At 37.2% G+C, this 121,896-nt stretch overlaps 12 protein-coding genes and 3 long non-coding RNA genes across 18 annotated transcripts; 9 read left to right on the top strand and 6 right to left on the bottom strand.

Annotated features, from left to right (window-relative positions):
- Positions 1–30,577: 30,577 nt before the first annotated feature.
- On the bottom strand, positions 30,578–38,329 carry LOC135124913 (ribonuclease 3). Its single transcript, XM_064050129.1, has 10 exons — positions 38,213–38,329; positions 37,215–38,137; positions 36,670–37,161; positions 36,361–36,620; positions 36,152–36,309; positions 33,611–34,065; positions 33,209–33,561; positions 32,601–32,954; positions 31,430–31,898; positions 30,578–31,385 (listed from the first exon to the last, which is right to left on the bottom strand). Exons 2-10 carry the CDS (start codon positions 38,065–38,067, stop codon positions 30,856–30,858), a joined length of 3,924 nt encoding a protein of 1,307 aa, XP_063906199.1. The 5' UTR covers positions 38,068–38,137; positions 38,213–38,329; the 3' UTR covers positions 30,578–30,855.
- Positions 38,330–39,022: 693 nt separating this feature from the next.
- On the top strand, positions 39,023–40,998 carry LOC135124919 (enolase-phosphatase E1-like). The gene is made up of 5 exons (XM_064050139.1): positions 39,023–39,228; positions 39,273–39,507; positions 39,552–39,936; positions 39,980–40,219; positions 40,264–40,998. The coding sequence occupies exons 1-5, from the start codon at positions 39,064–39,066 to the stop codon at positions 40,889–40,891; spliced, it is 1,653 nt and encodes a 550-aa protein (XP_063906209.1). The 5' UTR covers positions 39,023–39,063; the 3' UTR covers positions 40,892–40,998.
- LOC135124915 (DNA mismatch repair protein Msh2) lies at positions 40,922–50,029 on the bottom strand. Its single transcript, XM_064050131.1, has 5 exons — positions 49,857–50,029; positions 49,718–49,767; positions 41,526–43,729; positions 41,253–41,475; positions 40,922–41,200 (listed from the first exon to the last, which is right to left on the bottom strand). The coding sequence occupies exons 1-5, from the start codon at positions 49,891–49,893 to the stop codon at positions 40,955–40,957; spliced, it is 2,760 nt and encodes a 919-aa protein (XP_063906201.1). The 5' UTR covers positions 49,894–50,029; the 3' UTR covers positions 40,922–40,954.
- On the top strand, positions 44,517–49,703 carry LOC135124914 (uncharacterized). Its single transcript, XM_064050130.1, has 2 exons — positions 44,517–44,625; positions 44,893–49,703. Exon 2 carries the CDS (start codon positions 44,896–44,898, stop codon positions 49,609–49,611), a length of 4,716 nt encoding a protein of 1,571 aa, XP_063906200.1. The 5' UTR covers positions 44,517–44,625; positions 44,893–44,895; the 3' UTR covers positions 49,612–49,703.
- Positions 50,030–50,247: 218 nt separating the features above from the next.
- On the top strand, positions 50,248–52,085 carry LOC135124920 (uncharacterized). The gene is made up of 8 exons (XM_064050140.1): positions 50,248–50,586; positions 50,633–50,758; positions 50,808–50,944; positions 50,994–51,094; positions 51,142–51,291; positions 51,339–51,570; positions 51,620–51,812; positions 51,858–52,085. Exons 1-8 carry the CDS (start codon positions 50,479–50,481, stop codon positions 51,906–51,908), a joined length of 1,098 nt encoding a protein of 365 aa, XP_063906210.1. The 5' UTR covers positions 50,248–50,478; the 3' UTR covers positions 51,909–52,085.
- On the bottom strand, positions 52,047–55,220 carry LOC135124916 (protein Son). Of its 2 annotated transcripts, none has more exons than XM_064050132.1 (6): positions 53,952–55,220; positions 53,641–53,895; positions 53,478–53,591; positions 53,295–53,408; positions 52,461–52,799; positions 52,047–52,223 (listed from the first exon to the last, which is right to left on the bottom strand). In XM_064050132.1, exons 1-6 carry the CDS (start codon positions 55,119–55,121, stop codon positions 52,113–52,115), a joined length of 2,103 nt encoding a protein of 700 aa, XP_063906202.1. In that variant the 5' UTR covers positions 55,122–55,220; the 3' UTR covers positions 52,047–52,112. The 2 variants fall into 2 exon arrangements, with proteins under 2 accessions (XP_063906202.1, XP_063906203.1); XM_064050133.1 differs by lacking the exon at positions 52,047–52,223 and adding an exon at positions 52,949–53,018 and having other exon boundaries at positions 52,577–52,799.
- Positions 55,221–55,409: 189 nt separating this feature from the next.
- On the top strand, positions 55,410–70,689 carry LOC135124918 (cytosolic purine 5'-nucleotidase). Of its 3 annotated transcripts, none has more exons than XM_064050135.1 (9): positions 55,410–55,862; positions 68,547–68,620; positions 68,672–68,789; positions 68,840–68,935; positions 68,988–69,192; positions 69,239–69,457; positions 69,508–69,905; positions 69,957–70,104; positions 70,152–70,689. In XM_064050135.1, exons 1-9 carry the CDS (start codon positions 55,792–55,794, stop codon positions 70,479–70,481), a joined length of 1,659 nt encoding a protein of 552 aa, XP_063906205.1. In that variant the 5' UTR covers positions 55,410–55,791; the 3' UTR covers positions 70,482–70,689. The 3 variants fall into 3 exon arrangements, with proteins under 3 accessions (XP_063906205.1, XP_063906204.1, XP_063906206.1); XM_064050134.1 differs by lacking the exon at positions 55,410–55,862 and adding an exon at positions 58,349–58,611; XM_064050136.1 differs by lacking the exon at positions 55,410–55,862 and adding an exon at positions 61,720–62,100.
- Positions 70,678–71,643, bottom strand: LOC135124921 (protein FRA10AC1 homolog). The gene is made up of 3 exons (XM_064050141.1): positions 71,280–71,643; positions 71,067–71,226; positions 70,678–71,025 (listed from the first exon to the last, which is right to left on the bottom strand). The coding sequence occupies exons 1-3, from the start codon at positions 71,556–71,558 to the stop codon at positions 70,739–70,741; spliced, it is 726 nt and encodes a 241-aa protein (XP_063906211.1). The 5' UTR covers positions 71,559–71,643; the 3' UTR covers positions 70,678–70,738.
- Positions 71,644–72,939: 1,296 nt separating this feature from the next.
- LOC135124724 (uncharacterized) lies at positions 72,940–73,678 on the top strand. Its single transcript, XR_010279822.1, has 3 exons — positions 72,940–73,061; positions 73,196–73,341; positions 73,520–73,678. It is a non-coding gene; the product is annotated as an uncharacterized LOC135124724 (long non-coding RNA).
- A 5,600-nt stretch (positions 73,679–79,278) lies between these two features.
- LOC135124725 (uncharacterized) lies at positions 79,279–80,015 on the top strand. Its single transcript, XR_010279823.1, has 2 exons — positions 79,279–79,448; positions 79,838–80,015. It is a non-coding gene; the product is annotated as an uncharacterized LOC135124725 (long non-coding RNA).
- Positions 80,016–80,389: 374 nt separating this feature from the next.
- Positions 80,390–81,423, top strand: LOC135124726 (uncharacterized). Its single transcript, XM_064049934.1, has 4 exons — positions 80,390–80,715; positions 80,765–81,066; positions 81,115–81,268; positions 81,317–81,423. The coding sequence occupies exons 1-4, from the start codon at positions 80,510–80,512 to the stop codon at positions 81,351–81,353; spliced, it is 699 nt and encodes a 232-aa protein (XP_063906004.1). The 5' UTR covers positions 80,390–80,509; the 3' UTR covers positions 81,354–81,423.
- Positions 81,424–82,436: 1,013 nt separating this feature from the next.
- LOC135124922 (transferrin-like) lies at positions 82,437–85,095 on the top strand. Its single transcript, XM_064050142.1, has 8 exons — positions 82,437–82,573; positions 82,629–82,731; positions 82,786–82,925; positions 82,975–83,253; positions 83,312–83,469; positions 83,519–84,548; positions 84,598–84,728; positions 84,778–85,095. Exons 1-8 carry the CDS (start codon positions 82,486–82,488, stop codon positions 85,012–85,014), a joined length of 2,166 nt encoding a protein of 721 aa, XP_063906212.1. The 5' UTR covers positions 82,437–82,485; the 3' UTR covers positions 85,015–85,095.
- On the bottom strand, positions 84,883–86,104 carry LOC135124923 (uncharacterized). Its single transcript, XR_010279847.1, has 3 exons — positions 85,994–86,104; positions 85,316–85,903; positions 84,883–85,269 (listed from the first exon to the last, which is right to left on the bottom strand). It is a non-coding gene; the product is annotated as an uncharacterized LOC135124923 (long non-coding RNA).
- Positions 86,105–87,744: 1,640 nt separating this feature from the next.
- Positions 87,745–90,491, top strand: LOC135124924 (transferrin-like). The gene is made up of 8 exons (XM_064050143.1): positions 87,745–87,874; positions 87,923–88,025; positions 88,079–88,218; positions 88,268–88,546; positions 88,605–88,762; positions 88,811–89,840; positions 89,889–90,019; positions 90,070–90,491. Exons 1-8 carry the CDS (start codon positions 87,787–87,789, stop codon positions 90,304–90,306), a joined length of 2,166 nt encoding a protein of 721 aa, XP_063906213.1. The 5' UTR covers positions 87,745–87,786; the 3' UTR covers positions 90,307–90,491.
- A 1,112-nt stretch (positions 90,492–91,603) lies between these two features.
- LOC135124925 (neuropeptide Y receptor type 2-like) lies at positions 91,604–121,461 on the bottom strand. The gene is made up of 5 exons (XM_064050144.1): positions 121,286–121,461; positions 101,371–101,617; positions 94,880–95,036; positions 92,643–93,124; positions 91,604–92,594 (listed from the first exon to the last, which is right to left on the bottom strand). Exons 2-5 carry the CDS (start codon positions 101,613–101,615, stop codon positions 92,180–92,182), a joined length of 1,299 nt encoding a protein of 432 aa, XP_063906214.1. The 5' UTR covers positions 101,616–101,617; positions 121,286–121,461; the 3' UTR covers positions 91,604–92,179.
- Positions 121,462–121,896: the final 435 nt, after the last annotated feature.

The following is a 121,896-nucleotide window of genomic DNA, read 5'->3' on the forward strand; positions in this document are numbered from 1 at the left end:
GCTGCAACCGTTTTTCCAGAATCGACGGTTGAAATATCGAAATTTTTGAAAATTCGATAAATTAGGCATTTCGTACCGATTTTTTCGAAAATGTCGCTCCGCGACCATCAACAGCCTATATTTTTGGAATCAGCACGTCGAGATCTACGTCCCTGAATTTTTTCAGAATTTTTAAACGACTTTTTCAAAAGTGAAAATTTTCCAATGGTCCCCCCTTCTTCAAATTTCGGCCAAATTTTGACATTTTCGAAACCGAACTGAGTACATTTCCTTGTAGATTTTGAGCTCTAGAACTCACTTCCGGCCTCGATTCTTTGATAGCTGCAACCGTTTTTCCAGAATCGACGGTTGAAATATCGAAATTTTTGAAAATTCGATAAATTAGGCATTTCGTACCGATTTTTTCGAAAATGTCGCTCCGCGACCATCAACAGCCTATATTTTTGGAATCAGCACGTTGAGGTCTACGTCCCTGAATTTTTTCAGGATTTTTAAACGACTTTTTCAAAAGTGAAAATTTTCCAATGGTCCCCCCTTCTTCAAATTTCGGCCAAATTTTGACATTTTCGAAACCTAACTGAGTACATTTTCTTGTAGATTTCGAGCTCTAGAACTCACTTCCGGCCTCGATTCTTTGATAGCTGCAACCGTTTTTCCAGTCTCGACGGTTGAAATGTCGAAATTTTTGAAAATTCGATAAATTAGACATTTCGTACCGATTTTTTCGAAAATGTCGCTCCGCGACCATCAACAGCCTATATTTTTGGAATCAGCACGTCGAGATCTACGTCCATGAATTTTTTCAGAATTTTTAAACGATTTTTTCAAAAGTGAAAATTTTCCAATGGTCCCCCCTTCTTCAAATTTCGGCCAAATTTTGACATTTTCGAAACCTAACTGAGTACATTTTCTTGTAGATTTCGAGTTCTAGAACTCACTTCCGGCCTCGATTCTTTGATAGCTGCAACCGTTTTTCCAGAATCGACGGTTGAAATATCGAAATTTTTGAAAATTCGATAAATTAGGCATTTCGTACCGATTTTTTCGAAAATGTCGCTCCGCGACCATCAACAGCCTATATTTTTGGAATCAGCACGTTGAGGTCTACGTCCCTGAATTTTTTCAGAATTTTTAAACGACTTTTTCAAAAGTGAAAATTTTCCAATGGTCCCCCCTTCTTCAAATTTCGGCCAAATTTTGACATTTTCGAAACCTATCTGAGTACATTTTCTTGTAGATTTCGAGCTCTAGAACTCACTTCCGGCCTCGATTCTTTGATAGCTGCAACCGTTTTTCCAGAATCGACGGTTGAAATATCGAAATTTTTGAAAATTCGATAAATTAGACATTTCGTACCGATTTTTTCGAAAATGTCGCTCCGCGACCATCAACAGCCTATATTTTTGGAATCAGCACGTCGAGATCTACGTCCCTGAATTTTTTCAGAATTTTTAAACGACTTTTTCAAAAGTGAAAATTTTCCTATGGCCAAATTTTGACATTTTCGAAACCGAACTGAGTACATTTCCTTGTAGATTTCGAGCTCTAGAACTCTCTTCCGGCCTCGATTCTTTGATAGCTGCAACCGGTTTTCCAGAATCGACGGTTGAAATATCGAAATTTTTGAAAATTCGATAAATTAGGCATTTCGTACCGATTTTTTCGAAAATGTCGCTCCGCGACCATCAACAGCCTATATTTTTGGAATCAGCACGTTGAGATCTACGTCCCTGAATTTTTTCAGAATTTTTAAACGACTTTTTCAAAAGTGAAAATTTTCCAATGGTCCCCCCTTCTTCAAATTTCGGCCAAATTTTGACATTTTCGAAACCTAACTGAGTACATTTTCTTGTAGATTTCGAGCTCTAGAACTCACTTCCGGCCTCGATTCTTTGATAGCTGCAACCGTTTTTCCAGAATCGACGGTTGAAATATCGAAATTTTTGAAAATTCGATAAATTAGATATTTCGTACCGATTTTTTCGAAAATGTCGCTCCGCGACCATCAACAGCCTATATTTTTGGAATCAGCACGTCGAGATCTACGTCCCTGAATTTTTTCAGAATTTTTAAACGACTTTTTCAAAAGTGAAAATTTTCCAATGGTCCCCCCTTCTTCAAATTTCGGCCAAATTTTGACATTTTCGAAACCTAACTGAGTACATTTTCTTGTTGATTTCGAGCTCTAGAACTCACTTCCGGCCTCGATTCTTTGATAGCTCCAACCGTTTTTCCAGAATCGACGGTTGAAATATCGAAATTTTTGAAAATTCGATAAATTAGACATTTCGTACCGATTTTTTCGAAAATGTCGCTCCGCGACCATCAACAGCCTATATTTTTGGAATCAGCACGTCGAGATCTACGTCCCTGAATTTTTTCAGAATTTTTAAACGATTTTTTCAAAAGTGAAAATTTTCCAATGGTCCCCCCTTCTTCAAATTTCGGCCAAATTTTGACATTTTCGAAACCTAACTGAGTACATTTTCTTGTAGATTTCGAGCTCTAGAACTCACTTCCGGCCTCGATTCTTTGATAGCTGCAACCGTTTTTCCAGAATCGACGGTTGAAATATCGAAATATTTGAAAATTCGATAAATTAGGCATTTCGTACCGATTTTTTCGAAAATGTCGCTCCGCGACCATCAACAGCCTATATTTTTGGAATCAGCACGGCGAGATCTACGTCCCTGAATTTTTTCAGAATTTTTAAACGACTTTTTCAAAAGTGAAAATTTTCCAATGATCCCCCCTTCTTCAAATTTCGGCCAAATTTTGACATTTTCGAAACCTAACTGAGTACATTTTCTTGTAGATTTCGAGCTCTAGAACTCACTTCCGGCCTCGGTTCTTTGATAGCTGCAACCGTTTTTCCAGAATCGACGGTTGAAATATCGAAATTTTTGAAAATTCGATAAATTAGACATTTCGTACCGATTTTTTCGAAAATGTCGCTCCGCGACCATCAACAGCCTATATTTTTGGAATCAGCACGTCGAGATCTACGTCCCTGAATTTTTTCAGAATTTTTAAACGATTTTTTCAAAAGTGAAAATTTTCCAATGGTCCCCCCTTCTTCAAATTTCGGCCAAATTTTGACATTTTCGAAACCTAACTGAGTACATTTTCTTGTAGATTTCGAGCTCTAGAACTCACTTCCGGCCTCGATTCTTTGATAGCTGCAACCGTTTTTCCAGAATCGACGGTTGAAATATCGAAATTTTTGAAAATTCGATAAATTAGGCATTTCGTACCGATTTTTTCGAAAATGTCGCTCCGCGACCATCAACAGCCTATATTTTTGGAATCAGCACGTCGAGATCTACGTCCCTGAATTTTTTCAGAATTTTTAAACGACTTTTTCAAAAGTGAAAATTTTCCAATGGTCCCCCCTTCTTCAAATTTCGGCCAAATTTTGACATTTTCGAAACCTAACTGAGTACATTTTCTTGTAGATTTCGAGCTCTAGAACTCACTTCCGGCCTCGATTCTTTGATAGCTGCAACCGTTTTTCCAGAATCGACGGTTGAAATATCGAAATTTTTGAAAATTCGATAAATTAGGCATTTCGTACCGATTTTTTCGAAAATGTAGCTCCGCGACCATCAACAGCCTATATTTTTGGAATCAGCACGTCGAGATCAACGTCCCTGAATTTTTTCAGAATTTTTAAACGACTTTTTCAAAAGTGAAAATTTTCCAATGGTCCCCCCTTCTTCAAATTTCGGCCAAATTTTGACATTTTCGAAACCGAACTGAGTACATTTCCTTGTAGATTTCGAGCTCTAGAACTCACTTCCGGCCTCGGTTCTTTGATAGCTGCAACCGTTTTTCCAGAATCGACGGTTGAAATATCGAAATTTTTGAAAATTCGATAAATTAGACATTTCGTACCGATTTTTTCGAAAATGTCGCTCCGCGACTATCAACAGCCTATATTTTTGGAATCAGCACGTCGAGATCTACGTCCCTGAATTTTTTCAGAATTTTTAAAAGACTTTTTCAAAAGTGAAAATTTTCCAATGGTCCCTTCTTCAAATTTCGGCCAAATTTTGACATTTTCGAAACCTAACTGAGTACATTTTCTTGTAGATTTCGAGCTCTAGAACTCACTTCCGGCCTCGATTCTTTGATAGCTGCAACCGTTTTTCCAGAATCGACGGTTGAAATATCGAAATTTTTGAAAATTCGATAAATTAGACATTTCGTACCGATTTTTTCGAAAATGTCGCTCCGCGACCATCAACAGCCTATATTTTTGGAATCAGCACGTCGAGATCTACGTCCCTGAATTTTTTCAGAATTTTTAAACGATTTTATCAAAAGTGAAAATTTTCCAATGGTCCCCCCTTCTTCAAATTTCGACCAAATTTTGACATTTTCGAAACCTAACTGAGTACATTTTCTTGTAGATTTCGAGCTCTAGAACTCACTTCCGGCCTCGATTCTTTGATAGCTGCAACCGTTTTTCCAGAATCGACGGTTGAAATATCGAAATTTTTGAAAATTCGATAAATTAGGCATTTCGTACCGATTTTTTCGAAAATGTCGCTCCGCGACCATCAACAGCCTATATTTTTGGAATCAGCACGTTGAGATCTACGTCCCTGAATTTTTTCAGAATTTTTAAACGACTTTTTCAAAAGTGAAAATTTTCCAATGGTCCCTCCTTCTTCAAATTTCGGCCAAATTTTGACATTTTCGAAACCCAACTGAGTACATTTTCTTGTAGATTTCGAGCTCTAGAACTCACTTCCGGCCTCGATTCTTTGATAGCTCCAACCGTTTTTCCAGAATCGACGGTTGAAATATCAAAATTTTTGAAAATTCGATAAATTAGACATTTCGTACCGATTTTTTCGAAAATGTCGCTCCGCGACCATCAACAGCCTATATTTTTGGAATCAGCACGTCGAGATCTACGTCCCTGAATTTTTTCAGAATTTTTTAACGATTTTTTCAAAAGTGAAAATTTTCCAATGGTCCCCCCTTCTTCAAATTTCGGCCAAATTTTGACATTTTCGAAACCTAACTGAGTACATTTTCTTGTAGATTTCGAGCTCTAGAACTCACTTCCGGCCTCGATTCTTTGATAGCTGCAACCGTTTTTCCAGAATCGACGGTTGAAATATCGAAATTTTTGAAAATTCGATAAATTAGGCATTTCGTACCGATTTTTTCGAAAATGTCGCTCCGCGACCATCAACAGCCTATATTTTTGGAATCAGCACGTTGAGATCTACGTCCCTGGATTTTTTCAGAATTTTTAAACGACTTTTTCAAAAGTGAAAATTTTCCAATGGTCCCCCCTTCTTCAAATTTCGGCCAAATTTTGACATTTTCGAAACCGAACTGAGTCCATTTTCTTGTAGATTTCGAGCTCTAGAACTCACTTCCGGCCTCGATTCTTTGATAGCTGCAACCGTTTTTCCAGAATCGACGGTTGAAATATCGAAATTTTTGAAAATTCGATAAATTAGACATTTCGTACCGATTTTTTCGAAAATGTCGCTCCGCGACCATCAACAGCCTATATTTTTGGAATCAGCACGTCGAGATCTACGTCCCTGAATTTTTTCAGAATTTTTAAACGACTTTTTCAAAAGTGAAAATTTTCCAATGGTCCCCCCTTCTTCAAATTTCGGCCAAATTTTGACATTTTCGAAACCGAACTGAGTACATTTCCTTGTAGATTTCGAGCTCTAGAACTCACTTCCGGCCTCGATTCTTTGATAGCTGCAACCGTTTTTCCAGAATCGACGGTTGAAATATCGAAATTTTTGAAAATTCGATAAATTAGGCATTTCGTACCGATTTTTTCGAAAATGTCGCTCCGCGACCATCAACAGCCTATATTTTCGGAATCAGCACGTCGAGATCTACGTCCCTGAATTTTTCAGAATTTTTAAACGACTTTTTCAAAAGTGAAAATTTTCCAATGGTCCCCCCTTCTTCAAATTTCAGCCAAATTTTGATATTTTCGAAACCTAACTGAGTACATTTTCTTGTAGATTTCGAGCTCTAGAACTCACTTCCGGCCTCGATTCTTTGATAGCTGCAACCGTTTTTCCAGAATCGACGGTTGAAATATCGAAATTTTTGAAAATTCGATAAATTAGACATTTCGTACCGATTTTTTCGAAAATGTCGCTCCGCGACCATCAACAGCCTATATTTTTGGAATCAGCACGTTGAGATCTACGTCCCTGAATTTTTTCAGAATTTTTAAACGACTTTTTCAAAAGTGAAAATTTTCCAATGGTCCCCCCTTCTTCAAATTTCGGCCAAATTTTGACATTTTCGAAACCTAACTGAGTACATTTTCTTGTAGATTTCGAGCTCTAGAACTCACTTCCGGCCTCGATTCTTTGATAGCTGCAACCGTTTTTCCAGAATCGACAGTTGAAATATCGAAATTTTTGAAAATTCGATAAATTAGACATTTCGTACCGATTTTTTCGAAAATGTCGCTCCGCGACCATCAACAGCCTATATTTTTGGAATCAGCACGTCGAGATCTACGTCCCTGAATTTTTTCAGAATTTTTAAACGATTTTTTCAAAAGTGAAAATTTTCCAATGGTCCCCCCTTCTTCAAATTTCGGCCAAATTTTGACATTTTCGAAACCTAACTGAGTACATTTTCTTGTAGATTTCGAGCTCTAGAACTCACTTCCGGCCTCGATTCTTTGATAGCTGCAACCGTTTTTCCAGAATCGACAGTTGAAATATCGAAATTTTTGAAAATTCGATAAATTAGGCATTTCGTACCGATTTTTTCGAAAATGTCGCTCCGCGACCATCAACAGCCTATATTTTTGGAATCAGCACGTCGAGATCTACGTCCCTGAATTTTTTTCAGAATTTTTAAACGACTTTTTCAAAAGTGAAAATTTTCCAATGGTCCCCCCTTCTTCAAATTTCGGCCAAATTTTGACATTTTCGAAACCTAACTGAGTACATTTTCTTGTAGATTTCGAGCTCTAGAACTCACTTCCGGCCTCGGTTCTTTGATGGCTGCAACCGTTTTTCCAGAATCGACGGTTGAAATATCGAAATTTTTGAAAATTCGATAAATTAGACATTTCGTACCGATTTTTTCGAAAATGTCGCTCCGCGACCATCAACAGCCTATATTTTTGGAATCAGCACGTCGAGATCTACGTCCCTGAATTTTTTCAGAATTTTTAAACGATTTTTTCAAAAGTGAAAATTTTCCAATGGTCCCCCCTTCTTCAAATTTCGGCCAAATTTTGACATTTTCGAAACCTAACTGAGTACATTTTCTTGTAGATTTCGAGCTCTAGAACTCACTTCCGGCCTCGATTCTTTGATAGCTGCAACCGTTTTTCCAGAATCGACTGTTGAAATATCGAAATTTTTGAAAATTCGATAAATTAGGCATTTCGTACCGATTTTTTCGAAAATGTCGCTCCGCGACCAACAACAGCCTATATTTTTGGAATCAGCACGTCGAGATCTACGTCCCTGAATTTTTTCAGAATTTTTAAACGACTTTTTCAAAAGTGAATATTTTCCAATGGTCCCCCCTTCTTAAAATTTCGGCCAAATTTTGACATTTTCGAAACCGAACTGAGTACATTTCCTTGTAGATTTCGAGCTCTAGAACTCACTTCCGGCCTCGATTCTTTGATAGCTGCAACCGTTTTCCCAGAATCGACGGTTGAAATATCGAAATTTTTGAAAATTCGATAAATTAGGCATTTCGTACCGATTTTTTCGAAAATGTCGCTCCGCGACCATCAACAGCCTATATTTTTGGAATCAGCACGTCGAGATCTACGTCCCTGAATTTTTTTCAGAATTTTTAAACGACTTTTTCAAAAGTGAAAATTTTCCAATGGTCCCCCCTTCTTCAAATTTCGGCCAAATTTTGACATTTTCGAAACCTAACTGAGTACATTTTCTTGTAGATTTCGAGCTCTAGAACTCACTTCCGGCCTCGGTTCTTTGATGGCTGCAACCGTTTTTCCAGAATCGACGGTTGAAATATCGAAATTTTTGAAAATTCGATAAATTAGACATTTCGTACCGATTTTTTCGAAAATGTCGCTCCGCGACCATCAACAGCCTATATTTTTGGAATCAGCACGTCGAGATCTACGTCCCTGAATTTTTTCAGAATTTTTAAACGATTTTTTCAAAAGTGAAAATTTTCCAATGGTCCCCCCTTCTTCAAATTTCGGCCAAATTTTGACATTTTCGAAACCTAACTGAGTACATTTTCTTGTAGATTTCGAGCTCTAGAACTCACTTCCGGCCTCGATTCTTTGATAGCTGCAACCGCTTTTCCAGAATCGACTGTTGAAATATCGAAATTTTTGAAAATTCGATAAATTAGGCATTTCGTACCGATTTTTTCGAAAATGTCGCTCCGCGACCAACAACAGCCTATATTTTTGGAATCAGCACGTCGAGATCTACGTCCCTGAATTTTTTCAGAATTTTTAAACGACTTTTTCAAAAGTGAATATTTTCCAATGGTCCCCCCTTCTTAAAATTTCGGCCAAATTTTGACATTTTCGAAACCGAACTGAGTACATTTCCTTGTAGATTTCGAGCTCTAGAACTCACTTCCGGCCTCGATTCTTTGATAGCTGCAACCGTTTTCCCAGAATCGACGGTTGAAATATCGAAATTTTTGAAAATTCGATAAATTAGGCATTTCGTACCGATTTTTTCGAAAATGTCGCTCCGCGACCATCAACAGCCTATATTTTTGGAATCAGCACGTCGAGATCTACGTCCCTGAATTTTTTCAGAATTTTTAAACGACTTTTTCAAAAGTGAAAATTTTCCAATGGTCCCCCCTTCTTCAAATTTCGGCCAAATTTTGACATTTTCGAAACCTAACTGAGTACATTTTCTTGTAGATTTCGAGCTCTAGAACTCACTTCCGGCCTCGGTTCTTTGATAGCTGCAACCGTTTTTCCAGAATCGACGGTTGAAATATCGAAATTTTTGAAAATTCGATAAATTAGACATTTCGTACCGATTTTTTCGAAAATGTCGCTCCGCGACCATCAACAGCCTATATTTTTGGAATCAGCACGTCGAGATCTACGTCCCTGAATTTTTTCAGAATTTTTAAACGACTTTTTCAAAAGTGAAAATTTTCCAATGGTCCCCCCTTCTTCAAATTTCGGCCAAATTTTGACATTTTCGAAACCTAACTGAGTACATTTTCTTGTAGATTTCGAGCTCTAGAACTCACTTCCGGCCTCGATTCTTTGATAGCTGCAACCGTTTTTCCAGAATCGACGGTTGAAATATCGAAATTTTTGAAAATTCGATAAATTAGACATTTCGTACCGATTTTTTCGAAAATGTCGCTCCGCGACCATCAACAGCCTATATTTTTGGAATCAGCACGTCGAGATCTACGTCCCTGAATTTTTTCAGAATTTTTAAACGATTTTTTCAAAAGTGAAAATTTTTCAATGGTCCCCCCTTCTTCAAATTTCGGCCAAATTTTGACATTTTCGAAAACTAACTGAGTACATTTTCTTGTAGATTTCGAGCTCTAGAACTCACTTCCGGCCTCGATTCTTTGATAGCTGCAACCGTTTTTCCAGAATCGACGGTTGAAATATCGAAATTTTTGAAAATTCGATAAATTAGACATTTCGTACCGATTTTTTCGAAAATGTCGCTCCGCGACCATCAACAGCCTATATTTTTGGAATCAGCACGTCGAGATCTACGTCCCTGAATTTTTTCAGAATTTTTAAACGATTTTTTCAAAAGTGAAAATTTTCCAATGGTCCCCCTTCTTCAAATTTCGGCCAAATTTTGACATTTTCGAAACCTAACTGAGTACATTTTCTTGTAGATTTCGAGCTCTAGAACTCACTTCCGGCCTCGATTCTTTGATAGCTGCAACCGTTTTTCCAGAATCGACGGTTGAAATATCGAAATTTTTGAAAATTCGATAAATTAGGCATTTCGTACCGATTTTTTCGAAAATGTCGCTCCGCGACCATCAACAGCCTATATTTTTGGAATCAGCACGTCGAGATCTACGTCCCTGAATTTTTTCAGAATTTTTTAACGATTTTTTCAAAAGTGAAAATTTTCCAATGGTCCCCCCTTCTTCAAATTTCGGCCAAATTTTGACATTTTCCAAACCGAACTGAGTACATTTCCTTGTAGATTTCGAGCTCTAGAACTCACTTCCGGCCTCGATTCTTTGATAGCTGCAACCGTTTTTCCAGAATCGACGGTTGAAATATCGAAATTTTTGAAAATTCGATAAATTAGGCATTTCGTACCGATTTTTTCGAAAATGTCGCTCCGCGACCATCAACAGCCAATATTTTTGGAATCAGCACGTCGAGATCTACGTCCCTGAATTTTTTCAGAATTTTTAAACGACTTTTTCAAAAGTGAAAATTTTCCAATGGTCCCCCCTTCTTCAAATTTCGGCCAAATTTTGACATTTTCGAAACTGAACTGAGTACATTTCCTTGTAGATTTCGAGCTCTAGAACTCACTTCCGGCCTCGATTCTTTGATAGCTGCAACCGTTTTTCCAGAATCGACGGTTGAAATATCGAAATTTTTGAAAATTCGATAAATTAGGCATTTCGTACCGATTTTTTCGAAAATGTCGCTCCGCGACCATCAACAGCCTATATTTTTGGAATCAGCACGTCGAGATCTACGTCCCTGAATTTTTTCAGAATTTTTAAACGACTTTTTCAAAAGTGAAAATTTTCCAATGGTCCCCCCTTCTTCAAATTTCGGCCAAATTTTGACATTTTCGAAACCTAACTGAGTACATTTTCTTGTAGATTTCGAGCTCTAGAACTCACTTCCGGCCTCGATTCTTTGATAGCTGCAACCGTTTTTCCAGAATCGACGGTTGAAATATCGAAATTTTTGAAAATTCGATAAATTAGACATTTCGTACCGATTTTTTCGAAAATGTCGCTCCGCGACCATCAACAGCCTATATTTTTGGAATCAGCACGTCGAGATCTACGTCCCTGAATTTTTTCAGAATTTTTAAACGACTTTTTCAAAAGTGAAAATTTTCCAATGGTCCCCCCTTCTTCAAATTGCGGCCAAATTTTGACATTTTCGAAACCTAACTGAGTACATTTTCTTGTAGATTTCGAGCTCTAGAACTCACTTCCGGCCTCGATTCTTTGATAGCTGCAACCGTTTTTCCAGAATCGACGGTTGAAATATCGAAATTCTTGAAAATTCGATAAATTAGACATTTCGTACCGATTTTTTCGAAAATGTCGCTCCGCGACCATCAACAGCCTATATTTTTGGAATCAGCACGTCGAGATCTACGTCCCTGAATTTTTTCAGAATTTTTAAACGATTTTTTCAAAAGTGAAAATTTTCCAATGGTCCCCCCTTCTTCAAATTTCGGCCAAATTTTGACATTTTCGAAACCTAACTGAGTACATTTTCTTGTAGATTTCGAGCTCTAGAACTCACTTCCGGATTCGATTGCTCCAACCGTTTTTCCAGAATCGACGGTTGAAATATCGAAATTTTTGAAAATTCGATAAATTAGACATTTCGTACCGATTTTTTCGAAAATGTCGCTCCGCGACCATCAACAGAATATATTTTTGGAATCAGCACGTCGAGATCTACGTCCCTGAATTTTTTCAGAATTTTTAAACGATTTTTTCAAAAGTGAAAATTTTTCAATGGTCCCCCCTTCTTCAAATTTCGGCCAAATTTTGACATTTTCGAAACCTAACTGAGTACATTTTCTTGTAGATTTCGAGCTCTGCAACTCACTTCCGGCCTCGATTCTTTGATAGGTGCAACCGTTTTTCCAGAATCGACGGTTGAAATATCGAAATTTTTGAAAATTCGATAAATTAGACATTTCGTACCGATTTTTTCGAAAATGTCGCTCCGCGACCATCAACAGCCTATATTTTTGGAATCAGCACGTCGAGATCTACGTCCCTGAATTTTTTCAGAATTTTTAAACGACTTTTTCAAAAGTGAAAATTTTCCAATGGTCCCCCCTTCTTCAAATTTCGGCCAAATTTTGACATTTTCGAAACTGAACTGAGTACATTTCCTTGTAGATTTCGAGCTCTAGAACTCACTTCCGGCCTCGATTCTTTGATAGGTGCAACCGTTTTTCCAGAATCGACGGTTGAAATATCGAAATTTTTGAAAATTCGATAAATTAGACATTTCGTACCGATTTTTTCGAAAATGTCGCTCCGCGACCATCAACAGCCTATATTTTTGGAATCAGCACGTCGAGATCTACGTCCCTGAATTTTTTCAGAATTTTTAAACGATTTTTTCAAAAGTGAAAATTTTCCAATGGTCCCCCCTTCTTCAAATTTCGGCCAAATTTTGACATTTTCGAAACCTAACTGAGTACATTTTCTTGTAGATTTCGAGCTCTAGAACTCACTTCCGGCCTCGATTCTTTGATAGCTGCAACCGTTTTTCCAGAATCGACAGTTGAAATATCGAAATTTTTGAAAATTCGATAAATTAGGCATTTCGTACCGATTTTTTCGAAAATGTCGCTCCGCGACCATCAACAGCCTATATTTTTGGAATCAGCACGTCGAGATCTACGTCCCTGAATTTTTTTCAGAATTTTTAAACGACTTTTTCAAAAGTGAAAATTTTCCAATGGTCCCCCCTTCTTCAAATTTCGGCCAAATTTTGACATTTTCGAAACCTAACTGAGTACATTTTCTTGTAGATTTCGAGCTCTAGAACTCACTTCCGGCCTCGGTTCTTTGATGGCTGCAACCGTTTTTCCAGAATCGACGGTTGAAATATCGAAATTTTTGAAAATTCGATAAATTAGACATTTCGTACCGATTTTTTCGAAAATGTCGCTCCGCGACCATCAACAGCCTATATTTTTGGAATCAGCACGTCGAGATCTACGTCCCTGAATTTTTTCAGAATTTTTAAACGACTTTTTCAAAAGTGAAAATTTTCCAATGGTCCCCCCTTCTTCAAATTTCGGCCAAATTTTGACATTTTCGAAACTGAACTGAGTACATTTCCTTGTAGATTTCGAGCTCTAGAACTCACTTCCGGCCTCGATTCTTTGATAGCTGCAACCGTTTTTCCAGAATCGACGGTTGAAATATCGAAATTTTTGAAAATTCGATAAATTAGGCATTTCGTACCGATTTTTTCGAAAATGTCGCTCCGCGACCATCAACAGCCTATATTTTTGGAATCAGCACGTCGAGATCTACGTCCCTGAATTTTTTCAGAATTTTTAAACGACTTTTTCAAAAGTGAAAATTTTCCAATGGTCCCCCCTTCTTCAAATTTCGGCCAAATTTTGACATTTTCGAAACCTAACTGAGTACATTTTCTTGTAGATTTCGAGCTCTAGAACTCACTTCCGGCCTCGATTCTTTGATAGCTGCAACCGTTTTTCCAGAATCGACGGTTGAATTATCGAAATTTTTGAAAATTCGATAAATTAGACATTTCGTACCGATTTTTTCGAAAATGTCGCTCCGCGACCATCAACAGCCTATATTTTTGGAATCAGCACGTCGAGATCTACGTCCCCGAATTTTTTCAGAATTTTTAAACGATTTTTTCAAAAGTGAAAATTTTCCAATGGTCCCCCCTTCTTCAAATTTCGGCCACATTTTGACATTTTCGAAACCTAACTGAGTACATTTTCTTGTAGATTTCGAGCTCTAGAACTCACTTCCGGATTCGATTGCTCCAACCGTTTTTCCAGAATCGACGGTTGAAATATCGAAATTTTTGAAAATTCGATAAATTAGACATTTCGAACCTATTTTTTCGAAAATGTCGCTCCGCGACCATCAACAGCCTATATTTTTGGAATCAGCACGTCGAGATCTACGTCCCTGAATTTTTTCAGAATTTTTAAACGACTTTTTCAAAAGTGAAAATTTTCCAATGGTCCCCCCTTCTTCAAATTTCGGCCAAATTTTGACATTTTCGAAACCTAACTGAGTACATTTTCTTGTAGATTTGGAGCTCTAGAACTCACTTCCGGCCTCGATTCTTTGATAGCTGCAACCGTTTTTCCAGAATCGACGGTTGAAATATCGAAATTTTTGAAAATTCGATAAATTAGACATTTCGTACCGACTTTTTCGAAAATGTCGCTCCGCGACCATCAACAGCCTATATTTTTGGAATCAGCACGTCGAGATCTACGTCCCTGAATTTTTTCAGAATTTTTAAACGACTTTTTCAAAAGTGAAAATTTTCCAATGGTCCCCCCTTCTTCAAATTTCGGCCAAATTTTGACATTTTCGAAACCGAACTGAGTACATTTCCTTGTAGATTTCGAGCTCTAGAACTCACTTCCGGCCTCGATTCTTTGATAGCTGCAACCGTTTTTCCAGAATCGACGGTTGAAATATCGAAATTTTTGAAAATTCGATAAATTAGGCATTTCGTACCGATTTTTTCAAAAATGTCGCTCCGCGACCATCAACAGCCTATATTTTTGGAATCAGCACGTCGAGATCTACGTCCCTGAATTTTTTCAGAATTTTTAAACGACTTTTTCAAAAGTGAAAATTTTCCAATGGTCCCCCCTTCTTCAAATTTCGGCCAAATTTTGACATTTTCGAAACCTAACTGAGAACATTTTCTTGTAGATTACGAGCTCTAGAACTCACTTCCGGCCTCGATTCTTTGATAGCTGCAACCGTTTTTCCAGAATCGACGGTTGAAATATCGAAATTTTTGAAAATTCGATAAATTAGGCATTTCGTACCGATTTTTTCGAAAATGTCGCTCCGCGACCATCAACAGCCTATATTTTTGGAATCAGCACGTCGAGATCTACGTCCCTGAATTTTTTCAGAATTTTGAAACGACTTTTTCAAAAGTGAAAATTTTCCAATGGTCCCCCCTTCTTCAAATTTCGGCCAAATTTTGACATTTTCGAAACCGAACTGAGTACATTTCCTTGTAGATTTCGAGCTCTAGAACTCACTTCCGGTCTCAATTCTTTGATAGCTGCAACCGTTTTTCCAGAATCGACGGTTGAAATATCGAAATTTTTGAAAATTCGATAAATTAGGCATTTCATACCGATTTTTTCGAAAATGTCGCTCCGCGACCATCAACAGCCCATATTTTTGGAATCAGCACGTCGAGATCTACGTCCCTGAATTTTTTCAGAATTTTGAAACGACTTTTTCAAAAGTGAAAATTTTCCAATGGTCCCCCCTTCTTCAAATTTCGGCCAAATTTTGACATTTTCGAAACCTAACTGAGTACATTTTCTTGTAGATTTCGAGCTCTAGAACTCACTTCCGGCCTCGATTCTTTGATAGCTCCAACCGTTTTTCCAGAATCGACGGTTGAAATATCGAAATTTTTGAAAATTCGATAAATTAGACATTTCGTACCGATTTTTTCGAAAATGTCGCTCCGCGACCATCAACAGCCTATATTTTTGGAATCAGCACGTCGAGATCTACGTCCCTGAATTTTTTCAGAATTTTTAAACGACTTTTTCAAAAGTGAAAATTTTCCAATGGTCCCCACTTCTTCAAATTTCGGCCAAATTTTGACATTTTCGAAACCTAACTGAGTACATTTTCTTGTAGATTTCTAGCTCTAGAACTCACTTCCGGCCTCGATTCTTTGATAGCTGCAACCGTTTTTCCAGAATCGACAGTTGAAATATCGAAATTTTTGAAAATTCGATAAATTAGGCATTTCGTACCGATTTTTTCGAAAATGTCGCTCCGCGACCATCAACAGCCTATATTTTTGGAATCAGCACGTCGAGATCTACGTCCCTGAATTTTTTCAGAATTTTTAAACGACTTTTTCAAAAGTGAAAATTTTCCAATGGTCCCCCCTTCTTCAAATTTCGGCCAAATTTTGACATTTTCGAAACCGAACTGAGTACATTTCCTTGTAGATTTCGAGCTTCAGAACTCACTTCCGGCCTCGATTCTTTGATAGCTGCAACCGTTTTTCCAGAATCGACGGTTGAAATATCGAAATTTTTGAAAATTCGATAAATTAGACATTTCGTACCGATTTTTTCGAAAATGTCGCTCCGCGACCATCAACAGCCTATATTTTTGGAATCAGCACGTCGAGATCTACGTCCCTGAATTTTTTCAGAATTTTTAAACGACTTTTTCAAAAGTGAAAATTTTCCAATGGTCCCCCCTTCTTCAAATTTCGGCCAAATTTTGACATTTTCCAAACCGAACTGAGTACATTTCCTTGTAGATTTCGAGCTCTAGAACTCACTTCCGGCCTCGATTCTTTGATAGCTGCAACCGTTTTTCCAGAATCGACGGTTGAAAAATCGAAATTTTTGAAAATTCGATAAATTAGGCATTTCGTACCGATTTTTTCGAAAATGTCGCTCCGCGACCATCAACAGCCTATATTTTTGGAATCAGCACGTCGAGATCTACGTCCCTGAATTTTTTCAGAATTTTTAAACGACTTTTTCAAAAGTGAAAATTTTCCAAAGGTCCCCCCTTCTTCAAATTTCGGCCAAATTTTGACATTTTCGAAACCTAACTGAGTACATTTTCTTGTAGATTTCGAGCTCTAGAACTCACTTCCGGCCTCGATTCTTTGATAGCTGCAACCGTTTTTCCAGAATCGACGGTTGAAATATCGAAATTTTTGAAAATTCGATAAATAAGGCATTTCGTACCGATTTTTTCGAAAATGTCGCTCCGCGACCATCAACAGCCTATATTTTTGGAATCAGCACGTCGAGATCTACGTCCCTGAATTTTTTCAGAATTTTTAAACGACTTTTTCAAAAGTGAAAATTTTCCAATGGTCCCCCCTTCTTCAAATTTCGGCCAAATTTTGACATTTTCCAAACCGAACTGAGTACATTTCCTTGTAGATTTCGAGCTCTAGAACTCACTTCCGGCCTCGATTCTTTGATAGCTGCAACCGTTTTTCCAGAATCGACGGTTGAAATATCGAAATTTTTGAAAATTCGATAAATTAGACATTTCGTAATGATTTTTTCGAAAATGTCGCTCCGCGACCATCAACAGCCTATATTTTTGGAATCAGCACGTCGAGATCTACGTCCCTGAATTTTTTCAGAATTTTTAAACGACTTTTTCAAAAGTGAAAATTTTCCAATGGTCCCCCCTTCTTCAAATTTCGGCCAAATTTTGACATTTTCCAAACCGAACTGAGTACATTTCCTTGTAGATTTCGAGCTCTAGAACTCACTTCCGGCCTCGATTCTTTGATAGCTGCAATCGTTTTTCCAGAATCGACGGTTGAAATATCGAAATTTTTGAAAATTCGATAAATTAGACATTTCGTACCGATTTTTTCGAAAATGTCGCTCCGCGACCATCAACAGCCCATATTTTTGGAATCAGCACGTCGAGATCTACGTCCCTGAATTTTTTCAGAATTTTTAAACGACTTTTTCAAAAGTGAAAATTTTCCAATGGTCCCCCCTTCTTCAAATTTCGGCCAAATTTTGACATTTTCGAAACCTAACTGAGTACATTTTCTTGTAGATTTCTAGCTCTAGAACTCACTTCCGGCCTCGATTCTTTGATAGCTGCAACCGTTTTTCCAGAATCGACAGTTGAAATATCGAAATTTTTGAAAATTCGATAAATTAGGCATTTCGTACCGATTTTTTCGAAAATGTCGCTCCGCGACCATCAACAGCCTATATTTTTGGAATCAGCACGTCGAGATCTACGTCCCTGAATTTTTTCAGAATTTTTAAACGACTTTTTCAAAAGTGAAAATTTTCCAATGGTCCCCCCTTCTTCAAATTTCGGCCAAATTTTGACATTTTCGAAACCGAACTGAGTGCATTTCCTTGTAGATTTCGAGCTCTAGAACTCACTTCCGGCCTCGATTCTTTGATAGCTGCAACTGTTTTTCCAGAATCGACGGTTGAAATATCGAAATTTTTGAAAATTCGATAAATTAGACATTTCGTACCGATTTTTTCGAAAATGTCGCTCCGCGACCATCAACAGCCTATATTTTTGGAATCAGCACGTCGAGATCTACGTCCCTGAATTTTTTCAGAATTTTTAAACGATTTTTTCAAAAGTGAAAATTTTCCAATGGTCCCCCCTTCTTCAAATTTCGGCCAAATTTTGACATTTTCGAAACCTAACTGAGTACATTTTCTTGTAGATTTCGAGCTCTAGAACTCACTTCCGGCCTCGATTCTTTGATAGCTCCATCCGTTTTTCCAGAATCGACGGTTGAAATATCGAAATTTTTGAAAATTCGATAAATTAGACATTTCGTACCGATTTTTTCGAAAATGTCGCTCCGCGACCACCAACAGCCTATATTTTTGGAATCAGCACGTCGAGATCTACGTCCCTGAATTTTTTCAGAATTTTTAAACGACTTTTTCAAAAGTGAAAATTTTCCAATGGTCCCCCCTTCTTCAAATTTCGGCCAAATTTTGACATTTTCCAAACCGAACTGAGTACATTTTCTTGTAGATTTCGAGCTCTAGAACTCACTTCCGGCCTCGATTCTTTGATAGCTGCAACCGTTTTTCCAGAATCGACGGTTGAAATATCGAAATTTTTGAAAATTCGATAAATTAGGCATTTCGTACCGATTTTTTCGAAAATGTCGCTCCGCGACCATGAACAGCCTATATTTTTGGAATCAGCACGTCGAGATCTACGTTCCTGAATTTTTTCAGAATTTTTAAACGACTTTTTCAAAAGTGAAAATTTTCCAATGGTCCCCCCTTCTTCAAATTTCGCCGAAATTTTGACATTTTCGAAACCTAACTGAGTACATTTCCTTGTAGATTTCGAGCTCTAGAACTCACTTCCGGCCTCGATTCTTTGATAGCTGCAACCGTTTTTCCAGAATCGACGGTTGAAATATCGAAATTTTTGAAAATTCGATAAATAAGGCATTTCGTACCGATTTTTTCGAAAATGTCGCTCCGCGACCATCAACAGCCTATATTTTTGGAATCAGCACGTCGAGATCTACGTCCCTGAATTTTTTCAGAATTTTTAAACGACTTTTTCAAAAGTGAAAATTTTCCAATGGTCCCCCTTTCTTCAAATTTCGCCGAAATTTTGACATTTTCGAAACCTAACTGAGTACATTTTTTTGTAGATTTCGAGCTCTAGAACTCACTTCCGGCCTCGATTCTTTGATAGCTGCAACCGTTTTTCCAGAATCGACGGTTGAAATATCGAAATTTTTGAAAATTCGATAAATTAGGCATTTCGTACCGATTTTTTCGAAAATGTCGCTCCGCGACCATCAACAGCCTATATTTTTGGAATCAGCACGTCGAGATCTACGTCCCTGTATTTTTTCAGATTTTTTAAACGACTTTTTCAAAAGTGAAAATTTTCCAATGGTCCCCCCTTCTTCAAATTTCGCCGAAATTTTGACATTTTCGAAATCTAACTGAGTACATTTTCTTGTAGATTTCGAGCTCTAGAACTCACTTCCGGCCTCGATTCTTTGATAGCTGCAACCGTTTTTCCAGAATCGACGGTTGAAATATCGAAATTTTTGAAAATTCGATAAATTAGGCATTTCGTACCGATTTTTTCGAAAATGTCGCTCCGCGACCATGAACAGCCTATATTTTTGGAATCAGCACGGCGAGGTCTGCGTCCCTGAATTTTTTCAGAATTTTTAAACGACTTTTTCAAAAGTGAAAATTTTCCAATGGTCCCCCTTTCTTCAAATTTCGCCGAAATTTTGACATTTTCGAAACCTAACTGAGTACATTTTTTTGTAGATTTCGAGCTCTAGAACTCACTTCCGGCCTCGATTCTTTGATAGCTGCAACCGTTTTTCCAGAATCGACGGTTGAAATATCGAAATTTTTGAAAATTCGATAAATTAGGCATTTCGTACCGATTTTTACGAAAATGTCGCTCCGCGACCATCAACAGCCTATATTTTTGGAATCAGCACGTCGAGATCTACGTCCCTGAATTTTTTCAGAATTTTTAAACGACTTTTTCAAAAGTGAAAATTTTCCAATGGTCCCCCCTTCTTCAAATTTCGGCCAAATTTTGACATTTTCGAAACCTAACTGAGTACATTTTCTTGTAGATTTCGAGCTCTAGAACTCACTTCCGGCCTCGATTCTTTGATAGCTGCAACCGTTTTTCCAGAATCGACGGTTGAAAAATCGAAATTTTTGAAAATTCGATAAATTAGACATTTCGTACCGATTTTTTCGAAAATGTCGCTCCGCGACCATCAACAGCCTATATTTTTGGAATCAGCACGTCGAGATCTACGTCCCTGAATTTTTTCAGAATTTTTAAACGATTTTTTCAAAAGTGAAAATTTTCCAATGGTCCCCCCTTCTTCAAATTTCGCCGAAATTTTGACATTTTCGAAACCTAACTGAGTACATTTTCTTGTAGATTTCGAGCTCTAGAACTCACTTCCGGCCACGATTCTTTGATAGCTGCAACCGTTTTTCCAGAATCGACGGTTGAAATATCGAAATTTTTGAAAATTCGATAAATTAGGCATTTCGTACCGATTTTTTCGAAAATGTCGCTCCGCGACCATGAACAGCCTATATTTTTGGAATCAGCACGTCGAGATCTGCGTCCCTGAATTTTTTCAGAATTTTTAAACGACTTTTTCAAAAGTGAAAATTTTCCAATGGTCCCCCCTTCTTCAAATTTCGCCAAAATTTTGACATTTTCGAAACCTAACTGAGTACATTTTCTTGTAGATTTCGAGCTCTAGAACTCACTTCCGGCCTCGATTCTTTGATAGCTGCAACCGTTTTTCCAGAATCGACGGTTGAAATATCGAAATTTTTGAAAATTCGATAAATTAGGCATTTCGTACCGATTTTTTCGAAAATGTCGCTCCGCGACCATGAACAGCCTATATTTTTGGAATCAGCACGTCGAGATGTACGTTCCTGAATTTTTTCAGAATTTTTAAACGACTTTTTCAAAAGTGAAAATTTTCCAATGGTCCCCCCTTCTTCAAATTTCGCCGAAATTTTGACATTTTCGAAACCTAACTGAGTACATTTCCTTGTAGATTTCGAGCTCTAGAACTCACTTCCGGCCTCGATTCTTTGATAGCTGTAACCGTTTTTCCAGAATCGACGGTTGAAATATCGAAATTTTTGAAAATTCGATAAATAAGGCATTTCGTACCGATTTTTTCGAAAATGTCGCTCCGCGACCATCAACAGCCTATATTTTTGGAATCAGCACGTCGAGATCTACGTCCCTGAATTTTTTCAGAATTTTTAAACGACTTTTTCAAAAGTGAAAATTTTCCAATGGTCCCCCTTTCTTCAAATTTCGCCGAAATTTTGACATTTTCGAAACCTAACTGAGTACATTTTTTTGTAGATTTCGAGCTCTAGAACTCACTTCCGGCCTCGATTCTTTGATAGCTGCAACCGTTTTTCCAGAATCGACGGTTGAAATATCGAAATTTTTGAAAATTCGATAAATTAGGCATTTCGTACCGATTTTTTCGAAAATGTCGCTCCGCGACCATCAACAGCCTATATTTTTGGAATCAGCACGTCGAGATCTACGTCCCTGTATTTTTTCAGATTTTTTAAACGACTTTTTCAAAAGTGAAAATTTTCCAATGGTCCCCCCTTCTTCAAATTTCGCCGAAATTTTGACATTTTCGAAATCTAACTGAGTACATTTTCTTGTAGATTTCGAGCTCTAGAACTCACTTCCGGCCTCGATTCTTTGATAGCTGCAACCGTTTTTCCAGAATCGACGGTTGAAATATCGAAATTTTTGAAAATTCGATAAATTAGGCATTTCGTACCGATTTTTTCGAAAATGTCGCTCCGCGACCATGAACAGCCTATATTTTTGGAATCAGCACGGCGAGGTCTGCGTCCCTGAATTTTTTCAGAATTTTTAAACGACTTTTTCAAAAGTGAAAATTTTCCAATGGTCCCCCTTTCTTCAAATTTCGCCGAAATTTTGACATTTTCGAAACCTAACTGAGTACATTTTTTTGTAGATTTCGAGCTCTAGAACTCACTTCCGGCCTCGATTCTTTGATAGCTGCAACCGTTTTTCCAGAATCGACGGTTGAAATATCGAAATTTTTGAAAATTCGATAAATTAGGCATTTCGTACCGATTTTTACGAAAATGTCGCTCCGCGACCATCAACAGCCTATATTTTTGGAATCAGCACGTCGAGGTCTGCGTCCCTGAATTTTTTCAGAATTTTTAAACGACTTTTTCAAAAGTGAAAATTTTCCAATGGTCCCCCTTTCTTCAAATTTCGGCCAAATTTTGACATTTTCGAAACCTAACTGAGTACATTTTCTTGTAGATTTCGAGCTCTAGAACTCACTTCCGGCCTCGATTCTTTGATAGCTGCAACCGTTTTTCCAGAATCGACGGTTGAAAAATCGAAATTTTTGAAAATTCGATAAATTAGACATTTCGTACCGATTTTTTCGAAAATGTCGCTCCGCGACCATCAACAGCCTATATTTTTGGAATCAGCACGTCGAGATCTACGTCCCTGAATTTTTTCAGAATTTTTAAACGATTTTTTCAAAAGTGAAAATTTTCCAATGGTCCCCCCTTCTTCAAATTTCGCCGAAATTTTGACATTTTCGAAACCTAACTGAGTACATTTTCTTGTAGATTTCGAGCTCTAGAACTCACTTCCGGCCTCGATTCTTTGATAGCTGCAACCGTTTTTCCAGAATCGACGGTTGAAATATCGAAATTTTTGAAAATTCGATAAATTAGGCATTTCGTACCGATTTTTTCGAAAATGTCGCTCCGCGACCATGAACAGCCTATATTTTTGGAATCAGCACGTCGAGATCTACGTTCCTGAATTTTTTCAGAATTTTTAAACGACTTTTTCAAAAGTGAAAATTTTCCAATGGTCCCCCCTTCTTCAAATTTCGCCGAAATTTTGACATTTTCGAAACCTAACTGAGTACATTTCCTTGTAGATTTCGAGCTCTAGAACTCACTTCCGGCCTCGATTCTTTGATAGCTGCAACCGTTTTTCCAGAATCGACGGTTGAAATATCGAAATTTTTGAAAATTCGATAAATAAGGCATTTCGTACCGATTTTTTCGAAAATGTCGCTCCGCGACCATCAACAGCCTATATTTTTGGAATCAGCACGTCGAGATCTACGTCCCTGAATTTTTTCAGAATTTTTAAACGACTTTTTCAAAAGTGAAAATTTTCCAATGGTCCCCCTTTCTTCAAATTTCGCCGAAATTTTGACATTTTCGAAACCTAACTGAGTACATTTTTTTGTAGATTTCGAGCTCTAGAACTCACTTCCGGCCTCGATTCTTTGATAGCTGCAACCGTTTTTCCAGAATCGACGGTTGAAATATCGAAATTTTTGAAAATTCGATAAATTAGGCATTTCGTACCGATTTTTTCGAAAATGTCGCTCCGCCACCATCAACAGCCTATATTTTTGGAATCAGCACGTCGAGATCTACGTCCCTGTATTTTTTCAGAATTTTTAAACGACTTTTTCAAAAGTGAAAATTTTCCAATGGTCCCCCCTTCTTCAAATTTCGCCGAAATTTTGACATTTTCGAAACCTAACTGAGTACAATTTCTTGTAGATTTCGAGCTCTAGAACTCACTTCCGGCCTCGATTCTTTGATAGCTGCAACAGTTTTTCCAGAATCGACGGTTGAAATATCGAAATTTTTGAAAATTCGATAAATTAGGCATTTCGTACCGATTTTTTCGAAAATGTCGCTCCGCGACCATCAACAGCCTATATTTTTGGAATCAGCACGTCGAGGTCTGCGTCCCTGAATTTTTTCAGAATTTTTAAACGACTTTTTCAAAAGTGAAAATTTTCCAATGGTCCCCCCTTCTTCAAATTTCGCCGAAATTTTGACATTTTCGAAATCTAACTGAGTACATTTTCTTGTAGATTTCGAGCTCTAGAACTCACTTCCGGCCTCGATTCTTTGATAGCTGCAACCGTTTTTCCAGAATCGACGGTTGAAATATCGAAATTTTTGAAAATTCGATAAATTAGACATTTCGTACCGATTTTTTCGAAAATGTCGCTCCGCGACCATCAACAGCCTATATTTTTGGAATCAGCACGTCGAGATCTACGTCCCTGAATTTTTTCAGAATTTTTAAACGATTTTTTCAAAAGTGAAAATTTTCCAATGGTCCCCCCTTCTTCAAATTTCGGCCAAATTTTGACATTTTCGAAACCTAACTGAGTGCATTTTCTTGTAGATTTCGAGCTCTAGAACTCACTTCCGGCCTCGATTCTTTGATAGCTGCAACCGTTTTTCCAGAATCGACGGTTGAAATATCGAAATTTTTGAAAATTCGATAAATTAGACATTTCGTACCGATTTTTTCGAAAATGTCGCTCCGCGACCATCAACAGCCTATATTTTTGGAATCAGCACGTCGAGATCTACGTCCCTGAATTTTTTCAGAATTTTTAAACGATTTTTTCAAAAGTGAAAATTTTCCAATGGTCCCCCCTTCTTCAAATTTCGGCCAAATTTTGACATTTTCGAAACCTAACTGAGTGCATTTTCTTGTAGATTTCGAGCTCTAGAACTCACTTCCGGCCTCGATTCTTTGATAGCTGCAACCGTTTTTCCAGAATCGACGGTTGAAATATCGAAATTTTTGAAAATTCGATAAATTAGGCATTTCGTACCGATTTTTTCGAAAATGTCGCTCCGCGACCATCAACAGCCTATATTTTTGGAATCAGCACGTCGAGGTCTGCGTCCCTGAATTTTTTCAGAATTTTTAAACGACTTTTTCAAAAGTGAAAATTTTCCAATGGTCCCTCTTCTTCAAATTTCGCCGAAATTTTGACATTTTCGAAACCTAACTGAGTACATTTTCTTGTTGATTTCGAGCTCTAGAACTCACTTCTGGCCTCGATTCTTTGATAGCTGCAACCGTTTTTCCAGAATCGACGGTTGAAGTATCGAAATTTTTGAAAATTCGATAATTAGGCATTTCGTACCGATTTTTTCGAAAATGTCGCTCCGCGACCATCAACAGCCTATATTTTTGGAATCAGCACGTCGAGATCTACGTCCCTGAATTTTTTCAGAATTTTTAAACGACTTTTTCAAAAGTGAAAATTTTCCAATGGTCCCCCCTTCTTCAAATTTCGCCGAAATTTTGACATTTTCGAAATCTAACTGAGTACATTTTCTTGTAGATTTCGAGCTCTAGAACACACTTCCGGCCTCGATTCTTTGATAGCTGCAACCGTTTTTCCAGAATCGACGGTTGTAATATCGAAATTTTTGAAAATTCGATAAATTAGGCATTTCGTACCGATTTTTTCGAAAATGTCGCTCCGCGACCATCAACAGCCTATATTTTTGGAATCAGTACGTCGAGATCTACGTCCCTGTATTTTTTCAGAATTTTTAAACGACTTTTTCAAAAGTGAAAATTTTCCAATGGTCCCCCCTTCTTCAAATTTTGCCGAAATTTTGACATTTTCGAAACCTAACTGAGTACATTTTCTTGTAGATTTCGAGCTCTAGAACTCACTTCCGGCCTCGATTCTTTGATAGCTGCAACCGTTTTTCCAGAATCGACGGTTGAAATATCGAAATTTTTGAAAATTCGATAAATTAGGCATTTCGTACCGATTTTTTCGAAAATGTCGCTCCGCGACCATGAACTGCCTATATTTTTGGAATCAGCACGTCGAGGTCTGCGTCCCTGAATTTTTTCAGAATTTTTAAACGACTTTTTCAAAAGTGAAAATTTTCCAATGGTCCCCCTTTCTTCAAATTTCGCCGAAATTTTGACATTTTCGAAACCTAACTGAGTACATTTTATTGTAGATTTCGAACTCTAGAACTCACTTCCGGCCTCGATTCTTTGATAGCTGCAACCGTTTTTCCAGAATCGACGGTTGAAATATCGATATTTTTGAAAATTCGATTAATTAGGCAGTTCGTACCGATTTTTTCGAAAATGTCGCTCCGCGACCATCAACAGGCTGTATTTTTGGAATCACCACATCGAGATCTACGTCCCTGAATTTTTTCAGAATTTTTAAACGACTTTTTTAAAATTGAAAATTTTCCAATGGTCCCCCCTTCTTCAAATTTCGCCGTAATTTTGACATTTTCGAAACCTAACTGAGCACATTTGTTTGTAGATTTCGAACTCTAGTACTCACTTCCGGCCTCGATTCTTTGATGGCTGCAACCGTTTTTCCAGAATCGACCTTTGAAATTTTGAAATTTTTGAAATTTCTATAAATTAGGCATTTCGTACAGATTTTTTCGAAAATGTCGCTCCGCGACATCAACAGGCTATATTTTTGAAATCAGCACGTCGAGATCTACGTCCCTGAATTTTTTTAGAATTTTTAAACGATTTTTTTAAAAGTGAAAATTTTCCAATGGTCCCCCCCTTCTTCAAATTTCGCCGAAATTTTGACATTTTCGTAACCTAACTGAGTACATTTTCTTGTAGATTTGGAGCTCTAGAACTCACTTCCGGCCTCAATTCTTTGATAGCTGCAACCGTTTTTCCAGAATCGACCTTTGAAATATCGAAATTTTTGAAAATTAGATAAATTAGGCATTTCGTACCGATTTTTTCGAAAATGTCGCTCCGCGACCATCAACAGGCTATATTTTTGGAATTAGCACGTCGAGATCTACGTCCCTGAATGTTTTCACAATTTTTAGACGACTTTTTTAAAAGTGAAAATTTTCCAACGGTCCCCCCTCTTCAAATTTCGCCGAAATTTTGACATTTTCGAAATCTAACAGAGTACATTTTCTTGTATATTTCGAGCTCTAGAACTCACTTCCGCCCTCGATTCTTTGATAGCTGCAAGCGTTTTTCCAGAATCCACGGTTGAAATTTCGAAATTTTTGAAATTTCTATGAATTAGGCATTTCGTACCGATTTTTTCGAAAATGTCGCTCCGCGACCATCAACAGGCTATATTTTTGAAATCAGCACGTCGAGATCTACGTCCCTGAATTTTTTTAGAATTTGTAGACGACTTTTTCAAAAGTGAAAATTTTCCAATGGTCCCACCTTTTACAAATTTCGGCCAAATTTTGACATTTTCGAAACCTAACTGAGTACATTTTCTAGTAGATTTCTAGCTCTAGAACTCACTTCCGGCCTCGATTCTTTGATAGCTGCAACCGTTTTTCCAGAATCGACGGTTGAAATTTCGAAATTTTTGTATTAGGCATTTCGTACCGATTTTTTCGAAAATGTCGCTCCGCGACCATCAACAGCCTATTTTTTTGGAATCAGCACGTCGAGATCTACGTCCCTGAATTTTTTCAGAACTTTTAAACGACTTTTTTAAAAGTGAAAATTTTCCAATGGTCCCCCCTTCTTCAAATTTCGCCGAAATTTTGACATTTTCGAAACCTAACTAAGCACATTTTCTTGTAGATTTCGAGCTCTAGACCTCACTTCCGGCCTCGATTCTTTGATAGCTGCAAGCGTTTTTCCAGAATCGACGGTTGAAATTTCGAAATTTTTGAAATTTCTATGAATTAGGCATTTCGTACCGATTTTTTCGAAAATGTCGCTCCGCGACCATCAACAGGCTATATTTTTGGAATCAGCACGTTGAGATCTACGTCCCTGAATTTTTTCAGAATTTTTAGACGACTTTTTTAAAAGTGAAAATTTTCCAATGGTCCCTCCCCCCTTCTTCAAATTTCGCCGAAATTTTGACATTTTTGAAACCTAACTGAGTACATTTTCTTGTAGATTTCGAGCTCTAGAACTCACTTTCGGCCTCGATTTTTTGATAGCTGCAACCGTTTTTCCGGAATCGTCAGTAGAACTTTCGAGATTTTTAGAAATTCTCAAAAATTCGCATTTCCTACCGAAAAATGTTGCTTCGTGATCATCAACGAGCTATATTTTTGGAATCAGCTTGTCGAGATCTACGTCCCTGAATTTTTTCGCAATTTTGAGATAACTTTTTTTAAAAGTGAAAATTTTGCAATGGTCCCCACTTTTTCACTTTTCGACCAATTTTTTACATTTTCGATATTTAACTAATTACATTTTCTTGTAGATTTCGGGCTCTAGAACTCACTTCCGGCCTCGTTTCTTTGATAAATGCAAATTTGTGTGCCCCCCTTTATTTTAGTTTTTCAAAATTTATCCATTTTCGACCGTGTTGAGAGTCATTTCACGCGGAATTTCCTCAGGATTACGATTCCGTATTCGGTGTTGACGTATCTCTTCAAATAAGCGAGAAAAATGCAAATTTGTGTGCCCCCTTTTTTTTATTTTTCAAAATTAGTCCGTTTTCGACCGTGCTGTGTGTCATTTCAAGCGGAATTTCCTCAGGATCACGATTCCGTATTCGGTTTTGATGTATCTCTTCAAATAAGCGAGAAAAATGCAAATTTGTGTGCCCCCCTTTTTTTTCGAATTTTTCAAAATTGGTCCGCTTTTATTAAATTTGTGATATCCAAATATTTGCATTGATTCCAAACAAATATTTATAGGATCTTGTGTTTGTTCGTTTTTCATAATTATGTGTATGTCTGTCAATTCGCGAGTCTCTTTTCTTTCATATTTTTTTAGGTGTTTGAAATGTAATATGTCTCTGAATGTAGCCCTAGGGGGTTTTTGGAGATGAGGAATGATGGGACTTGGACTTGCTGGGCCGCCAGAAGGGCACGTCCGAGTCACTTTCGCTCTTCGCTTCTTTTCCTCCACTCTAGCCCTTCCCAAATTTTGTCTATTATTTCTTGCGCTCTCGACTCACACGCAGTGTGCTCACTTGTATGAAAGAACGTCTTCCCGCCACCTTTCAAAAAAAAATTGGTTTAAAGAGTTTAGACAGTACGTCCCTCGCTGTCGGAAACGTGACGACTGCATGCCTACTGTGTTTTTTTTCTCATTACATTTTTGTAGTGGGGAATGTAAAAAAAAATTGCGATGACGTCATCAACATTTTTGCAAGGACACGTATATCAGTTGGGATAGATGTAGTGTAATACTAAGAATAAAATTATTGCATTCCCAAATTTTCGGGAACATGAATTGGGTCGTTTTGAATATTGATTTGTAATAATCAATAAAATAACGAAACAATTTACTCACGTATACGGTGCCGATGAGAGGCAACTGAAATTCGTTTATGTATAAGCATTCTTAATTTAAGACGACAAGCGTAACATAGCATACGTGAGAGTCAAACAGAGAAACTGTAAACAAAACCGATGGTCGTCTAGAGATTTTTATTGCTTCGACTTCCGCTTATTATATAAAACATTGGGTTTTATTTTAATTTTTGACGGTGGAATTCACAATTGGTCGATTATAACATGTCTATACCAAATTCACGGAACCTAGTCAGCGCAACAAAACAAATGCACGTCTGTAATGTTAAAGTAAATGTAGATAAGCGTGCTACGCCTATGTTTCAAACGAGTTTTTACTTTACAAAATTTTGTGCCTACCAAATATGGTTGGTGCAATGTAATACTAATAACAACAGTGTTGTATCTCCAATCCCGGAAAAATGGAGTGAACTATTCCTAATTTAATCAATAAAATAAATTGACTTATTCATTATTTTTTTTTGAGCCACCTCTTAAGCAAATCTAAAAAATATGAGTGGAATGATAAATCATAAGTACAAACTCATATTTTTTGCATTTTAGGACATAGGACTATGTTATTTTATACAATTTAAAACCCATTTACTATGTACAATTTTGAACTGACGTCATCGCATTAGTGGTGGGGATGATTAGACAAATTTTGGTTAGCGTTTTACTATGTTCTCTGGTTTTACCATCTATACATGATATTCCTAATATAAATACAAAATTTCGCAACAATCGGTCCACTACTTTCGGAGATTATCTGTCTAATAAAAATCCGGGACGGCAGACAGACGGACAGACGGAAACGGGAGACCTATTTCTTCGTCCTCTAGGGGTCATGAAAGGCCGAGAAAACGTAAAAGTAGAGAGTCGGCCGACGGACTCGATTACAATACTTCCTTTGCTTACGTCGGGAAGTAACAAGTAAAAAATTAAGCCCCACTCATATTCATCCCAAAAATTTGATTTTCGTGGAATTAGTGCTGTCAACAGAAAAACGCCCCCTCCCCCTGCCAGGGGATTTTCTTTCAAGTTGACAGCACTGCACACTACTGCAATGTGACTGCAATTTGTTGTTTGTAGTTTATAAATCGACCTTACGTGTAATATGATTAATTAACAACACTTCATCCGCAAATTTAAAAAAAAATGGAGTCGGTAATAAAACATGTTGTCCCATTCATTAATTTTTGTGGGTCACTTGTACAAGCAATCTTAAAAATGCTGGGGATGGTTAGCGTCTTACCATCTACACTAAATTCCATACCAAAACCTTCAGTTGTAGTTTTTAAATGCAACTCGTGTTTTCTTAGGGTCAAAATACACGTAGTCGGAACCGGCTTAATAAGCCGACATAGTTGAAGTCTTGTGGCGACATCTATCTTCATTCGCTTTCCACTGTACACTCATGGGGCGAGTCAGACGTGTACATTACTGCGTTTGCATTTGTAGAAATAAAGAAAACACACTAAGGCGGTCATTATTTATTATATAATGTTCACATAAAAACATCCAAGTGTAATTAATTCATTACATGATATAGTTGCTATTATTGTTGCACTGAAACGATAAGCTTCAAACTATCACTCGCTTTGTAACAGTGAAATGAATTGATTCCTAAATAACAATAATAACCTAATAAAGAACAGTAAATGTGACATTGTAAATTAGCACCTTAGAGACAAAAAGTAAACTACTCCAGCAACAAAAACAACTGATACATAAAAGTTATAAAACCCTTATTAATTCAATTATCACCACTTGAATCATCAGTCAGGATATAAGTTAAGTCGCTTTTCCGAGTACTCGAAACGCTACTTTTACTACAACTTGGTAAATTTCCATCAAGAAACGACAAGCCACAAGTGCTACTTCTCCTAGCACTCCCCTTATACCGCTTGCTAGAACCCGGTGATCCGGTTCTATCAAAGTGCGCAGACTCATAACTTATATCACTTTTGCTACTACAACTACTCTCGCTACTTTTCCCAAAACTTGGCAAACTAATATTATCCACCGAAATTATATGGATCTTCGAACCCCTCCCTTCACTACCCTTACAACTCAACTCGCTAACACTATCGCTCGACGACTTCGACTTCGACCTCGACTTGCTCTTCGACTCCGACCGCCTAAACCTCGTCCTCGAGTAGCTCTCGGGCGACTTCGGCTCCGTCAACACTTGCGACCTTCCCTTCCCCGACTGCTTCTTATGCTTCTGCTTCTTCATGCTCTTCGCGATCACTCGCTTCTGGTGGTCCAACTGCGGGAACAAATCTACACGACGATTCAAGTTAAGTCGCGCATGCGCAGCTACTCACCGTGCGATATCTCTAAAGCGCGCTTGGCCGCGTTCATCTCGGCCTGCTGGATGCTATGGCCCATGGAACTGGCCAATCGCCGCCCCCGAAAATACACGGCCACGGTGTAGACGCGGGTGTTGGTGGGTCCTTTGCACTCGATCACCTTGTAAACCGGGATGTCGGGTTCCCCGCCGTCCATGCTTCGTAAGGTTAAGCAGCATTGCTGGAGCTTGGATTTCGGGTCGTTCCAGTCTTGGTTCATTATGAAGTCTTGGAGGCGAGGGAAGAGGGTGACCTGGCAGAAGACCTCGCAGAATTCGAGGCCTTGGTCGACGTAGAGGGCGCCGATGAAGGCCTCGAGGAGATCGGCACGGTCTTTGGTTTTCAGTTCGGCTTTTGGGTTGTTGTAGACGGCGTAGTTTGCCATTCCTAGGTCGTCGCAGACGACGGCTTGGGTGCGATTGTTGACGAGGGAACTTCGCAATAGCTGAAAGAAGGGTTTGGGTTCGAGCAAGTGTTGCCAACTGAGTAGTGGGAACTTTCGTAATTGGAATGGAAGTTGTTGGTAACTAGCTTCTGGGTTAATAGTACACTGGAAAGTCTGAGTGGCGAATTGGTACGATCAAGACGGCTGTGCAATTAGTGAATTTTTTAAACGCGATGGCGTTTTGGCGGGAAATTTGAAACCTTCTTGGGCCTGTTGCACAGTACTCACAAGTTTAATAATTTCATAGTCTTGTAAATTGTAATTTGTGTATATTTATTGCACAAACTACAATTCACAAGTCTAATATTATTAGTGCAGCCCAACAAATTCTGCAAAACCAGTAGTGTAAATTCCAAATTTCTAAAAAGATCCTATCTGTTTCAAACACAATTTTTAATAAAAATGTGGAAATATTTTCAGTTCGGTAATTATTGTTGTGAAACATAACATTTACGTAATAAATATCAAATAACTGTCAAAGTTCACATTGTTTACACTGTGTGATTCTGAAGAGCCTAAAACAGACATAACCACACTTTTTTGCATACAAAATTAATTCAGGAAATCAACAAAACCAAAGATTATGCTTGGATCAAAGCATACATAAACTATTTAAGAAAGGTGAAACAGCCAACGGAGAACCTTACTGCACACCGTCTTGATCTGCCCCGCCTACTGACACTTGTCCACACCCACACTTACCGATAGATGTCCTTCGTGATGCTCGGGGAAGTACTTGTACAGATACTCGGACGCAATAAGCTGCAACACCGTATCCCCCAAAAACTCCAACCTCTGATTCGACCCCAGCGTCAGATTCGTATATCCGACACTCCTATCCGTAAACGCCCTAGCTAAAAGCCTTATATGGTTAAACTTCACCCCTATCGAATCCTCGAACTTCGTAAGATTCTGCAACAGCTCGAACTTCGGTATCCACTCCCTGTCGCCCGTCGGCTCCTGCTCCTGCAGAGGATGCGGCGGCAGCTTCATCCACACCTCAAGCAAATTTGCATTTTCTTTGAACAAAGTTTCGGAGAAAACGCGGTCAACGATCTACACAGTCCACAAAGTGAAAAAATTTACCGCTGTCCTCTTACACAGACAAAGAGACAGAAAGAAAAGAGTAATGGACGAGGAAAACCAAACCGACGTTTTCCGTCGACGTTCTAAAATAAACTTTATTCCTCGCTGCAAATACGAAAAAGAAAAAAAGTTTATTCCGACACGGCGGCAGAACAGGGCCTTGACTCCGATCGGTTCCTTACTTACCTCGGTCCATTAACCGTTTTCACAAAAAGGGTGCTTACACTGATTCCGCCGTCGAGGAACAGCGCCCCCATCAGCGCCTCGAAACAGTTGGCCATGGCGTGTCTCAACTCTAAATCGTGGCAGAGGTCGGATCCGTGCGCGTACAGCATGAACTGGTCCAACTTCAGCGTCTTCGCCAGCACCGCCAGGTGCTGGTTCTGCACGATCGCCGCCCGGTACGTGGCCAAACCGCCCTCCTCCAAATCCGGGAACGTGTAAAACAAATGAATCGACGAAAGGAACTCCACTACCGCGTCCCCAAGGAACTCCAAGCGCTCGTTGTGAGTGATGTTCGACTCCGTCTCCTGCTGCTTACCGAACCGCGACATGATGTTGATCAGCGTGTTGATGCCTGCGGAACAACGTTTACCCGCGACTGCGCGAATATGACCGTCACTGACCTCGCTTCCGAGTGTTCATGTAGTGTATGCGCCTGTCCCCGTACTCCGGCTGCCTGATCCCGCAGTTCGTGAGCGAGTTCCTGGCGTGGTCCGGATTGGTTCCAAAATTTTCCCTGTACGAGGGGTGGGTGAGCGCTAGCTGCAGCAGCGCGCGGTTCTTGAACTTATAGTTGATGGACTCCTCGAGGACGTTGAGCGAGTGGTGGAAGCGCAGGTGGCAGACGAGGACGGGGACAAGCATGGCGTGCTGGATGACGTCGCACATGATACCGGTGCGGTAGAAGCCCTCGGCGGACACCGCTACGGTGATGTCGCGCTTCATTTTGCCCTGGGTGCGCATCTCCTGGAGCTTGTTCTCTTTGGCTTCGAGTTTGCGCTTGTCCTCGAACGTGGGTTTCGACATGTTGGCCAAGAGGTGGCGGAATTTCACGTAGTCGCGCCAGGCCTTTTGGTAACTGACAAGAGAATGATGTGATGATGTGTAGGTATTGGAAAGAGTGTAAGAAGAAATCGGAACGAGAAGAGTAAGAGAGAGCGAGAAAGGTTTTGTGTACAATAAGTTTTATACTTGTTTAAAGAACGTGTCAGTTACAATATTTTTTCGATGATCGAAATCTTCAAAATTAAATTATGCAACCAAATATACATTTTATGTCATTTCATTTCTATGTCCCATTCTCCCATTCCAGGGTCCAACATTCACAATTACAATCAAAACAGAACGATAAATACGTTTATTGGACCCGAAATAGCCCAAAATTAAAAAATCGTGAAGTTAAAAATTGAATTAAAACTAAAAAAAAAAAAAAATTAAAAATTAAAAAACAAGTCGAAAAATCGAAAGATCGAGAAACCGAAACATCAAAAAACTAAAAAAATCTAAAATTAAAAATGATTGAAAAATAGAAATATCGAATAACTAAAAAATCGAGAAATCGAAAAATATAAAATTTTAAAAATTGAAAAATTAAAATAAATATTAGGGATGCACCGACTAGTGGCCGACCGGTCGGATAAGCCGACTATTCGGCCGTTTTTCATCGTCGGCTGCAGTCGGCGACTGGTCGGCTAAACAGCCGACCGGTCGGCTTATTTTATTAAAATTAAAATAGTATATAAAACAATTAAACCCGGTTTACACAACCTCAAGTAAATATTTAATTGCGATTTAATTTTTAACCCCGCGTTGAAGTACCATGTGACCGACTCTACGTCAATCAGACGTCGCTAATGGCCTTGTTAAATGCGCGATCAACTTAATCTCAGTTAAAATATTGTATAAACTGGCCCTAAATTGTGTTATTCTTTATTTTTGTACTGAGTTACAAAAAAAAAATTAAATGTTAAAATTATCCAAACAAATTTAACACATTTTTTTGAAAACAAAGGAAGTTTAGTTATTCCTTTTATTAAAATAAAACAAATTTTTAAGGTAGTCAGAGAAATAATAAAAAAAAAACACACTGTCGCATTTATAAACCGGTTTTAGCAAAGCCGAACAGTCGGCCGACTAGTCGGTTTTTACTGGCCCAACAATCAGCTAGTTGGTTAGTCGGCCAGACCTACAGTCGGTACATCTCTAATAAATATCGAATAATTGAAGAATCGAACTATTGAAAAATCAAAACATCAAAAAATACAAAAGTCGAAAAATTGAAAAGTCGAAAATTCGAAAAATTGAAAAATCCCAAAAGTGAAACATCAGTAAATTGAAAAATCGAAACAATGAGATATCGATAAGTCGAAAAATTGAAATCGAAATCGAAAAGTCCAAGTCGAAAAATTGAAAATTTTAAAACTGGAAAAATCAAAAACCCGAGAAATCTAGAAGTTGAGAAAGCGAAAAGGCACAAATCTAAAAAGTCGATCAATCGGGAAATTGAAAAATCGAAAGTTTTCTAGGGGTCATGAAACGTTGAGAAAATATAAAATATAAAAGTAGTCAGTTGCCCGATGGACTCGATTACAGTACTTCCTTAGCTTACGCTCGAGAAGTAGAAACTGCCAAATTTTCAACTCACAGTTGTCAAAATTCACAACTGTGAGCTGACATGTTGACATCGCTGCCAATAATTCAGAATTAAAAACGCAAAAATTTGCTCAAATCAATATTAGTCACCCGGTATTTTAAAAGATTTACAAACCACATAAATACATTGTGAATGTTGCAATGACATAAAATGCGAAACGTATAAGCATTCTTATTTCAGCGATATTGAGCACGCGCACATTACAAAACGTCACCCATATTTTTTAAAATTGCATAACCTTAAACGCCAGCTTTATAATCCAGCAGAAGGGCAAAAATACCAATTACAAGAAAGCGTCTACAAAATCAATACAAAATTTTTCTGACAAGAAATTATTCTTAGTTTTTAAAATAAAAATACATATGCAAAACGAAACACAAATGTAAATTACATAAAAAAGAACTTTATTATCTTCAAGCGTGCTTACCGAAAATTCTGTCGTGGAAGATTTTCAGCTCAAACAAGCAACTACAAAAAAATAAAATTCTACTCCACCAAAGTCTGTACTTACTCAGGGTTTCCTGCGTAACTAAGTTGCGGTGGCCGTATTCCAAAATGTACTATTTCGGGAAACTTGTAATAACCGGCCTTCTGAAGATCGATATTACGGTCGAGTTGATCCACTCGAACTGAACACGGTTTTTTGCCCGGATAGGTGACCACCATCCCCTACACAAAATAAAAACTCGTAAATTAATCACAAAATTGGCGCAAAAATACCTTAATCTCGTCCGCGTAACTTTGCCAGTCATACTGACTCATCTTAATCATGTCCCCTAAGTACTCCTTCTCAATCAACGGAAACGAACTTTCCAGAAGGTACTGCAGTACTTCTTTCATCGCAAGAATTTCTTTTCCGTTATCAGGCAGTCCGCGCGCAAAGCGAGGCATAAAGTGGAACTGAGAGCACCCCTCAGAGTCACCAGCGGCCTTAAAATCTAAATCTACTAACTCCAAAACCTCTTTAAATAAGTACTCGTCTGAAAAAAATAAGTTAGACAAAAGTACTCCACAAATCGTCACACTTACAAAATAAGTCTAATTCCTTAACTGTAAAGTTATCTGGAATTTTCTCTTCAATATAAAGAATGGTATATTCGATATTAAATCTAATGACCTTGCATGGAGGTAATTGAACTAAGGGAAAATGCGAAAACATTGAAAAACCCTCAAAAATAAATTCGTGTTCGTCGTAGTGTATAATCGTGGGGGCTTTAATCAAAAAGTTCGTCGGAGGAGAAATGGTTATCCTATAATGGTATAACTTATCGGCATTATTGCTATCCGGCAGACATTTTAGAAGCTGCTTTTCTCCAGGGTAAATCCCGTGCCTAATCCCCGATTTCCTAGACTTAACTGAACATCTACACAACGGGCCATCATTCATTTCCCCTGGATCATTATACCACATTTCTGGATGAAGCCTATCTGGATGTTGCTGCTTTCTTTGCAATTCCTCCATGGTGCAATCCTCTTCATCAGTCAGCTGTTCATCAGAACTGCCGGAAGTTGATTCTTCAGCTGTAAGAAAACCGTCAATAAAATTTGCGACAATGCTTACACTAAAAACGCACATTTGTGCTTACACAACCTTGCCCTATTTTTTCGTGGTGGAGGCACATACCTCGGCTTCGAATTATTCACTTTATGTGCCCTCTGTACCAACATGTCCTCAAATTTTCTACACACTTGGTGCAGCTTTGGCGTGCCTCTTGTCACCTTTGAATTGGTGTCGTCTTTAATGTAGTATAAATCAGAAGGAGTTGACCGTGTCCAAATACTCTTTTCCTTTTCGAGCGCCTCCTCTTGATCCATCTTCGCCAACTCCTGAATCCGGTTATTCACCTCCTCCCTCGACGCGCAGTAATTTTTCCGCCACTTGGACAAAATCATCTGGCGTTCTTTCGTCGGTTTTTTCAATCTATCGCTCCGCGGTGAAAATCTACTCGACTTGCTTTTGCTCCTGCTGTGTCTCTTGTACGGATACGGACTTTGCGAGCGCGACTTCGACCTTGACCGTTTCCGGGGCGAACTCGAGCGCGATTTCCGTGTGGGTTTCTCATTGTTGACTTTGGTTTGTTTGTAATTTTCTAGTTCTTTCTGGTAGTCGTTGGCTTTGGGACTAGTTTTATTGTATTGTGGGTTTTGCGAATGTGAAGGGTAGCTGATTGGGGGCGGAGGGACGCTGAAGTCGGCTGGGGGTGGGTATGGGGGCATCATGGGGTACGAGCCGTTCCACTGACTCCACTGCTCAGCTGAAGAGTAGTTGTAGTTGTAACTGGCATAATTGGGGTCGTAGGGGGGGTAGTGGGAGTTGTAGTTGTACGAGGCGTAGTTTGAGTCATACGAAGCGTAGTTCGGGTTGTAATTGGAGGGGAAAGAATACTGCTGGTAGTTGGAGTAATTGTAGGGGTACGGATCGCCCATTTGTACTTTATTGAAGCTTTGCGTTATCACAGACGTTCCGCTTTACGGATCAAGGGGCCATTCTCCACACCTGGAAAGAGTGAGGTTATGGTAGCGTTTTTGTTTTTAATGCAGTTAATCATTGTGTTAAAAGTAGGATACTTACTACAATTACTAGTAATAAATAAGTCACTCTTTGTAATATTTGGCCTACGACCACATCTTAATATTTTTTTGTTGATTTTCACGTTTATGGCTTATGGTGGCTCGCGATTTACTTGAAGGAGGGGGCAAATTGTTGCCACACTAATAACCACAAGTAACCAAATTAAAACCGAATTAAATGTCTATATTTGTCTCCCTTATGGGTTTCACTAAACTAATGTTAATTATGATGTAACTATAAAAATGTATCTTACCTATTACGTTATAACCACATTTAAAATTAAATCACATTAAATACGCAATCTACGATTTTAAGTTGGTAGTATTACAGGGGCGCTATTTAGAAGGTGTTCAAATTTCGAAAGTAGAGCACCCTGGGAATTCACCTGCTTAATTGTGATGATAAATCGCCCTTTATGTTCCCGATTGGATAACGATTTGAGTTTTATATTTTTAAAGATTAATTTGACATTTTCGAAACTTAACTAAACACATTTTCTTGTAAATTTCGATCTCTGGAACTCACTTCGGGCCTCGTTTCTTTGAAAAGTGCAACCGTTTTTCCATAATGACCCGTTGAAATATCGAAATTTTTTTAAAATTTCAAAAGTCCGCATTTCGTACCGATTCTTTCGAAAATGTTATTCCGTGACCATCAACGCGCTATATTTTTGGAATCAGCATGTCGAGGTCTAGGTTCCTGAATTTTTTTCACAATTTTTAGACAACTTTTTTTAAAAGTGAAATTTTTTCAATAGTTGGTTTAAAGAGGCATCGACTTCAACTAGCCTCTGTTCGGATTACTGGATGTACGGAAAATCATGGGTTCGGATTGTAAAGATTATATTGTCCATGACAGTAAATAACCGAACAAAAAAAAAAAAAAACGAAAAGTCAAGTTTGTCAAATTTCTCCCCAAAAATAAAAATGGATATTTTGTTGCAACGCCATTGCGCTCGTTACATTTACGTAGTACCTGAGGGTCTTCGCGAGCTCATGAACGACATTTCTAGAGAAGTTCGTATAACCCCACTCACCTTCCGCCTCTACCTTTTCTTCAGGTCATCAGAAGTCAACCCGAAGACATGTACACTTTTATTGCCGACTACTTAGACGCTCTTCTCATAACCCGAGAAAACGCTCGAGTTGCTGCAAGATTTGTGCAATATTTGAGTGAAGCATCCGAGACCATCGTTGACCTGTTGAACAGAACAGGAATGACTAGAGAGGTTGCAGACAGAACTGCTGGCATTATACAGGAGGCTTTCAGAGCTTGGACCGAGAGAAAAGGAATACGTAAGTTGGTAGTTGCACAAAAACCACAATTTGAGTGTTTGCAGTGAAGGAAGACGAAGACGCAATTGTGGCGAAGATCATAGAAGACGCGCAGGTTTCTGAAGCACAGGTCCAAGCAGCCGCTGCTGTTATTCAAAGTGCGTTTAAAATGTATAAGAAGCGGCAGCAGAGGGAAGCTCAGTTGCTTAGTGGGATCATCGACTGGAGGGTGGCAGCGCGGAGCGCTATTAAGTTGTACAGAAAAAGTGGGGTGTCGCCGGAAGAGACGAAGAGGGCTGCTAATCTCATCAAAGCTGCGTATAAGGGGTACTACACCAGGAGGGCTATCCGGCTGCTCACTGAAACGCCAGTTGAAGAAGAACCAGCTGAAGACGCTGGAAGTGCAGACACCTCCTCCATGGCGTCGACCGACACCGGAGATCGACGAAAGTCTGTAGTTATTTCATTATCAACTTTTTTTCAGCTTGAGTAGGTCCAAAGGTGTTCGTATTGACTACTCCTCGGTGGTACCCCATGTCGACTTCGGCGATGAGGAACTTATTTCTCGTGACTTCACTGGCTCGATTGCAGAGACAGAGGAAGAAGTTCACAAGGAAGACGTAACGGGGAAAACCTTTGGGGACGCAGAGAAACCCGAACCAGAGAAAGATGACACGAAATCCAGAACAGATGATGACTTTATTCGCACTATATTACGCGGTCTTGTCGACAGGTAACCACAATCAGTACTCCCTTTTTATTTCACAACGATTATAGCATAGTAGGAGATGGGGACGAAGCAGTAATGCCCATAATTCTCGAAGAGCAGGACTCAGATATAGATGACTTTGTCCCTCCGCCTGTCGAAGAGAGCCACGAACCTCACCACTACAAGGCACTAAGTGTACCTCAAATGTCACAAGAAGAACTCGACATGGAACTGCAAGAAGTCGAACGAGAAATGATCAAAGTACGTGCAACAAGTCAAGTTGCGGATAAAACATCACTCAGCGGGGAACCGTCAGAGGGAGAGCCGTCCCAACCAGAAGCACGACCGTCCCAAGCAGAGCCACGACCGTCCCAAGCAGAGCCACGCCCATCCAAAGCAGGGCCACGCCCATCCCAAGCCGAGCCACGACCGTCAAAAGCAGAGCCACGACCGTCCCAAGCAGAATCACAAGCGTCTCAAGCAGAGCCACGAGCGTCCCAAACAGAGCCACGAGCATCTCAAACAGAGCCACGGCCGTCCCAAGCAGAGCCCCGATCCTCTCAAGTGCCAGCTGTTGAAGGTGAAGAGGTGACAGGTGAACCGCCAGCACAAGAAGCCACTGAGTTTCCTAAAGAGGAAACCACTACAGAACCACCCCCAGAAGTACCGGCTGAAGCTGAAGCTCCCGAACAGTGATCACAGAAGGGAGGATAAACACAACATAAATGCAGTCCAGAGTACTAACTTTATTAAAAATTATTATGTTAGCAACCCTTTAATAAAAAGGTTGTCTGATTCTTGAAGTTCCGTTTTAAGTTTACTTATTTCTTTGAAGAGGTCTTCATCGCTCATCTTCTCGACATTCAAAGACTTAACTTTTTCAAGAGTGTCTTCGATGACTTTGTCGCCGTCTTTTATTATCTGACGTTTCAGAGATTGTTCGTAGTCTTTGATGATGTGTGTTCCTGCCGAATGTTCTAATTTATTTTGGTGTTCGACTGCAGACTACAAGATAAGCAAAATTATACATTTATGGTCAAAATTTAGACGAAAATACCTTTATAACATCATCGGGAAATTCGGCCATTCGTGCGCAATGGACACCGTAACTATTATCGCACTCCCCATCTCGTACTTGGTACAAAGGCGTGATAGTGTTTTCGGTAGTAACGGCAGTAACGTGTTTGTTACTAGCCCTCGGGTGCATCTCCGCCAATCTTGTAATTTCATGAAAGTGGGTAGCGAACAGTGAATAACATCTCACTTCTTTGACCAAGTGCCTAGAAAAATCAAACGTCAAAAAACATAATCTCACAATAGACAAACTTACTCAGCTATAGCAAAAGCAAGACCACACCCATCGTACGTTGAAGTACCTCTTCCCAGCTCGTCGATAATCACCAAAGAATTTTCCGTAGCGCTCTTGATAATAGTAGCCGTTTCGATCATTTCCATCATAAACGTAGACAACCCTTTCAACTGAGAGTCTTCGGCTCCTACTCTCGCCAAAATGGCGTCTACCAGAGGGATTTCCGCATAGTTACAAGGAACAAAGCATCCAATCTGAGCCATCAGAACACAAACTCCTATACTTCGTATATACGTGCTCTTACCGCACATGTTCGGACCGGTGATAATATGCAAGGTTTTGTCGTTGTGATTAAACTCTACACTATTAGGGATGAAAGAAACATGTTCTTGTTGTTCGATGCAAGGATGTCGCACTTTCTCCAACTTAAACGAACCTTTACCAGCTTCATGCAATTTGGGTCTTATGTATGGAATTCGTGCCCACACTGCTACGTTAGCAAAAGACAAAAGAACATCCACTTGTGCGATATATATGTTCAAATTCCTCAAACTATCACCATAGCCGGCAGCAACGTCAAACATTTCCGTAATTATCCCCTTTTGTTGTTCTTCGTAGGCTGCTTTCGCCTCAGAGTAATCCGAATTTAAGTCCATTAGTTTATCATTAGTGAACCTCACGCCACCTTTAACAGCATCTAGAATCTTATATCGCGAATTCGACCTCAAAGCGTGCTCTTCCTTCAACGTAACTCTGAAAAAGTAGCCATGTTGGTCATTACACTCCAACTTGATTGTTTTGTCTTCTTCGAAACCTAAATCACTCGCGGCGTTCCGCAGCAACTTTTGCATTTTTTCTTCAATGCGTTGTTTATTTTCAAAGATTTCGTCCAAGTCGGGGCTGAAGCTTCGCTTCACTAGGAATTCTCCGCGCTCGACTAAATCCAAGTCGAGAAGTTCTTCAATCATGTTCTGGTATCTTTCCAAGTCGTTTCTGATTTCTTCAATAGGGTGAATCAAAGCGGATTTAATACAAGGATTACCGATTTCTTTCAAAATTGTTATCAATTTTGGTACGGCACCCACGATTTGGTAAACGCGGTAGCAATCTTGAAGGCTTCCTTTTTTGCTGGAAATTTTTTTCGACAAAAGAAGCAAATCTGGAAGACGCGTCAACACCTCAGTTTGTAGTTGTTGCCTGATCTGGGGGTCCTTCACAAAACACTCAACAATATCGTGCCTTTCAGTGATCAGATTTATGTCTTTCAAGGGTTGTTTGATCCACTGTTCTAACAATCGTCGCCCTTGGTTGGTAACGCAACGGTCTAGAATTCCTTTCAAACAAAACAACTTCGATTTGTTTGGTAAAAGCATGCTGTCTTCTACGGCTACAGTTCCAGGTTTTGGCAGAATATTGAGAGAAAATAAAGCCGCGTTATCGAGTCTAACATATCGGTGAATATCAACGCTACTAATTTTAAACTGGTTGAAATTCTGTTCGTCTCCTGTCAGGTTGAGAAACTTAATAACAGCATTCAAGCAACCCAAAGCGTCACTTAGTTTCGTTTCTGGGAAACTCAAAGAGCTTCGATGTTGCCCTTCGTGGAAGAAGAGAAGACGATCCAGGTCTTGGATTACGTTCTCTTGTGAAAAATCCGAACGCTTCACTTTCGCGACTAACACGCTATTGCGCTCTAATACTTTCTTTAATTCTACCAGATCTGGGGTCTCCCCTTGCGGAATAATACACTCCCTGGGACCAACCTGTGCGATCAGAGCCTCCAACTCCGTAAAACACTCATTATCGTTCAGTTCACACACCTGGAACTTCAACTCTGTGGAATTCACGCACGCTACTGCAATAACCTTTCCTTTCACGATCTTCACCCCCATGACGTAATTGCTGAAGGTGATGTCAGCGTTTTCGAAGAGGACTTCTTCAAACTGGGAGAGATTCCCAGGAGAGCCTTTGTATTCTAAATTCCATTCCGAGATCTTATTGGGAGCAGCTTTGACGTACACTTCCACTCTATACTGTTTTACTAGTAAGAGTTCTCGCACGAATTTCTCAAACTGGGTTTTCCGCAAAACCACATACGACAACTGCGGGTCTTCACCCATGTATTTGATGATGCTTCCGGTGAAGTTCGAACCGTACGTGGCATCGTCACCGTGGAGAGTGTAGTAATCCGTGTGGTTGAAAAAGCGCAAGGTAGACGAAGGTTTCTGAAACGAATTCGTGATTGTGGTGACCTTTTCAACTGAATTGAGATTTGAGTTAAAAAAAAAGTGTTTACCACATACGAGCGATAAGAGAGACATATTTGTTAAAAATTTCGGAGAATGCAATAGATATAATGACTTTCTCGTTGAACCCGGGAATTATCGGGTCTTCTTGAAATAATCATAAACAGATTTGTATTATCAATGCACTTAACACAGTTACGTCGTTCTTGACATCAATTCATGGGTTTGTTTACTGTCAGGAAAGTACTGTGGTGCTTTTTACCTGAAAGAGTTGGAAGAAAACAACGTGGGAATTATTTTTGTTTATTCGTTTACATGTACAAATACACAGACTGGAGTAAGGAGGGGGAAAAACGAAAATAAAAATACACCAACGCCAACACAAAGCAATTGGTGCAAACTAACTTGTACACAGTATGACTATTGGTGACTTTCTTCTCAGTGGTATTTCCAAAGTTTGAACTGAAAACAAAAGTCACCACTTTGTATACAATGTTAAAAGAAAACAAAACAAAAAAAAAAACAAAATGAATCCTTGTACCTAAAAAACAAACATATTTTTATTAGTATGATCTTTGAACATCACGTCAGACGACCTATTGTATAAAAACAGATCTAAAAAGAAAAGTAATACAACGAATTATTCGCTTTCAGATTAATCGATCAACTTATTATTTAAAATAGGAATTATTTCACTCAAAAAGGCTGATAAAGATGGGGGGGTCACGTTCTTGATAACATATTAGCCTATATATGAATCTAGAACGTCTTTACGTATCATTTTATGCAAAAACAGTGAAACCTGTCGAAGTTATAAAGACCGCTGTTAGTGATACGTTCCTCTAAATAACCAGAGTGAGTGCAAATTTGCACCGGTGAGTACCTTTTTCTCGTTACATTAACACTTCTTATCTTGTATTTAAAATACAACCAACAACCTCACTCAAACTTTATTACCTCCAGATACCCATGTTTTTTTTAACTTTTTGGCCGAAAAAATGATAAAACCTAATATTTCGTCAAAAACCCACATTCGATTTTTTTTTACTAAATTGATGATTTTAAGCAACCGAATCCAATCTCACCGCGATAACCTCCACCTCTGATCCCACCATGAACTAATCGTTCAATCACCTTTCCAGAAAATGAAACCGTTTCTCTTTCTTTGCACCGTGTTGGTGTCAACCCTGGCCGACCCCAACGGTTTCTACCACCAGGAATACAACTATCGGACTTCCTCCTCCTCCTACAAAAACCACGAATTGCAGCACCGTAATGACGACGAAGGTTTCTACTCCAAAGACGGCGACTTAGAAGGGCGTTTACGCCCCCGGGTCAACGCCCATAGCCAGCACAGCGAATACGTGAACCCGAAAATGCAACACGCCTATCGTATTGGTACTGATCGCACCTCCTCCTTCGGCCAATTGCACGCGCAAAACCGGTTCCAGCCCGGCGAACCCGGTTACGACCAGCCCGAAATGGGCGGGGCCGCGTTTAGGTACATGCCGCACCAGCAGAATTACGCCGTTAGTTCTGATTTGCGGCAGGTCACGGCGAATTTGCAGGAGGAAATGCAGAGGGAGTTGCAGCGGGCGGTGTATGACCATTATCAGAGGGCGGCGGCTTATGGAGGGAGTATTAGTCAGTCGCAGGTTGAAGCCGATAGGAGGATTTTGGAGGAGGAGTTGAGGAGGAACATGACCATGAGGTTGCAAGAGGCTCTGAAGACGGAATACGGGAATCAGGGGATTCGAGGGGCGTATTCGTATAGTATTATCAACGGGAGGTTGCAGCCGACCGCGAACTATGATAATCAGGAGTTGGCGGATTTGACGAGGCAGATGGAGGCGAATTTGATGAGGCACTTAGAGCAGCAAGTACAGACGTATTATCAGACGAGGGTGGATACGCAGGTGCATACCCAGAGGAATACGTACCACCACAATGGGGTTAACCACAATGGAGTGAACGGGAATTATCCCGGTGCTTTGCAGCAGAGACCACAGGTTTATCATCAATATCCACAACCACAACCACAACCGCATCCGGTACAGGTACAACCACGGCCACATCCGATGCCTGTTCAACCACACCCTGTGGCACCTATTCCTGATTCCATCACGACAGTCGCTACACGAGTCCAAACCGAACTCAACGAAATCTTGAATAAGATTCTTGACGATACGCAACGAAGATACTTCGCGGAGAATAGCTACAATTCGGGTGTCAACTACGACGGTGTTTTAGCACACCTTCAAGAAGAATTAAGAGCTAATATTACGTTCCACTTCGACGACCAAATTAAAAGGGCCTACGGCTATAGCAACTACGCTTCGAAATACAGTATGGAAGACATAGAAAATCTTCGTAGACAAATCGAGTCGAACCTTGTCACCAAATTAAACCGAGACTTCAATCGACAAAGAGAAAAGTTCTTCCGAACTCACATGTACGTAGCTCAACCCAACCAACCCATACCAGGTAACCAAGTTTTCTACCCTGCCAACAACGTGCACTACAATAGAGACATCGCTGAAATGCAAAGGCAGCTCCAAGAACAATTATCACGTCAGTTGGAAATGGCCTTAATGCAACAATCTTACAGACAAGCTCATATGTACAACAACCCAGGGTCTAACTTTAACCCACAAATGCATTACCAAACAACCCTCGACCAACTGTCTGCAGAATTGAATAGAAATCTCACTCGCCAACTGGAAATGGTCAACACGCAACAATTCCAATCGGGTGCTTATGAAAGTCAATTAGCTCAGATGAGAAATCAGTTGCAACATGATTTGATGAGGCAGCTACAGCAAGGTCTGCAGCAGTCATTCAGTCGTTACAGTTCTTGGAGTAGTAGCTCTTCGCATAGTTCCAGTGCCAACTATAGGCCAGTGAGAGGTTTTGACCCTAATGTGTATCGCATCCACGGAGGTACTAATGACCCCATGGGCGAAGATTGCATGATGGGTGACGATCCTTCCGTGTACCAACAACAACAAGCTGATGATTTGACACAACAGATACAAACGCATGATGATCAGCAGGTTCAAAGTCATGACGATTTGACGCAGCAGGTTCAAAGTCACGATGATCTGACGCAACAGGTTCAAGATCATGATGATTTGACGCAGCAGATTCAAAGTCACGATGATCTGACGCAACAGGTTCAAGATCATGATGATTTGACGCAGCAGGTTCAAAGTCACGATGATCTGACGCAACAGGTTCAAGATCATGATGATTTGACGCAGCAGGTTCAAAGTCACGATGATTTGACGCAACAGGTTCAAGATCATGATGATTTGACGCAACAGGTTCAAAATCATGATGATCTGACGCAACAGGTTCAAAGTCACGACGATTTGACACAACAGGTTCAAAGTCACGACGATTTGACACAGCAGGTTCAAAGTCACGACGATTTGACACAAGCACAAACGCACGATGATCTGACGCAACAGAGTCAAGATGATGATTTAACGCAACAAGTACAGAAAAACGATGATTTGACACAACAAGTTCAGAGCCATGACGATTTGACGCAACAATCTCAAACCCAAGAAGCTTTCACTCAACAAAATCAATATCAGCAGCCGTATTTGAGACCGAGACCACGACCGATTCAAATTCAACAAGAACCGAGTCGAGAGGCTTGGCGTCCAGTGGTGTACTCTAGACCTGCGCCTATTTCTCAATCGAGTCAAAATCGAGGTTGGAGACAAGATTTAACCCAACAAACACAATATCAAGACGATTTAACTCAGCAAGTGCAAACTCAGCAGGTTCAACCAGGTAACTATCGACCAATTGTAAATTCGAGACCATCACCCATACGAGATTACTCAAGACCGCAACAAGTCCAACAAAGTCAGACAAGTTTCTCACAAGAACCAGTGTATGAATCTTACCGAGTCATTCCTATCAGTCAACAAGTACCACAAAGGCAACAACCAAATCGTTATGAGCCTAATCAGTACACTTCGACTTATCAATGGCAGCAACAAAGACAAAGTCCTCCAAGTAACCAAGTAAGAGAAAGAGTGCAATATTATGAGAACCTTGACAGACAAAGACGTCCTTACAATCAACAAGTTCAAAAACCGTATAACGGACAACAAAATCTACTCGGACAACAAACCGAGATTGATGATTTGAGTCAACAGATTCAAGATCCTGGTCAACGTCAGACCTCTGACTTTACTCAACAATCACAAGATCTAACGCAACAAACCGAAGACACAGAGTTCGCGCCGCTACAAATCGGCAACAGCAGAGATAAGGAGAATAATTATAGAAGATATCCCGACCATGGCAAACTTGCAGATCAACAAGCTCCAGGCACAAATTATGGGAGATTAACACAACAAACACAAGTTCTCACAGACCAACAAACTCAGGACTTGACGCAACAAACTCAGGACTTTAGACAACCAAGTCAGGCCTTAACACAACAAAATCAATATTTGAATCAACAAAACCAAGATCTCTCTCAACAAACGGAAGACTTAACCCAACAATACCAAGACCTCACTCAACAAAATCAAGACTTGACTCAACAACAAACTCAACACCTCACTCAACAAAATCAAGACTTGACTCAACAGACTCAAGATCTCACGCAACAATATCAAGATCTTACTCAACAAAACCCGCACTTGAATCAACAACAAACTCAAGACCTCACTCAACAAAATCAAGACTTGACTCAACAGACTCAAGATCTTACTCAACAAAATCAGTACTTGTATCAACAACAAAATCAAGACTTGACTCAACAAACTCAAGACATTACTCAACAAAATCAAGACCTCACCCAACAAAATCAAGACTTGACTCAACAGACTCAAGATCTCACGCAACAATATCAAGATCTTACCCAACAAAGTCAAGACCTTACTTCACAAAATCAGTACTTAGATCAACAACAAACTCAAGACCTCACCCAACAAAATCAAGACTTGACTCAACAGACTCAAGATCTGACGCAACAAAATCACGATTTCACTCAACAAACTCAAGATCAACAGAGTCAATTCGACGACACACAAACGCCGAGTCCGTTTTACATCGAACAAACTCACGATGTAGATTTAACGCAACAATATCAAGACCAGATTGGTGATATTGATCAACCAATCGAGTCCCAAGTATCGTCAAATCAAATCTTCCCGAATCATCAGGATTTGACTCAACAACAAAATCAGGAAATCGATGAACCAACGGAACTTCCGGGGTTAAGTCAACAACGAAACGAACAAGACCGAACCCTTCCGGTTCAGCAAGATAATCAACGTTTCGACGATGCTAAAAGAGAGTCTCAAAATTTGATTGATTTACTGAGACAAGAACAACAACAACAGCACGAATTACAATATCAGTACCAACAACAGCAGCAGCAAAAACAACAACAACAGCGACAATATGGCAATGTTAACGGGTATCCAGGACAAGTGGGTACAACAAGACAAGAAGAAATTCCTCAACATCCATATGGTAGTCAACAACAACAACAACAACAACAGCATCCCATAGGACCCATGCAATACCAGCCACAACCTGTATATGCTGATATTTATGGGCAACAGCACCAAGTTGGAACTACAAGACAGTTACCAAGCGGCAGAAGTTTGATTTCCCAAGAGCCACAACAAGTGAAACATGCTACGCCGGTGGTTGAACCTAGCAATACTGAAACAGTTGGCACAGTTGAACCCATTGAACCTCAAGTAGCAAGTGAGGTGCAGCAAGTTGATGATTCTAAGGACCCCGAGGCAGAAGATGAAGAAGTTACCACAAAGAAGCCCGGGTTTTGGTCGAGACTGGGGACCAAAATTAAGAATAAGATAGGTTAGGTGACTGTCCTTTTTGTTGTTTTATCGTCGTAGATTTAATTTATTATTGTAAAATGGATCATACTCAATAAACAAATGAAAAAATTATAAAACCCTGTTGACTTACCTCTGGTAGATTGTTGAAGAAATTTACAAAAAGGCGTTGTTGCTTAAAATCTGGAAAAGAGAAATATTTTTATTTATGTGTAAAATTAAAAATAATGGTGGATTGAGGTTATGTAATGGAGTCGGGATTCACAACTTGCCTAAATTTAGAGCTTCTACCGGATGAGTTATCGACATTGTTTTCTTTGTACGAAGAACTAAATCACGAAATTCACTTATCAGTTAACACAAAAATACGAGATTCACAAACATTTAAAAACGCACTGTTTACTAATAAAAGGCGCCAAGTTTCAATTGACAGGTCACATCATGTTGGCAAAAACCCCAGCAAACTAACAAAAACAAAGTAACTAACACGCAATTCAACCACTCAACTCTTCTATTTTAAAACAAGTACAAACTCTAAGATAATCAAATTCTTGTAAAAAATTAACTCACTGATAATATTAATTTGTATACAAACAAAAAAAAATCTCTATAACATTTTTTACTTTGATTACAATTTTAGAGGTAATGGGATTCGACCCAGCGGGAACTGTCATTCGACCACCATATTGAAGTTATCTCATCCTGTGTAGTGTCAATTTGCGAAGAAATTTTTACAAATAAAACACTAGAAAATTAATGTTATCATTCAAAACGGGTTTATTAGCACTACTTGTAACGTTTCTTCCAAAAAACAACTCCACCGAATTGATTTCCTAACAAACAAAAAACGTATTTCTTCCCTAGAGAAAATCTTGTTTTGAAGACTGTTGCAGTATGGAGCCAGAAATGGAAACGAACCACCACACAGAGGGACCCCCTAGGAAAAAAGCCAAACGTCCTTTAGACCAAGAGGTTAATAAAAAGAACATAACGTCGTTACCAGTGAGTTGAGTGCAACTACTGGGTCAGCTACTAATTTCTGTTTTAGTATGATATTTTAGTAAATATTTTTAAACATTTGGACTTGAAAAGTATAGGAGTTTGTGCTACATTGTGTTCAACTTTTAATAACGTATCTAAGGATAGTTCACTGTACCAAGAAGTGACCCTAAAGGTGAGTTGTTGTTGTTGTTCTTAAGACAACACTGACAGTGACGTTTCAGTACAATATGAATAAAGAATTTCTAGAGTCATTCGTTTCAAAAATATCACATCCCAAAGAATTGTGTGTAGAGTATAAGTATTGTGATAATCAATCAGATTTTGAGGATCATTCAGAATTTGATAAATTTGTCCGTATGTAAGTAGACCCACACGTGACTGAGCTACAACTGACTTAATTTTTTAAGCGCCCTAACTAAATGTGGAGAATACGTGCAATCAATTAGGATAGATAATTGTCGAAACGATGACATTCTCCTCCTCCTTTCGGAATGTGTAAATCTTAAAGGTACCCATTAAGTCTGTAATAATCTGTTGTTAATTCAACTGTTGCAGAACTCACTCTATATCGGTGCAAGAGTTCCTTCCAATCTCTAACCTCAATCACTACCCTTACTAGTATAAAATATGTCTCATGTCACTTCCCCCAAAAAATCGCCAGCGAAGCGATAAAAAATAACGAATTACTTCGAAAATTATATCTATGTAAGTACCCCCCTGTTTGACTTTCGACTATTAAAAAATTTTCGTAGCGGATAACACAAACGTGAATGTAAACGAAATTTGTGAGAATCTCTCAAGGTGTAACGAACACATGAGGGAAATCTATTTTAGCGAACGAAAAAAACTGAGAGCTAAGAGTCTGAGGACGTTGGGGAGATTGACGAAATTGCGGAGTTTAGCGTTAGTATCAGGGACGGGATTTGAGTGTGACCCTGAGGATTCCCTTGAACAAATAGCTGCAGGATGCTCAAAATTGGAAAGGTAATAATTGTGTTGCTGCAGTCCGAATTTACTTGTTTTCGTTGTCTAGACTTATTATTTATGGTTGGAAAGAAATAAACGACGATAACCTGATGCCTATATTGCACATGTGTACGAATCTGCGCGAACTAGACCTTAGGGGGTTGAATATCACAATCAGGAGTTGTCGCGAAGCCGCCCTTTCGCTGCCCTTCCTCAAAACTATGGATGTGATTAAGTGCAACCGGGTGAAAAAATCACAGGTTAGTGTCTATATTGTGAGGCTATGTTTTAATGAGTGTTTTCAGCTGGCCAAACTTAAACAAGATTTTATGGAAATTGATATTCCTTTAGAATAATGTTCAAAACCAAGTTTTTACAATGTACATTTTTTTGATTTTACTTTTTATATATTTATTAGCATTTTCATTGTTATTTTTTTTCTAATGTTCATTTTTAAATTAAGTTTTAGTTGGTGTTCATATAAGTGTATGTAATTGTATTTAATTTGAGATGATAAATTTATTTTGTAAATACTAGTGACTTATATACATGGCAACGACCTATTGGAGGAGTCCTAGATGTTGCAAACAAACCGTGGCAGCTGCGGCTTTAGCTTCCTTTTTGTTAGGACTTGCGACGTTGGGTTTGTACTCCACTCCGTTCAGGACGACCTGGAATTTCTCCAATTAAATCAAAGGTGTCTCTGGAGGGGTTTTGCGACGAAACGCTTCAAACTTGCTTTAGACAAGTCCTTTCATTAATGTTTGATGCCTAGTTTTCAAACGTCACATGTCAAATTGAACTTGACAATCGGTAGTAGCAACTTAAAAACAAACATGGCCTACTACATTAATATTTTTCAATATTAAAGCAGTTTCGCCGCAAAACTCGATTTTTAAGAAATTAACCTTAAAGAGGAAGTTCTTCTTGTGGTCTGGCCCGCATTCGAAGCACAGCGTGTACTGCGGCGCCCCCAACTTCTTCTTCGACGCGTACTCCCCCAGCAGCGACACCGGGTGCTTATTCTGTATCGCATAATTGCTCCACTGCGTCGGTCCTTGTTTCTTCTTCTTCTTCTGCTCTTCGTTGGCCACTAGCCCCTTCTTATCCAGCTTAACCTCCAGCAGCAGCGGCTCCAGCGCTCCCGTTTTCTCCTTGCCCAGCCCTTCTCCCGGCTTCCACCCCATCTTCTGGAGCAGATGCATGCCCATCCCTCCCGAGACGGGGGTAGCAGCGGTGAGTTGGTCCTAAGAAAATCCGTCTAAATTTGGCGCCGATTATGCCATGCCCTCTCGTGCTATATGCAACACCAAGTGACGTTTCACGTCTGACAAAATTCTACTCACCACCATCGTCTACATAGTGTGTATCCCGCACAAAATCATCGTTCACTTACCGCACGTGTTTGTACCCGAGGTCAACCAGTTTCCACGCGAAGAACCCTGATTTAGTAATCTGACAGAAGCCTGAAACAAATTCTCAGGTGGCGGATTTCGCGTTGTCGGAAAATTCTTCCCACACCGCGAAATTTCAGATGCTGGGCGCCGGACCATAGGGGATTATGGTGGGGCGTCCAGCCGAGCAGCCACAGATTCCATCTCTGCGGCGGCCAGAAATGGTCTGTGCCTACTGCCGACCGGACTTGGAACACATCGCGTTTCGATGTCCAGTCCGGGCCTGAAAATTTGTTCAAGGCGGCCGGGGGTGAGGAAGGAAGAGGGACGAGGGGGGGTTATCAGTACCTTTTTCGCCCAGGCTTGGTAACCTGAGGACAGTTCCGCTTGAGAAAGAACCTGAGCTCCAGTGGTGCCTGTGAACTGGCCAGGCTGCTGCTTACTCTGAGCCCAGGATTGCATCTGAAAAACGCCAGTGTGTTTAGCTTGAAGGTCGATGACGTCATCGATTTTTTGGAAGATACAAATTACCTCTTGGTTGGATTTGTACATCTGGGTTAGCGCCTGCACGTCATTGGGATTTTCTTGGAGCTTCCTTATGGCAGTCAGTCTTTGAGAAACAATTGAACCTATATCCACTGACGCCTGCAACCCTTATATTACAAACAACCGATTCTAACCTCAAAATATTTACTTCTATAGGTTGTGGAAAGATTTGTGGTCCTGGAGGTGCACTAGGAGCCACAGGAACCACAGGAGGCACAGGTTCTGGTGCAGCTGGTGTTTCAGCAACTTTGGGTGGTGGAACTGGTTCTGGGGGTTTTTTGGGTGAAACGGGCACCCACTCATTTTCAGACTTTCGATGTAATTGACCACTACTAACTGGAAACTGAAGGCGTAACTCGCTAGTTCTTTCTTGCGTTGATTTAATAGGCAAAGGTACGGAATTCTATATAAAAAAATAAATAAATAAATAAATTCTTATAACATAAACCAGAAACTTACTTTAATATTCATTGTTATAGAAGTAGGCCGATCTTTGATCTGGAAAGGGTGATGGAAGGGTTTATCAGTATCACTATCACTTCCATTTTCTGTGTTACTAGAGAGTTCCCCTAATTCCTCCTTCTTTGACAAGGTTTTACAAAAATCTGTTAGTTCTTCTATCGTCTTTCCTCCTGCTCTAATAGCAGCAATGACTTTTTCTTGAGCCTGAGGACCTAAAGTTAATGCCCCCGGTAAGCTGCCAGATTTCATCATCTGAATGGCGTTCTTTCTAGCTATTTCTAAGAGTTTTTTCTTATCTATGTGTGAAGAATCCCTTGATGAGGAGCGGTCTCGGTGGCGCCTCTCCCTCTCGTGGTGACTCCTGTGTCTCCATATATCTTCATCTTTGTAAAAAGAGTTGTCTTTTCTTTTACTTTTATGGTCATAATCTTTGTACTTATCCCTATCTCTTGCTCTAGGTTCCCTACTCTTGTCACTCTTCCGATAAAAATCTTCATCTCTGCTTCTACTACGTTTGTCCCTACTCCTACTCCTCTTCTCCCTACTCCGACTTCGCCGCTCCACGCTCCTACTTCTCTGATTCCCCTTAATTTTATTCCTCAAGTCATTAATTTTCAACTGGAGCTCCCTCTCCTCACTCTGTTTCGACCGCTCCTCCTTCTTCTTCTTTTTATTCTTATCGTGATCAGCTTTATGCTTCCGCTTTTTATGCTTTTTGTCATCTCCTGAGTCCACCTCTCCCTCTTCAAGATTCTTCTCCAAACCATCTTTCGTCCTATCTTTCTTCTCACTTTTCTCCTTGTCACTCTTTTCCTCTCCCTCCTTCTTTATACTAGCAAGATTAAAACTAATATCCGTCCCCTCAATTTTGATTTTCTTCTCGGACGATTCTTTCTCCTGTTTGATCAATATTTCAGCCAAATCAATCTCAGATCTTTCGCTCGAAACGCTGTTCTCCCGTTTTTTCTTCTTTTCTTTCTTCTTGTGTTTTTTCTCTTTGTGTTTATGCTTCTTCTTGCTCTTTTTGCTTTTTTTGGGCGAGTCGGATTTTTCCTTTTTGATTATCAAAGGAGGTTCAGCGTCGAAACTGTTGAAGAGCTCGGATAGGATTTCCATGGAAGATTTCACTGGGGTGTCAACAACGGGCTTTTGTTCCTCGGAAGGCATGTTTTTGTAAATTATTAGAAAACGTGTGAAATCCTGGAAATAATAATAGGAAAGTGTTTGAAATGTATACTCGCACAAATGTCAAATCTCAACTTGTGTTGTGAGTGTAGGGTTGCCAACTTCGAATATGTAAAATTTGTTATTTATCAGTGATTTTTTGGGGGTTTGAGTGAAAGTAAGAATGCGGGCGGTGTGTGGTAGTTTTGGTGGTGCAGTAAGCAGAGCCAGAAGAATCGATTTTGTAAAAGTGTGTGCTGAAAACGTTGAATGTGGTTGAATATGTGTCAGTAGTCGCACCAACATAACAAAAATGAAAGCCCTATTAACCATTTAATGTTTTTTTGTAGTATATAAAATCAGCTGTAATGCTCGTAAAACCACATTTCCTCAACGATAACAATTTAATTGTTAATAATCTTACACGTAATAATAAGTTGCACAGCGTCCAACGTTCCCAGTAATGTGACTCTGTCAGTTCTCCTTGAAACTTTGCTTACATGCTTCAATCCTCACTAGGCTATTTCTGATCAGTTTGACTAAAATATCGTGACTTTTTGCAATTACGCATCTTCCGAAGCCAGTACATCGCAATAAACCAATAGCGAGAGATCTACGTGTGCTAGAGAATCATAACCTCCAAGAAACAAGTCAAAGATTTACTCATTCGAAGATGGCAAGCGAAATCAGCACGTTTAATACTCAGCATTCTTCTAAGAAGTTCTACCGACATGCTAGTCACAGGTAAGTGATCTTTTAATACTTATTATGAAATGGAAAAACACGACCAAGTATGGGAATATTTTACCAGGTGTGCCGTTATGCAACCAGTAAAACGTGATCATGCTCATTCACCTTCATTGTCGGGAATTCGTTTAACATACAGTATGTCCCTAAATTTTGTGAAAGGTGTCGATGCGATGGGTGTGTCTGGTGACGCTCCACCCACTGGAACATAAAGTCACAGATGTTTACCCAATCCGAGCAAATTAAAATATTTGCTGATGATATATTTAAACTAGGGTCACTGTACGCGACGATTGCTCTTTTTGAACTCGTGGTGATTCATTCACGTCGTAAATAAAAAGAGTAAAATGTGTGGAAAATAGATTTAATGACGGTGCATTTTTAAACATAATTATATACATATTGTAGTTTTAATAAAATTTAAAATTAGATGTTTTTTACCTGAACGTAAGGTACGGGCTCCCGTTTCCGTCTGTCTATCTATCTGTCTATCCCTCTGTCGAATGTATCAATTTTAAAAATCAACTGTATCAAAATGTGTTAAAATTTAAAGGTTGTTAACAATAAACAGCCAATCACAGATGTAACCATCCCTACTACTAATGGTATGACGTCATCTCCAAAATTTACAGTATATTTTTTTAATTTTATCAAATAAGTTTTCACTCGGGATATCCAAATTTTTGGAAAAGAAATCAAAATTTTACATAACATTTTGTAATTTAACTTTGAAACTGCAAAACCGAATGCTCGTAATCGTGGTAAATCGTTAATCAAAATTTATTCGTATACCTCTCCTAAAAAATTGATGACGCCATCTCAAAATTTTGCCTAATCTCTCCGAAATAGGCAAGATATTTTAACGTATAAGAAGGATTATTATATTAAAATTCGCAAATTCAAATGTTATAATTTTTTTTAAAGGTTCTCGCTTGTAGTTTTTCGATTTTTCAATTTTTCGTTTCATCAATTTTTGAAGTTCTTGATTTTAATTTTTGATTTTGTATCACAATTTTTCATTTTTTCAATGTTTTTTCGATTTTATAATTTTTCGTTCAATCAATTTTGCAATTTTTGGATTTCCAGTTATCCGACTTTCTGATTTCTATAATTTTCATTATTTCGATTTTGCAATTTTGCACTTTCTCAATTTTAAAGTTTCTCAATTTTTAATTTCTCGATTTTTGATTTTTCTTTTTTTCAATTTTTCAAATTCTTGCTTTCCAATTTGTAGAAAACTCGTGAAATAGCAAAATCTAAAAGTTGAAATATCCAAAAGTTGGAAAATCGACAAACTGAAAAATTCAAAAATGAAAATTCGAAGAGTTGAATATCGTAAAAGTGAAGAAACAAAAAGAATTGCAAATTGAAAAATTGAAGAAGCGAAAAATTGAAAAAATAAAAAAGTATAAAATCGGAACATTAAAAATTCAAAAATTTCTAAAAATAAAGAAAATAAAAAACCGACATGGAAAATTGCGAAAATTTGAAGAAATGAAAAATGAAAGGATCAGAAATTTGAAAAATTAAAAAATTGCAAAATTTAAAAATTAAAAAAAAAAAAATTAAAAATTGAAAAATCGCAAATCGAAAGCTTGAAGAATCGACAAACTAAAATTGACAACTCGTGAAATCGCAAATCGAAAAATTACAAAATCTAAAAACTGAAAAATTCAAAAATGAAAATTCGAAGAGTTTGTAAGTGAAGAAATAAAAAGAATTGCAGATTAAAAAACAAAAAAGTATAAAATGAATAAAGTGCAAAATTTAATAATTGAAGAAACAAAAAAATGAAAATATAAAATATTAAAAATTATTAAATGGAACCATTGAAAAATCGAAGAATTAAAAATAAAGAACATAAAAAACCAAAACGACTTAAAATTTTTAAAACTAAAAAATTACCAAATTTTATTAAGAACTAGACACAAGCTGTTCTACAAAAGTTTGAATGACCACATTTAAGTAGTATTTGATCTGAGATTAACAGTTTGACTATAGTTATCATTTCAACGAGGCGGCAAACTCAAGATCCTGTTGGACGTCGCACTCATTTATACCCATCCTGTATCCTGTATAATTTGCTTCGCCACAAAACAATGGGCAACGAATATGGTCTGGTATCTAAAAATAGTAAACTTTCTATTTTTGTCGACAAACCTTACGTGTTTCTTTCCATGTTTATACAATTTCCAGTTATTAAGTTTCCACTTGTTTCAAATATAGGAAACAATGGAAACGAATTCAATAGCCGCAAAATAATAAAAATTCTGGCTATGGAAATATATACAGCGTGTGCCTTCGAAACATATAAAGGTTGACAGCACGTGGGCGTGCCCGTCCTGGCCCCGCCCCCCATCTGTCACTCGTCAAGCATCCTAAGATCCTGTTATCTCCCAGCTCGGCGAAACAAAGGCTCCGCTGGTGGCACAAACGCAATTTAATGCTTTATCTGCATTTATCTATGACCCCCATCGGCGCTTGTCCTCAGTTGTTCTTTCACATTCGTCGCGTTCATAACCATGCCGCAAATCTCGCGCCGACTCTCCGACGTCCACCCGCTCGTGCCGCCTCCAGACGCCGCCATGCGGGCCCGTGCGAACTCCGCCACCACCAACCCCCAACTCCTTGCAACCTTCCCAGATCTGCGTAGGTGCGACAAGTCCGAAAACGATCTAGAAAGTTTCACCGGAGGCATGCCTATGCTGGAAAATCGCTGGATCGACAAGAGAGAAATCGCACACAGGTATAACGCACAAGTCGCTGTTTATCCGAAAATAGCGGCTATTTTTAAAAATATGATGGTGGCTTTGGCAAAGCCGAAGAGCAATTCGCGCTTTTCTGGAATGCTGGTTGCAACAGTTGTTTGGACGAAACGAGAGATATTAGAGGTTACAGGGTGACGGCTCTATTTGCGACACGAATTGAGTAATTTGTGATTTTAGTGGTTCTAATTATGTCGAGGCACCGATTTTAGATTTACGTCAAGGTGGGTGACATCAGGTGTGGCCTTTCGAATTTTAATTTAGTGGCAGGGGATACGATTTTTCGGACCGGCTGGAGCGCTGTTGCAATGCTGAAGAATCGTTATCACGGAAATTCTAATAATAGCCGTGTTTTCGTCCCGTTATCAATATAAAGTCGGCATTTTCGATTGACATTGACGAGTTGCGCTATTACACGTGGAACGTTGGTTGCGTTGTGCGTAATTGAGGATGGAGCTAGAGTGGTTCGTGTCGTGTTATCTCGATGTTTTGTAGCTCCTAGAATAGGAAAAAGTGGCTCCTCCGTTTCCGCTTGTTGCTTTTGTACACGGCGTATAATCATTTGGTCTTATTTTTAACATATTTTTTCAAGGTTTCCCTGTGTGTGGCATCGCCGGCTTGTTGTCTGTCTGTTATTTGTCTATATGTTCATATTTTCGTGTAAATGGCAAAACGCCAATCTTGATTTAATTAAATAAAGCGTAATAATAGAAAATCGATCCTAAACTCTGCTCTTTTCTCAAATGTTCGGTGAAATTTTGGCAGGACCAAATAACCAAACTAAAAACGAAAACGAAAAGCTCAAAGAACAGTATCTGGAAAGATTAAAATTAATTTTGAAGACACATTTGGACATTTATATCTTAAGAGCATCTCGTATTGTTCGAAAGGTTCGCAACCGGTCTTGTCAATCAGAGTAGGTTAGCTCAAGTAGATCAGAGTAGTGTACATCAATCACCTGATTAATATTTTCTCCCGAGCAGTAAAACGCCAACCATGATTTAATTAATGTTTATTTTCATTTTTACTAAAAGCCAAATCAGTTCTCGTTATCTCGAGGATCCATTCCGAGTCCTTCAACAACACCATTTACATTTACGCAAACGAAAATATGCATCGGCTGCTGAAGCAGTTGAAAATCAATGCCAGGTGTTCTTAACCCACTCAATTTCAACAAGATGCCGATTATTAAATGCAAGTCGGTCGAGCCCACGGCGCATTCCGTCGAGATGTGTGTATATTTTTACGTGATATTTGCTTCATTAGATTATTTATTATTCCAATTTAAACTACTCTGAGTAGTAAAATTTTGTTTGTATTCAGGCATGGATTTCCGTTTGTTTGAATGTCCTCTGGTTTTTTTGTTCGACACGTGTGTGGCGGCTTTGTTTACAACTAGGAAAAGAAGTGAACTTTGATCGGGGTCGTAATTTTTTGAACCTTTTGTAGTTGGTTTATAAATGATCTCTAAATTAATTATTCAGGAGTGGTGGGCATGAGTTAATTACTTTGAATTACGTGCACTTCAGTCATCTGAGTTGTTGTTGTCCGGAAGTGGCTCATTCATTTTCTCTTTGTCTCTGATTTGCAGCAATAAATTTTTAGATGACGTCATCGGCTTTTTGGAGGGGATAATTTTTATTTTTCAAGGTTTTAATATATTGTTTTCAGTGGTTTATCTTTATAAATAATAGTCGCGGACTAAATAAGTCATGGTGAAATATTCGCTATAATAACATAAGACAGACAGTAAATATTTACTTCTGTACTATCAAGCAGATTTATGCAAAATATCTTATGTAACATAATTATCATTCATTAACGTAAAACAAAATTTAACATTAAAATAAAAAAAATTGTTATGAGGCTTTGGTAGTTGTAAAATAATTTTTAAGAATTTTTGAGACAATTGAAACAGCAGTGCTTAATAAAATTTTCACAGATTTTTACTCAACCCGACTGAAATTCATTATTTTAGGTATCATCCACTAGTCAGTCAACAATTTGATGATGTCATTTCAAAATTTCGCTAAGTAAATCCTGTTTAATTTGTCCTTTGGTTTTGCTTCAGCCACTTGGATTCTTGCAAAAAAACGTCAAAATTGCACAAGAAAATTTGAATTTATCTTCGAAAATACAAAACCGTTTGCTTGAAATCATTTAACTTATCGTGAACATAGTAAATCGGTAATCAAATTCAATGTGTTCTGTCTCCTGTGAAAACTTGATGATTTCGTTTGTTGATCCCCGCCAACAGGTTGATGACGTCATTTCAAAATTTATCTAAGCAAATCGTATTTGAGGGTTATTGATAAAAAAGTCAAAATCATACAAGAAAATTTAAATTTGTCTTAGAAAACACAAACTGCTTTGAATTAATTATAAACATGGTAAATCTCTAATAAAATTTTATGTGTTTTATCTCATGCGAAAACTAAATGACGTCATCACAGAACTACAAGACATATGAATTAAATTTACCAATTTCGCCCAAAATTTGAGTTTTTATTTCTCGGGTTTGAGCTTCCAGTTTCCTGTTTCCGTCTGTCTGTCTGTCATCTCTCTGTTCGCGATTATATTAGAGACGGAATTTCCGAAATTATTGAAACAATTGGTGTGAAATTTTGGATGTATTTTATTAGCGTGAAAATTTCGTTTGTCGATCCCCACCAACAATTTGATGTCATTTCAAAATCGTATATAAATTTGTGGTGTATTAGAACGTTTGTAGTTTTTAGTTCAGCCAGTTGGATTTTTGGAAAAAAGTCAAAATTGTACATGAAAATTTAAATACAAATCGCTAATTAGAAAAATTTGATGTCTGTATGTCTGCCGTAAAATTTTGCTTAGTAAACGTCATTTCAATATCAAAAAATTATATACCCCTGTACTTGTGCTTTATGAATCCGCCTTGTTTTAGTTTTTTAAGTTTTAAAATGTGGTGCCATCTACGCGACAAACATTAAACAACGAGTTGGGTTTTTCCCCTTTCTACTAGTATTTTCAAACTCTACACACAATAGACATTTTTACAACCCGACTTATTTTAAGTGACTCAGTGACTGATTGATAACACTAAACACATGACGTCGTGTGAAACGCGCACATTTCCACGAAAACTAGTGCAATCAACGAAAGTTTCGAAACTCGTGTAAAACATCTTCAGATCCCTTGTCCCGGTTCTCCGCAATCAAACTCCAGATCAAACCCTAGTCCAATTTCGCACTAGAACAAACTCCGAGTCAACAATCTCGTCCCTTCCATCATTACGAGCCATCATCACGATTCACATGCACTTATCCCAACTAGCGTCCATTCATAGATCGAAAGTGGCACGGAACGGAGGTGTGCGTTTGCGAATGTTTTAAAATCCACGCATAATCGAAATCATTTTCGTGTGCGTGTGATGCGAAAATGCGCTTCACTAACGGAAATTCGGCGGAAAATGGACGAGGGAAAGCTTCGAATGAGTGAGTTTTTTCGTTGTTTAATTGAATAATTGGCCGGCATGTGAAGGTTTGTTCTTTAATTGCGGCAATTCGAGTTAAGTGCGTTTTTGTGGGAGCGGAATTTTGAAATTGGAAATATTTATTATTTTAAATTGCTTGATAAGGGATTGTTTTCGTGGTTGGAACGGTGAAGATCAAAGCGGATGTTATTTTTTTTATTGGTATTTAGTGGAGTAATGTAAGTATGTGTTAATATACGTACAAATTTTCGGGAGTTTAACGAACTTGCGGAGATTATTAGATTATCGGTTTAATTGAAACTGTAAACTTAATGAAGTTGATGCAACGGATGGTTTAGTTACTTGGTAATACAATACAGGAGCTAAATAATATTGTTTTTTTTTTGTGTACCGCAATGCTGGCGCATCCTACTCAAACGATAAATAAACTAGTTCTCGTTTTCGCACTTGTTCTGCATAAAATAAGTGCTAGAAGCATTGATGACCTATTTATTTTATTGATTCATATCCTGATTTGATCGCATGTATATTCATTGACTGGTAATGAATTTTCAAACTGAAGCGTGGGTATGTGTTGGAAAATGTATTACAAAATTTGCCACTTTCACTTCATGAATGAACTACAATTCGGTTTTTGTAACACAAATTCTGCTCCAAAAACCGAAGAATGCCGTTTGGAATTCGTAATAAATATATTGGAAAATATTGTAAGTGAGAATTCCGCCTTGGGTCGCCTATGATTTAAAAGCAATTTTGCTTATTAAACCTTAAATAATACTTGTTGGAACTGTTAAAAAACCAGTTGTCTAATTAGTGGTCATTATCTATCCGGGTATGAAACCACCTAAATATTCTAAGAAAAACCACATGTCTCTCACAATCTGGTCATTTTCATTACTGAGCCCATGTTTCATTTCGTTGGTATTATGTATTTAAAGACCAGCTTTACTTCGAGAAATATTGAATAATAAAAATTATAGCAATAACAAACAAAATCAAGGCAAATTCTTAACCCATAAGTATGGTGGAGTAAAAATTGTATTGTTTCCCACAACTTTGGGAAAATTGCTTGATTTTAATTTTAAAAACTAATTAATTAACTTTCTATTGGAGATGAATAAATTGATTTTAATTGTTATTTCAAATTAATTTTAATGTACCGTTAAAAGTTGACTTATGAGTTTCAAGGCCATCGGTTTTGTACGTTTTCAATTAAATTAGAAAAATTAGCGGATTAATAAATAAAATAATAAAAGTCCGATCAAGAATTTTAAATAGGATTATTTTGCAAAATTTTGGGATGACGTCATCAGATTTTTGGTGGGGTTGCCCAAATTGTGATGCTTCAAATACATGTAAAATTTCATAATATGTCCAGTGATTCTGGAGACTTTGTACGATAAAATCGCCATCAGACGACAGATAGACAGAAACGGAGGACCTACATTTCATGTTCAAGGAACGACAAAAACACATGAAATTAGCCATTCGTTAAACGAAAATCACAGTTATTTTTGTTTCTTTTTCAAAATTGAAAAATTGCAAATTGAAACGTTTAGAAATTGAAAATCTAAAAATAAAAATCGAGAAACCGAAAAATCAGAAAATTAAAAAAATTGTAACACTGAAATATCCAAAAATTAAAAATTGAAGGACCGAAAAATTGTAAAATTCAATCCAAAAATTGACAATTTAATAATCGAAAATTGTAAAACTGAAAAAAAAAATTGAGGAACTCAAAAATCACTGAAACACCGAAAAATTAAAATTAAAAATCGAAAAGTGAACATATTTAGAATTTAGAATCGAAAAGTGTAAGTGGAAAATAAAAAAAATCGAGAAATACAAAAAATATAAAGCAAACTAGAAACTGAAAAATCCGCAAATTTTAAAAATTAAAAATTGAGACATTGATGAAACTTAGAAAAATTGCAAAATTGAAAAATCGAAAAATACAAATATTTAGAAATTGAAAAATAAAAAAATTGCTAAACTATCAAACTGAAAAATTAAAAATGAACAACTGAAACATCGTAAACATAAAAATTTAAGAATTGGAAGAAATCAAATACATATCTGAAAAATCGAAAAATAAAAATATTTAGAAATCGAATAATTGAAAAATGAAATGGAAAAATTCAAAAATTGAAAAATCGGAAAATGAGAAAAATTGTAACAATGATTTATTAACGGATTCACCATTACACAACATGTAAGTAATTACATTTTCAGTGCTGTACGCAAACCGAAAAACAACAATCGAGAAACTGAAAAATCAGAAAATTTGAAAACTAAAAAAAAGAAAAATCGAAACTGACGTGATGACACCACCTCAAAAATTTGTATGGTAAATGTTATTTAAATTTTATAAAACAACATATTCCTACATGTGTAATTTATTAATCTTTTTGATTTTTTACTGCAGACATCCAGATTTTCGGAAAAAAATTAAAATTATAGAACACTTTACATTCAGAGGCGACGCAAGTTCTAACCCTAGACCAATTTTTTACACTCATTAGTTTACATTCGGTTTCAATTACCTGTCAAATTCCATTTCGTATCAAACTTGAACCTGTTTGTTTTCATAGTGTTTCAAGTTCACTGTTATTTACCTCGAATAAATAAATGCGAATTCCCGAAGTTATTTGTGATACAAAACGACTAGTCAAAATAAAAAAAATATATATAAAACTGGCGAATAGAAATTCCCTATTAGGGACATAATAATAATTCATTGTAAGCTGCATTATCAACTTAATTTTCCGGAAATTTTAACTGTACTCTTAGATCATTGGATTATAAAATCTCTCTATTCATCCCCTCCAAAGTTAATGACGTCGTTCTCAAAATAACGCAAACCTCGGAAGGAATAAAATCGTGGTATCTGTTTCGTTAATCTAATAAAGACGTGATTCATCTTGCCATTGTGACATTAACCAATTATCCCAATTAACACGCGACTTCCAAATCCAAACGCTTCCATTGTTTGCTTTCACCTTGTAGATGAATTAATCTCGAAATTGCCAGAACACGATCGGAAAAATCAGCTACGAAATAAAAAATCGCCTTGAAAGTGATCCATCTATCACCTTAATTCTGACTAACGGGTGTCTATTTATCATACACTCCATGTCGTCGAAATTGTCGTACATTTTTCCAAAGTACAAGTTTTGCGCAATAATTTTTAATTAGTTTAGTTCCAAACATTCGGTTCTAATTATAAAACGTAGCGGCATTCCTTGCCACTGCCAACAAAGGATTAATTATTCAATGCGATGAACAATTCAATATTATCTCAATCTGATGAAATTATCGGATTCGCTGTCATTAAACTGTTTACGTTTGAGATAAGAGAAAACTTCAAAGGAAGTGATGTTTATTGAAATTATCATAAAGCGTGTTCGCAAAGGTTGCTATAATCACATTTTTCGTGAACATGACTTTTCGCCAATTTAAACGTCAAGTGATGCCCTTAATTTAAATTTGTAGCGAAAAATTTGTTTGACTTGCAGCTGTGGAATGGCTACTAGTTACTAGTTGAGTACCTTGAAGGTCACAGTGGTGGAATTTTCTCTAATCGGTGCTTTTACAAGAAGTAAATTGTTAGTGTGGGTCAATAGGCAAACAATTTAGAGCTATAATTAGTTTTAAATTAGTGTACAGATCTGATATTTACCCGGTTTTAAACCCGCGCTATTTTATGTTCTCATTATCGAAATTTTTCTCGAAAAATACGCCACTGACCTGAAAAATCGCGAATATTTATTAAGTTATGATGGAATTATTTCTGTAAACCGTGTTTTTCGCATTTTGGCAGCTGTGCCAAGTGCAGAGGTTTGGAGAAATTATTGATTGATAATAATTATTTTTTTTTGTTTTATGGATGTGTGCATAAAGTAACTGTGGAACGGTTATGAATTCTATTATTTTTTTAAGTGAAGGATGCCTGTCTGGAACGTGTTTCCGCAGTTAAATAAAAGTCGTGAATATTGAAAATGTTTATAGACCTTGAAATTTGTTACGTGAAACTGCATGTTGGATTTAGATGATGTTTATTTTGAAATCGAGTCAGAAATTGCTATATTTATGATTTTGGGAGCAGGAGACATGTAGTAAATAATTTTGTTGATTGTGTGTCACACCATAGTATTTTCGTCAAACTGTCGACGACTACCACGATTTGGGAATTTTCTGAAAATGATAATCTGGGAACTACCGAACCGCTTGCTTTGAAGCTAAAAACCAAAAACCGCTTTCCGAGAGATTTTTTCAATGAATATTTTTAACGTTTTGTAATTCCTAAATTGATGATCTCTATATACTGGCTGAGGTAAACTGTAAAATTTAACGGTTCAGAATTATTTTTAGAACAATCCATAAAGTCGTAAAGTTAAAAATAGCTAAAGATTATTAAAACCACATACAAAAAATACTCACTCCGGTATTTCAAGCGCGATTAATTTTTATTTAATAATATTAAAATATCACATATTATTAAATTAAAGTGACGTCATTAGTTTTTTGGAAGGTATGAATTTTTATCTAGAAAAAGTGAGATGTTTTGTTTTAGATTCTTCTATTTTGGAATTTTTATTTTCAATTTTTCTATTTTTAACTTTTCATTTTCTCAATTCAAATTTTTTCAATTTTTCAACCAAAATAACAAGTTTATTCAGACTGAAGTTTTAAGAAATCGAAAAATTGGAAAATTGAAAAACGAAACACTGAAAAACAGAAACATTGAAAAATTGACAGATCTGGAATTGATTTTTCAATTTTTATATTGTAGTTTTTCGATTTTTCTACATAAAGAATAAATTTATTCAAAATGAAATTTTGAAAAATCGAGAAGTCGAAAGCCGGAAAATCAAAATCTAAATCAAAATTACTAAACTGTAAAATTGAAAGATTGGTAAATTGAAGAAAAAACGAAAAATGTAATATTGTAATATCGAAAAATCGAGAAATTGAAAAATTTTAAAAATACCTACAAATTAAAATATCGAAAAATTGAAAATACGGAAAATTGAAAACTTTTTATTTTGCAATTTTTCGATTTTTAATTTTTCAAATTCTCGATTTTTAATGTTTGAGTTTTTCAACAAAAAAAAAACAAAAAATTAGAAAAGTCGAAAAATAAAAAAATCAAAATCGAAAAATTAAAAATCCATAAATTAACAAAACAAGATACCAAAATCTAGAAATAGAAAAATAAAGAGAAATTGAAAAATCGAAAGTCGAAAAAAAAATGTAATATTGAAACATCGAAAAATTACAAAATTATAAAATTGAAAAATTAAAAAATCTGAAGAAAATAAAGTTTGAAAAATTGAGTAACTGGAAAAACGAAACACTCGAAAATTATAAAACTTGTAAAAAATAAAATTGAAAATCCGAAAAATTGCAAATCAAAAAATTGAGAAACTGAAAAATCGGAGAATTGAAAAAATGAAATATTGCAACATTGAAACACCGAAATCTGAAGTTATTAAAAATCTAGAAATTGAAAAACTTAAAATCCTAAATTTCCTACATAGAAAAATTGAATCTTCGAAAAAACACAAAATTGAAAAATCGAAAAAAATGTCCGAACAATTTTTAAATTGTAAAATTGCGTAATCAAATTGAAAAACAATTGAAATATCGAAAAATAAAAAATCTACAAATTGAAAAATGACAGAGATCGTTGTAGACGTCATTGTTTTTATAGTTATAGGTAATTTTAAGAAAAGAATAAAAATGAGAAGTGGTATCATGCTGCTCTGTGTAAATACGGCACGAAAAAAGGATCACCACTAGGCTGAAATTCCTAGTCAGTTTATTTTTTACCAACTCGAATCCATTTATTAATTTTGATATTGAAATCTAGTTATTATGAGATACCCACAAAAACAAAATAAACACAATCATAAAACAAAAATTTATCGATGTAATTAGTATTTATTGGATGCCTCGGAGAATACGTCATATGCAATAAGCTGTTAAATAAAACATTTAACAATAATTTATTTCTCCAGCAAATGGCTTTATTTTTAAATTCTTTTAAAAATGCGGTGACGGATTTACGAAAATCAGAATGATGTAGGTACGATGATTTATAACCACCCTGTGTATGTTAAACGAAAACTTTGTAGAAAAGATGCGCTCACAAAGAAAAAGAAAATGAAGAACAGTGCAGACGTAATTGTCAAATTTTGAAAACGTAGTATGTCAAAATTGACACTTCTCTGTAAATCGATTTATTCTACAATTAAATTGAATCAATACGTGTGGGTATATTTTCGAAAAATGGGCAATACAGGTAATGTTGTAAAAAATGGTAGCGTATGTCCCAAATCCAACCAATTTACAACCAGATTTGATCACACTACCCTCAGGTACTTGTTTGGTCGCTTCAAAATCAATTTTAAACCGACTCGAACCTAATACTTTGTTTTTTTTCAGAATATTCGTCAACCGTAGTTTACATTTAGAAAATATCAAATTTTATGGCTTCGATATGGACTATACTCTTGCCGGTTAGTATTCCCGTCCTTCTCTTCCGCATTACTAATCGGTGTCTCTTCCAGAATACAAATCTCCCGAATACGAGATTCTAGGTTTCGATTTAGTCAAAGAACGCATGGTTTCAATAGGGTACCCCAACGAAATTCTAGAATTTGAATACGACCCGACTTTTGCCGTCAGGTAAGTACCGCACACCCACAAACCCAATTACATGGGTAATTTCGTTCCAGAGGCCTGTGGTTCGACGCCCTTTATGGCAACCTATTGAAAGTGGACGCATATGGCAACATTCTCGTGTGTGTACATGGCTTCGAATTCGTTAAACAGTGAGTGCGCTTTCCTCGCACAGTTATGGCATTGATCGACTTTTATTTTTAGTTCTCAAGTATACGAATTGTATCCAAACAAATTCCTTCCATTAGACGAATCCAGAGTTTATGTGTTAAACACCCTTTTTAATTTGCCCGAAACTTATTTATTAGCATGTTTAGTGGATTTCTTCACGAATTCTCCGCAGTACACCAAAACGCAAACCGGGGTCAAATTCGGCGATCTTTTCATGAGTTTCAAATCGATTTTCCAGGTAGGTGACACTGAGGGTGAAATTATACTAATCGGGGTTTTTTAAGGACGTCCGGAACGCGGTCGACTGGGTCCATTTACAGGGCGACCTGAAGAAAAAAACGATCGAAAATTTGGAAAAGTACGTGAAGAAGGACGAACGTCTTCCAATGTTTTTGGCAAGGTTGCGGGAAAGCGGGGCGAAGACCTTTTTGTTAACTAACAGCGATTATAATTTTACAGACAAGATCATGACGTATTTGTTTGATTTTCCGCACGGACCCAAAGTAAGTGGGGAAGTTATTGAGCCGAGGATTCATTCACTAAATTTTTTTAGCCAGGTGACGTCCACCGGGATTGGAAGACCTACTTCGACACGATCGTCGTAGACTCGCGCAAGCCTCTCTTTTTCGGCGAAGGCACGATCCTCAGACAAGTCGATACAGCAACCGGTGCACTGAGAGTGGGGGTCCACACTGGACCCTTCTTAAAGGAACAAGTTTATTCAGGGGGTTCTTGCGACGTTTTCACCAAACTCATAGGAGCCAAAGGCAAGGACGTGTTATATGTGGGTGACCACATCTTCGGTGACATTCTCAAAAGCAAGAAAATCAGGGGGTGGAGGACGTTCCTTATAGTGCCCGAGCTAGTGCGAGAGCTGCACGTGTGGACCGACAAGTGCCAGTTCTTCGACGAACTCCAAATGCTCGACATCAAACTAGGCGAAATGTACAAGTACGTGTTGCCTGCGTTGTTGTTCAAACGCGTCGTAATCACTCTTTCTAGGAATCTAGACAGCAGTACGAAGGAAAAGCCGGACATTTCGAAACTTAGAGCGGCCATTCGTGACGTCACTCACAAGATGGACATGTCGTACGGAATGATGGGGAGTCTGTTTCGGTCGGGGTCACGACAGACATTTTTCTCGTCACAGGTAACTAAAATGGCGCAGTCGCTAGTATTTTTATTTTTTCGTTACAGGTGGTGAGATACGCGGATTTGTATGCTGCTACCCATTTAAACCTTCTTTATTACCCATTTTCGTACATGTTTCGAGCCCCTGCTATGCTCCTTCCTCACGAATCGACAGTGGCGCATGAGCAGAGGTTTGTTTTGGAAGCTATTGATAATCAAGCGTGCCCTGAGAAAGAAGTGAGGAAGCCCCCAAGAGTTCTGGAACGATCACACAGCCAAATTCCGCACGTGCGACCAGAAACCCCCTTAAGTGTGACTCATAACCACGACGAAGACTTCTCGGAAGATGAAAGCGACGAGAAGAATTCCTTCCGGAATGGGGAAAAGAGGGAATAATTGTTGTTAAAGTAGGTTAGGTTGTTTGTTTTTAACGCACACTCAATCCTAATAAGAGTAAAACGCATTTTATAGACTTTTAACAAGTAGCGCAAAATTGCTCATTTTTTATTGTTACCACGTTTTGTAATGTAGATTTTATATTAAATAGTTACAAGTTGCAAATACTCCAATTTTTGTATTAAGCAATAGTAAATTATTTATCGTTTTTGTGTTAATTTATTGTACTCTAACCTTCAATAAATTCCATGTTTCAATTACAGTAGTAAGTCTTGTAAGTAATCCTCCATTTCTTCGTCCCGTGATTTCGTTTCTACAGGTTTGTGATTGTTCCAAGGTGATTCAATTGATTCGAAAGAATCTGCAGCTGTAGTCGTTTCCTCTTTGTCAGACTTGCTGTCTTGACTGGTCTCTGCCTGTGGTGACCCCTTCTCTTTTTCCTTGTCTCTTTTATGCTTGCTTTTGTACTTCCTTCTATCCAGTCGCTTCACTTCCCTCTTCTTACTACGATAATTCAACTTTCTGGAACACTCAGGGCACAGCCCTATCACCCAATGAAATACCCCCAACCACCTTCATACTCACGTATTTTCACCAACGCATTCTTCTTCCCCCCTTGTTCAACATAAGCAAAATTCACCTCCCAAGTTCTCAATCCTTCTTTCTCCCCACACTTCTTATTCCCACAAATAAATTGTCCTTTCCCCACAATAACTTCCTTTTCGATCCTCCAACGGAGCGCTATCTTTCGACAATTCACTGTTAAATTTACAAAAAGGCTAACAACGCGTAATTTACCTTGTTGTCTTTGTACAAGCTGAGGTCTGCGATACAGTATTCTTTAAACAATTTGTCGTAGTATTTCTTCGCGAATTGGGCCTCCCAAGTGTCTGGGGCCGTGTCGTCCCATAGAAATCTGTGGTTCTGGCGAAGGACGTCGTGGTCTGTTCGATCCTTGGAGGAGTCTCTGTGGAGCAGGGTAGTGTCACCGGGCTGTTTTAGGACGTATTCGTTGATTAAGGCCTTGTGGATGTCGTAAGGGTTCATGTAACGCATTTGTGAACGGAAAGAAGTCATGTTTCTATGTAAAATTAGTTTTCACAACATAACCTAGAATATTTGTGGATTGTTGACATTGACATGTGTGTATCCGTTTGACAGTTGAAATTGCGGTAGTGGTTAGAATCCCGTTCACGGTATTATTTACGTGTTTTTGTCATTTGAAAGTTAAATTGGTTAAATGTACGCAAATAGGAGGATTCAGTATGGAACAGCCATTAATTGCACTCTAGCAGTTGCATTTTTTATGGAGTAAAATTTGGAAAAAAAAGATTGTAAGAACTTTCGCAAAATAGTGTCTCATAAATCATAATAATTGAACCAAGACCTATAAGGTTATATGGCCATCATAAAAGTAGTTGACCGCAAATAAATACCCCCTTTGTGTGGTTCGCACTAAGCTTACCGGTTGGCAATAAATCATCTTCTAAACATTTCTTGCTCATATTTAACAGGGCCGGCTTTCAAAGCGAGTGGTTATTTCGGAACCCTCAGCGGCTGCAGGTAGTAAGGAAATGGTGGAGTGGTGGATTTTCATATTTAGTGAAAGCCGCCCCTGAACGAAACCACAAGAGCCGGTCGAGCTCCAGTGGACACGTTATTTACGACCCTAAAACCTTTTCTATTGTAAACAACTTAACTTCGACACAATGGGATGATTTTATGATGACCATATAACCTTATAACTCTTGGTTCACTATATTTAACTGAAAGCACTATTTATTTTTGTTATTTTATTAATAGTTTCATTTATTACACTCTTGAGAAATTCAGACGAGTACGAATAATAACTTCATTGTAATTATAACGAATTATTATTTAGGAATGATAGTGGCATGTCCTTAAAAATAAATACGCCTTTATTCTGATATTTGTAGTTATTTCATGTACCGAGTGCAAAATTCCGTATAATGAGGTAATCATTCCCACCATTAATTTGTTGACGTCATTTCAAAGAATTCTGTCTTTATTAAAATTTATTTCCCAAAGTGCCTATTTTGTTTTTTTTTTTGAGATTGTTTAGCATTGCAAAGTTAAATGAACGTTACAGAAACATTTGTAATGATAATGAAGCAGCCATTATATAGAGAGATGCAAAAATAGTTCAAGGACGCGGTTATAACTCCCACTCCTCATTATCATTGCCACTCCAGTGTCGGGCGGCGAAATGCAAGATTTAACATACATATCAGTAGTTTATTGCTTTTATTAAATATATATAATAATTAATAACCATCGGCTCCACGTAGCAATACACGGATGAGACGTAGATTATTTTATAATAGCTGCAACGGCAAAATGCGATGCCTGCTATCCCAATCACCAATATTAAAATGACCGAACATGCACCGACGGGCGAAGCGAAGCAATAACAGCGGACGCTGCTGACGGAAAGTGGTGGGAGGCGCCTGGCCTAAAACTGCATCTCCTTAGCCATTAGTCACAGTTTAACAGTTATATATTCTTTAAGGAGTAAAATTTTGGAAAAAAAAGATAAAGTAGGGAAAACGTCGCATATGTGTAAGTTATTTCTAAAGTGTACGGGTGTAATGTTAATTTTGCTTTATAATGTTTAACGGGTATTTATTTATTCTGAAATTTTCGTCAAAATCAACCGACAAAAATAAAATTCATGTAGATATATTTTATGTTAGAGTTGGGTAGCTGCAAGGTTATGAGTGACAATGATTCCAGCACCTATATAAGGAGCTTTAGACTGGGTATTTTTCAAAAAGTGTTGATCGCCGTCAAAATGAAAGTCATCGTTATTGTGTACGCAGCGCTAGTGGGAAGCCTGTTGGTAAGTAGTTTTAAAACACACCATAATAGAAAAAAGTATGCACAATTTTTTAATACGAATTTGTTAAAAAAAAAAGAACTGTCCAAAAATAGTGTCTCATAGTATGTTAATTAAGTGAAGGCACTATTTATTTTTCACTGTTTAATGTTATTTTTATTTATTAAGATATGTCTTCTAGATTTCCATGGCTGTGGATATGCAAAAAAAGATGAAGACATAATATTCAGGAGTTTAGACAAGTATAGCTACGAATAATAACTTTATTGTAATTATAAAGAATTATTATTTAAGGAATGATGGTAATGTACTTAGAATTAAATACATCTGTATTCTAATATTTGAAGTTATTTCATGTACCGAGTGTTAAAATGCACACTTTTGAAATGAGAGTGTGAATCTTTAGTACAAGTATAAGCATAAGGCACTTATACTTCTGACATTGTTGTGGTACCCGTATGAACAGGTTTAGCCCATTTTTTTTAAGTAATGACACAATGAATATGTTAAAACTGCGCATTAAAGTTCGCGCATCTGTTAATTACGAATAACAAGCATCAAGCATATTATTGCTTTGTTATATGCTGGTTGTAAAATTTTACGTTTTGTTATATTCTGTGGATGAATAATTTAAAAACATAAACGAAACAGGAGCAATATGAAAAAACAATTATTTAACGACATCATTGTGGAAAATAATAACGGTGAGTCGTAATAAGCAATCACAGCCGGCTTAATTGTATTCTGGGGCGTTAATTTTTCTAGATGAATGTAAAGTTTTAACTATCCTGTTAAAAATAATAGGTTTCTCCGTTATTTGAAATTAATTAAGATAGAAAGTTTATGTTCTTGAGATTATTGTAGCCTTTATAAAAGAAGGTTTGGTCCAGCGGTTTAGATGAAGTGATGATTTTCGCCAACATGAAATTTATCTTCTGCTTTGTGTACACTGCCTTAGTGGCAACTCTGTTGGTAAGTACTTAGATGCTTTACAAAAAAAAAATATCAATATATTTAAGTGGGGAACAGAAATTCTTTAGAAATTTTGTAGAAGTTTCAAGTATAAAAGGGTCAAATTAAATTCTTCAAACAGAGTAGTGGAGTTTGTGTAAAATTAATTGTTTCATTTAGTATATAGTTCTATAGTCCCTAGAAATATATAGTAGTGGAGCAAGGTTAGTTAATAGAGAATAGAGAATATCTATTAAATGACTTTGGTAGTGGAGCAAATGCAGTTGGTAACGCAAAAAATTCCCCTGGTTTGGAACCAAATTGTGTCAGCAGAGAGTTGACAGCTGACAGTGCGTAAACCGTTGTTGTCACGTGGCCTTGGCGTGGTCTTTTTGTTTAAAGTCAATTAATTTTCAATTAATATAACTAATAATTATTAAATAAGATTTTATTGATTAAATTTTATATTTTATTCAAATTAAAACTCCATATTTTGTATATAAACTACAAACTTTAAATCCAACATAAAAGCATTTTTAATTTCGCGGTCTGCCAAACGGTATTTATAATTTTTGTTTTTGTTAAGTTTCCGCCAGGTTTGCTCCACGGTGGCCATACTATGTGTTTTCTACGGGCTATAAGTAAAACGTTAGTTAACACAGAATTGTAGAAATTTTACTTTTGGTAGTTTGTAATCTTGATAATGATATACATACATATTTTCTAGATTTCCACGGCAAATGCTTGCCGTCCCTGTAACAAATGTGTGGGGGGTGAAGGGAAAGCACGGATTTAGAAATTCAGACCATCACTACTACGAGTAATAAATGTATTATCATTCAATAAAGGACATATGCAATGATATGTGTATGTACAAAAAGTTAAAACTGAGTTATTTTGCTTTACCACAATTGATTTCTACAAAAATAAATAGTTATTTATATATCAAGGGAGCAAAGTAACCTGAATCCGCGGGAGGAAATGGCACTTTGCTCAAGTGATATACATATATATATATATATATATATATAATTTTTTCTTCGAACGAACGTTTAAAAGAATTTGTTCAACTGTGTCAACCTTCTTTTACCAAGCGTTAAGTTAGAGAAGTATCGGAGTATCGCAATATGTACTAATCATTTTATGTTTTCCCGACGTTTCATGCCTCCTGCAGCGAAGGACTGGTCTAATTAGACAGATCATTTACGAAACTCCTGCACTGATTTCTATGCAATTTTGGATAAAAAAAAAATTGACAATACTTTTCTGTTACTGTGAATATTCGTGCTTTTTTATTAATTTAATATTGCCAGGAGAAACACGCCAGAAAAATTTAAAAATGTAGTTAATTTTAAAAATAAAAAGTTATTGCTCAAAGTGTTTATTTTGTCTTTTTTTAGTTTTTTTTTCACCCTCAACTGGCCTATTTTAGGGGCTTTTTTAAATTTTTTGCACTCCAAAATGCGATGACGTAATAGTTTATAAATCGGTTTTTTCCCAGAAATAGCACATACCTACGTGTATTACTCACATTTGATTTTATTTGAAAGTTAAATCTACGATACAGTAATATTTGTTATGCCAACAGCCATTAGGCCCAGTTCATTAATTATATATTTTTTAAAGAGTAAAATTTGGAAAAAAAAGAAATAAAAAAAAAAAATATTTGAAAGTTTAAGTGTAAGATGTATGGGTAAAACGACAACTTTGCATTATAATGTTTGTCGGATATTTACATATTCTGAAGTTTTCATTCAAATGAAGCGATAAAAGCAAAATTCATATAGATATATTTAATGTTAATGGTGAGTAGCCACAAGGTTATGAGTTATCACGATCCCAGCACCTATATAAGGAGCTTTGGCATAGCTATTTTTCAAAAAGTGTTGATCTCTGTCAAATTGAAAACCATCGTTATTGTTTACGCAGCGCTGGTGGCAAGCCTGTTGGTAAGTAATTTTAAAACACACATTATAGAAAAAAATATACACCATTTTTTCAACACGAATTTGTTTAAAATTTTTAAAATTAATATTTTGATGACAAAATTTGTTAGTGTAAGAACTGTTGCAAAATAGAGCCTCATGGTGGACTAATTATGTGAGGGCACTATTTATTTTTGACTGTTTATTGTTACTGTGTTAATAGTTTCATTTATATCTTCTACATTTCCACGGCTATGGCTTCACAAGATAAGAAATATTCAGGAATTTAGACGAGTACAACTACGAATAATAACTTTATTGTAATTATAAAGAATTATTATTATGTACTTAAAAATAAATACGTCCTTATTCTGATATTTGTAGTTATTTCATGTAACGAGTGTTAAAATGCATACTCTTGAAATACGAGAGTGAATTTTAATTATAAAAGCCACTTATACTTCTAACATTGTTGTGGTACCCCCAGACATTGATTAAATACATATAAATGTATATGTATTTAATCAATGCCCCAGAGAATATGTTTACTACGCATTAAAGTTCGCGCATCTATTAATTACAAATAACAAGCATTAAGCAGATTTTTGCTCTGTTATATGCTGGTTGTAAAATTTTTCGTTTTGTTATATTCTACGGAAGAATAATTTAAAAACATAAACGAAGCAGGAACAATATAAAAAACAATTATTTGACCGTGTGATTATGGCAAATAATGACGCTGAGTCATTTTGAGCAATCACCGCCACATTAATTTTATTCTGGAGAGTTAATATGTCTAAATGAATGTAAAATTGTAACTACCCTGTTAAAAATAATAGATTTGTCAGTTATTTGGAATTAAGTAAGATATAAAATTTATGTTCTTGAGTTACTGTGGCCTTGATAAAAGAAGGTTTTGATGTGATTTTCGCCAACATGAAGTTTATCTTCTACATTGTGTACCTACTACCTACACTACATTAGTGGCAACTCTGTTGGTAAGTACTTAGATGCTTTACAAAAAAAATCAATATACATATTTACGTGTCCTAAAGAGAATGGTTTCAAACATTAGTTGGCAATAATTCATGGATTTTCAAAAAACGTCATTTGAAAGTTAAATGTACGCAAATAGAGTATTTAGTATGGAACTGCCATTAAGTGCTCTATCAGTTGCATATTTTTATGGAGTAAAATTTGAAAAAAAAAGAAATAAAAAAAATTGAAAGTTAAAGTGTGATAATAGTTATTTAATCAACTAGTTGGGTAATGACAGCGATTAACGATCGAGCAATTTTAATTACACAAGCGACCGAAGAGAGCGAGTGGAATTCAAAATAGACGAGATCGTTAATCGCCATTACCCTACGTGTTGATTATAATATTTTTTCGACGATCGCAATTTGAATCATATTTTTGACATTTGTTATGCAACCAAACATACTTGAAATGTGTCTCTGTTGAGTTTATTTTATTTAAATTTGTTTCAAAATACATTTTTGATTAAAAAAACACGTGTTGATTCAACTTTCGAATATCGCGTTAATTTAAAAAAACTTTGGAATTGAATTAACAAACTTTATTAGATTGGTATGTAACCAACAATACATTGACATTTCTGTCGACTTTACTTTAATCGTTGAATGAGACTCATTATTGATCAATTTTGAACACCAAATTTGTTCGTAATTTTCACATTAATAAACGATCGTCGGAAAATTCATATATTACATATGTACAACTCTGCAATATAACGTACATTGGACAAAATAGTGTCTCCAAATATACTATTTAACAGAACGCGCTATTTATTTTTGACTATTTATTGTTACTTTGTTAATAGTTTTATTTATTATGATATATTTTCTAGATTTCCCCGGATATGGGTTCGAAAGCCAAGAAAAAGAAATTTTGAGAAATTCAGACGAGTACGAATAATAACTTCATTGTAACGAATTATGATTTGAGGAGTGATGTTCTTCTATTAAATACGTCTTTATTCTGATATTTGTAGTTATTTCATGTACCGAGTCACGAGGATGAATCTTGTCCTTGTGGTACCCGCATAATAAGCTAATCACCCCCACCACTAATTGATGACGTCATTTCAAAGAATTCTATCTTTATTAAAATTTATTGCCCAAAGTGTCTATTTTTTTATATTTGTTTGCATTTCAAAGTTAAATGAACGTTGCATAAACATTTATAATGAAACATCCATTAATCACAGTTTATCAGTTATAAGGAGTAAAATTTTGGAAAAAAGACATAAAAAAACAATAATTTGAAAGTTAAAGTGTGGCAATTAAGTGGTGATTTTCGCTAACATGAAATTTATCTTCTACATTGTCTACACTGCGTCAGTGGCAACTCTGTTGGTAAGTAGATGCTTTAAGTCTCTTTGGTTACTACAATTTAATTGTACTTTGCTGATGATCTAATTTATTGTGATATACTTTCTAGATTTCCACAGCAATTGCTTGCCTCTCAGAGTTGCTCTATCGACCACCAAGGATGCCTCCACATACTTCAGATGAATGGAGATAGAAATTCAGACCATCGCCATCGCTATAGTAAATTTATGGTAATTAAATAAAGAAGATATTAATTTGCAGAATGTTTTTACTTTATCGTAAACCCATATCCTTTCCTTCCAAAATTTTGATTTTACGAATTAAGCCCAAAACAACTTATCTGATTTTCCAAAATTTTGCAAACGTAGAAAACCAAAAAAAAAAAACAATGAAATTTCATATTTAATTTGCTTAAATTACCTACTTTTTTAATAGATTACAGACTTCAAAAAACACAAACAAAGCCATAAAAAGAACAATAATTTGAAGGTGAAAGTGTAAACAACTATTTTGAATTGCGTGTAATCAAGGCCGGCGCACTTTGATTTGAGCTTTGAAGTTTTCTCAATGAATGCAAAAATTTTTATTCCATCATCAACAACACGAGGTATTTCTGTACAATGTGTTAATGTCTGCATCGATACTCCTCATTTCTCAGGTATTTATTTCGAACTCTTTGCGCAAATAAGCTATAATAAAAGTAATATTCATGTAAATATATTTAATGTTTATGTTAAGCGTCCTTAAGGTCACGGGTAGTCACAAGTGCGGTACCTATATAAGGAGGGTTAGCCCAGTCATTTTTTATTAAGTGTTGATTGTCGCCAAAATGAAATTTGTCTTCTGCATTGTTTACACCGCCTTAGCGGCAACTCTGTTGGTAAGTGGAGCTTTTTTAATTTTATCGTACTTAAATTAAGCACCCTTAAGGTTCAGATTTAAGTCTTAAACGAAACTGTAGACTATGTGTAAAACTAACTATTCGAACTTGGAAAGTGTGAGCATGTCAAAATAACGGTCCAGATATTCATTTTATAAACTTGGACCGAAGCTAAGTCGAGGTGTCAAGGCACTTCAAGTATTTCTAGTTCCTTCTAGGTATTTGTTTCGCGGCAGAGGACTCTCGAATGTACTAGATATGACCTTGGACCCGAGTTGATGATCGCTTGAAAATAAGCGAGGTGTAATCTGTCACTATAATTATTTTTTTTTAATTTAAAATTATAATAAAGTAGATGTTGATTCTCATTTGTTGTATGTATTTTCTAGATGTCCACGGCAATGGCTTGCAACCCTGACGATAATGGTTCTTCCGACGACCGAAAAAAATAGACAGAAACTCAGACAAGCGCTGCTACGAATAATAACTAAGTTGTAATAGGTAGTGGAAATATTAATTTGAAAAATGGGTGTAACATGCGCTTAATAAATACGATGTTTATGTTGACCTGTGTTATCACTTATTTAATAAGGTAAAAACCGCCCTAATATATGTAACTACACTCTATTGCATGTAGAAATAAAAAAAGATAATAATAATAATTATTATTATATTTCTTTACATGCAACCACATTACAAACATGGCAGACCTGTCCCATTTTCTTTTAAATAACTTAATTTGACCACATTCTTCATACATTGTATTCGCTTTACCTCAAACCACCACACCTGACCCCTTAACACCTAAACGGTAATAATCCCTAATTACCCAATTAAAAATCACTTTTCCTCGTACTCTTAAACGTAAAAGAACCAATTGATATGAGCACCTCGTCCGTCCGCATTGTACTCATACGTACCACACCGCATGACAATATATAGACGATCCACTTAACTATTTGTCTTGAATGTAAAAAAATAAAACCGAAGTCAGAGTAGGCCACGCTTATATTACAACAAAAGCATTTTTTAATCACTGTTGGTGAAACACGCGTACCGAAATGTTGCTACTGGTGGTACTCCTAGTGAGTGCGGTCCAAGCTACCCCCATGGACTCGTACCTGGAAGCGTACCAAGAGTCCCACGGCACCACCGCCAAAATGGACAGAGAGTACACCGAACCCTACCCTTACCCACCGTCGCAACCCGGGTACCACTACGGACCCCCGAAGTACTCGTACGGACCACCGGCAGCACCCGTGCATAAGTACCATTTTGACTCCAAACGAGAAAAGCGTTCCAAGTGAGTGTTTCAGTTACGGTCCGCCCTTAGCACCGGTGTATGGACCCCCAGCACCAGCACCCATCTACGGGATGCCACACGGAATGCTAGGACTCCTCGACAAGCTCAAGCTCAAACTCGACCTCTTCACCATTGGTAAAATTTTGTTGAAGGTCGTCTTGTTCAAGAAGTTTGTTAGTTTTGTGGCTGTTTTGTGTCTGTTGCTGTTCATTCCCACTTTGAAGCGCAAAGTGGATAATGCAGTTCCGGATGGAGGGGATGATGATGATGATGAAGATGCTGCGATGAGAGGGTTTGGGAAGAAAAAGAATAAAGGTTTGAGTACTTTTGTTGTAAAATTGGGGTATTCAGGGTTTGTTTTAGCTGGAGATGAGTTTTTGAATAATATCACGGAGTTTGTGATGGGAGCTATTGATAATTTTTCCAAAAATTATACGGGTGAGGCTAAATGTGAGAGTGTTTTTTGTAAGACGAAGAAGGTTGTGCAAGGAATTGATGATAAGCTGAGTTACAGAAAGTAGGTAGGTGGTTGAGGTTGACAGTGGAGTTGAGACACATGTTTTAGGTTGGCTGAAGTGTATTCTAGGGAGATTCAGCCGTAATGTTGCCACTAGGATTAATTTAATCGAATTTATTTATTCTTATTTATTGAAATAAATTATTATAGTGAAAGTGTGTAGTATTTGTTAGTTTTTCCTATTGCTGAGGTACGGCAGGCACAGTAACCGGTGTAATTGTTTTGAGTTTGGCGTCGTGGACCTACGTTATGCTAAATTACAGTATTTGGACCTTGTGTCTGTTTATTAGAAAATGCTGATAAAAATTTTCTTTTAAAACTAGATAAAATCGGAATAAATATTTCGTGAAATTATTCAGTTATGCACAAGGTCGAAATGGTTACATGTTAGCGTCTAAAAATATAAAATTCAGATGCCATACTTACAAGTTTTCAAATCTTTTAATTTATGGGTAAATAACAACTTGTTTTTTATATTTTCCAGAAGATAACCAGGCTTTCTGTTTATATGCAACATTATTGGGATCAGCAAGGTCATTTATATTGCACTATTAAAAGATAATCGACACAAAATATTGTTTGAAAGATACTTCTTTTTAACGGTTGTTTGTTATCACTTCGTAAAAATCTTATTTTTGCAAGGTTTTTTAATTATTCTAATCTGTGTTATTAAAAATTTTATCACTTTATTCTGAGTTCTCGAAAATAGAAAACATCTCTGATATCAATTAAGCAAACAATCAGCACAATTAAGATTGTATTTTTTAAGTAGCAACACTTCGTAACCTCAATCAGTCTACAAAAAAAACCCAGTGTTAAAAACCTTGTTCTTGGTAACTGGGATTTACCCATCATGTATTAGCACTACAATATTATGAGTACAAACATGTAAACGAGATAAGAATTTTAAATAAAAATAATAAATAATTTATCGTTAGCGTCAGTGGCTGCTCGTAAATCAACTTCCCAAAAAACACTATGAACCAAATCAGGGATTCCCACTGGTACACGCTAAGCAACACAATGATAAAATTTTATTCCGAAATACGGTTCTTTCAAAGATCAAAAAATCCAAACATAAACATGTGTGACCCCCGCCCTCGCCGACACTGGCTTGTTTACAAGTCGATTGTTGCCAACAGAGAAAACACTACTATAAAAGCGAAGAACTCCAAGAGTGGTGCAGTCTTTGTCCAACCGTGAAAGTGAAGATCGAGATGAAGAGACTGCTGTTGGTTTTGGCCGTCGTGATTGTGGCACAGGCCCATGTCATTCCCCGGTACCGAAGAAGCACCAGCCATGAATGTGAGTGACCCTTAATTTTCGCCAAACTAAAATTATTTTTTTTAATTTTTCATAGACAAAATGTGCGTCCCGGAGGAACTCCTCGAGCTCTGCCAGCAAATGGCATCCCAAGAAACCAAGAGTACCGCCCGAATAGTCTGCATTCCGGCCCGAGACCGGTACAACTTTCTTCACTCTTTCCTATAACCACTTTTTACCTTTTCGCTTTCCAGTTTCGAGTGCATCGAGAAGATTCAACAGCGGGTTGCCGATTTTGGCACCGTTGACCCTGAGGATATGTACATCGCGGCGAAGACACCCGATCAAGACTTCGCGGTCTTCGAAGAAATCCGTACGAGAGAGGAACCCGAAGGTACGACCGTTTCAAGGTGGACTTGTGGTTAATTATAACTTGTTTGTAGCTGAATTCCGATATGAAGCTGTGGCTGTGATTCACAAAGGTTTGAACATCAACGGAATTGAGGGACTCAAGGGGCTGAATTCGTGCCACACCGGCGTGGGGAGGAACGTCGGGTACAAGATTCCGCTGACGAAACTGAAGCAGAAGGGGATCATCGGTAACTTGAACGAGCCTGAACTGAGTCCGCGCGAAAACGAGTTGAAGGCCTTTTCGACGCTGTTTAACAAGGCTTGCATTGTTGGGAAGTGGTCGGAGGATCCGAAAATTAACCTCAAGTGGAGTGAGTACCGCCGGATTTAAATTGTGTCACATACTAACTCTTTATGTTTCTTATTTAGAAAAGCAGTACTCTAACTTGTGCGCACTATGCGAGCACCCTGACGTTTGCGATTACCCTGACAACTTCTCAGGTTACGACGGTGCTCTGAGGTGTCTAGCCCACAACGGTGGTCAAGTCGCATGGACTAAAGTCATCTACGTCAGAAAATTCTTTGGGGTAGCACCACTGTAGTTGTAATTTTCGTTTGTTCATTGTGTCTTTGTAGCTTCCTGTTGGAGTGACCCCCGCTAAACCCAGCAATGAAAACCCGGAAAATTTCGCGTACTTGTGTCCCGATGGTACTAGAGTACCCGTCACGGGTACTCCTTGTCGATGGGCAGCGCGGCCTTGGCAAGGTTACATGGCAAACGCCGACGTGATTAAAACCGTAGACGAACTTCGACGAAAAATCGAAAATTTGGATACCGTCGGTACCAAAAACCACGCTCCTTGGTTGGAAAAAGTACTCGAACTGAACGAAAAACTCATCCCTAAAGAAAACAAAGTTATACCAGCTGGTGATTACTTGGACAAAGCCAACTACACCGACGTTATCGAAAGAGACTACGGCCCTCCCTACAAAACAGTTCGCGTCTGCGTCACCTCAGACAAAGAACTCGAGAAGTGTGAGGCACTGTCAAAGTCCGCTTTCTCCAGAAATATCAGACCAAGATACGCATGCGTGCAAGAAAAGACTGTCTACGATTGCATGAAAACCATCAGGGATAACGGAGCCGATATCATAACTCTCGACGGTGGACTCGTTGACACAGCTCAAAGAGAGTACAACTTGGTACCGATAGTTGGAGAACAGTATGGGAACCTTGGAGGGTCGTACTACGCGGTTGCTGTAGTGAAAAAGGGCTCCAGCTTTAATTCTATCGCTGATTTGAAGGGCGCCAAGTCTTGTCATACCGGAATAGGTCGTACCGCTGGGTACAACGCACCTTTATACACCCTCATCAAGAAAAATTTGATCGATAAATCCAACTGTCCTTATCCGAAAGCGCTGTCTGAGTTCTTCTCAGAGAGTTGCTTGCCGGGGGTTAAAGACCCAAGACACGGAATTGCCGAAGCTAATTCGGACAAGCTTTGTAAACTATGTGGTGGCGATGTTGACAAACACGATTTGTCGACGAAATGCAACTTCGATTCCAGCGAGTCCTACAGTGGTTACACGGGGGCTTTCAGGTGTTTGGTGCAAGGAGGTGGAGATGTGGCTTTCGTCAAGCACGTCACCGTACCAGGAAATACAGGTACTATCTTTCCATAGTACTAAAATTTTTTTTACAGCTGTGTTTACAGATGGCAAGAACACTGAAAGCTGGGCGGTTAATCTGAAATCGGGAGACTACGAACTGCTTTGTCCTGACGGTGGAAGGAAACCCGTTGATCAGTATCAAAGTTGCAACCTGGCACATGCTCCTCCCCATATGGTAACATAGTGTGTTATTTTTGTAATGGAACTCATGTTTGGTTTGACAGGTGGTAACGAGTCGTTCCAAGAGTGATAGCGAAGTAGATGAAATTCGTAACTTGTTGGTTTCGACAAGTAGTGAGTACACTAGCAGACCGGATCTTTTCAAACTGTTTGGATCATTCAAAGGAAAGAAAGATTTGCTTTTTAAGGATTCTGCCACCGGTTTGATCTCGATTACTGGAGAGAGCGAAATTCAAAAAGAGTATTCAAAAGTAATTGCGGTTGTGAATGGCTGTGCTTAAAATTAGGTTTTAAGATTTAGATAGAGTTGTGTAGTTGCCATATTGTAATTGTACGAAGTTTAATAAACATTCTAAATGTAATACAGTATTTTAGTTTAAGATTCCTCCCTACAGTTACGGTGGTGTATTGAGACTAGAGATCCTATCGTCATAAAATGTAACACCATCCTGGTGAAAGTAATCATCAATCATCAACTAGTTGATTAAAAAATGGGATTAAAATTTGGTCTTGGTTTCTTGCGGCATTTACGTTTCCTGAAAACATCATTTAACTTATTGTTAAAAAACTAAGAAATTTTACCATCATAGAAAGCGGTCCAAAAATTCTGGAGATATTGGAGATAGTCATCCTGATCTAGAGTATTTAGAAACCATTGATAGTATTGCACTCTTCGAGGAAAATGGGAGGAGAGAGACACAAATGAAGATCTTCACAGATGCATTCTCATGGATTTTTAAAAAATAGATTTAAAGTTTGTCGAAACTGTGTATACTCTACGTCAAAATCAAGGAATTCTTCTCGAAACTCTTCCATACATAATCCAATTGAATACTGCCAAATTTCAAAATTGATACGTAAGTGTAGGAAATGCTGTCAAGTCAAACGTTAATGATTTATTAACCATCCATGTCGTAGAGTATATTTGGTTGCCTACTTAGACTTTGAAAATAATAATTCGTATTACTAAATCACTATGTGAGTTGGTGGATGGTTCAACATAATAATTAAAAGAAACAGTATTCAGTGTACAAGGGTCCCCTACATCAATAACGTGATTTAATCTGTCATTGGTTTGTTCGTTGATTCGTATTCAGTCTGTCCAAAAGTCTTTCCTACTGTAGCCAAATTATGCTTCCAACCATAATTATTCCTCGAATATATATGTGGCTAGAAAAATGAATAAAATTATTATTAATTTTATCATTGTATTTTGTGTTGTTAGAAATAAGGCGACAACTGTCAATATTCACAACTTACAGCGAATTTTAACCCAAACATGTAGTTGTGATGGCCGCTGACAAGGCTATGAAATCAGAATTTTGACTTTACATTTATAGTCTTATTTTTTTATCGGTGCCACCATTTTGTGCTTTTTGGACTGGAAAATATCAATTTTTGATAACGATAATTACTGGGTTTCCCAGTTCACACTCAAAACATCTCTGTTATCAAATGACCATACAATCAGCTGAAACAGTTTACATGGAGCATCACTTCGTAACCTCTTTCAATCTACAAAAACTCCAGTGTTAAAAACCTTGTCTTGATAACAGGGATTTACCGCTGATGAGTTAGCACTGCATCATTATGAGTACAAATATGTAAACGAGATAAGAATTTTAAAGCAAAAATATAAATAATTTATTATTAGCGCCAGCGGCTGCTCGTAATTCAAATTCTCAAAAATACCTCTGTGGACCAATTCCGGGATAGGGCTGGTACACGCTATGTAAAAATAAGATAAATTTTATGTAGAATAAGGGAAGGGTGTTTCTGAAACAGTTTTAGTAGATTAGCTTTTAGACTAGACAGGATTTCTGTTAATTTTGTTATTATCTTAAGGAATTCACAAACAGAAATTTATTAAATAAGAAGATAAGATTTTCCAGCTTCTTCATCCGATAATTTACCGACGATATAATTGGCAATATATCTAATAAGTAAATTGATGGTTTCATCCACTGACACCCATATCTGCAAAGCATTTAGTTCATGTCAAATACGGTCAATAGTCTGTAATTGTTTAAATAAAGTAATGTCAACATTACTTACATTTTTGTAACATTGTGGCAAATAATTCTTATGTAAAATTGATTCGTCTGGAATTTTTTTCTGCAATATTAAAAAAAATATATTGGACTTCGTTTTGTAGTTTGTCAAAACGAATATTTGCAACCAAAACAACACTAGTGTATTCACGGTGGCATAAGTCTCCTTTTGTCATAAATAAAATACAAAAAGACCTAGATAAGAAACAATATTAGGTAATATTCATTTTCTCATCTTACCAATTTTTCACAAAGTTTGTAAAAAATCCGTCATCTGATTTAATTTGACACGATTTTTTAAATTGGTATTTTGTCTTGTATATTGTATAGAACTGTTTCTTGTTTAGGCATTTTAAGTACTTAAGTTGTATCTACTTTCGATTCTTTCAAAAACATAAGTTCACTAGCACTTCAACACTCACTGAATGAAATAAATTAATAGGATGGGAAATACACAGAGCGTCTTGACCTGGAAGGTTTTCCAAGAAGTTTGTGTATCTTTATATTACACCAACATCCGCTCGCAGTCTGAGTAACAGAAACATGTTTAAAAATAATTTTAGACATATTTGATGAGTCTACAAATAATCCAGATATTAAGGGCAGCTATGGAATATCTTTTGTTAATTATTATTATTTTTTTAATTAATTTATAATAAATATGTGATCAATTACACAGTTTGTTGCAAATAACTCAGCATAGTTGCAAGGGCACATTTTTTTTTATTCAAAGGCGCGATTGATACCAGAATCAATTATAGATGCGTCGTATTAATTAATTACAGATAAAGAGAGTCTTTAATTGTAAAACGCTACTTACAAATTTTTAAATTAATTTTGAAAAATATTTTATTCACTTAACGGATAATATTAACATGTGTGACCCCCATTCTCTCCGGCACTGGTTGCTTTTGCAAGCCCGATTGTTGCCACCACTAATATAAAAGCCAGGGTTTCCAAGAATAGTGCAGTCTTTGTCCAATCGCGAAAGTGCAGATTGAGATGAAGAAATCGCTGTTGGTTTTAGCCGCCGTGCTTGTGACCCAGGCACATGTCATTCCTCGGTACAGAAGAAACACCAGCCATGAATGTGAGTGAGTTTAATTTTCATCAGATTTTTTTCTAAAATTTTCCTCAGACAAAATGTGCGTCCCGGAGGAACTTCTCGAGCTCTGTCAACAAATGGCGTCCCAAGAAACCAAGAGTACCACCCGAATAGTCTGCATTCCCGCCCGAGACCGGTACAACCCCCTTCACACTTTCATAAAATTCTTTTTACCTTTTCGCTTTCCAGTCTTGAATGCCTCGAGAAGATCCAGCAGCGGGTTGCCGATTTTGGCTACGTCGACCCTGAGGACATATACATAGCGGCGAAGACACCTGAGCAAGATTTCGCGGTCTTCGAAGAAATCCATACGAAAGAGGAACCCGAAGGTACGACCAAATCGAAGTGGGGTTGTGGTCAATCAAAAGTTGTTTGCAGCTGAATTCCGATATGAAGGTGTCGCTGTGATACACAAAGATTTGAACATCAACGGACTTGAGGGACTCAGGGGGTTGAATTCGTGCCATACCGGCGTGGCGAGGATGGTCGGGTACAAGGTTCCGTTGACTAAACTGAGACAGAAGGGGATCATCGGTAAATTGAACGAGCCGGGACTGAGTCCACGCGAAAACGAGCTGAAGGCTTTTTCGACGCTGTTTAACAAGGCTTGCCTTGTTGGGACGTGGTCGGAGGATCCAAAAATTAACCTCAAGTGGAGTAAGTACCGCCGGATTTAATTTGTTTCACATACTAACTCTTTATGTTTTTTATTTAGAAAAGCAGTACTCTAACTTGTGCGCACTGTGCGAGCACCCTGACGTTTGCGATTACCCTGACAACTTCTCAGGTTACGACGGTGCTCTGAGGTGTCTAGCCCACAACGGTGGTCAAGTCGCTTGGACTAAAGTCATCTACGTCAGAAAATTCTTTGGGGTAGTACCACTGTAGTTGTAATTTTCGTTGTTAATTGTGTCTTTGTAGCTTCCCGTTGGAACGACCCCCGCTCAACCTAGTAATGAAAATCCGGACAATTTTGCCTATTTGTGTCCCGATGGTACTAGAGTACCCGTTAAGGGTACCCCTTGTCGATGGGCAGCGCGGCCTTGGCAAGGTTACATGGCAAACGCCGACGTGATTAAAACCGTAGACGAACTTCGACGCAAAATCGAGAATTTGGACACCGTCGGTACTAAAAACCACGCTCCGTGGTTGGAAAAAGTACTCGAAATAACCAACAAACACGTCCCTAAGCCAAACCAAGTCGTACCAGCTGGTGATTACTTGGACAAAGGCAACTTCACCGACATTATCGAAAGAGACTGGGGCCCTCCATTCAGAACAATACGTTTCTGCGTCATCTCGGACGAAGAACTCGAGAAGTGTGAGGCACTATCAAGGTCCGCCTTTTCCCGAGGTCTCAGACCACGATACGCATGTCTGCAGCAAAAGACTGTCTACGATTGCATGAAAAAAATCAAGAATGGCAGAGCCGATATAATCACTCTTGACGGTGGACTCGTAGACGTAGCACAAAGAGAGTACAACTTGGTACCGATAGTTGGAGAACAGTACGGGAACCTTGGCGGGTCGTACTACGCGGTTGCTGTAGTGAAGAAGGGCTCCACTTTTAATTCATTCGCTGATTTGAAGGGCGCGAAATCTTGTCATACCGGAATAGGTCGTACCGCTGGATACAACGCACCCTTGTACACCCTCATCAAGAAAAATTTGATCGATAAATCCAACTGTCCTTACCCGAAAGCGCTGTCTGAGTTCTTCTCAGAGAGTTGCTTGCCGGGGGTGAAACACCCAAAACACGGAATTGACAAAGCTATTTATGGAAAGCTTTGTAAACTATGTGGTGGCGATGTTGACAAACACGATTTGTCGACGAAATGCAACTTCGATTCCAGCGAGTCCTACAGTGGTTACACGGGGGCTTTTAGGTGTTTAGTGCAAGGAGGTGGAGATGTGGCTTTCGTCAAGCACGTCACCGTACCAGGAAATACAGGTACTATCTTTCCATAGTACTAAATTTTTTTTACAGTTGTGTTTACAGATGGTAAGAACACTGAAAACTGGGCCGCTAATCTGAAATCAAAAGACTACGAACTGCTTTGTCCTAATGGTGGAAGGAAACCCGTTGATCAATATGAAAGTTGCCACCTGGCACATGCTCCTCCCCATATGGTAATGTAGTTTGTTATTTTTTGTGATGGAACTGATGTTTGGATTGACAGGTGGTCACAAGCCATTCCAAGAATGAAGGCGAAGTAGATGAAATTCGTAACTTATTGGTTTCGACAAGTAGTCTGTATACTAGTAGACCGGAACTTTTCAAACTCTTTGGTTCGTTCAAAGGCAAGAAGGATTTGCTTTTTAAGGATTCTGCCACCGCTTTGATCTCGATTACTGGAGAGAGTGAAATTCAGAAAGAGTACTCGAAAGTAATTGCGGTTGTAAATGGCTGCCATTGAAACTATATTGTAATCAATACAGTTGTGTAGTTGTCCAGGGGCGGCTTGTCCTATGAGGCAGGTGAGGCAGTGCCTCACCAATGAATTTTACGTCTTATTAGGATTTTTATTATTTTATACGGACACATTTCGGCCAATAATTTGTGTCTTTTTTCTAAAATTTTAAAAATAAATATAGAAAATGATATTCTTATTTTTATCTCGGTAGGTACTCGTTGCTCCCTTAATTAAACAGCGCGCTTAAACACTCGGCACAACATGTATTTTGTGACGCGAATGAGGCAGACTGGAAGCTTGCCTCTACAGCATATATAGAAATCATGTCGTTAATAGGCAAGCAACCTGCAATACACTCATAAGCGGTATGAGTTGAAAAAAGACAAAATTGAGGCTAGCCTCATTTCCGTGCTTGCAAAAGAGATGGACAACAATATTTGCGCGCCTAGAACGTGCGATTACAATGCAGTCTGCATTGGCAGAAATATTCAAAATTAGGCCGTTGATTGTTTTGCCATAAATCTGTGTGTGTATAAATTGATTCAAAATTTCGGTAACAGAATTTTGTCTTAAAAGTGCCTACGTTTGCGTGGGTCGCGTTAGTGCTTTGTGCTTGTCATAATTTGATTTCGGTAATCGTTATTTAAGATTACGAGTAAATCGGAATTTTTCTCTACTAACGTTAAATGACAATGGCAGTTCTGTTTTTTCTACTTTCACGTATGATGATAAATTGTTTGTAGTTAAGGAATTAAAACCGCCGGTTCCTGATTTGAGTAAATCGTTAATTGATCCATAAAAAAATTTAAAATAAATCCGTATTTATATTTTATATTTTTTTCATTTTGTTTTTTGTTATAAATCAAATTAGCTTTATTTTATGTTGTATTTGATCTTTTTCGATATGTTTTCTTTAAAGTTTATTTTAATTTTGTTTTTTGTTAGAAGTTATATTTGTTTTTTCTGACCACGCTTCCCTTTCCTTTTGTCCTGTCATTCTCATCCTTTCCTTGCAAGACCTCCTTACACCTTCACGTTGGTTCTTTGTGGACAGTTAAATGAGTTTACAAATTTCTTTATTTGACTAAATAGAAAATATTTAAGTAATTTTGATTTATTTATATTTTAGAGCGTTTTGTGCTTTGCCTCATCAATTTTTCAAGTCATGAGCCGCCCCTGTAGTTGTCACATTGTAGTTGTTCAAATATCAATAAAGATTCTTAACACAAAACAGTATTTTTTTAATTAGTCTTGTCAAGGACCTTGACAAATAAAACACTGGTTATTGACATCGGTTATATTGCGACACCATAGAAAAATAAATACATTGAGATTTATGCAGTTTTGATATACTTAATAGAAATTCCTAGAAAATTCTATACACAGGGTTCGTTTTAAAAATTCTCACTTGCTCTTACGACAATTTTAAACGTAAAGAAAAAGTACCGACTTTCCAGTCAAAAAAGGAAGTGAGAACTTTCAAAACGAATAGAATGTAATATAAACATACAATAATAAAAAACTCAGTCTTTGAGAAGAATCTTTAACACAACATGCAACTTTAACAAAATTACATTTGTATACATCGTAGACAGTGTAGCAATAACGTGGAACCCTCGCTTGACTTCGTTCCACACTTTTGTTACACTTCGTTCACATATATTCTTAAACGAACAACACTGAACATAGGGATAACTCCTGTCAATAATTTTTATGACTTTCGTAACCTAGTCTTCACACGTCTCACCTACAATATCTTAATTCCCTATGCCTACACACAGCCAAAACCATCTCACAGCCTTTTATACTTTCGGGTGACATTGAAGGGTTTTCCATACGTAGGGTACACCAAACAGAAAATCCACTACAATGCGTTTTAGGTTTCGCTAGTTTCGAAATTCTGGGCGCGGTTTCTCATGGTGTTATTCCGGCTAGTAGATGGTGCACTGGCGTCTTGCGAGCTCCTCTTCCAGAAGAACATGTGCGCTCTGAAGTTGTCCGATAGTATCCCGTAGATGATGGGATTGATTATCGTGTTGAAGTATGCGATGATCAACGCACCCATCAAGTGATATGATCGCATGAAGAAATTCGTGTCTTCATTTGGTCTAGTACCGTCTATGTACAACAACACCAAAACGATGATGATGGGGGTCCACATGACTATCACGAAGATAACGTTCAAGAAGAGCACTCTAATGACTTTGATGTGTCTGTTGACTCTCACTTCCTCTTGTTGGGAGAGGGATCCTTGCCTACCGTTAGAACCGTTAGATGTGGTCACAGAAAGTCTGTAAATGTATGTGTATTACCGAGACTATGTAACAACCAGAACGTACCTTCGAGTCCATGGTACGAATATGTCGGAGATGCTCAGCTCCGACTGGCGCCGTCCTTGACGGTTCTTATTGCCGTTGACACCTCTAGGCTCTACGGAACTGACCATGACGCAAGAAGAGGCCCACGTTCCTCGGGTGGATATCATCTTATTGAATATCCTCTGGTATAGCACCAGTTGGGTCAAAATCGGCAGAACGCATGCGACTATTACTATCGGCATGACGTAGAATGTGGAGAGAGGAATGACTGAGGTTTTTGGAAAGATTAAAGTACATATTTTTGTAGAGGAGTCTATACTGATGGTTTGGAACCATAACAAGATAGGAATGAAGAGGACGGAACTTATCAGCCATAAAACTAGACAGATTTGGACGGTGCGACGCACGGTGATGGTGGAACGATACGGGGGCACCACGATGCACTTGTACCGGTCGATGGCGATGAAGGTGACGGTCCAGAGGAGGACGACCGCAGAGACAAACTGAAACAAGAAGAAAATCGTCGTCAGATTTGTTAAATGTAGCACAGTTAAAGTAGTGTCCTAGCTTAACCCAGCAATAAAAACCCAGAAAATTTAGACTTGTTGTGTTCAGATGGTACCAGAATACCTTACGGGTACTTCTAGTGATGGACAGCGCTGCCTTGGCAAGGTTGAATACCTTACGGGTATTTTTTGTGGATCTTGATTACATGGTGAACCCCGACGTAATTAAAACCGTAGATGAACTTCGATGAAAAATCGAGAACTTGGAAACCGTCGGTACTAAAAACCACGAAAAAGTACTCGAACTAAACAAAAAATTTTTCACTTCACCGACCAGAAAATACCGATAGTACCTCTTCGTTGTTCAGCGAACTAGAGGAAATTCGTAACAGGTTAGTATTCCAGTAGAGTATTCACTGAAGCAGCTCCCTGAGCTCGCAATGGTCCCGCTACATAAACTGTGACAGTTCAATTTAATATTACAACAGAAGCATTTGCTACTCTTATTTGGTAATTCGGTCTCAGAGATAAGGAGTTTATTATATCTCAAGACAAATGCTCGTATTTCCCAGCAGCAGCGACATTATTCATATTATTCTCCCCCACGTTCGCAGCTGAGGAAGCAATGACACCCCAATTTGTCCCAGCAGGTAAACAATAACAGGAAGTAAGAATACGAAAAAGTAACAAAAAGTGATGGACTCGCCCTCATTCCTCTCACTTTCAAAAACAAACACCTGGACAAAGGCGGAAAAGTCGTCCACAGCCCATAAATCTGCAGATCTAAAAAAGTTCCAACGTCCTCACTTTAATTGATCGCGTCTTAATATGGTGCTCACGTTTCATGTCCCATTTGAAAAGTAGTCAACAACTTTACAGTCAACAGATTACGGATCGCATGCAAATTCGTCCAATATAGGTCTGAAGGTGCTCGATAAGGCGCATCGTAATCAGCTGGATTGAAGTCGTTTATTTCGAAGACTTCGATGCCGTGGAGTACGGAAGTTCGTTTAATATTAATGAAATCAATCGATTATTCATTACTGCGTACATTCACTTATGAAATTACCTTAATTCTCTCGATGTGGAGTTATTTAGCCGCTGAAATGAGTTTATTTACGTTATGTGCGCCTCTGGTAGTTGCATGTGTAATAAAGTGTCAATATTTACACTTAGTTCACTATAAAATTACCACTTACAAGGTTGTAGTGGGCTATTTATAACCAGCAGGGTGTTTGAAGCTTATCCGAAAGAGGTTTCCGCTCGTTGCGAAATTATCCCCCCATCGTGCGACTACCACGTGACACATTTTTTTGTATTTTGAAACCTTCACTTTGTTTTGTCTGAAAGTGCATCAGCACATTTATTGTCCGAAAGCTCGACTTAAACACATCTTCGACCTCAAAGGTATTTACGCTTACTCGGCAAATTACACCGGAATGTATATTTTGAAAATTTTTGTATATTTTACCACTTCAATTAAAAAAATGTAAAGAAGTCGTTAACGAACAAAGAAAACAAATGGAAAGAAATCTTGCCAGGTTCAGTCGCATCAACACTTCTGTTATAATAGCGTTTTATAAGTCATTATCAGACAACTAAACGAAACAATGTCTGGAGTAAAGGTCACGTCAGAATAAACTAGCATGTGCCGCTTATTTCGCAGTATGCCAACACTACGTGACACTAAATGTGCCGCCTCTTCAAAATTCTGACTATACTACAAGGCATACGCAGGATAATCGTGCTTACCTGGGTATACGGTACGAGTTTGCAGGCGATGTCGCCCAGTACCCACGACGCAGTGGTCCTTGCATACGCAACGACAGGACTCGAACATATCAGGACTAAATCAGCAGTGGAAAGATTTCCGACGAAGTAGTTCGTAACCGACCTCAAGTCCTTAAATCTGAAAAATGAGCAAATGGTAGCTGACATCTGAATGATTTAAGACGTATTTTAATAAAAACAAGGATATTTTTTTCGGTGGGATCGATTCAAGGGAGCGGAGCAATCTGGATGGGACGTGACACGTGCAATTCATACATCATTGGCTGGATGGAGGCTGGAAATAGGTCGGTAGGTGTAGAAGGGGAGGACATATTGGGATATTATTTTCAGGCCTAGGACTGAGAGTTTTATAGGGTCGGTCGTGCAAAGAGCGAAAACATGATCTTATAGACGCGGAATTCGAACCCGGAATGATATTTTTCTACTTTTTTTTTGTCACTACTGGCGAATTAGCACATCCCCTGAAAATTGTCCGTCCAAACGTACTATCCAGTGCAAATTAGCTCTCTTTACCTAGCTGGACGGCATTTCACGCCTCAGTCCTCAAACACCCCACACCGGATTTTTCCATTAATTAAATTCAGAGTGGATTAATTCGTTCTTTGCGCCTTTAAAAAGCGCCAACACAAATTTATTAATGAAGTCGAAGGGAATTTCCTCGCGATCCGTCTCTGTCTTTGACACACATTTGCCCTTGTTATATTTTTCCTACGGGGGATAGATAAATTGATTGTGAAGAGTGCAACGACGTGTCTTGAAACCCCCAATGGGAAAAAACAAATCAATAACGTGACAAGACCTACTTGATTTTGATGTATTGTTGTCGGATCGATCTCTACCCAAGTTGAACCACCAATTAATTGCAGACGTTCTATTTTTAGACGGCTCGTTGTTTTTCCCTCAAATATCTCCGTTTCATTCACAACAAAAGATATTTTTGGAGCGGAAAAGAAAACGGAGGAGCGGAAGCGGCGAACGTGCAAGGAGAAGGATTAGGGTTGGGGCGCACAGAAAGGGGTGTCAGCGACTTTAAGGTGGTTGTGCCACTGAAATGAAATTAGGGCATATTTGGGCCCAAGATGTACATCACCTACATGATTTCAACGACTTACAACTGTTACCTGCTTCATTTTTATTTTTCGACCTATTGTAACAGCATAAACTTAGATAATGGCCATTTTCATGTTTTCTCCAAATTTAATAACCCTTGAGTATGAAAGAATAGGTCTTCCGTTTCCGTCTGTTTTTGTGCATTTTTTTTACATAATTTTTATGCATTCTCAGCAAGAATTTGATGACGTCATCTTAGAATTTTGCGAGGTAAATCTTTTTTGGATTTTATGAAGTAATCGTTAATTCTGTAGAAATGATTTGTTATTTTCTTCCAATTTTTTACTATAGCTGAAAAAATGATACGGAATTTTGTTTTTGAAGGAATTTGCTGTTTTGTTTTAAAAATAATTTGAAGTAACGTTTTACTGTTTTCATTTAAATTTAAAAAGAATATCTAGAATGCGAGCACTTTTAATTAATATTAAAGATGTAGACATCGGCTTCACTGAGAAACCAAAGTATCAATAAAAAATATAAGTAGGTAAGTCATAAAAATGTTTGTGTCTCAAAATAACCTTAAAAGAATTTTAAAGAATCATGAAGTTTTCGGGTGTTTCATTCTTGGAAGAATTTGGAAAAATCTTGAAACACTATGTGTTTACTTTTTGGAAAAAATTTAAACAATCCTGAGGGATTTTGATGTTTGTTTTGGAAAATGTGAAAAAAATCTTGGATATTGTAATTTTGAAAGAATTTGGAAGAATCTTAAGAGACCCAGCTATTTTTTTATATAAGAATTGGGAAGAGTTTGAAAAAATCTTCCGATACCTTGCTGTTTTGCTAATGGAGAAAAAGTTTAAAACTCTTTTTGTCTGATTTGTTTTGTCAATCACCAGTGAATATAAAAATTTATCGAAAGATAAATCGCCTACAGTTCTCGCTGAAGTAGTTCAAAGGTCATCCGTAACCACAATAAGTGTTAGCCAGGCAAAATCCGTCAAGTGTCCACGCTTAAAGCCCTTACGCCCTTAAACGCAAGGTCCATTTTTATTCGGCGCCCGCGGGGGTGGGCTGTTCATAATTTCGCTTTCTCCCTCCATGCGACATTTGGCAACGAGGTCAAGGAACAAATTGTGCGATTTTTCACGCAATAAACAGGATCTTCCTTTGATTAATGTCGAGGAAGTGACCCAGACTTTCGCCCTAAAAATAGATCGATTAAAAACGCGAAGAGCGCGATTATTTATTATGATTCGAATCGGAAAATTTAAATTTTCCGAGCAGTTTAACCCCAACTACCGGCTGTACTGACCCGAATAAAAATGCTCTGCCCCCATTCTCGCAATTAACGTTGCGAATAATCATTTACACATTATTATTATGATTGCTGGAACTTCTCTGTTCTTCGTTTTTTCGGAGATTATGGAATTATTTTTGTAGCGGCTGGCCTACTTTTATGCTAAATAATCCGGAAAGTTGATGAAAATGTGCAAACTGTTTAGAATTTTTAATTTAGGGCTTGGGGCTCGTAGTGGTTTTTATTTTAATCGCGAAATGGGTTGGTAGGGCGAACGCGTGCGGTGTTTGGGACGGTGTTTATTATCGCAGAAAAAGATTAACATAATCTGGGAATTTTATTCATAGGATTTGTTTTTGTACATCTATTTTAAACTGCGAGATATTTTTTCATTTAGATGAGTTGGGATGGATTTATTGTAGTTAGGAAAATGGGGCTCCAGAACAATAAACGGAAAGTGGTGACTCTTTGTTACGCCGATTTATAAAGAACAGTCGTAGAATACTGAGAAGTCGAATTTTCAAAGCCAAAATTTGCTAAGCGAGCAACACGTCCTGACGCAAACAATTCATTCAGAAAATTGAGTTTAATAATTACTGCGATATCTTTAGCCTTTTGATAATTGCAAATACACACTTCGGCGCTTTTCGCTTTATTGCCTTGGAGCTAAAGGCTTAGGACCGGCCCTTGGGGGAACGTCGAAAGTGAGTTAAGCCTTCCCCTGTACACTCAAAGGTGAATATCCTCTTATTTCCGTAATCCACCCACTCCTCGCAAAACTAATTTAAATAACAATCTCCAAAATACGAATACTTTTTCCATTAGCATGCTTCGCACACGTACTTAATTAATTTTCAAAACTCGCAAATAATCGTAATAAATAATAAAACATCCCTGTGATCTTTGACGCGGATTTGTACTGTAGCCAGACATCAAAGGGATAAAGCAAACGAGAACGAAATGCTTTTATTCTAGTTTGGCACTTATAATTTAAACATGGCGTTTCCGAGCCTTTGAACGAAAAACGAAAAAATGACTATTCTGAGGCAACGATTTTCAGTAACAATCCCGACGTGCCGCTAACTCCCTTCTTGATCCAGCGTGTAAATCTTCATCCCTGCTCTGCTTTTTACAAGCCGACAATTAATTAACTGTCTATTAAGCATCCAACGGAGTGAAACCGGCGCTTTGAGTTTGGCAAATGAGTTAATATGGTCGAGATGTTTATAATTAAAAATGAATATTGCACTCGGTGCAGGGGGAGCAATGAACTCGGCTCACCTAGGGCAAGAACGCGATAAACCACCCTTTATTGGTGCAATACCGACATACGACATTCGCTTACCTGACCACAAGGTTAAATATCCGGAATGTGTGCGCTGGATTAAAGTTGGCTTTAGAAGAACTTGAGGTTGGTTTTGTTTTAGTGGAAGCGCAAAATTTAAAAAGTTCGGGCTTATCGTTGGTGGATTGTGATGATAATCCTAATATTAAGTCGGTGGCGAGTTCATGTAATCCCGACTTGAGGGCGTCTACAATGTTTGTCGGTATTTTGTGAGAAAAAAGGATAAAACGGAAAAAGCATATTTTCTATTAAAAAGATAAATAAATGAAAATAAGATCCACTTATCAAATTTTTTAGGTGATGTCATCAACATTTGACAACTTCTTAACAAGTCTTAATTATAGAGCAATTCTTTTACATTGTTGCCAAAATGTTACAGAAGATTTCAACATTTTTTCTTTTTTTGTAGAAGTTTTCAAAAACCAAACCTGGGAAGCCTCAAGAGAAACACCACATTTTTTCTAAATCAAAATTCCCAAAGATTCTTTCAACCGTTGAAAGTTTATCATTATCACTTATTACAAAGTATTTCATTGATTCCACGTTCTAAGACTTTTTGAAAATGTTTTCAAAAAGTAAGGACAAGGTGTTCGAAGCGTTTTCAAATTCTTTCAAAAACAAAACACTCGGAAACTTTAACATTTTTTAAAGGTTATTTTGAGACACAAACATTTTAAGACACCCATTTTTTGTCCATCCTTTAGCTTCTCAGTGACATTGACGACTATATTTTTAATAGGGACTGAGTGTGCTCGCTACGCTCGCAGTCTAGATGTACTTTCTTAAGTTTAAATGAAAACAGTAAAATCTCCAAGGTTTCTTCAAATTCTTTTTAAAACAAAACTTCAAATTCTTTCGAAAACAAAATTCCCCATAATTTTTTCAACCCTAGTTTTAAAAATTAGAAGAAAGTAATAAATCATAAAAAAAAATTCTGACATGATATCATCAAACAGTCGCTGAGAATGCATAACAAATTATGTAAAAAAATGCAGACTTTGCATAAAAATAAACTGAAACGGGAGACTTATTTTTTTAGGGGTTATAAAATTTGGAGAAAACAAGAAATTAGCTGACCCTGTTACAATAAGTCGAATAGTAAAAATGAAGCACGTATTAATTTTTCCGATACAAAAATCACAATTATTGTTGCTGTTATAACGTTATTTTAACAGAAATATTAAAAAAATGGGCCAACAACGTAAAATAGTATATTATTAGCCCAGGTTGCAAAGCCAAGCATTCTGGACCGAGCGCAGATTAGAACCCGAGACGCGCAGCGTCGAGGGCTTTGAAGCGCGAGGTCTAGAAGGGGTTTACAACCGTGGTTAATATACTATTTTTTTCACTAGTAGAAACCATAAGACAATAAACTGAAAAAATAAACGTTAAATTTTTTGACGCAACATGATTTTGTTTTGATTTCTAATCAAACTTAATCTAAATCTTCAACACAAAGAAAACCGTTTACACTTGTCGCTGAATTAATCATTTTATCTTCTACCGTCTACCAACTACCATGCGTATACTCAAGTAATGTTAGTAGCACACATTTATTCATTTTTTAGGAAATAATCACATCAAGTATTGCGTACATAACCTCAATCTTCTTTTTGAACCCGTGGTCGCAAAAGTTGAATTTGCTACCTCTAAATGAGTCGACATTTGCATGCTTCATGGCTGCTAGTGAAAAAGTCATGACTAGTACGTGCCTTTAAATAAACTCAAAAAACTAGAATTAGAAACATTCAGAAATAAACGCACCATTCATACAAAGCACTAAAAATAATGAAAAGGAAATGAGTGGGTTGTTACCTTTGTGGAATAAATATACAGAATTACAATGTAACAATATGAGAAAATCTAATTGCACTTTGTGAAAGTTGTTTATTAAACACTAGGAATTTAGTAAACATTTTTCGTAAATAAAGTTTTATTGATTGAGCTATTCCCAAAATTTAATATTGGTAACATTTAATAAGTTAAAAATGATTATTGGTGATTATTTTGTGCTTTTCCAAATGGGACCGCAGTTTTTCAAGTAAAACGAAAATAACCATTTTAACAATTCATCAGGCGGCAGCAGACATTCTCATTTCAGGAGAAGAATAATGGCACAGAATTTAAAAACGACAGAATAATTTGTGTAGCTAGAACAAATAAATCACGTACTGCGTCGATTTTCTAACATACGTCTGCCTATAATTTATCATTTATTTTATCTTTAGCGGAGCCACAGGGGAGGCTTCGAAAGATTTAGAGGCTGAAAGGTTATCTCCATAACTAAAAATAAATGGGCTTTGTTATCCAGATTCTAATTAATATACTGTTGAACACGTTCTTTTATCTATTAATTGCTAATAATTATTTCTTCGGAGATTTGTTGACATATAAGTAGATCAAATACGAACATTTGCTAGTTTCCAATTATGGTATATTCTATTATAGTCTCTTTCGCATTTTAATAATACAGCTGTACAGTGCTTTCACCCCGAAAAAACTGTACAGCTCGTGTGGTCACTTTGTAAATTTCCAAGTAAAAAACGAAAGCTCCTCTAATTAAATTTCCATGTGAGAGCTTGCACGAGCTGCCAGCATCAGCAGCACTATTTCCCTCTCCACGAGATCAACGACCTCTTGTTACCTAGACCATTTTGAGCCCCGGAGATCCTTTGATGCAACAATCAATAGCGTACTTTTCGCGGGTAATTGTTCCCAGGATCTAGCATTGTTGTTTACCCGGCGCATCCACCATACCTGAAAATGCTGGCCAGCACGGAAGCGTTCCCGACGATTCCTATGACGAATAGCGAGAGGAGTAGGGCCAGCTCCAGAGATAGAGACTTATCATCACGACCATTAAGCTGAGTAAAATAAGTGAAGAAATAGCGATCGCCCCACATGCTCGCATTGTCCTTGACGTTGACGTAGGAGGAGTTCCAGGAGTCCGGTTCTTCCATAGGCGATAAATTCCACCGGAGAAGATCTAACACAGCGACCATATCTGGAATGAGAGATATGAGGTTGTTTATGATGCGGCATATGGAAGGCTATCGACAACAACAATTCGTTTCAATTAAGCTAATCAGGATGGGTTCGTTGTAATCGGGTTTATTGGGAGTGATGGGATGGCGTGGATGGTGGAGATGATTGTAGATTAATTCTGGCTTTTTTATCGCTGCGGCGACAGTTTGAACCTGCTGAATATTCAGCAACATAGCGCAAATCAAATCGGGTTATCTTATCAAAGGAACTGGTTGAAGTAGGTGTGTGTGAACGAGGTGGCGCGATTAAAAGGAACTAAGTAGCCACTGTTTATAAAGCGGATTCTAATTTTAGTGGAGGAGGATACGTATTGGAATGTTTTTTACTTCTGGAGCTTAAGCAGGGTTTCCGTCTGTCTGTCGTCTGTCTGTCAGTTGGCGATCTTATTAGACAAACAAATCCTGAAACTATTGGACTGGTTGTTATGAACTTTTAGATCTAATTTAAGAATGTCGTGTAATTAAAATTTGTCTCAGCTCCCCCCACATACAGATTGCTAATTAGAACTCATTTGGTCATACCCTCCAAAAACCGATGACGTCACTTCAAAAGTTATAGTTGTTAAATTATTTGGGTTTTAGTGATGTTTCTGTTTTATAACTCCTCTTTAAAATAATTATAAATTAGGACGAAATTTTAATAACAATTTCTGGTCAAATAAATTTGTTTTAGAAGTAATCCTAACGTGCATAGGAAACTTAGTAGGTAATGAAAACGGATTATAGAGTCGCAAGTTACTTGAACAGTCTGATCATGTTGGTCAAACTAGCTTAATATGGTAAAGACTGTTATGAAGAAATAAACTGATTAATGACGAATGTGGAAACTTGACAAATTATCAAAAGTTGCTATAATGTTTAAGTATATAAAAATATCTCTTGAAACTAAGACCTGTCAATCTGAATTTCAATGAATACCAAAAACTTCCAAAATGTACAAATATAAACTTAATAAATTCTACCATGCTGCCTACAAGAACGTAAAAATAAAGAATAAGCTACTTAAAAAAAAATAAGAAAGTAACATCAGAAACAACGTATTATTATACTGATTACAAGCGCTGCAAGTGGAATAATTTAAAATGTGTTTACTTAGTATATAATTTGTTGCAAGTTCTTCATTGTGCAAAGTCGGGCCTTTAATGAAACATCTCTCGAGACCTATAGTAGCTCTTACACCACTTATACATTCCACAAACGAGCAAGCTTCAATTATGAGTAGTGCAGCCAAGATTCTGTCTAACCCTTTGTACATTATCAGATAAGTGGTTTACTGAAAATTACGACTCCAACCGAACAGAAGCGTCGTATCGTGCACAAGTGCACTTACATAATTTTGAAGCACAATATCTGCCCTTCTTTTCATTAAAACCAGTAATTTCGTAGATCGCGTGTTTAATAAAATCACTAACAGACAGTCAAACGGAAGACAGATGACAGATACGCGGAAACGGGAAACTGACATTCTCGCATTGTACAAACCTCTGGGGAAGTAAAAATTAACTATCCAGGCAGCCAGTAATAATATTTACGGCGTTGCCTCTGGCATGTGTATCATTATTTACTCAATCTGCAGTTTACCTGTCGACAAGCCATGAGTATATTCAACCTAGATAAGTCAAAATAAAGGTGAAAAAATTGAAAAATGAGTTTTAATCGAGTAGTCGTGCGAGCGGAGAAAATTGAAAAAAAAACCCATTCTGTATATGAAGACGTCAAATTTTATTACCCATGACTATGACATCCTGTACGAAGTGGTGCAAATATTTACTCCTCGTCAGAGAGCGTGGTGGTTAGAAATAGCAAACGCGAATGCGTCATCATTGTTTCAATTACAAGCTAATAACTCCACTCCTCAAGATAGATCTCCGCGTTTTAGCTTCATCAATCACCAAACCACTAATTCCGCTTGTCTTGCTCGAAATAAATAAAAATTAATCAAAGTTTTAAACGAGGAGAGTTCGAAAACTGCCCCACTCTAATAATCGTAAACTGAGGTAGAACAATAAGGAAGGCGAATAAAAATCAGGCGAGTTTTTATTTCTTAAGGGGATTAAACTGAACGCCCTCGCAATGATAATTTCAAGGTTTCACTTTAATATCCACAATTCTCTTTTATTTTCGAGCGGTTGTTAAAATCGATGGTTATGGGTAGCTGGTTTACTTTTGTGTGGTTTTTACTTTTTATTACCCAAGCTGTTAAACGCACTCGCACAGGTGAGTTTCGTTTTGGTTTTATAGCTCGGGGTATTTTAGGAATGACGAAAGGATGAGGTCGATGAGAGAGCCTCTGTAAAAATGAATAATCGTTAGTAGTTTTCGCAGCGGGGTTTGAAGTGATTTCATTCGTTTCATAAACTGTTTACTGGAGAGAAGTTTCAAAGTTGTCGAATTATTGAATTTTTTGCTGGTTTGTTTTGAATAATGAACACGAATGTCCTTAATAGGAAGAAAAAATAATGTGGTAAATACATAAATAGTTAAAACAATGTATAATTAAATTTACATTAAAATAGGTAGTAATAGAGTGAGTATGACACTTTTTGAGTTATAAAAACATTCTAACCTATAATTGTTACCAATTACCGTCTAAAAACCCAAAAACGGGTCATCTTTCACTAATTTCCTCTTCAAATTTGAATTTAAAGCTGCAACATCAATTATTATTTAAAACATCCACGAACTTGAACCATACCTTTGAAGAATTGTTAAAATTTAGTTGAAGACCCTTTTTAAAATGGAATCACGAATGAATTAGATATGAAAAGAATGAATAAGTTGTAGAATATTGTTCCTACTCATGTTGAAGTCGCTTTTAAACCGAAAAATTTTCTAGTTCCTTTATGTTTTGCCTTTTTTTTCTAATATATGCAATCATCTGTTCACAACAAAAATTTAAAACATGTTCAAAATGGTAATTTTTGTAGGAAAATATGGATTTTGCAGTGAAGCTTCACTTCTCGGTATGACAACGAATGAAGCATTCATCACTTGATTAAACCCCACCCATACCTCCCCGACCTCAACAATGATCAAGTTTTCATTCGTTGTCAAACCGAGAGGCGGAACGTAATTACAAAATCCATATATTCCCACAAAAGTTTACCATTTTAAACATGTTTTAAGTTGCTTGTTGTAAAATGATTACTACGTATTAAAGAAAAAGCAAAATATAAGCCCCGCCCACCCACCCTGTCTAAATTGTGATGATTTTTATATTCGTCGTGAGCCAAGAGGGCTCAGATTAATTGCAAAATCCTTATTTTTTTATTATTATTCTTTGAACGACACGATACTCAAAAACATTTCTTCTAAGATTTAGAGAAGATAGAGTTTTTGGTTATATAAACTTTTTGGACATTCTAGCTACAGTAGGCTCTGTAAACTCTTTAGACCCTACACGATTTGAGTTCTCTACATTCTCTGAGCTATCTATGGTTTCTGATCCTATGTTCTCTATGCTCTGGAAACCCTTTAAACTCAGTACTCTAAATTCTTTTTAGATTTTCAAATTTCTAAATTGTCTCGACCTTCTAGATTTTCTCTAAGATCTCTAGAATCTAGAGTTACCAGATTTTCTGGGTTCTCCAACTTACTGTCAACTCTTCAAAATCTTTCGACTCTGAGTGATTTAAATTTTCTAGATACTTTAGATTCTCCCTGCTTTGGAAATCCTCCAAACTCCGTAGATTTTCTAAAGTCTTCATTTTTCTAAGATTTCTAGAATCTAGACTTTTTAGTTTTATAGATTTTTTACAGTTGGCTCTCTACCTCTTTAGACCCTACACGATTTAAGTTCTCTACATTCTCTAAGCTGTTTATAGCTTCTAGATTCTCTATATTCTCTATGCTGTGAAGACCCTCTAAACTCCGTACTCTGAATTCTCTTTAGATTTTGAAATCCGTAAATTGTTCGTTGATCCTCTAGATTATCTAAAGTCCCCATTTTCTCTGAGATATCTAGAATCATCATCTTTTAAAAAAAATCTCCGATATGATGTTCATTACTTGGAGGATAAGTTACTGAATTAGTTAGTTAAGCACTTGAAAAAGTCACAGAAGTCTCTAGATTACTACAACTTCTCTAGGAATGAGTTAGGTAGGTAGGTGTTTGTGTAAAGTAAACATTTTTCAACTTAACGGGCAATTTGTCCAGCAACATGAATCGTATGAGAGTATTAAAGCAACATTTAAAAGTAGAAAGACACCATTTTCTAGTCAAAGAATTCTTTATTTCTCATTTTCTTCTTAATTAAGAAGGGTATCTTATAAAGCTCAAAATCATTAAAAATGCAGGTGCAACGGTTTCGATTTAGGTAAAATAATTAAAACTATTATTAAGTTGAAATTAAAAAAAAAGACTCCTAAAGGTTGTTTATTGCAGGATTTAACATCAAAATTGTAAAAAATTGGTCTAAAGAGTTTAGACAGTACTTCCCTCGCTGTCGGAAACTTGACGACTGCATGCCTATTGTGTTTTTTTTTTCTCATTACATTTTTGTAGTGGGAATTTAAAAAAAAATTGTGATGACGTCATCAACATTTTTGCAAGGACACGTATATCAGTTGGGATAGATGTAGTGTAATACTAAGAATAAAATTATTGTATTCCCAAATTTTCTGGAAAATGAATCGGGTCGTTTTGAATATTGATTTCTTATAATCAATAAAATAACGAAACAATTTACTCACGTATATGGCGCCGGTGTGTAATATCTAGAGAGCGGATTTCTGTCGGGCTAGGCAAGGCCAAACTCGGTACGGCTCGTACGGGATGCGAATTCATTGCGGTTGCGGACTGCACTTCGTTTATTTGAGATTAGAATAACGCTGTTTCGTTGCACTCTGCTGTTAATTCCCGTTCTCATTTACTTAGCCGTTTGATTAATAAATCGTTAATTATATTTATGGAATTAGTACCGATTAAATTCAGTGATTATCTATCACCCGGCGATCCAGCACGTCCCCCCCTATAATCGTGACGTAGCCCGACAGAAATCCGCTGTCTAGTAATACGAGGGGCAACTGAAAATCGTTTATGTATAAACATTCTTAATTTAAGATGACAAGCGTAACAGCATACGTGAGAGTCAAACAGAGAAACTGTAAACAAAACGACCATCGGTTTTATTGCTTCGACTTCCGCTTATTATATAAAACATTGGGTTTTATTTTAATTCTTGACGGTGAAATTCACAATTGGTTGATTATAAACATGTCTATTCCACATTCGCGGAACCAAGTGAGCGCATAAAACAAATGCAGGTCTGTAATGTTAAAGTCGATGTAAATAAGCGTGCTACCCTTATGTTTCAACAGAGTTTTTCCTTTAACAAATTTTGTGTCTACCAAATTAGGTTGGTTGGGGTGTAATACTAATAATAAGTGTTGCCTTTAATTTAATCAATAAAATAAATTGACTTCATTAATTTTTTTGAACCACCTCTTAAGAAAATCTAAAAAATATGAATGGAATGATAAATCAAACGTACAAACTCATCATAGTTTTTGCATTTTAGATAGGATTTATTCAGCAAAATTTAAGGGTGACGTCATCAATTTTTTTAGGAGGGATGAACAAATACATTTTGAACAAAAGTTTACCATGCTTATAATAACTTTAAAATATTCCCAAGATTTCAAAGCATTCGGTTTTGTAATTCCTGATTAAATCGATAAAATAAATTCACGCATTCATTAATTTTTTTGAGTCACCCTGCATATGCAAATCGAAAAAATTTGAATGGAATGATAAATCACAAGAAGAGACTCACCATATTTTGTACATTTTAGATAGGATTTATTCAGCAAAATTTTGTGGTGACGTCATAAATTTTTTAGGGGGGACGACCAAATACATTTTGATCAAAAATTTACCATGCTTATGATAATTTTAAAATATCTTCAAGATTTCGAAGCATTCGGTTTTGTAGTTCCTGAGTAAATCAGTAAAATAAATTTACGCTTTCATTTATTTTCTTGAATCACCCTGTATATGCAAATCCAAAAAATATGAATGGAGTGATAGATCACAAGTACAGACTGATCATATTTTGTACATTTTAGATATGATTTATTCGGCAAATTTTCGAGCTGACGTCATCAATTTTTTGGAGGGGATAAGCAAATATATTTTGACTAAACATTTATTATGCTCTTTATAACCTTAAAACATCTGCAAGATTTCAAAGCATTCGGTTTTGTAGTTTCTGAGTAAATCAGTAAAATAAATTTACGCATTCATTAATTTTTTTGAGTCACCCTGTATATGCAAATCCAAAAAATATGAAAGGAGTGATAAATTACAAGTACAGACTCATCATATTTTTACAGTTTAGATAGGATTTATTCGGCAAACTTTCGAGCTGACGTCATCAATTTTTTGGAGGGGATAAGCAAATATATTTTGACTAAACATTTATTATGCTCTTTATAACCTTAAAACATCTGCAAGATTTCAAAGCATTCGGTTTTGTAGTTCCTGAGTAAATCAATAAAATAAATTTACGCATTCATTAATTTTTTTGAGTCACCCTGTATATGCAAATCCAAAAAATATGAATGGAGTGATAGATCACAAGTACAGACTCATCATGTTTTGTACATTTTAGATATGATTTATTTCACAAACTTTTGAGCTGACGTCATCAAGTTTTTGGAGGGGATAAGCAAATATTTTTTGACTAAAGATTTATGATGCTCTTTATAGCCTTAAAACATCTGCAACATTTCAAAGCATTCTGGTTAGCAGATTAAAAATTAAATTTCAAAATGTTGTTTTATAATTTTGATTTTTTTTCCAAAAAGCTGGACGTTTCGGCTGAAAAGTCGATTCGGAGTTGTAAACTACATGTGTAGGACTATGTTATTTTATACAATTGAAAACCCATTTACTATGTACAATTTTGAAGTGACGTCATCGCATTAGTGGTGGGGATGATTAGACAAATTTTGGTTAGCGTTTCACCATCTACATGATATTCTTAATATAAGTACAAAATTTCACAACAATCGGTTGAGTACTTTCGGAGATTATCTGTCTAATAAAAATCCGGGACGGCAGACGGACAGACGGACAGACGGACAGATGGACAGACGGACAGACGGACGGACCGACGGACGGACAGACGGACGGACAGACGGACGGACAGACGGACGGACAGACGGACGGACAGACGGACAGACAGACGGAAATAGGAGACCTATTTCTTCGTCTTCTAGGGGCCATGAAAGATCGAGAAAACGTAAAAGTAGAGAGTCGGCCGACGGACTCGATTACAATACTTCGTTTGCTTACGCTCGGGAAGTAAAAATGAAAGAACACGGTGGGCGGGGTTAAGTTTAACTTTTTTCCACAATCTTTTATTTACAGACAGTAACCCCGCCCGCCCACCCTCTATTTTATTAGAATCTATTTTATTAGCGTAATTTGTCAAAATTAGGCTTTTTTAAAATCAAATTTTATGGGTATAATTTTTCAGAAAAGCAGTATTTGTTGGGCTGTATTTCAGAAGCGAGGGAAGTTCTGTCGAAATAGCCTTCGACCAATTTTTTAGCCTATACATTGTAAATTGACAAATGTAAACAATGTCTAGAAAAAGATTTCTATGAATATTTTAGTTGCCAATAATACATTGATAAATTAAAGATTTAAATTGTGACGTCGCGAATCGTGACGTCACGACATATTCAAACAAAGGAATAGCTTCCCGAACATTCCCGAACGTGTTGTTGCGTCAGCCAACCAGTATTTAACAATTTTTTTAGCCTGTACATTGTAAATTAACAAATATAAACAAACAATGTCTAAAAAGATTTATATAAACATTTTAGTTGTTATTTACATATTGATAAATTAAAGATTCATATTGTGACGTCGCGAATCGTGACGTCACGACGTATTCAGACAAAGGAATAGCTTCCCGAACATTCGCGAACGTCTTGTTGCGTCAGCCAACCGGTAATTAACCAATTTTTTAGCCTGTACATTGTAAATTAACAAATATAAACAAACAATGTCTAAAAAGATTTATATAAACATTTTAGTTGCTAATAATACATTAGTAAATCAAAAATTCATATTGTGACGTGGCTAATCGTGACGTCACGACGTATTCAAACAAAGGAATAGCTTCTCGAACATTCGCGAACGTGTTGTTGCGTCAGCCAACCGGTATTCAACCAATTTTTTAGCCTGTACCATTGTAAATTAACAAATATAAACAAACAATGTTTAAAAAGATTTATATAAACATTTCAGTTGCCAATAATACATTGATAAATTAAAGATTTAAATTGTGACGTCGGGAATCGTGACGTCACGACATATTCAAACAAAGGAATAGCTTCTCGAACATTCCCGAACGTGTTGTTGCGTCAGCCAACCAGTATTTAACAATTTTTTTAGCCTGTACATTGTAAATTAACAAATATAAATAAACAATGCCTAAAAAGATTTATGTAAACATTTTAGTTGCCAATAATACATTGATAAATTAAAGATTTAAATTGTGACGTCGGGAATCGTGACGTCACGACATATTCAAACAAAGGAATAGCTTCTCGAACATTCCCGAACGTGTTGTTGCGTTAGCCAATCAGTATTTAACAATTTTTTTAGCCTGTACATTGTAAATTAACAAATATAAACAAACAATGTTTAAAAAGATTTATATAAACATTTCAGTTGCCAATAATACATTGATAAATTAAAGATTCATATTGTGACGTCGCGAATCGTGACGTCACGACGTATTCAGACAAAGGAATAGCTTCCCGAACATTCGCGAACGTCTTGTTGCGTCAGCCAACCGGTATATATACAGGTCGGCGGCCACTTTTGGGCAGTCTGAGTTGAACGTTCACCACGTGAAGACGTCTGTTCCGAATAAGGAAAGTAAGGAAACAATTTCGCAACTAAGTGGCGAATTTATTTATTTATTTATTTTTAAAATTATTCGTTGTGTATAATAACACATGGTGATAAATGACAGATTTACAATTATTAATGAAATCAACTCGTGCAAACACTGCTAAGAAACTATCATGACACAATTAAATAATATTTAAACAATTCAATTTGTTTAAACATTGTTGAATTGCAATTTTCCGGGCAAAGTATGAAAAATAATTTTAGTAATCTCATGGTGACACACCATGACGTCACTGTCACGTGACCACTTGAGCAAAGGCACGGTCTTCGGTCCGTTGTGTTCAGTTTTGATTTCGATCTGGTGGCAGCAACGTCGGAGCATTCGGAGCCCCGTTCTGGCGTAAAACTACCACGTTTTCGCGAATTTCTAATTCATTGATAATAAATATTAATGAAAATGTTCTGCATTAGCTCTGTGAACACGAAACAAAGTGTGCATTTTTCCAAAAATTCCCAAAAACGGAGTAAATACGGTTGTAGTTTTAATTTATATATACTGTTTAAATATGATAAGTATTAATTAATATAATTAAAGCCGTTTTCCTACAAACGTGAACATATCAAAAACGTGCAATGTTCCGGTCAAAATATGAAAAATAATGTTTGCAATCTCATCGTGATGTTTGATGACATCACTGTCACGAGAGCCACCTGAACAAATATTGCGGTTTTCGGTTAGTTTTGATTTCGGTCTGGTGGCAGCAACATCTGAGCATTCGGAGCTCCGTTTTCGCTTAAAAGTAGCCCGTGTTCGCGAATTTCTAATTTATTGTTTTTCTCATGGCAAGACGCACTCCAGACCTCCTCGTATTGTTTGGTTCTTGCTGGGCAACAACAACGAGCGAGCATAGTCATCGCTCTTTGGTGGCAAACGTGGAGAAATTTGTATATTGTAACTTTTGTAATTGAACCATTTTGTACTGTATATTGTATGTGTTACTAACTTAACTTGGGTCTTGCCAATTTAGCTCCAGTGGTGCAAATGCTTTGTTTTCACGGTGCATTTGCTTGGGTTTTAATTTTGCAACAGTGCATTCTTTGGTTCCGAGACTGAATTCTCCATGTCGTCAGACGCTCTGGCCTGGGGGGTTCTGTTGGCCCTTAGACGCTGGGTCATCATCCTAAAAGGATGAGGTTCATCATCCGAAAAGGATGAGGTCAGTCGGCCCTGTATCTATGCGGCTGCATTCTCCCTTGGTCGTGTGAGCGCTGCGACCTATAGATTTCGTTTCGAGTTCCATCGGTGTGCTTGCTTGGGTTTTCATTTTGCAACAGCGCATCCTTTGGCTCCGGGTCGGAATTCTCCATGTCGTCAGAAGCTCTTGGTCTGGGGGGGTTCTATTGGCCCTTAGACGCTGGGTCGCATCATTCTTTAAGGATGAGGTCAGACGGCCTTGGATCTATGCGGCTGCGTTCCTCTCTTGGGCGAACGAGCACTGCGACCAATAGATTTCGTTCCGAGTTCCATCGGTGTGCTTGCTTGGGTTTTCATTTTGCAACATTCTCAATTTTTGGTGCAATTTCTTCCGGTGATGAATTGGGTACTAACTTTGCATTTGTTTTGTATCTAAATTGTATCTGTATTTGTAGTGTATTCTGTATTGTAGTTAGATTGTAGGTACCTGTATTGTATTTCTTTTGTATTGTACTGTATAACGTTCTATCCCTCATTAACAAATCCTAGCCCTCTCCTTTCCTAGCGAGATCTGCTCCAGACCTTCCCGTGGTTCTTGCTGAGCATCAACTATCGAGAACAGAAAATTCAAATTCAAAACCAGCAAAGTTTCACAAAAATCTTGAAAATCGCTCGTTGGTGGCCAACGTGGAGCAAAAGAGACTTTTGTAACTCGACTAACTTTGTTAACTTTGTATTCTTAAGGAAACAAAAATGTATTACATTTAATTTATTATTTATAAGGACAAATGTGAAGACAAGTTGTTAACAAATTTTTCCTTCATTTTTCTTTTTTTCCTCGGCAACTTCTACCTTTAATAGGAGTCGTTTCTTTGATAAGCGTCATCACTAAATCAGCAATGTTAGTGTTTTGTAACATTGCGTTGGCACTATTGATAAAAGATCTATGCTGCGATGTATCGGTGAAGTTGGTGGGCCAAAGCTATACATTTTCGCGATATAATTAAATAAAATTTAAACGTAATTAATATAATTCATAATGTTTAAATATGATAACTATTAATATGTGATAATTAAACTGAAAACCATTTTCCTAAGAACACGAGGTTAGCAAAAACAAATTAGTTTGTTTAAACGTTGTTAAATTAACCCCGAAAATGTACAATTTCTGAGCGAAAATATGAAAAATAATTTTTGCAATCTCATCGTGACGTACGATGACGTCACTGTCACGTGACCTACCTGATAAAAGGTCACATTTTTCGGTCCTCTGTGTTTAGTTTTGATTCCGGTCTGGTAGCAACAACATTGGAGCTCCGTTTTGGCTTAAAAGTAGGGCTCTTTTCACGAATTTCTAATTTATTATTAATAAATATTAGTGAAAATGTGTTGTATTAGTAGTGTAAACACGAACGAAATGGATATTTTTCCGAAAAGGACCGAAAACAGGGTAAGTACGACCTCAGTTTTAATTTATCGGATTCCGTGATTCGTTCACTCGACAATGTTTAAATTTTGGGAAAATTTTCGAAACGATTGAAGTTGGTTGATCAAAGCTATACATTTGCACGATATTCATTTATAAATTTTAAACATAATTAATATCACTTATAATGTTTAAATATGATAAGCATAAATAAATATGATAATTAAATCGAAACTCGTTGTCCTACAAGTCCGAAATTATTAAAAACAAATCAATTTGTTTAAAAATTGTTAAATTATCCCCGAAAATATGCATTTTCCCGGCCAAAATATGAAAAATAATTCTTGCAATCTCATCGTGACGTACGATGACGTCACTGTCACCTGAGCTAGCTGTCCGAAGGTCACGTGTCGCGGTTCTTTGTGTTCACTATTAATTTCTGTTGGATGGCGGCAAGATTATCGCGTCGTTTTGGCGTAAAAGTGCGGCGTTTTAACGAATTTCTACTTTATTATTAATAACTATTGCGGAAAATATGTCAAAATTTGTCCGAAAAGTGAAGAAGGGGAAATTGGAAAATTTTCAGGAAATGCGAATTTTTGAAAATTTCTAAAAATCTCGATATTTCAACGGCCGATTCCGTAAAAACGGTTGCAGTTATCAAAGAAACGAGGCCGGAAGTGAGTTCTAGAACTCGACATCTACAAGAAAATATGTTTAGTTAAGTTTCGAAAATGTCAAAATTTGGCCGAAAAGTGAAGAAGGGGGGACCATTGGAAAATTTTCACTTCAAAAAAAGTTGTCTAAAAATTGCGAAAAAATTCAGGGACGTAGATCTCGACAAGCTGATTCCAAAAATATAGCGTGTTGATGGTCACGGAGAAACATTTTCGTAAGAATCGGTAGGAAATGCGAATTTTTTGAAAATTTCTAAAAATCTCGATATTTCAACGGCCGATTCCGTAAAAACGGTTGCAGTTATCAAAGAAACGAGGCCGGAAGTGAGTTCTAGAGCTCGACATCTACAAGAAAATATGTTTAGTTAAGTTTCGAAAATGTCAAAATTTGGCCGAAAAGTGAAGAAGGGGGGACCATTGGAAAATTTTCACTTCAAAAAAAGTTGTCTAAAAATTGCGAAAAAATTCAGGGACGTAGATCTCGACAAGCTGATTCCAAAAATATAGCGTGTTGATGGTCACGGAGAAACATTTTCGTAAGAATCGGTAGGAAATGCGAATTTTTGAAAATTTCTAAAAATCTCGATATTTCAACGGCCGATTCCGGAAAAAAGGTTGCAGTTATCAAAGAAACGATTCCGGAAATGAGTTCTAGAGCTCGAAATCTACAAGAAAATATGTTTAGTTAAGTTTCGAAAATGTCAAAATTTGGCCGAAAAGTGAAGAAGGGGGGACCATTGGAAAATTTTCACTTAAAAAAAAAGTTGTCTAAAAATTGCGAAAAAATTCAGGAACGTAGATCTCGACAAGCTGATTCCAAAAATATAGCGTGTTGATGGTCACGGAGGAACATTTTCGGAAGAATCGGCAGGAAATGCGAATTTTTGAAAATTTCTAAAAATCTCGATATTTCAACGGCCGATTCCGGAAAAACGGTTGCAGTTATCAAAGAAACGATTCCGGAAATGAGTTCTAGAGCTCGAAATCCACAAGAAAATGTGTTTAGTTAAGTTTTGAAAATGTCAAAATTTGGCCGAAAAGTGAAGAAGGGGGGACCATTGGAAAATTTTCACTTAAAAAAATTGGTCTAAAGAGTTTAGACAGTTCTTCCCTTGCTGTCGGAAACGTGACGACTGCATGCCTATTATGTTTTTTTTTCGCAGTGGATTTCAAAGAATTCGGTTTTGTAGTTCCTGAGTAAATCAATAAAATAAATTTACGCATTCATTAATTTTTTTGAGTCACCCTGTATATGCAAATCCAAAAAATATGAATGGAGTGATAAATTACAAGTACAGACTCATCATATTTTTACAGTTTAGATAGGATTTATTCGGCAAACTTTCGAGCTGACGTCATTAATTTTTTGGAGGGGATAAGCAAATATATTTTGACTAAACATTTATTATGCTCTTTATAACCTTAAAACATCTGCAAGATTTCAAAGCATTCGGTTTTGTAGTTTCTGAGTAAATCAGTAAAATAAATTTACGCATTCATTAATTTTTTTGAGTCACCCTGTATATGCAAATCCAAAAAATATGAATGGAGTGATAGATCACAAGTACAGACTCATCATATTTTGTACATTTTAGATATGATTTATTCCACAAACTTTTGAGCTGACGTCATCAAGTTTTTGGAGGGGATAAGCAAATATTTTTTGACTAAAGATTTATGATGCTCTTTAGAGCCTTAAAACATCTGCAACATTTCAAAGCATTCTGGTTAGCAGATTAAAAATTAAATTTCAAAATGTTGTTTTATAATTTTGATTTTTTTTCCAAAAATCTGGACGTTTCGGGTGAAAAGTCGATTCAGAGTTGTAAACTACATGTGTAGGACTATGTTATTTTATACAATTGAAAACCCATTTACTATGTACAATTTTGAAGTGACGTCATCGCATTAGTGGTGGGGATGATTAGACAAATTTTGGTTAGCGTTTTACCATCTACATGATATTCTTAATATAAGTACAAAATTTCACAACAATCGGTCGAGTACTTTCGGAGATTATCTGTCTAATAAAAATCCGGGACGGCAGACGGACAGACGGACAGACGGACAGACGGACAGACGGACAGACAGACGGACAGACGGACGGACAGACGGACGGACAGACGGACAGACGGACAGACAGACGGAAATGGGAGACCTATTTCTTCGTCTTCTAGGGGTCATGAAAGATCGAGAAAACGTAAAAGTAGAGAGTCGGCCGACGGACTCGATTACAATACTTCCTTTGCTTACGCTCGGGAAGTAAAAATTAAATAAGACGCTTGATGCCCTACATTTCTTAACATCTTTAAGAGTGTAGAATTATTTGAGAACATGTTTTTTAGTTTCGGTTGTGTTGTGTTAAAATTCTACTAGCATTAAAAAATATTGTCACTTAACGATTATTTCCGAGAATGACCCATTTACAAAACCAACTAGATACTAAAATCAAATGAAACTGTCCAAACGTCCCTGTTTTTTGATAAGTCAAGTAAACGATGTCGAGAATGCCTTGATCGAAAATTATTACATTTGCCCCAGCGGAACTGAGCCGAAAATTGGACGGCTTAGCAAATAAAAACCTGTTCGAGATAAGAATAAAATGTATTTGTATGTGGACGAAGACCTCAATATCGCTGTGACCACTTTCTCTTATTGACAACCCTCGACAATCCCGTGTTTGTTCATTTCAACTAGCACAACCTAGTTAGAATGAAAGTCACAACCGAATATAGGTAGTAAAGATTTATAAGGCAAAATTCAGTTTGAATACACATATGTGTATGCAGATAACACTTGGCGCAGTCGTGGTGGGATTCCAGGAATTTATCGCCGACACCCGACATTGTCGCATTTAAGTGCATCCATTCATTATACCTCTAAGAAATACAACATCTGAGAATTTCTAATCCCGAACGTTTAATTTATATCCCACCCCCAGCAATCGATTGTTATCGAAAACCACTTTGGACCATTCCCAACGCGCTTAGCGCCAGAAATAAGTCCCCATTTATCAAACGCTCGAAACAAAAAACAGGAAGGCGAGTTTTGTTTAAACTGGACGTAAATCCGCAAATGATCAGAAAACTGAAGCAGCTTTAGAATGACTGCAATTTCATTGAAACTGTACAGGTGGTCTTGAAACGCTTTGCAATAAAACAAAATCCCGTCTGCATTCCGCGCATGCAAATGCCGTTATTTTCGTGCTTTGAACTTTGATATCTCATATTGGGGATGAGTAAATAGCGTCGAGAGCACTCCATTAAATGAAACTTTATTAGTTGCTGGTATTTCTGGATTACGTTACTATACAGACGTAGCGTAGCGTGAAGGGGCGGCGGTGCGGAAGTTGCAGTGGAAATGGGAAAATTTTGTATTTTCAGACGAAAAAGAAAAGAATTTTCTACCCGAAAACGGGTTTCATGCTTCATACTATCGTACAAAACTGATTTATTCTGCAGGCAACAATACAAACAATTTTTCTAGTATTCAAACCGAAACTGTCTTAATTTAGTCAAAAGTTTGACATTTTAATGCTCGTTCGAGTACACCAGACAGAAAAAGACACCCAACCGACTATCGACGTTTTTTTTAAAGGGCTATACTTTTATACATCCCCTTGATAAGGTTGAACTCTATATTGGCTCGATGTTACAACCTCTTTAAAAGTTCCCGTTGTGTACCGAACACGATCATTTAAACTTTATTGCCGTTTGGGTCTTATCAACAGAAATATGCCACAGAGGGGTTGCAAACTTTGCGAATTTTATTCTTCTGCGTACCTAATGCTAAACCAATCTGTCCGCACAGATCTAACTACTCAGGTACAACAAAATTAAACAGGAAGTTGTTAGTAGTTTCCTGTTCGTTTCTCTCGTCTAAAAGTTATCGCTCTGTTTGCTTATCGATTACAGTTTTAATTAATTAGTGATTAGGGATACTAAAATCGGAATGACCTATTTTAAAGTGAGGAAATATTAGCTATCGTAGCAAACCATAATTAACAAGAGCTTTTATCTAAAAGCTGGTGAAGATATAAAGCGAGCGAAGCGAGCGCTGCCAACACGTAAACTACATCCTCGTGTCGTTTCATCTCACAATTTAACTTCTTTGTAACTGGAGCATTTTTAACTAAAACAAACTTCCGAGTATTAGCTGGAACATGAATGAGCGTCTTTTCACCAGCTGACAGGATCTGTTTGTTACGTAGATACGGTTTCCATTTTGCGAATGACGCAACTGTTATAAAAATGGATGACAATTGGGGGAATTTGACGTAATTAATTGAATGGATTTACATGCAAAGCTCGGTTTCGATGATGTGTTCCTAGCGTGGAGAAAATGGTAAATCAGCACGTCGTAAAAGTCTTGTTTGTTATTTTTAAAAGATAATTTATTTTCGGTTTCATATTATTAATCTTCTGTATAAAATATGGAATTTTTACGGCATAATCGATGCTGGTGGATGAGTGAAGTCGAATGGTTTATGGGAATTTTTTGTGGTTTATCGATAGGATTTCAGTTTTTTTTTTGGAAGAGATTAGTAGCTGTGGTTAGTGTGTATTAATAATTAAAGCCGCGTTGTTTTTAATTGTTTCGTAACGGGTAAAAATAGCAAAAGCGATGGTTTTAAGTTGTTTGGAAATGTGCGGCTGGATATGTATGTAACAACCAACAATGAGTTGTTTTTCTCTGCAGAGTGAAAAAGTCTGCACAAAAATATTTACAGGAAAAGCTTAAAATAGTGGTTTTTTAACTGATATTTTTATATCTTTTATTCAACTTCTGTGTAGTTTATTTTTACCTTTGTTCTCAATCGTCCTACTTAATTTAGAGTAATTTAAATTGATTGGTTAGTACTTAATTTTTTTAATCTTTCTGATAGTTGCACTACCAGCTAGTCCTGTAAACTGCTCAACTTGTGATTTAACTTGGCTTAACCTCCACTAATACGCAAGCTATTGCATCTAAGACTATATAAATTAAAATTTTAATTTCATGCCAAAGATCTTAAAAGTGCCAAAAAAAAACTTAATAGTGCGGTAAATATTTTTAATAATTGGGGTTTCTTTATTTTTTATAATTGGAAGTAGGAATTAAATAAAATTCTGATTAATATTATCTCCTTCAGTGTGTTTAACATTGTTCCTGGAAACGTAAATATATATATTAAAATCGCGAATGGATGGTCTAGAGCAATATTTTTACTTTTCTTACATAAAGTTTATCTACTGCTGTCCAACCAGTGATAAATCTTACTTCCTTCTACATTCTTCCTCTTTTGTTCAATATACAGTGTGTATATTTTCACGTTTGTATAGGTCATCGTTTTGCGTTTCTGTTGATTTTTCTTGCTTTCCAAGTTTCCATTAAATGGTCGTATTTTATTTTCTCGAATAATTACTTTAAGTGTAATTATCGTTATCGTTATCGTTACCGTAATCTTATTTTGCAGTCTCTTATTCAAATCAATCGACTATGTTTTACTTGACTGTATTTTTCGTGGTCCTATATTAATTTTAATATTTCTATTTTCCTCTTATAATAACATTATTTTTTTTTTTATTATTTTAAATTTCGGTTACATTTTTTGGGTTTGTGTCAGAATTTTTTTATTAAATTTTTGATGAATAATTATGCCAAAGCACGTTTTTATAACATCACTCCTTAATACTGTGAACAGTATGTCACCTTGTTTCAACCCTCTTATTATTATATTGAATTCTTGTTTTTAAGTTACATTTTTCCGATTATTTCTTCCATTGTTTAGGTGTCGTTTCTTCTCTATTTTGTTGTAATTTTTTTCTAATGTGAGAATTTTGTTTTTTCTGCTCATATTTTTTTAGCAAGTTGTAAAGTGTTGTTTTGGGTTTCTTTTTCACTTTTCCATTGTTTCTTTATATGTATTTCAGGTGTGTTTAGTAGCCAACTTTCTTCTTTAGATATTTATTTTGTTTCCATAGATGTACATATATTTTTTTTATTATTTATTCTACTTCTCAATCCTTATATTTTCTCACTTTGTACAAATTTTTGTCTTGAAATAGGGTCATTTTAATTCAGCGATTATGCCGAATAAAGATTTAATTACTTTAACAAAAATGTATTTATTTATTGCCTCCAAAAAATCGGTGACGCCATCACAGAAGTTTGTTAAATAAATCTCACTCTCGAATAATTATAATTTATTTATACATATATGCTTTTCAGAAAGTTGATGACGTCATCTCAAAAAAATTATTAAAGAATTGTTTATACAGAATGTTTAAAAACATGAAACGACTGATTAAACCAAAAATAGCTTATTTTGTAACATGAGTGTTTTCTTTTTCATAATTTGTAATAGAAAATTTTCTTTTTATTTCCACTATTTTTCTTCCAGATTTCAGAAATTCTTCATTTAATTTCTTATGTTCATTTTAGAGAAGGGGGTTCCGTATTAGATCAATAATCTTCGAAAGTTTACAACAGATTACTTTATGATTATCGCGCTAGCCAAAGTTATTGAGATCACCTCCTCCTAAAAATCAATGACGTCATCTCAGAATTTTGCTAGGTTAAGTTTCACATGAATCGTAGAAAAAAGTTGTATAGTGATGATGTTATCAGATCAATAATGTTCGAAATTACACAACACATTACTTTAAGATTATTACCGTAACTAAAATTAGTGACTTCATTCTTTCCAAAAAAAAAAAAAAATCGGCGAAGTTATCTCAGAAATTTGCAAAGTACGAGTTTATGATTATAGTGGACTTTTTGAAATTTTGGTAAACTCTAACAATGATTACAAATTACTGAGTGAAATGTATCCATTCATGGCATCCAGTAAGTTGCTTTAAAATTAGATAGAACGGTATATGTTACTGATTAAATTAAAAACGAATTTTGGATACTTAAAAAAAATTGGTGAGGTTATCTAATTTTTTTGTAATAATGTGTAGTAATTAATTCAAAAATATTAAAAAATACTGCTTTAATTTAAAACTTTTTTTCTCTATCAAAAAGTAAACAAAGTGAAGTGTATAAAAAAATAAATCCCGCGGGTGTTAAATTCCACTCTGAGAAACAACATTAATTTGTCTAAAATCATTCCTAATTTTAGAAAACTGTGTCAATTCATGAGAAAAAATCTCACAAACAATCAAACAAGGAAACACTTCCACCAAACAATCCATGAAATAATAATATAAATTAAGATTTAATAAGTTCCTCCGCGAATCAAAACAGTCCACAAGTCAGTGAACCACTCTCTGATTCAAAAGTAAACAAACTAATCACACCGGTACAGTTAAAATATGCGAACGTATCAATTCGCACTTGACAAACATGTGCAAACACACGGAAGAAGTGCTTCAATCGATAACCAGATAGTAGCTATCAGCCATCCTTCCCACACAAAAAAAATCCCAAACACCCAAAAGCCCCAGGTGCCCTTCCCGCCACTCAAAAACTCACCATAGTCGCTGCGAAGATCTCAACCGCTTTCAGTCCGAAGCTAGCACCGAAGTCCGCAAAGACGCTTTCAGGAAATTTCAGGAAGCTCACTTGCGCTCTGAAAGAGCTTTGGCGCGCGACTGTTACCGTTGGCAAGGTGCGATCGCTGAAATTTCAGCGTTTGGAGGCGGAGACCACCGCCGTAGCACGCAGATGGAAATGCGCCGAGGACGTCCCGTGCAAGTTAATATGAAGCTAATCAAGTAATTAAAATTGTCGTTAGATTAATCGCGTTGTTTGCGTATTCATCAGCAGACGCGCCTTGGGGGCAAGGGTTGGAGTGGATGGGTGAATTAGAAGTGTCGGTGGTACGTAGGGGTGGTGGTGGTGGAGTTTGGGGGTTATTTTTCATTGGTGGCGATTTTTTACAGCTCCACCTGTGTTATCATCGGGGTGCAGGCTAAAGGGAGGCGAAATGGGAACATGGTGAAAGCTTCGTTTGTAGGGAAAAAGTGCTCGTGTTGTAATTAGTAATACTTTGCTTTGAAGGGATACGTTTGTAAAAAAAGATACAGTGGAACCTCCAAACGTGGGATTTTTAAATACGAAACCAGTAACATGCGGTTTGCACT

This window comes from Zophobas morio, unplaced genomic scaffold (assembly GCF_036711695.1).
Source record: "Zophobas morio isolate AGI-343-1 ecotype UQ-CSIRO unplaced genomic scaffold, CSIRO_AGI_Zmor_V1 ptg000008l, whole genome shotgun sequence".
Classification (NCBI taxonomy): Eukaryota; Metazoa; Arthropoda; class Insecta; order Coleoptera; family Tenebrionidae; genus Zophobas; species Zophobas morio.

What these genes read in the sequence shown, in the direction of transcription:
- LOC135124913 (XM_064050129.1), bottom strand. Translation starts at nt 38,067, where the DNA reads ATGGGCGATCCGTACCCCTACAATTACTCCAACTACCAGCAGTATTCT. An exon ending in TAAGGAATTAGACTTATTTT is followed by an intron (nt 36,621 to 36,669) that starts GTAAGTGTGACG and finishes TATTTTTTTCAG; the next exon opens with ACGAGTACTTATTTAAAGAG. An exon ending in GTTACGCGGACGAGATTAAG is followed by an intron (nt 36,310 to 36,360) that starts GTATTTTTGCGC and finishes TATTTTGTGTAG; the next exon opens with GGGATGGTGGTCACCTATCC.
- LOC135124919 (XM_064050139.1), top strand. Translation starts at nt 39,064, where the DNA reads ATGACAGTAAATAACCGAACAAAAAAAAAAAAAAACGAAAAGTCAAGT. An exon ending in GACCGAGAGAAAAGGAATAC is followed by an intron (nt 39,508 to 39,551) that starts GTAAGTTGGTAG and finishes GAGTGTTTGCAG; the next exon opens with TGAAGGAAGACGAAGACGCA. An exon ending in GACACCGGAGATCGACGAAA is followed by an intron (nt 39,937 to 39,979) that starts GTCTGTAGTTAT and finishes CAGCTTGAGTAG; the next exon opens with GTCCAAAGGTGTTCGTATTG.
- LOC135124914 (XM_064050130.1), top strand. Translation starts at nt 44,896, where the DNA reads ATGAAACCGTTTCTCTTTCTTTGCACCGTGTTGGTGTCAACCCTGGCC.
- LOC135124915 (XM_064050131.1), bottom strand. Translation starts at nt 49,893, where the DNA reads ATGTCGATAACTCATCCGGTAGAAGCTCTAAATTTAG. An exon ending in GGTAGAAGCTCTAAATTTAG is followed by an intron (nt 49,768 to 49,856) that starts GCAAGTTGTGAA and finishes TCTCTTTTCCAG; the next exon opens with ATTTTAAGCAACAACGCCTT. An exon ending in CTTGCTTTTGCTATAGCTGA is followed by an intron (nt 41,476 to 41,525) that starts GTAAGTTTGTCT and finishes TGATTTTTCTAG; the next exon opens with GCACTTGGTCAAAGAAGTGA.
- LOC135124920 (XM_064050140.1), top strand. Translation starts at nt 50,479, where the DNA reads ATGGAGCCAGAAATGGAAACGAACCACCACACAGAGGGACCCCCTAGG. An exon ending in ACCAAGAAGTGACCCTAAAG is followed by an intron (nt 50,759 to 50,807) that starts GTGAGTTGTTGT and finishes GTGACGTTTCAG; the next exon opens with TACAATATGAATAAAGAATT. An exon ending in TTTGATAAATTTGTCCGTAT is followed by an intron (nt 50,945 to 50,993) that starts GTAAGTAGACCC and finishes TAATTTTTTAAG; the next exon opens with CGCCCTAACTAAATGTGGAG.
- LOC135124916 (XM_064050132.1), bottom strand. Translation starts at nt 55,121, where the DNA reads ATGCCTTCCGAGGAACAAAAGCCCGTTGTTGACACCCCAGTGAAATCT. An exon ending in TCTTTCCACAACCTATAGAA is followed by an intron (nt 53,592 to 53,640) that starts GTAAATATTTTG and finishes TAAGGGTTGCAG; the next exon opens with GCGTCAGTGGATATAGGTTC. An exon ending in TGTACAAATCCAACCAAGAG is followed by an intron (nt 53,409 to 53,477) that starts GTAATTTGTATC and finishes GGCGTTTTTCAG; the next exon opens with ATGCAATCCTGGGCTCAGAG.
- LOC135124918 (XM_064050134.1), top strand. Translation starts at nt 58,388, where the DNA reads ATGCCGCAAATCTCGCGCCGACTCTCCGACGTCCACCCGCTCGTGCCG. An exon ending in AAACTAGGCGAAATGTACAA is followed by an intron (nt 69,906 to 69,956) that starts GTACGTGTTGCC and finishes CACTCTTTCTAG; the next exon opens with GAATCTAGACAGCAGTACGA. An exon ending in AGACATTTTTCTCGTCACAG is followed by an intron (nt 70,105 to 70,151) that starts GTAACTAAAATG and finishes TTTTCGTTACAG; the next exon opens with GTGGTGAGATACGCGGATTT.
- LOC135124921 (XM_064050141.1), bottom strand. Translation starts at nt 71,558, where the DNA reads ATGACTTCTTTCCGTTCACAAATGCGTTACATGAACCCTTACGACATC. An exon ending in GCTTGTACAAAGACAACAAG is followed by an intron (nt 71,227 to 71,279) that starts GTAAATTACGCG and finishes AATTGTCGAAAG; the next exon opens with ATAGCGCTCCGTTGGAGGAT. An exon ending in GAATGCGTTGGTGAAAATAC is followed by an intron (nt 71,026 to 71,066) that starts GTGAGTATGAAG and finishes ATTGGGTGATAG; the next exon opens with GGCTGTGCCCTGAGTGTTCC.
- LOC135124726 (XM_064049934.1), top strand. Translation starts at nt 80,510, where the DNA reads ATGTTGCTACTGGTGGTACTCCTAGTGAGTGCGGTCCAAGCTACCCCC. An exon ending in CCGGCAGCACCCGTGCATAA is followed by an intron (nt 80,716 to 80,764) that starts GTACCATTTTGA and finishes TGAGTGTTTCAG; the next exon opens with TTACGGTCCGCCCTTAGCAC. An exon ending in TGGGAAGAAAAAGAATAAAG is followed by an intron (nt 81,067 to 81,114) that starts GTTTGAGTACTT and finishes GGTTTGTTTTAG; the next exon opens with CTGGAGATGAGTTTTTGAAT.
- LOC135124922 (XM_064050142.1), top strand. Translation starts at nt 82,486, where the DNA reads ATGAAGAGACTGCTGTTGGTTTTGGCCGTCGTGATTGTGGCACAGGCC. An exon ending in TGCATTCCGGCCCGAGACCG is followed by an intron (nt 82,732 to 82,785) that starts GTACAACTTTCT and finishes TTCGCTTTCCAG; the next exon opens with TTTCGAGTGCATCGAGAAGA. An exon ending in GAAAATTAACCTCAAGTGGA is followed by an intron (nt 83,254 to 83,311) that starts GTGAGTACCGCC and finishes TTTCTTATTTAG; the next exon opens with AAAAGCAGTACTCTAACTTG.
- LOC135124924 (XM_064050143.1), top strand. Translation starts at nt 87,787, where the DNA reads ATGAAGAAATCGCTGTTGGTTTTAGCCGCCGTGCTTGTGACCCAGGCA. An exon ending in AAGAAACACCAGCCATGAAT is followed by an intron (nt 87,875 to 87,922) that starts GTGAGTGAGTTT and finishes AATTTTCCTCAG; the next exon opens with ACAAAATGTGCGTCCCGGAG. An exon ending in TGCATTCCCGCCCGAGACCG is followed by an intron (nt 88,026 to 88,078) that starts GTACAACCCCCT and finishes TTCGCTTTCCAG; the next exon opens with TCTTGAATGCCTCGAGAAGA.
- LOC135124925 (XM_064050144.1), bottom strand. Translation starts at nt 101,615, where the DNA reads ATGGTCGCTGTGTTAGATCTTCTCCGGTGGAATTTATCGCCTATGGAA. An exon ending in GTGCTGGCCAGCATTTTCAG is followed by an intron (nt 95,037 to 101,370) that starts GTATGGTGGATG and finishes CTCATTTTTCAG; the next exon opens with ATTTAAGGACTTGAGGTCGG. An exon ending in TTCGTACCATGGACTCGAAG is followed by an intron (nt 92,595 to 92,642) that starts GTACGTTCTGGT and finishes ATACATTTACAG; the next exon opens with ACTTTCTGTGACCACATCTA.